Source organism: Eimeria necatrix, genomic scaffold, assembly GCF_000499385.1.
Source record: "Eimeria necatrix Houghton genomic scaffold, Enh_scaff10, whole genome shotgun sequence".
NCBI classification, from domain to species: Eukaryota; Apicomplexa; class Conoidasida; order Eucoccidiorida; family Eimeriidae; genus Eimeria; species Eimeria necatrix.
In genome coordinates this window covers 62,015-199,124 of record NW_013651812.1, presented here as the reverse complement: position 1 = coordinate 199,124, position 137,110 = coordinate 62,015, and the positions used below count along the sequence as shown (strand labels likewise).

The window sequence follows — 137,110 nt, the reverse complement described above, 5'->3', positions numbered from 1 at the left end:
CATCGGGGCAAAGCTTCACTTCGACCTTGAGAGGAAGAGCCACGCACTTGCGGGTGCTCTGCTTAGTTTCAGCTGTACACTCGGTCCAGGCAGTCCAGGAATCGCAGTGGACCTGGCCAGGGAGCACCACTTTCTCCGTACACTCGTGCCCATCGCCTTCGAAGCCAGTCTTGCACTCGCAAGTGAACGAGCCAGGGACGTTAGTGCAAACAGCGTTGATGTCACAGCCCGCATGGTTGCCCGCGCACTCGTCCACATCCTCGCAAAGGGTACCCAAACCAGTGTAGCCGGAACCGCACGTGCACGTGAAGGATCCATCGGTGTTGCTGCAGTCAGCATGCGGGTCGCAGTTGTGCGTGCCTGCCTGGCACTCATCAATGTCGACGCAGGCCCCGTCCTTCATCTCGTAGCCAGCATTGCAAGTGCAGTTGTAGCTATCGGCAGTAGCTTCACACATGGCGTTGTTGCCGCATGGCGAGTTGTCGCAAGGGCCCACTGTCTTCTCGCACTTCTTCCCGTCTCCCTGGTATCCTTCATTGCAGGTACAGGTGTGGCTCCCCTCAGTGTTCGTGCACGTAGCGTGCTCGCTGCATGTGTGCACATCAGCCTCGCACTCGTCAACGTCCACGCAGTCCTCCCCAGACTGGCGGTAGCCGTTCTTGCACTCGCACTTGTATGACCCTTGTGTGTCCACGCAGAAGCTGCGGTCTCCGCAAGTGGCCGTGCCAGCAGTGCACTCATCGACATCTGAAAAGCGGACGGCAACACAAACATTTACGACCCCATTTCTGCCCACCCAAAGTACTACTGACCAAATTCAACTGCAGCAGAAACCGTGCCCAAGAAGATTAAAGAACGTCCTGCAACATGTCACTTACTGTCGCAAGTGAAGCCGTCCGCCGCGAGGCTGTATCCAGGCCTGCACCCGCAAGTGTAGGACCCAGTGCCGTTCTGGCAGAGCCCCTTGTGTGTGTCGCATTTGTTAAGGTTAGGGTCAGCGCATTCGTCGATGTCGGTGCATGTGTGGCCGTCTCCAGAGAATCCCTCCTTGCATCCGCATTCGAAGCTGCCGATAGTGTTGACACAGGTGGCGTTGGGATCGCACGTGTGCGCCGCCGTAGCACATTCGTCGATGTCCTCGCAAGTGTGGCCGTCACCCGTGAAGCCAGCAGCGCAAGAGCAGGTGAAGGAGCCGACGGTGTTCGTGCAGACACCCCCCACGGAGGCGCAAGTGTTCATCTTTCCGTCGAGGCACTCATCTATATCCTGGCAAGTAGATCGCCTCTTGATAAAACCGGCAGCGCAAGAGCAGCTGAAGGATCCCGGAGAATCGACGCAGATGCCGCCCTCGCCGAAGTCTTTGCATGGCTCTCCCATGGAGCACTCGTCAATGTTTTTGCAGCCTTCTTCTCCTTCGCCATTGCCCTCGTACCCGCTGTGGCAGGTGCAGATGGCTTCGGTGCCTGCGTCGTTCTCTTTGCAGCTGGCATTCGCATTGCATCCCTTCTCGCTGCAGAAATCAATCTTGGTGCAGCCATTCTCTGTATGGCGGTAGCCGGGCACGCATTCGAAGGTATAGCTGCCGTCAGTGTTCACGCAAGTGGCGTTCTCGGGTAACACTGCTGTGGAGGCTGCGCACTCATCAATATCAATGCAGCCGACGGCCCCATCTTGCTGAGTGTAGCCCGCTTCGCAGGTGCATTTGTACGAACCCGCAGTGTTTTCGCATGTCGCATGTTCCCCGCATACGCCTTGGGTGGCGCACTCATCAATATCTGCGCAGCTGTGGCCGTCGCCCTGGAACCCAGGCAAACACGAACACTCATAGCTGCCCGCGGTGTTCTTGCAAGAGCCTCCGTCGGCTGAAGTGGCGCAAGTGTTTTTCGAGGCGTCGTTACATTCATCGATGTCTACGCAGGTCAGTGAAGTTGCTCCCTTGAGCTTCGCTCCCACAGCCACGAACCCTTCCACACAAGCACACTCGAAGCTACCTGGTGTGTTGGTACACACTGTGTTCTCCCCACAGGCGCCATCTTGAACGCACTCATCAATGTCTTGGCAACCGTTCTCCCCGTGGCCATCCCCGCTGTACCCAATGCCGCAGGTGCACTTGAAGGTGGTGTTGTCGTCGCTTTCCGAGCACTCTGCATGCACGTTGCAGTCGTGCAGCCCCTGGCCACAGAAGTCCACGTCCTCGCACTTGTGGCCGTCACCGTCAAAGCCTGGGTTGCACTCACATGTGAACGACCCTGCAGTGTTGGTGCATGTCGCGTGGGCGGAGCAAGTGTGGGTCCCGCTTGCACATTCGTCGATGTCTTTGCAGGTCTTCTCGTCCGCGGCCTCGAAGCCAGCCATGCATGTGCACTCGAAGCTGCCAACTGTGTTGTTGCACAGTGTGTTCTCCCCGCAATCGTCAGCGTCAGTCGAGCACTCGTCGATGTCGTTGCATTCAACCCCGTTGCCGCTGAAGCCTGCGTTGCAGGCGCACTCGAAGGAGCCTTGCGTGTTCGTGCATGTCGCGGAGGCATGGCAGTTGTGAGTGCCGTTGGCGCACTCGTCAATGTCAGTGCATGAGTTGCCGTCTTGCTGGTACCCAGCTGCGCATTTGCAGGTGTAAGAGCCGACAGTGTTCTCGCAAATTCCTCCTTGATCGGTAGGGGCGCAGTCATTCTCCGCCAAGCACTCATCGATGTCATCGCAATGGCCCTGAGCTGTGCCGTCACCTGAATAGCCATCCATGCAAGTGCAGATCGCGGCGGTGCCCTCGGGATTCTCCTTGCAGTGCGCCAGCGAGTTGCATGCACCACGGGCGCAGAAGTCGATCTTGACGCACTTGCCGTCCACGAGCTCATACCCGGGCTTGGCCTCAAGGGAGAAGCTCCCCTCGGTGTTGACGCAGTTGCAGTTCTCTGGGATCTCCGTAGAAGCCTCTGAGCACTCGTCGATGTCGCTGCACGCGTTGCCCTCCATGTGGCCATACCCGTCCTTGCACTCGCACTCGTAGCTGCCGATGGTGTTCAGGCAATGCGTGTTTGCGCCACAGGGCGAGGCCTCAGCCGCACACTCGTCAACGTCACTGCACACCTTTCCGTCGCCAATGAAGCCTTCCAAGCAGTGGCATTCGTAGCTGCCTTCCGAGTTCACACACTGTGCGGAGACGTGGCATTCCGCCGTACCCGCTGTGCACTCGTCAACGTCCTTGCATGCGTGTCCGTCGCTTGAGGCTGGTTCATAGCCAGGGTTGCAAGTGCAAACGTAGGAACCCTCGGTGTTGGCACAAGAGGCGTGGGCGTCGCAGGGCGAATTCGCGCACTCATCGACATCTGCACACCCTGCAGCTCCGAAACCCTCGCCAGAGAAGCCTTCCTTGCATGTGCAGGTGTAAGATCCCTCAGTATTTGTGCAAACAGCGTTCCGGTTGCAGTCGTTGGATGGTTTCTCTTTGGAGCACTCGTCGATATCCACACAAGGGCTCTCGTGCGTTCCCGCGCCGTCATAACCGGCGTCGCAAACGCACTTGAACGTCGTTAGTGTGTTCACGCAAGTCGAGTGGGCCCCGCAGGTGTTCAGTGTGGGGTCAGCGCAGTAATCTATTTTCGAGCAAGGAGAGTCGTGTGACCCCGCACCGCTGTATCCCTCAGGGCAGCTGCAAGTGAAAGAGCCATCGGTGTCTGTGCAGATTGCGTTGGCTGAGCAGGCATCCGGGTCTTGGCACTCGTCTATATTCGAGCACGGGCTCTCAGAGGTAGCACTGCCACTGAAACCAGCGTCGCACTTGCACTCGAAGCTGCCTTCTGTGTTCACACAAGTCGAGTGTGCGGGGCAACCATGTTCCCCAGCGCACTCGTCTATGTCCTGGCACTTCCCATCCTGATCCTTTTGGTAACCCGGCAAGCAGTTGCATTCATAGGAGCCCTCAGTGTTAACGCAAGTTGAGTGTTGCGGGCATTCGTGCGTGTTGGCGGCGCATTCGTCCTCCTCCACGCATGCATGACCGCTGGCACCTGCCTTGCTGTCCCCGTTCCAGCCCTTGTTGCAGTGGCATTTGGCGTCATTTCCATCAGGCGTGCAAGTCGCGTTCGCATCACACGGAGCCGTCTCCCCTTCGCAAGGGTTGAATGCCTCGCACTGAGTCCCATCGCCCCGGAAACCCGGCTTGCACTGGCAAGTGGCTCCGAGGGGGTCACAGGTAGCGTTGGCTGAGCACTGGCTGCAATCGAAGGCGCCGCAAACCCGCACCTCCTTGTGGTTTGGGCAATTTGCCCTCTGGCGTGTGTGAGTAGTGCCAGGGACGCAGTCACCAGCGAGAGGGGGGCTCCAGTCGCCGAATTCACCGCCTGTGAAAACAAAAAGACCCATCGACTTACTCATGTATCACACATACGAAAGAATGAATGGCACCTATACGGCAACGGCACAACTTTCCAAATTTGCAAAATACCCAAACTCACACTTCTTGACTTCTTCCTCCGACATTTGGCATTCGCGCACTTCAACAGGCCCGCAGGCAGAGTTGTACCGCTCTTGCAAGTTGTTGGTGTCGCAGACTGTCCACGGGGTCCATAGTTTGTTACACTCTTTTGACTCGTGCTTACAGGACCTAATTTCCATCACCTCCGGACAGTTTTCCCGAGATCGACTCTGGAACTGACCGGGGACGCAAGCAACGTCGCTGGGAGACCACGCCGAAAAAGCACCACCTGGACAGATAAAAAACGAACACAGTATAATACGTCCCGCACACAATCTAGCCTGCACATACTCGAGACCCACAACAACAGAAGCCAGCTGCAGAAACGACTTCAGGGTTAAGGGTCGGTTTAGAACGCAAAACACGTACATCCTGAGAGCTTCTGGCATTCTTTCACTTCCACCCACGTCTCGCACTGCGAGTTATGTCTTTCTTGCATGCCTGTACTCGGGTTGCAAGTTGTCCACGGAGTCCAAGCTGACTCACATTGGCTGACATCCTGAGATTCAGCACCTGATGCGCCTGCACAGCAACAAAACCAAAACCAACACGCAGTGGTTTGCGCAAAGCAGCAGCAAAACAGCAGCAAACATACTCAGCACGCCTATGACTACACATGCATTGTGGCAACTCAGCTCGAGAAACACGCCATAAGCACTAGGAGAAGCACGAATAGATGAGGCGTGGCAACTGCATCAGTTCTTCACAATAAAACGGCATGCCAGGTGAGCCCCTAGCCATATGAGCATCTGCCGCTGCGCAGCATTAATTCGGAGACGACAGTGCCCCTCCAAGTGTGAAATGCACTAGAATGAGACTGGAATGCGCTAATATTGACTGTAAACGGGGATGGAGCCTGATATGTATGTGCTTTCGCTTACTCTGGATGCGCGTGCCGCTGTAGAGTGCGGCAAGGGTCGCGCAAAGCGCCCACCGCGGGTTGCGTTGCAGCATTGTTGCCGCAGGAACGGCCAAACTGTGCTTAGATACTAGCTACACAGAAGCAGAAATTGTCATCAACAAAAGGAAGAAACATAACCCTTTGGCTCATGAGCCAGCATGTGGAACGACACTGTGAAGGGCGGTTAGCTGGTGGCGCCCGATTCTGGAAAGCGACACGACAGGTGAGCACAAGAAGCCCAAATAAGAAAAAGGAAGTGGCGATTGATGAGGAAAAATTGAGGAATAAGTCCCAAATAGGGATCAGGAAAATTAATGAATGCAGTTAAAACCAGACGAGATCGGCCAGAGCTAGCTACGCCATGCCTCCTGTGTGCGGCCAGCTGCGGGCGGACCAGCGTCCATGGCTGCTGTTTCCCACGCTGTTGTTGTCTCTCTGAAGCCCATATTAAATTGTAAACTAATTGAAACTTATTTCTCAAGTTTGGCTAGCGCAAAGCAGGGAGAATTAGCACGCTCTCCTCACGTGGGAGCGAGCACTGCCCGTCCATGTTGCCAATCGACCATCAGATCGCTGGAGCTCTCAAATGCAGATGCAGATGCTTCTTTTCTTAATTTGTTTCTAGCGGTGAAATTAAAAAGGAAATAATTTTCTTGCAATACTAATTCCAATAGAAGATAAAGAAGCCGAATTTTCTCGAACGCTCGCCAGTTCCTCCTGCTACTCGCCAGTTCACTGTGCCTGTACACCGAGCGCAGAGTTGCCGTGTTAATCTGCATGCAGTTTTGAGGCTCATTGAACATTCTTTCCGTGCTTTTTGTGTTTATTGCATGGAAGCGTGATCTGGTTGACAGCCGCGACGCCACAATGTAACAGCTCTGTGCACTGCTTTCCTTTAGGATCGCCTTTCGATTTCCCTAATTGGATAGTTGAATGCGCAATTTAGAAACAAAAAATATGTCCACGATATATAAGGGTATGCATTTAACCAACAACTGCAGCTGCGAACCCTTAAACCCGAAACGTATGCCCTTGACTCTCACGAGCACAAGCGCTGCGCTTGCTTTGCGTGTTTTCTACGTTTCACTGCTTCGTTTCATTGTTATTTCTCAACATTTCAGTTTCGTGAGAATTGTTTTCATTTGCCTTAGCTGAACAGCAGTGCTCGTGCTCGTTGCTGCTCAGCAGCTGCTGCTTTTGCTACTTCGCATTGCAGCAAACGGAAGCGACTGCTTTCACAATAGCTACTATGCTGCTACACTTTTTAGGAAAGCTGCATTCAGTCTGGAAGAGCTTTGCCTGGAAGGCGCGAACAAAGAGAGCACTAGTCACATGATAACCTCGCTAATGGCGTCTTAGTGTTTCATCCCCGGGAGTTAGTGTTTCGTCCACTGCTGTAGGCATATTTCCATTAACTTACTTCAAAGCATGAGCACCACGTGCGCCCCAACATGGCACCTGAAACGGCCATGATTCGCCTTTCGCGCCTCCTCAGCCCGAGAGTGATATCCGAAATCGGCACGATTGGCCTACTGCATACAAGCGAGTTTCAGAAAAGAGCAAAATTCTAGTTGGCGAGGTATTCAGTGCAGAAAGTTTAATCCCTACAGCCACCGCAGCACATACAACGAAATGCAGCATCAGTACGAAGCAACAACAGAAAGGAAATCACCAGCTACAGCTCCTCCACGAAAAGAGTTAAGTCAAGCAGTGGATAGGTAGCCAGCTCAGTGGATGGGTGTCCTGCTTGGTGAGGCCTCATTCTGCGCAAGATGTCTGCGCAAGATGTCTGCAGAGCTCTTCACTATTTGGTCTGCTGCACACTCAGAGCTTTGCTATCATATATCTACTGTTCAGATAACATACAAACGAATACGCAGCTATGTATTCGCTTGTGTAATCTGTGAGCGCACTTAGGTGTGCTGCTATGTTGAAACTTCTCAACTTTGCTGTGGTCGTGCAGTGTACGGTCCCAAAAAGCAACTATTGTTCCTGCAACGGGAGCAGATGCTTCTGCCTCCGCTGCTGCTGCTGCTGCTGATATTTCGTTGCTAACGCAGCTGCCATTAAGTGCCGCTTCCGCTACATCTCTGGTTGTTTGTTTTGCTACGGAGCCAGATGGCGCTGTTGCTGGTGTTGTTGCTGCTGCTGTCATAGCTGTCATGCAGCGTTTCTGCAGGCGTCTCCATGCGTATAAAAACCTTTGTAGCTATGACCCTCCTCTGAGCTCCATCCCAAATCATAGAATGCTCTTGTTGTGTACTTAGCGTTTGTATGTGCTTACGCATGCCACTCTAGGTCTGGATTAGTGAGAGAAGGCCACCGTGGTGCATAGGTGTCTCCCGCTGTGGAGGCACACGTTGATACCTATCAATGTTCACAAAAGGCATCATTCGAACAATAAAAAGGCCTAAACATCACCATTGTACATCCGATTTCCAAGGCATATATCTGGCTCCGAGCTGTTCCTTCCTCTCTGCGTATTGCCCAGTACATCTTCAGCGCCGTTGTGAACCGCGACACTTGGGCTCAACAGCAGAGCACACTAGTCCTCAACTCCAGACTACTATTTCCTTTTCCTTGTTAGCTGCCTCTAGTTGCTCATTTACCTTATATGTTCTAAATTATATTCCCCTGAAGGCCACTTCTGGTCCTTATGTTCCAGTTCTGCATAGTACACCTTGTACTGCAAGAACGTAGCGGTACGTCCTCTAAGATTCTAAATGCACAGATATTTCATATAGCGTCAAATTAAGTATGAGCCTCTTCTATGTATTAAAAGCACTGGTCTTCATTTCCCCACAGCACTGAATAGTAGTTGCGCTGCTAGCAGCCAGCAAGCAACTAGCGGTGAGCCAACAGTGCGATTAGCATTGTTTGAGCCTACCAATTTCTTACCTACTTAGGTTTTTGTATATTATAATATATATTCATGTATTTCAGTTCAGTGACGCTGTTTCTTGTGTTATAGGTGCCATTCGCGGGAAGCCTAAGTCCCATGCTGCTCTGGCCAGTCCCAAAGTGATCCTGCATTGGCGGGTCTTGTGCACCAACTGCCATCTCATTTGCGCTGTGTCATACTTTTTGAGTTTTTTCCTAATGGTAATGCTCATCACTACGACTGTGACGTCATAATCATTATCGCGAGCGGCATGAGCAACAGTTGCTGCACCAGCAGATACGTGAGAACATGATTGGCAAGCAGTGACAGAATGCGTTTGACAGTTTGTTTGATGCGGAAGACCGCTGTAAGAGTCTGCTGGAAGAGCACACAGAACGAGGCAGATACTCTAGGCACCTGATGCCCACTTCCCCCTCACATTTCTGATGTGAAGCAACGGCAACTGCAGCAGAGCCACCACCAGCACTAGCAAACCTAAGCCGAGGAGAAGCAGAAGACTACACAGCTCTACTGTAGTGTCTTTTCCATTAGACGCTAGTCGAATGAACAGAAACCTGGTCCTATGACCCGCGCTGCCTCGGTTTTCCAGCTGCCAGGTACCGAACTGGTTGCCTGTGATCCGCGGGCTTCCGCGGTGGCAAACCAAACGCTCCTCCGCCATTTTTGTTCTACGCTTGCGGTACCAAACTTATGTATAGCTCAGAAATGCGGTTAGTCGAGGCGCGTCTTCTCCTGGATCCTGCAGTTTCAACTGGAAGGGGTTCAGGAAACACTGAACCGTGCATATGACGCACAACCAGATTGTTTAACGTGTCCGAAGACGCTTCTAGCCCTTCGAACACTCGAAAGGCTGCGCAGTCCCTTGGGAACTGCGTAGCTGAACTGCCAACGGCGTCACTAGATCACTGGGCCGTCCATGGCCGTCGAACGCCGGTTGCTACTCCACTTGGCGCTTTTGCTTATGTCCGTTTTAGACTGCAATACAATGTTTAACCAATGTGTTATATGCTTGAAAGCTCTCGCAAAATCAGGAGGTACAGGCAGTGAGCTGCGGTCTCGAGGCTCACAGGGTAAACGGCACTTAAAAGGGCTAAACGGTGGGCCCTTTGTTCGATGCTCCACCACTGACCTATTTCATCCTGCTCCTCGTGCTCCAATCACTATTCAGTTTATTCCCGAACTCCTCCTCTGGTTCGCGAAGCTCTCCTAAATTCTATTTCTCCGCCTCATTTGATGGGTTTGGGAAACAGTCGACAGCATGTTCACTTAGCGAAAGCAGATATCACCAAGAACATCCCAAGTTCGTTGGGTGTTAATTTGGCTGTGACAAATCTGGCAGCTTGATACGAGGCTTTAAGAAAACCTTGAATGCTTTCCTTCGTAGTTTGCTCTGCTACGTTGTTCTGCAGAACTACTATACCACTGCGTCAAATCCTCAGATGAAGACGTTTATTTTAGTGTGGTGGGAGCGTGCTTGCCTTATCTGATGTGGCGAGCAGCATCCGAGTGCTTGCTGGGAGGGTTAAACCATCAAAGCAGGTTTTTCGCCCGGGCTGAAAGTTGATAGTGGTCAATGTGCGCTGCATGCGCTTGGGTTGATCCCTCATGAAGTGGAAGAAAAAAGGCCGCTTTCCTGAATAGAAATTAGAAGACTATTCCTGACCAGTCCCTGGGAGTAGAGCCTTAGTTTACCGAACTGGCCAATATCAGCTTTCATGCCACTTGAAAATCGTGCTTTGATATGAAAGTGTCAGTTTGGGCCCGCCCAGCGTGCACTTGAATCCAGTGCTCAGCAGCATGACGGTCAAACTGCTGGCATGTTTCTAGGTGTATGCGACTGTACACATGGGCGAGATAGTCGCCTTCTGTTTCGCATTCTAGGAGCACGTCGCTCACTTGGTAACGCTAACCATGCGCTACGCACACGCAGCCGTTTAATTATGCCTTGTGCTCGAAGGAAACCAACTATTTTAGATCCGTACTATGGGTGGAAGGAATCTGCCCTTACGCAGCAAGGGCTGCCCTCTTGTCTTTTTCCCGTGTAAAGCACAGCAGGGGTGTCCGATGCTTTCTTTCGGGTAATTGACATCAACTACTGCATTTTATCCGCAATTTGCTGAACTAGCGGGGCTGCTGCAACAATAAATGCGGGAAGCCGCCACTTTTGCGTGGCCTTTCGAGGCCACAGAAAGCGCTTTTGCGCGCTGTATGGCTCATTTGACTGCCTTTCGTAGTCGGATCCAGCAGAGTTATCCACGGGCATGAAATATCATAGGACATGGCGCTTTCCTGCAACAACGTGGGTCCCGTACGAAAAGCGCCTACAAGCTTTGCTGGTCGTGTGCACTGTACGAAACACCGCAGGTGATGTGCCGCTGAGCGTAGAGTCTTGCTGTTGTGAGGGCGTTTAAAATTTTCCGTGTTTATATCCACGGCTCGTTTACGTTGGTGTGTAGGGGCCGCTACCGTGCCTATAAACTAATGCCAATAAACCCACATAGATAGGTCAAGGGAAACTGCGTCTGGACGAACTTTGAGGCTTGGCTTGCAAAATTGTGCCGCGAGATGCACTGCTCTTGCCGATGCCCTTTTCCGCCAATCTGTTAAGGAGCTAGCTCTTGCCTATCCGCCGCGTGGTGCGATCTCACGCGAGATTCTGTTCTGAAGAAATGAGGAATATGACGCTCCTTCTTCGAAGCCTCTTAGTGCTAGTCTGCATGCAACGCAAAATCAATTGAGATAAACGGAAAAGTGATCAACGAGGCTGCAAAGTATTCATACTGAAAAAGACAGGTGCTGATATGCCTAAAATCGTGGCTGCAATAGTGGTTTGGCAACGATGTGGGATAACAGAATGAAGCGCTGCGCCTGGCCAGGGTTGACCAATCCGAGGCCAGCAATGAAGTAGGTGTTGATCTTCCAATTCGCTTGCCTGTTTGTTGAACTTAAAGCATGTATATTGGGAGGGACTCACGCGACGCTAGTCGCCAAGATACAGAGGCTCTGCCCGAAATATACATTTTCTGAGTTCTGTCCTTGAGACGCAGCAAGCGAGTCGAAGCCATGCGTACAGTGCTGGTAGTAACCAGAAGAGTCATCAAGGCCGCTTGACAAAACACGAACGGAGGTTGCACTGGCGTACTTGTTTGCACTGGCAGGTTTTCTGTGTGCTTTAAAACGCAGGGTCTCATGACCTGCCTGTGCGTGTACATATTAAATAGGTACCTGGACACGAAACGCTCCTGTACAGGTTCTACCGGCCATTCGGCCATAGTGACTGAATGCAGGGTTGAAGAATTTATGCAAAAACGAAAATTCCATGGGTTACCCCAGCACTCGCAAAGAAGTTAGCTGCCATAGCCTTACATGGGTTCTCTGGAAAGCGGGCTGTTCGACTTTGCTTGAGTATACAGTGGGACTGCCGCGTACTCTCCCCACTAAAGTGTCAGCAACCATCTTTCCTTTGAATGTGCCTACGGACTTTTCGCCATGATAGAGCAGCATTATTTGGAGGAGCTTTGGCTTGACATAACTACTAGGCAGAGGTTGTTCCTGCTGTGCGCATCAAGAACGCTAGTGCATTCAAACCAAGTGCTTTTGTTCGTTAGCACAGCGAAAGGTAAACGAGCTTTAGACAATCGTGAGGCCTGTAGGCACGTTAGTTCTTGTGAGGGCAATGCAGTTGGACACGGCCGGGTGTCTTAGGAATCATTTTTACAAGCATGGTATCTTCGGTAGTATAAAATCCATGAATTAAATTGCATAGCGTGTTTTGGACTTACCTAACGCGGGATACGGCACTCAAGGCCAGCCACAAAAGACTGACTTACCCCGCACTTTGCCCGCGTGGAAAGTAAAAGTACGCTGATCCGGTACCACAGGCATAAGATAGGAAAAAGAAAATGCTTCCAGTGCCCCTTGAACAATCATTAGCAACCAGCATTTCTTGGGTGCGCGATTTCTCTCCAGAAACTCATAGTGTCATACATCTACAAGACGTTATGTGATTGTTCTCGTCTTGTGAATTCTGCTTTGAACTGATCATCCAGTGAAGGCAGTTTGGGGGCAATGCTGTCAGCACCGTGAGTTTCTGCGTCCCAGTTAGCGCCTTGTCCTCTTTTGCTGGCTCTCCCTTAAAGAATAGCTCATGAGTTCCCATGTTTTTCTCCACTCGTGGGTCACAATTTAGTTTCATTAGCAAACATATGACATATATAAGCACGGTAGCCGATCGCGAGGCTGGTTGCTAACGCTGATATTCAGTCTACAAGGACGAACAACTGGGACTGAGAGTAGCAAAGCGTAACGAAGCTGCACAATTGTTTCTTTTGGAATGTTCGGCGCATCAACAGGCATTTATTGCTGGAGGCTGAAAGCATTTCCCCCCATAAATGCTATCGTGCAAGCAGTTGCGACCCATGGGTATCCCTCTGAGCACGAACAATACGGAAACACTTTGCACGAACAGTACCTGATGGCACTTCGTAATGATTGTCGCTAAGATGGCTGCTCAAGGGAGCAGCGGGCTCCCTACGTATTCCATTTCCTCTGTCTCGTCCGGCCAGCGTGCACTTCTATAGTGGTACACCTATGACACTAACATCTGATCTGCTCTGCCTGTCACCATTTCTGCCAAAACATGTTTTCGCGAGTCACACCTGCTCAGCCCCACGTTTTCCAAGCTTCGGCGCATTAGGCCGTTGTCTCTACTGACTATGCTACTTTTTCCTAGGGCCAATCTGTTCAAACATGGCCTGATTACGCGCTACTGATTTTAAAAGTATGCTTAGGAGAGTTTACTGGTACAGAAGTCGCACTGCAGAGATGGATTCACGGCAGTTTGAACGCGGAACAGGCTTCCACTCAGGTTAAGGATTGCCAGAAGTTCGCCTTTATGCGTACCCTAACTACCATCACATCGATATCACCAGGTATGTGCTCTAGTGCTCGCGTATGATATGTCAGTGGTGAAAAGAGCCGCTGCCACTGCAACAGTCGAAGGAAGCGCACAGGGCATGCATGGGTAGCAACCGATATAGACTGCCGAGCTGCACTGTTTCTACAGAAGCTTACACGGCAACTGCGCAGTCATAGCTACACTGCTGTTGTTGCTAAAGCCTCGGCTGCCGGCAACTCTACGCGAAACTGCTAGGCACGAGACGCTGCTTCAGAAACAAAGGAAACGCTCCTGGCATATAGTACATTTCTCAAAAAGTATGTTTAGTGTTCGTGGGTTTGCGTTGTCGGCTGTGCGTTGGGTGGCCGCAGCAGCTGACTTGAAGGGTGTGTGCGTGCCGCCAAGTTATGCTACACATAGAAGGCAATGTAAGAATACATTAACACGAATTCACGGAGCAAGACAAATGCCATCTATCCTTCGTTGAAGTCTGGTGCAGGACTGTGTGGAACCCAGCGCCGTGAACTTCTCCGCAGCCGCCTCAGCCTGGCGATGGTATGGTGCACGCACACGTGAACGGCAGCACACCCTAGAAGTGGCTGCGTTCAGCTGGTTCTGGTGGCGACTTAGCGCCATACAAGTTCTCACGGGTTTCTTCTATATTTCTTTACTTCATTGCGCTATAAGGCCCTTCCTCGGCCGTTGCTAAGCTGGGTCAGTGTGTCGTTGCTTCCTCGCCTGGAGGAGGGAGCCGTTCGGCTGCGAAGGTCTCGTTCCACTTACTTCCTCGCCTTCTTTCTTCTCTTCTCGTATTTGCGCTTCCTAACCTACTTTGTGAAAATGGCGACCGGAGTTGAGGATGTGTTTACCAGGGACACCAACCAGCACTGGGAAATGAAGCGCAAGGCTTCCTTTTCTAAACTAACTGGTGCCGTGCCCAGGACGATACCAGGAATGTACAACGTCGTAGAAGACCCGCATGCGGACGATAAAAAGGAGAAACTGTGGAAGCTGATGGAAACCTATCTTCCTTCTGATGTACATTCCATCCAGAGAAGCATAGTCAACCACGTGGTAGGTCGCGTCGCTTTCTAATTCAGTCCAGGTGTGCATGGGACTCCTCTCTTTGCAGCGAATTTTATCATACTGCACACAGCAAATGATGCAGTTTTGGCTGAGCAAGACCGCTTGTGCAGCAATTTTGCTATATTTCCGTAGGAGTACACCCTAGCTAAGACCCGCTTCAACCTCGACCCGGAGTCGTGTTACCGAGCAGCTGCTTTCTCTGTTCGCGACCGTTTGATTGAGACCCTCAATGACACCAATGCCTTCTTCCATGAGAAGGACGTAAAGCGGGCCTACTACCTTTCCCTTGAGTTCCTCCTAGGTCGCGGTGAGGCCTGACACATTCCGAATTTACCGCTGACTCTCCCGTTCAGGTTCAGGCTACCCAGTTGTCTGCACGAGATACCCAACACCGTTGTGCGACGAGGATCCGAATCTCTGTCTGGAATGGCCGGGCTGCATGCTCACATGCAGTGTTTGTCTGCGGCCTCTGCTCACATGTGGTCCCTAGTGGGCACGGTGGTCTTCTTTTTCTATCCGCTCTGTTCCGTACGGCTTTTCGAAATGCGCTGGCCAGTAGTGGGACAGGCAGTCTTCTTTATCTGCTCTGTTCTGTACAGCTTTCCAAAATGCGTTGGTTAATTTGGACATTGAGAAAAACTACCGCACGGCCCTTGCAGATTTGGGTTTCAGTTTGGAGCAGCTCTACGAGTTCGAACACGACCCGGCTCTAGGCAATGGCGGTCTCGGTGCGTATGCTTCAACGCTGCCTCTATTTAGGGTGTACCTGGAGTTGAGAACACATTCCTGTATTTAGGGTGTACCTGGAGCTGAGAACGCATTCTTTTAGTGGTCTTTGGTGGCCTTAGGCCACCTGCTCACTCACCGTTTGTTTGTTTCTTTTGTCCGTCTGCAGGTCGTTTGGCTGCTTGTTTCCTAGACTCGATGGCTACTCTGAACTTGCCTTGCTGGGGTTACGGCATTCGTTACACGTACGGCATATTTGAGCAGAAGATAGTGAATGGACGACAGGTGGAGTACCCTGATTACTGGTTGACTCTGTCGAACCCATGGGAGATCGAGCGGCCAGATTGCACGTACGCCGTCCGCATTTACGGCAGCGTTAAGGAGTATAGGGACCCTCAGAGCGGACGCATGCGCAGCAAATGGGTTGGGGGCGAGATAGTGCAGGCTATGGCCTACGATACGCCTATTCCGGGATTCGACACGTACAATACGATCAACCTACGGCTGTGGAAGGCCTGCCCGTCTAAGGAGTTCGACTTCCACTTGTTTGACGTCGGGCGTTACCTGGAATCTGTGCGAGAACGGCAGAATGCGGAGTCGATTTCGGCGGTGCTGTACCCGAACGACAACACCATGGAAGGAAAGGAGCTACGGCTGAAGCAGCAGTACTTCTTCTGCTGCGCCACAATCCAAGATGTGCTTCGTCGCTTCAAGAAAGTGCCTGGTCGCGACTGGAAGGAACTGCCGGACAAGATTCAGTGCCAGCTGAACGACACACACCCAACCATAGCCATCCCGGAGTTGATGCGGATCCTGTTGGACGTAGAGGGCCTGGACTGGGACACCGCCTGGGACTTGACAAGGCGCTGTTTCAACTATACGAACCACACTGTGTTGCCTGAAGCTCTTGAGAAGTGGTCTGCGGATCTCATTTCAAGACTCTTGCCCAGGTAAACCTTGATTTTCTTTCCTCAGCTCCGTTCTGTCTAGTATTCGCGTTCAGCTGGCTTTACGTGGCCGGGCTTTGGAAGGAGATGAGGAAAGGGAGCAGTAGAGTGCTTGGCGGGCGTTAGTGCGACTACATTTCTGTATGGAACGTATAGAGCTCTATGTTTCTGCATGTGCAGAAATGCTTGCGTGCATCGCATGTATTAATGCCTGTATGCAAATTGATGCGCATGCGCGTGCGTGTGTGTGGGCGCTTGCACATGGAATGGCCACCTATATGTGTGCCATGTATCCTCTCAAAAGCACAACCTAGCGGAGCCACAGCAGCAGCAGCAGCCCGCATCAGCAACAGTTTGGCTGCGTGAGGTCTGCACGCTTTTACGTGCTCGTGCGTGGGTGCTTGTTCCAGGCACTTGTTGATTATAAACGAGATAAACTTCCGTTTCTTGAACGAGGCACGGTCCATCTTTGGAGACGACTGGAACAAGATTGGCCGCATGTCGATTTACGAAGAAGGCAACGAGAAGCGTATAAGGATGGCGAACTTGGCAGTGATAGGTGGCCGACACGTAAATGGTGTAGCAGCAATCCACAGCGAGCTTGTGAAAAAGAACTTGTTCCCAGAATTCGTCGAGTTCTACTCTCGCCAAGGAGTTAATGATAAGTTCCTGAACGTGACCAATGGTGTCACCCCGCGCCGCTGGATCTATTGCTCGAACAGGGGCTTGGCGGATCTTTTCAGCAACTGGCTGGGATCGGACTCTTGGCTGAAGGAGCTGGACATGATTGCAGGTCTGATGAACCACATAGATAACCCCTCGTTCAGGGCAGAGTGGGCAGCGGTGAAGAAGGAGAACAAGAAGAGGCTTGCGCTGTGGGTCGAGCAGCGCTGCAACGTGAAGCTTGATGTGGACACCATGTTGTTCGACATACAAGTCAAGAGAATCCACGAGTACAAACGCCAGCTGCTCAACATCATCTACATTATCCACAGATATCTCACCCTGAAACGTATGCAACCAGCGGACAGGAGCAACATGCTCCCTAGAGCGTGCCTCATTGGGGGCAAAGCGGCGCCGGGTTACTACACTGCAAAGACCATCATCAAAATGGCAAACAGCGTCGCGCAGATTGTCAACAACGACCCAGATGTCGACAAGTACCTCAAGGTAAGCAGGCTACTCAAGTCATCCAAGGCATTGTCGGCCTCTTCAGAGGCGGTGTTGCTGCTCTGGAGGTGAAGGCACATTGGGTACTTCTCTGTGTACTCGTTTCTTTGACCTTGAATTTTATTCGCGCTCTTTCTCCATATCAGCTGGTCGGGCGCCTCTCATAGCGGACTGGTGGATGGGTGCTGAAAGGCATTGGCGGCTAGGCGGAATTTTACAAGCTTGTCTGTTCGTTCAGTGGCCGTCTTTTATGCCGTTGCTTTCATTTGTGTGAAGTATCCAATTTACCGTGTAGAGGCGTGCGAGGTACTTGTGAGCTGGTACAAATGTGTCTGCGTATGAAATTACTGTTCCATACACATTAGTTTGGTGAGCCATATTTTGCGCACATCAGCAAAGAGGCACACTAAGTGTTGGACGGAAGCTTGGTTTGGTGTACAGGTTGTGTTCCTGCCCAACTACAACGTCTCGAACGCGCAAGTTATAATTCCGGCTAGCGATATATCGCAGCACATATCCACAGCAGGCACCGAAGCCTCAGGCACTTCAAACATAAAATTCGTGATGAACGGAGGCCTAATTATCGGCACGCTAGACGGAGCCAATATCGAGATCAGAGAAGAGGGCGGCGATGAAACCATGTTCATATTCGGGGCCAAAGAACATGAAGTTGACCATATCAGGGAGCGGGTGAGACTATTCACGCGGCGCACACTAGCGTAGCGTTTCCATAGTTGGAGATGAGTGGGAAGTTATGGGAATGGAGGTTCCCTAAACATTCTAGTTGTAGTGCTGTGCTGTTCCTCTGGAAAAGTGAAATGAGCGAAGTAGAGGGGTGAAGCGAGCACTAAAAGTAGATGAGAAGCCAGGTAAACCGTAGTTAAAGTGGGCAGTAAATAGTGGGCGGTAAATCATTCATGCCAGCAGTCACAGCATCGCGTGCATACATGCGTGAAACGGGGCTGAGAGTGTCGCCTGGTCAAGCGAATTTAGCTGGTCACTTCAGTTTATAGAGAAACTCAGATGTTGGCACAAGGCAAACACTTCCACTTTTTGGCTTCACTCAGGCACGCAACGGCTCCTATCCCATGGATCACCGCATGCGCGAGGTGTTTGACTGGATTCGTTCTGGGGCTCTGGCTTGCGGCGACGACAAGTCTCATGGAGATTTCTGTGCGATTTTGGACACGATTTGCAACAACGGAAATGGAAACAACGGGGATTATTACCTTCTTATACATGACTTCCCAGATTACTGCAGAGCTCAAGACGAGGTCGATAGGACGTACAGGAACCCAGACAAATGGTGGCGCCTATCTATTAAGGTGCGAGCTGCTGCTTTTGCTGCCGTTGCTGCTTCGGATTCTTCCGAGCAGCATGCGATGCCACGCAGTCTACACTAATTCGAGGAATGCGTTGGGACGGGCTGATGGGACGCAAACTCGAAACCCGAAGACGTGACGGCAGGCAGAGAAAGCAGTGGATGTGGAGGCACACTGGCAGCCTTGGAAAGGCGGTCCGCCCTCGATTGCTATTTGAATGGTTTGTTTTATTCGCTTTGTGATTTTCAGGCGGCGGCATCCATGGGCAAGTTCAGCACTGACAGATGCATGCGCGAATACGCGGAGAAGATTTGGGGCATTAGCCGTTGCGAGCGGCCTCCTCCGGACGAAGTCCTACGGGCACGTTCATTTGCGAACGATAAGAAAAGTAATGCTGGCCCTAGCCACGGCTTGAACCGAAGCAACAACAACATTAACACCACGAGCACTAACACAAACAGTAATGAAAGCAGCGGCACTGACAACCTTAGGGCGCCCGGGGAAAGTGAAAGTCAAAAGAGGGGGAAACACAAAAAGGAAAATAAACAGGACAAGAGGGAGGTTGTTGTTGACTCGTGAATATGACAAATAAACGATATACAGGCACACGAGTAAACTGTATAAAATAGTTGAATTGCAACAGATGCAGAGTGGATTGTTGGTACTTGCATTGGTGGTGGAAGTCTTGGAAAACACAGTGAATGGACAAGTGACGAATCAGAAATGGAGGTGGACGAATCAAAGGATTATTGCGAAGCCGTAATAATAAGTAAATACACGTTTTGTTTCTCCTGCGTCTTAGGCACACTGAATAGTAAATATTGATCTTTCAGTTTTTTTCATGAAATCGCAGTGATGTTTTGCCCCACAGCTCAATACGCGGGACAATTTACGTAAATGGAAGCAGTGCTATTATGTATGCGTGCCAAGCCCCTCCAAGAGGACTGGATCCACACACAACACAAAATCAAGCATCTTGTTTGTTTCTGTATAGGTTACACCGTAAGTTTGTTTGCAAGATGCCTAGCCATTTAGGAGTTACGTCAAGTTACTTCGTTCCAGTTGTATGGGAGATAAACAATCCATAGTTTAGTGCGTCTTCTGCGGAATGAGTTCGAGTTTGACATTTAAATTTGATATATTGAGGCTGAGGTAACACATCGCACAGACTGCGGTCTAGAGTTGCAGACCTAGATGCTTTGGTAATGCTGCTTTCTCTTGACTGGTTACGCGCTACGTGTGGAAGTAAGTTAGCACGTGATAAGTAAGGAGGTAACTACCGGCTGGTCGAGCGAGCTACGGGGTGAATCGGAGAGCGCGCAGCGGCAAACGGGCGAAACAGGCAGAGGCGGGAGCAAAAAAAAGGCGATTAGAAACAAAGTGCTCTGAACACAAACGAAGAGCGAAATACGACAGCCTAGTGAAATGAACAGATGAAGTTCCCAGCGGCACAGGCAGCGGAGGCCGGTGGATGCAACGGAAGCAGCACCAGTGTCTATCCAGAGTACTAAGAAATGAGCAATGAGTATAGAAGCGGAGGACGGTGGATTCATCGGAAGCAGCAGCAGTGTCTATACAGAGTGCTAGGAGCAATGAATATAGACAGATTGCAGTGCAGCAACTCACTGAGGAACAGAATTTTTGGAGTGCATGAAAAGGGTTACAGATGTACAGCGACTTAGCTCTTGTTGGTCTTTTGTGCCGAAGAATGTTGCAGCTACAGACCCTATGTCTAGTAATAGGCACACAGTAAACATCTAACGGGTCAACGGAAGGAACTCGTACTACGAAAACCCTCATCCATGGGGCATTCATAAAGTTTTGAAGCTGGAACGGGTGTAGGCAGATGCACGCAGGAATCATTTTCTTCATTTACATGTTTTCCGTTTCGCAGTTACAAGCCGAATAGCTAATTCAAGTATCCAACTCATTGTTTTATTCAATGGAATATGTGCTGCAGCAGCGGCACCAACCGCAGCAGCGGCACCAGCAGCAGCGGCGCCTACAGCAGTAACATCACCACAAGCACCCACAGCGGCAACAGCACCAACAGCAGCAGCAACACCAGGCACAGAGTCCCGAGGACGGCGTATTTTACACATGTTAAATCCCAAGAATGCCCACCACTGAGTATATGTGTGAGTAACGGTAAAAACAAAAATGCTCATAATGACGTACGTAACAGTAATATTGCTAGTGCATATAAGAATAGTGATGATATGAGAGAATAATAGTAACAGAAATGCAATGCTTGTTGCTAAACTACCAACAATAACTCCGGTAGTAAATTGTTCTAAATAAAGGTATTGCAATTCTGACGACGTGAATAGCGGTGGTAGCTTGGCTGTGAAAAGAGCAGCATACATAACGTGAGCTAACATCTACTTACATGTTTACTCATGATTTAATATGTGAATACGATGGCGTGGACCCACCGGTAAAATAATTAGGAAGTATGTCCTACAAGCACTATGTGTATACGCCTACGTAGTGTTTCTTATGTTGCCGAACCTGTAGTGCACACTAAATGTTGTAGACAACTATGGAAGTACTAATGATAAGCAAATGTAAGTAGAATAACTGCACCAAAGCGAAAATAGTACTAGTCATGGTGACAAAGCCGTGAATCTCGTTTGTCCATCATAAGTGTCTGTTTGTGCAGTCGTCCAGTGCGTCCTTCAGTTACTTGACGTTTCGCATTTTCTTCATTAATTCCTTTTTCTTGCATTTTTGGCCATGTCTCTGGCTCAGGTTGGCGGTCTTACGGACAGGAAAGCAAATGCATAGGAACGCACTAATGAGTAGTACAACCGAATAAAAACGGTGTACTTTATCTACTTCATATAATGAACACAAGAATTGCCAAATGGATTGCCACAAGTATCAATTACAAAACGCTGGAGCTCTCGAGTGAAAAGTAAATGCGTAACTGAATGTATCAGCTGAAGGAAGGAAAGCCATGCACCTAGAGGTAAGTTGGAAAATCAGCAAATAAAAAAAGACGGAAGCTAACTTTACAGCCGAAGCTACCCAATTATACTTGTTGCTAAGCAGGCTCTCGGTCTCCATCATCCCATGATACACACACACACAGCCACTGCCGACCTTCACAAACAAAAGCCTCCCGTATACTAATCAACGTATACCTGTTTGCTCGCTTACTTGAGATGTAGTGACAGGTGCAGCTGCTGGGCACTGCAAATCAAAGACCAACTCTCTAAGTCCAACTCTTTGTGGGTTGATAGCATTCAAAGCTTTGTAAACGTCCCTCTGGGTGGCTACATATTTATCTGAATTTTGTTCATATTTAAATTGCTAGTACTGTCCAGTATGGTCGGAACGAGCACTCTATAATGAAGTAGGGCGAGAGTGCTAGCTACGTAGCGCAACGTGATTCAATGTCTTGCCAGAGGCACGCACCCTAAAAAAGTGAATACTTGAATTCAAATTAAAAAAATACGCCATAATTTAACAGAAGAATCTCCACCAGTTCCTTTGGTGTTCAATTCGTTTGCTTTGCCACTAATTTATACCTTAAGTATGTTTGGAGACACTAGTTTTCCTCTTTACTTAGTGTGGCCGTCGTGGTCGTCCTGCACAGACGCACGTACACTCGAGCAAACAAACAAATGAAGCAACTGAATCATTTTGAAAGGAAAGCAATCAAACAAAACAGAATGCTTAATTTAAACCAAACAGAGCGCGGATTTTCACAACACTAGCCACAATCGTGAGGCAGGAGAAACGCAATGCATGGCCACAATTCACTGGAAGAGCTTGTTGAGAAACACTAATTTGCTTGTTTATTCATTAATTCCAACGAAGGCATTTGCCTTCAAAAACAGCAAAGTGGGAGGCACAAAATACGTTCTAATTAATTTATCCTAGTTGCAAACAGGTGAGAGAACTGACAAAACAATTTTCATTGTTTAGTTAGCAGTACGGCATACTCCTGAACTTACAACCTCTGAGTTGTGCTCAGAAGGCGCATAGTGATCCCAGTTCGGATTGCTGAGCTTGTGCTTGTTGTTGCTGTGGCGTACGGGCAGCTGGTGTGTAATTAAGTTCATTTTGAGCGTATCCGCAATTGCGTCGATGAAGTCCTCAGTTATCAAGTAGTCGCTCGGCTGCAACAAACAAGCATTTAATTGTTCAGCAAATTCACTGATCAGTCAACTTGCTCTTCATTTCACTTCTGCTATTCGTTAACTCGGTTTAAGGCCAGACGATCTCCAGGCGAACACCATAAAAGCAAATTAAGTACCTAAAATGCACATTAGGATGTTACACGAACGCTGACGAACTAATAAGTCAAGAGCTGCTTGTCAATTCGAGTTCGCTTAGTTGATGCTCGCCTTTTGCGGAGCAGCTGTCCTTATTGGCGGGGGGAACTGCTTTCCAGTTTCCGCGTTCCAATGTTAATTATTTAGTACATGCCAGACAATTTAAAACAGTACTTCACCGATTATTGACTGCTCAGTTGACCAACAGTACAAAATCACCTTCACGCCCACTGCACCCTTCACACCAGTGCCTAGCACGCGATTGGTAAATGGAGGGGAGCTTTGACTGGCCGACTAGCTAAATAAGCGACAGATCACCACTGAAACGGCGAATTCGCTCTCCTTTCTTCGAACCAATATAACATATTTACCTTCACATTTTCAGCTCCCTTGACGCAAATAGCCAAATCCTTCGGCATGAGCCCCGCCTCGACGGTCTGTACGCATGCGCGTTCGAGGGCGAGACAAAACTGCTGCAGGCGCGAGTTCTTGTCTAGTTTGGCCCTGAGCGAATGGCAGAAATGTATGAAAACGTTGAGCTCTGACTGCCTGCCAGCTGAGCAACGACATACGTTTATCTTCACTGGTAACAAGGCAAGCACAGGGCCTCCGCAGAGCCACCGCTCCGCCGCCTTTTCGAAATGAAATACAGCAAGAGAGCTAGGCTGCACAGTGGCGCCGCGCTTCAGCAGCCGCGAATAGCTCCGACCCCTGGGGACCCAGCAAGCTCTGACCTGTGCGTGAGGCCTCGGCTCCACGCGAAAATGGAAGCTATGGGGTTTGTAGACGTCTTCTGTCCCTGCTGGTGCTGCCTGTAGTGCCGTGTGACGGTCCCGTGGGCCGCCTCGCTCACTTCTGTCTTGCCGTCGGGGCAAACCAGGACAGAGGTCATCAAGCCCAATGATCCATAGCCCTGAGGCAAAATAACTGTTTTCCCATTCACTAGCTCGACGACAACTTAAGCGTAGGCCACTGTCTGGGCGAGTAGTACACCATGCACACAGAGCCCCACTGCGTATACTCACGAAGTACTACCTTTCCAAAGCTCCCTATTTCGCGAAACTGCTAGCTCCAGTGCATGACGAACTGGCGAGCCGACTGGCAGTCGCGAGCGATGAATGGGGAGCTATGAATGGGTTTACTTATGTGCCGACAATCTGTGAAATCAATCAACTGGCAAAACCCGCTGTTCATGTTCACTTGAGCCCCAACTGGCTAAACATCAACACCGACAGCCGATAAGAAAGCGGCAATTTGCCTTCCAAATAGTCACGGCAAGATGACTCTTTGACTAGCTAGACTACACGTCAATACAGAGCTAATTTGAACGCCCACTTGAGCCACAATGTCTGATTGAACGTCCCCGTCATAGTTCTTGCACGCCCAGACGAAGCCTCCCTCGGACTTCAGGGCCTGGGCGACCATGTCGTCAATAAGGCGATGCTCATAGAAAATGTTGTTTTGTTCAAACTTGGATTTAAACTGAGTCAAGTAGATCTCCTCAAAGATATCCTTGAACACCCCGTCGTACTCCTTCAGGATAGTGTTCTTCGTGCTTAAGTAGAGCGGCATTTTCTGCACAGCCGAACAAATCAAAATAAAATGAAACGCACCAAATTGCACTTGGAAAACAGCTCACACAAGCACACGCACAGCCTGCCAATCTATTGCGTATTTGTCTGTCCGTTCATTTATTGACGCTTATTTATGTACTAAATTAGTACTTTCGTCAAAACATTCACCAACCAGTCCACTCGTTTTCAGGTTCGGCGCGGTAGCACATCACAAGTATACTGCTACAAAATGGCATATGAGAATGGAGGAGGATGTGAAGTCAGTGAAGAAGGGTTTAAATTTCATAAACGCGGACATAAGTTTTGTGGAGAAGGGCTTAACGCGCATGTACAAGAGCGTTGGGCCAGCAAAGAATAGCGGGCGTTAAGAGGTTGGGCTTTTTTATCTGCACGTCTCGTTTGAAATCCCATGTTGCGTGTTGGGATACGGCTCCAGGTCTCATAGTTTAAGACTTAGCCATAAGGGCTCCTGGACTTGCCTGGGACAGAGCGAAGTTGAAGGAGCTGAGAGCGAAGCCCCTTATGCTTTGGACAGTGTTGTACATGGAGAGCATGAGGCCTGGCCCTTCGAACTTGAAGACGGTTTCTCTTTGGGGCGGCTTGCTGCTGTCGGCAGGCGTGAAGACCATCTCGAACAGCCCCGGGCCGTCGCACAGCAACGCCTTGCTCTTGTACTGGTCGCCATACGCGTGGCGCCCAATAACAATTGGCTTTCGCCAGCCGGGCACGAGCCTGGGCACGTTGCTGATCAGAATGGGCGCGCGGAAAACTGTGCCGTCCAGTATGTTCCTGCGGAGACAGACGCAGCCCGCATTGACTTGCCCCTCAGCTGCTGCTATTTGCTTGCTTTGATTTTGAACTCTTCTGCTTCCTGAAAGCCCCCACCTGCCCGGCTGTGGCGCTAGGCAGGAGCCACCCAGTTCGGCTTAGCGATGAGCTCGCCAGCGAGAGGGAAATACTACTATGTGCACAACTCGCGACACAATTATCATTTTGGCCCAACCCAATTTTCTTTCACTTCCTACAATGCAGTGTAGCTCCGCTTGGATAGTGAGGGCGCCAACTGATGACGAGAAACCCTAGTCAATTAAGTTTGCTTCGAGCTAATTAGATTTGGCAATAAAGGTGACCTGACAAAGGCCTTGGGTGAAGCTAAATGTAATTGATAAACTGAAACACACCCAACTCGGTTCACATGTGAATTAGGCAATGCGCACCTGATGGTCCCGTTAGGGCTCTTCCACATTTGTTTTAGTCCGAATTCCTTAACCCTAGCAGCATCGGGTGTAATTGTTGCGCATTTGATCCCTACATTATACTTCTTAATTGCTTCTGCAGCGTCAAGTGTGATCTGGTCATCGGTGGCGTCGCGGTTGGGCAACGATAGGTCAAAGTATTTCAAATTAACGTCCAGGTAAGGCAAGATTAGCTTCTCTTTGATCCAGGCCCACAGAATGCGGGTCATTTCATCCCCGTCTAGCTCAACAACGGGGTTTTCAACTTTAATTTTCCCCTCAATATCAAAGGCAGGAACCGAGCGTGCGCCTTCTGTTTGTTTCTCCGCAGACGAAAAGTGCCGCCACTGCTGCCGCTGGTGCAGTGTATGCTGGACTCCGGCGGTGGAAAGTACACCTTCTACGCTGCACCCTCCATTCATTTTTACTAGATTGTAATTAGAAGGGCGCGAGCAGGCAACACCCGTGCACAAAGAGCGCCGGCCAATGGCGGCGGCGTTTCGGAGCAGAGAATTCATCGGCACCTGAAAGTAATCGAAGGGGATATTGGTGTGAAAGAAGGAACATTCAGATTTCTATTGATAATCACCTTAACTTTTCCATTTTTTTTCATTTCGTGGGTCCCGTTAAGCCCCACTCCCGCCTTCTAGTGATTACTTTCAACACAGCAGCCCCGTGCAGGTTTGAGTGATGCAAATGTCTCTCGCTGATGCAAGCAAGATGATGCCAAGCGACTTGAGATCTTTCGGTTTGTTTTAAGTCTGTCGAGAGATAATAAGTTTAGTGTAGGATCCCAAATTGACAGCTGTTTGTGCATCCGAGCACGATCCTGCATGCGCATGCTTGTCGTCACTCCGTTGCGATGCATCTCACGGGGTGGTCGATAAATTTAGTATTTTTAACTCTTGCGAACAGTTTAATTGTTTTTGTTGGATTTATCGCAGCAGACAGAGCCCCGGACAACGCATCGCAAGCTCAGGTGCTCGCCAGCGGCCAAGCTGGGGGCCCTCCATACACCACGGCAGCAGGCAAATGCCCAAGTGCTCGTAGACTGGAAACGCTGAAGAATGCGTCGCCTGTGTGCCCCAGGGAGATAGCTCGGGAGAGCTCAGCCGAGGCGCATGTACAGCGCAAGGAGGGGGCAAGCGTCACGAACAGTGGCAGCAAAAATGGCACCCCCCAGGGGACAAACAGCGGCGAGGATCGAACAGCCGGTAATAAAAGCGGCAGCATTAACGAAAGTACTAGCGCTAAGACCAGCGGAGGAAGCAGCAACAGCAGTGCCGGCGGCGACGGCAGCGGCCGCAAGAGCAGCAAGAGCAGCAGCAGCAAGAGCAGCAGCAGCAAAAGCAGCAGCGTGAACCCCAGCAGCCACAGCCAGGATGCCCAACTGCGCCTTAGCCTGTGGGACAGCATAGTGCTGATTTTACTGGGTGCCTTAGCCTTGGCGAGCTCGGCTGCGCTGATTGACGCCAGCTTTATAGGGGACCTCTGGAGGCGTTTTTGCTACAGCTGGGCCCCTCTCCGTCGCCTTCTTCGCAAAAGGAACAAGGCTAAAATTAAACTTCAAGTCTTAGCAGCAGAATACGAACGAGTGGTGCAAGCAAGGTCAAGAATTGCCGTACGTTGCTGCTGCCTAGAAAGTCTACGGACTTCGTTGAATAAGTAGTTATCCGTTTGGGTAGCTCAAAATTGCTTCTCTTCTTTATCTCTTCTTGGGGTTATTTGGTATGCCTTGTGTTTCTTCAGCCTCTTTGGTTCGTTGCAAGACAAACAGGGGACAAAAACGAGATGGTAAGTGAATGCAGTATAGTTATTTGTTTAAGTATTTTGCTCTGCTCCAGTCGATTGGGGGTTGGGCCCGTTGTATTTGCCTCTTTTTGGCCTTCCCTTTTTGTTTTCTTGTTGACCACTACTTTTCGTTATTTGTTTCGTTTTCTTTCCTTGTAGGCCTCCTTAAAGCGCCAAGTGAGGAAAGCTGATAACAAACTCGCCACCATTCGTGTTCGCTACGCGAAGGAACTCGCGAAGTGTACGTACACGCGATTAGTGCACACCATAGACTCGGTTCAATGAAAAGCGAAAGGCTAGCACAGACAGTTGCCACTAACATTCGTTGTCATCGGCAGACTCTTGTCCTTTTTTTCTATTGCTGCCCCTGTGTGTTCTGTTGTCTTCTGTTTTTTTATCCAGCGGGTTTCCTGCGGCTGCTGCTGCGTTTCGTGAAAAGCTGCAAATGGGCTCCCAGCTGTCTTCGGTCTTCGGATTTGTCGAGCTTGTCAGACACCTCAGCTCGGAGTGTATCGACGGTTGAGTCTCTTGTGCACAGAAGGATAGAAGCTGAGAACACCAACAAGAAGAGAGGACACGGAACGAGTAGCCGCAGCCATGGCAGCAGCAGCAGCAGTAGCAGCAGCAGCAACCGTAGCCGCAGCAGCAGCCGCAGCAGCTCCAGCAGCCGCAGCAGCAGCTGCAGCAGCAGCTGCAGAAGCAGCCGCAGCCGCAGCAGCAGCAATGACGCGGCGTTGAACGAGGCCTGCAGCTCTGAGAAAGCAGGAGCGGCATTTGAAAAGAAAACACAGGAAGGCAAACAGAAAGCCAGAGACAGCTCCAGCGGGTCAGACAGCGAGGCGCGGCTCCTTTCCCGCTGCATGCAGGGCCCCAAAGATCACGTGCTTTTGTCGCACAAGCTGGATCAGCTAGCAAAGAGGAAGCAGCAGTCGATGCGGAGAGTTATTCGGCTCGGTGAGGCGGGGCCTAGCTGTACAGACAGCCCTGACTCCCGAGAGCAGGCAGAAGAACAATGAAGTAAAAACACTTCTTTTTTAAAATCGGTTTTATTTGTCGAGCGATGAAGATCGAACAACGCACGAATGCTAAACTCGTGAGGTGCGCAGGAACGCCCCAAAGTAAAGTGCGGGAGGAGCGGTCTCACAAGGCTGCATTCCGTGGTTTGCCTGCAGCCAGCTAAATTTGTGAACTATTAAGGTCACAAGCCGAAAACATAAAATGTATTCCATAGATATGTGCGTATTTGTCATGGGGTGTTCATAACGTACAGAACATACACATCGCCCGAATGCTCTCAACCCTGTAGGTACAGTGGATTTACACCTGCAAACATCGCGTGTGCGTGATTGTGAATTCGCATTTGTCTGCAAATATGGAGTGTTGCTGTTCATATCAGTTCAGCTCTTGCCTCGTTCGCTTGTTTGAATCGTATGCTTGTCCCTTGTTTCTTGCGATATGTAATTGTCTGCTTCACTTTAATTCACTGTTTGCTATCTTCTGTTTATTTTGGTTTGGAGTTTGCTTGCTTCATTTATGTTTCGTTTGTGTCTCTTGTTTTGTTTTGTGTCTGTTTCTCTCCTTTTCATCCACTTGTCTCCTTGTTCTCTTGCCTTCACTTCTCGCTATCCTTTCCATGTCCATTAGCGCCGCTCCTAGGCGCCGCCCCGCATTTGACGCGCATGTATAGGGCATAGTGGCATATGTTTACACAGAGATAAACATATGCATATGTAATAATATATATATGTGGTTCTCTTAGGGCGTCGCTTTGAGGTGTCTGTGCACCTGAGGTGGCTTCTGTTGTTTAATGTGTTTCCATTCGGAGGTGCACGTACACCGCCGCAGTCTGCCTGTGCGTTGTCTGGTGCACTTTAGTAATAAGTGGACGAATTTTATTGTTTTCGTCCCAACAAACAAACAGAGAAGACAGCCTCCGCTGCGCCGCTCGGTCGCAGACCCAATCAGTTACTGACTAATTCGAAATTTAAGAGGAAAATCAATAGAAGTTGGTGCACTTGTATATACTTACATAGCTGCGCGAAGCAGAACCCTAAACTAATCACCCGGTAAATCACAGCTTGAACCTGCATCTCAGCCAAACACTACTGCGGCTGATGCTAGTGAGCAGCTCGCTTACTTGTTAACTTAGGACTGAAGGGTAGCTGTTTGTGACGGCGCGGGGCGTCTACGGCAGGAGGGGCTAAAAAGGGCAAGGAGGCAAACAGAAACAAATGAAGGCGCTCGGGGCAAAGCCGCGGAGCTAGCTTTCATAAGGGGGCGGCCTTCTACTACTCCTCGCCTTAAGAGCCAGCATAGTACAGCTCGTTGGCGTTGTTGCGTCTACTATTCCAAGTATTGCGCTCTCACTCATTCCAACAAACAGTCGCCTTGCATTCCAGTTCAATACGGGCTGCCTGTTTCCAAAGAAACAACTGTAGCCCAAAGAGCGTCCTCGCGTAGGGTCCTCGAGCCAACGCGGCTGTAGAGCTGGACACGAACATTATGAAAAGCTCCGATCTGGGGCCATTCGGAAGGCGCTTTGTTGCGAATCCTATGAACTGAAACGACTCGTGAGTGAATGAAAATAAGCCCAAGAAACAGCGGTATGCTGCGAGTTTTCAGTGGATGGCCTCCATGTGCACGCCTGTGCATATCTATTGAGAACAAATTCTTATTGTCAAACGAGTTGACCTTTCATTTGAGTACTTAAACAGAAGTACAAGCCAATGAAACGTGGCTTTTTCCATTACTTTGAGCGACGCGAGAAAGAGGGGCCCCCGTGTCAACATTGCATGCAGTAGGACTAGAACAGCCCTTGCTGGCAGATCACCATCGTTTTATTCTAGGCACATATGCAGGTTTACTCTTTGCAGAGAGCAAAACTAATTATTCAGTAATAAACGAGGCAATTTTGTCTATTTCACCCGTATTGTCCCCCACTAGCGGGAGTGGCTTGCTTGGAGAGCAAGACACCGACTAACTACTATGGCGTGACAGGAAAAGGAGGAAGCAAACAAATAAACAGACATGTCCACGAGCAGTTTGATATACTAAAGCCATATTGTTTCAAGGTACAATGGAAAAAATAAGCGGTCAACCGCAATCCCCACCCCCGGATTTCGGCTAGGGTGACTCTGTGTAAGAGAACATTTGTTGAATATCCTCAAACAATTCACGTCTTCTCCCCTCTCGCAACCGCCATGCCGTTTTGTGTATTGATTTTTTCTTTCCTTCTGACTTACACTTTTCTGATTCCGCTTCCTGTTTCTCCCACTTCCGTCGATCAGCTGCGCCATTCCGGTATCGGCTCCCGACCCGCTGCATTCCACGCTGCGTGTACACTAGAGAACAACCAGCCCAAGGGGCCCACCCTTATTCAAAACGCGAAAGTCCATCAGGTGTTTTCGTTTCTAACTCTTCACAAAGGGTCAGCAGCCCTCCAGTGTCGAAAGATCGGTGGGCGCACACCCGGGGCATCTACCCAACGATGCACTGACGAGATCACCTCTTCGCGGTTCATTACTTCCCATGAGACGCCTCAGCGTGACGCAGTTGCAAGAGCAGCAGCAGCAGCAGCGGCGGCAGCAGCAGCGGCAGCAGCAGCTGCTGCTGCTGGACCGCCCCAGCCAAATGTTGCAGAAGCAGCAGCAACGGAAGCACAAGCAGCAGCGGGAACAGTGCCATTCACTGCGGGTCTGCCGGATATTGTGTTGCCCCCAACAAGCTCTGTTGCGCCCTTGATTGACCTCGAGCTCTGCTCCGACAGTTTCTTGTCATTGCTAGGCCCCAACGTCCAACAGCAGCAGCAGCAGCAGCACTGGCAGCAGCAGCAGCAGCAGGGTTTGTCTCGAGCAGCTCCTCCTGGAGGCGCGATAAGCTTCTTCGATGACCGGGAACAGATGCACCCCGCCCTGTCTGGCGCTTCTGATGATGCCTACTTCATTGCCCTTCACGGGCCCTTGCTGCTCTCCCACACTGAGGCCGCAGCCACAGCGCTGAGCGCAGCCAAGAGGTTCCTCGAGTGCAGGCGCGTGCGAAAGAGGCGCATGCAGCAGCAGCAGCAGCAGGAACATCAGAAACAGCAGCAGCAGGATGCGACGGAGTATCTACATGAGCTGCTGCAGCAGGAGAGGTTTGAGCAGGCCCCCTACTGGTTTCGGGAGCGGGTTGGCTACATGCTGAAGTTTTGTAACCCTCCGTCTTACGGCTGGTTGGTGGCCCAAGCTCTGCAGTGTCTGTACACTGTATCTGCAGCGGAGCAGCAGCTGGGGTGTACAGTGGACCAGTACGCGGCGACGCGTGAGGCCTTGTACATCCGCAAAGCCGCAGCGATGGACCCTGCGCAGCGTGCGCTGCAGCTGACCAGTGGTCAGCCGCGATCCCTCAAAGACAGCCTCAAGTTCAAAAGAGGCTTTCCTGTTTTTCCATGGGCTGTCTGGACCGACAGAAGCGAAACTAGGAGGTTCATTGAAGATACACTAAAAACGACAGAGGAACAGCTGACACAGGTGGAAAATCTAGTGCTGGGATGCTGCTGCTGGCTGTGCTCTCACTGCCTTTGTTGGTATTGCTACTGTTATGGCTGCTGCTTTCATTTTGCTGTTGAGTTTGTTGTCTGTGTACTATCCCTGTTGCTACTTTGCATCAGCGCTGTTGTAAGTGAAGCAGACGAAAATGCTGGTGCTACTATTTTGTATTTGAAATGCTGTTCTGTTTGGCGCGGTTGCTGTTGTCGCTGTTGTCACTGAGTCTTGAATTGGAATTCGAATATTTCAAACTTTAGTCGAATGTGGCTTTAATGAATAGGAAGAGAAAGTCGCAAGCATTTCTATTTCTCATATGTGCGGGGGTCCAGGAAGCAAAGCGTATTTTAATTTTTATGGCTCTCATCGATTATTTTTTGCCTGAGGCCTTCATGAGTTGCTTGTGCTCGTATTTTCTTATGTTAATTTGTTCTGCTGCTCGTGTGCAGCCGCACTTGAGGTGTACGTATTCAGCGTTTCCTCCTGTAAAGGCCAGTGCCTCAGCCATCCAACTCTAGTCAACATTAATCCCTTTCCTTTTAAGCTAATTTTTGCGCATTTTATCTCCAATGTCATTTCTTGTTTCTGTCTCAGCACTTCTTTGCTGCTCGGAGATCATCTCAAGGTTCTTGGCTAACGTCTGCCCGCTTCCGCTTGCCTTTGGATGAAATATATGCAATAGACAACGCACAGCAGCAGCGGGGCCAGGATCAAAAGGAAGGATACACCGCAGATCTAAATGAACGGAAAGCCGAAGACGAAGAGCAAATGGAAGAGGCTGACAGGCTGCTGCTGTTTGAGGGCATCAATTCAGCCGCTCTCAAAAGCATAGACGCAATAAGCGGGGTGGGTGTCTGCATGTGTGTATTGGGCCGCTTCGTTTTCTTTTCAAATTTTTGTTTATGATGCGTCTACACCAGTAGTTGACGCTCAGCCTAGCTTCATTACCCTTTGCTACTCCACTCATTCCCTGTTTTTGTCTGGTTGTTCTTGTTTGCCTCCCTCGTCCGTTTTTATCGTTGTATTTCTTTGTCATGCAATCAGAGAAGTAGGCTTCTCAGCTATCTATTTGTTTTCCGTTTCAGAGTTGGCAGCGGCCAGTGTACATTCTCTCTCCACTTGAGCGGGCACGCTACGTTCGCGATCTATTATTTTCTTTTGGCGTGTCTGCTGAGGCTTTAAGACGCATCCATATACTTGGAGCCGATGGATTCCTTATGGGCTTCGAGGACGACATCAGGGAGGGGCCGCCTGATGTACATACAGCTCAGATTGAGCCAGCAGAGACAGAATCACGCACAGAAACAACAGGTGCTGCTGCTGCAATAGACGAAAGCGGGAATCTGATGCGCATGGTTAGGGGGGCGGTCCAACTATTTGAATATCATAAATCCTTGGGACTTAATGGGGTCCCTCACTTTATTGACGGGAATATCCGCACGCTAGAGCATGCTGTGAACTGCCCCAGGTAAGCTTCGCTCTTGCTGCTGCTACCGCAACTGAAGTTGCTGTTTCTTGCTTGCGCTTGGCTGTTGCTGTCTTGTGCTGCTGTAACTCCTGCGGGCGTAATCGCTTCTGCTTCTGCTGCTATATGGGTTGCTGCTGCGGTTGTAGTTGCTGCTGCCGCTGCTAAATTGTTGCTGCTGCTGTTGTGATGGGTGTCGCTGCGTGTTCCTGTTCAGCATGCACCAGTGGCGTCTATACTTCTGCGATTGGGGCTTTTCAACTTTTGAAGATAAATTAAAAGCGATGATTTACGACAGGTAAATGCTAATAAGTACTGCCTTTCCCCCCATGAGTTCAAATAGGGCAGCACCCCAAGCAGCCTCACTGTGTTGAATGAGCAGAACAAGTATAACCTGGACGAAAACTAGTGGATAGAAAGCAAGGAGAGCCAGAAGCAAAAATAAACACGAAATAACTCTTAAGAGATGCGCCGTCCAGGTACTTCAGCGAGTGGCGGGCGCGCCAATTAACAACCTTATTTATTATTTGCCATGCCTTGTCGTTACTGATTCAGGGTAAAGTTCCTGCCGCTGATGTCGTCTCTGACTCGTTTACTAATTACTCCTTCTTTCCTCACGTGTCGCTTTTGGGCGCTGGGCTCCACCACAGCACCAGCAGAAAAGCTTGAAGAGGGCAGAATGGCTAGGTGGCTCAGGCATACGGGGGCCCTTAAGACAGACCCTGTGCCTCCCGAATCCTCATAAGGGTTTAGGGTTTACAAGGTGCGGTTTGAAGCTAGGGTGGAGGCTTTTGGATCAAGGATCTAACAGGCAGTTGCGGCTCCTTGTTACCCCCTTACTTTGAAACAATGAAGTCATTTGGAACACAACGGCATACTCTAAATCCGCAACGATCTGCCTTTTCTTAGTTAAGCTAGTGTGGATTTGATATAATGGGCACCCTGGCGAAAATGCTACAATACGTAAATAATTATTGCGCGCTTCAAAATGTTGCACCTGCGAACTCTTGCGCTCACTTCTATAAATGTGAATTCATGTGCACTCATGTGTATTTGTAAATACAAATTTGCATGTACACAAATGATTATAGAGAGAAGTGCAAGTCAATGTGCACAAACACGTGATGTGCACTATGCGTAAAGTGTATGTGTAAATCATTATATTTGCGTTCCTATGTGTGTGCTCTACTGAATATGTGGTGAATGTATAGCTCTTGACAAAAAATACACGCATTCATGTTCCTATAAGTGGCTGTGAACTACGTGTAAATATATGCGTGCGTAGATACGTTTCTGCTTGACGCACTGCACATTAGCGGTGCTGAAGGAAAGTAAATGAAGTGACTGCGGAAATGAAGTCAAAGGCGAAAAAAAGGGAAGAATGGAGCAATTGAAAAATAAACGAAAAAGGCAAACGGGGCTTCTGCCCAGTCCGCGACCCACGAAAGCATGAACGGCGCAACATTCGCTCTTCTTTGTTTGTTTTACGATCTGTAGGATCCTACTATAATAAGTGCAGTACTTTTCGCTCTTCGTCCCTGTTTGTTCCGTTTGGCTAGAATTATCGACGCTTCCCCTCAGGCTTTCGCCTGCTCGTGCGCAAATGATGCCGCGGGCGTGTATGAAATCGGCCTAATGCCGTACCTGGCTGCCCACTCCTCTCGCTGCCTCTCTACTTCTTCTTCAGAGATAAATCCCATATTAATGGCGTCCCCCAAGAGCCCTTCGGGAATGAAGCGGATATAGGGCCCGCTGGGTGTATTAACAATCATCTTGATCTGTGGTGGCGGCAAAGGTGAAGCAGCTTCTGTCTCGCTTTCTGAGTTGTCGCCCAGAATGCAGGGCATAGCCTTCTCGCTGAGCTCAGTGATATCATTTAAAACGTTGCACACGCACTGTTCGGAAGCAGGGGGCTCAGACCCATACAGATCTCCGCCTCTTGACTCAGTTGCTGCCGTGCGGTTGCCTCCCACGTTAATTGAACTGAGGCTCTGGTAGCCGCGGCTGATGCTCCTCTTTACAGAAGCAAACGTCTCTTGCACTTTGGAAGTAAACGTGCGGGGAGAGGGAGGAGCTGACGGCTCGTCCGCAGACTCTGCTGCAGCAGAAGCGGAGGCCCCGTCTTGCTGCTGCTCTTCTCGCTGCTGCTGTTCCACCTTCTGCTGCTCGGTTGACGATGCAGCAGCTGCGTCATCAAGCTGCTTGTCCCTGGTCTCACGTTTGTCCTGCACATCTTCGCGCTGCTCTGATTGCTGCTGTTGCTGTTCATCTTGCTGCTCTTGTGGCTGCTCCTGTTCTTGCTTCTGCTGCTGTTCCTCCAACTGCTGGTGCTGTTGCTGCAGCGTAACGCGTCTGCTGAGGGCCTCCGCATCTGTCATTCCTGCACAGGAGGTGGCAGTGGAGTCGTGTCTTGTCGGTGGTGCATTTCCGTGGATCAGAACGACACCAACAATATCCGGAGTTTGTTTTGTCTCGATTGCTGAGTCTTCATTTGATTCTGCAGCTGCGGCTTCTTCTATTGCTGCCACTGCAGCTGTCACTGCTGCTGCGGGTGTTTCGGGAAGTGCTGGCTCTGCCTCTTGAGTATTTCTCTCGTTTAGGCTGCCGGAGGAGACTCTGGCCTCCTCTATTTCTGCTGCTGCCGCTTCCGTCTCCGCTGCTTCCTTCACGGGTTCCACTGGGGATGCCGCCGTGGGCTCGATATCCACCGCCTTATTGCGGCGGGCTGGGGTGCGGCCTTTGTTTTTGCTGCACAGCCCCATGGTGCATGCAATGAAGAGGAGTGACGAGCTCCGGGGCACAAAAGAAGCGGAGTGAGCGACCAGCAGCAGCTGCTGGGCGAACCAACTACCGCGGAAACGAGGACGGGTGGTGGAAAACTGGGGAAAAAGGAAAAAAGAGCATACCAGCCTTGGCTCCAGACTGAATTGCACTTTAGTGAAGTAAACCGGTGGAACAAATGTGGAAAACCAGCAAGGGAAACAAACCCCAACACGCACTCGCGATGGTGATCCGGTGGCTACGGCTGGCGGCGGCTGCCAAAGGACTCGCCAGACGGTCGAATTCGCCTCGAATGCCTGGAAAGGGCTTCAAATTTAAAAATTCCACTCATACAGAAGGAAATAATGAGTTAGTTGCATCAGTTTACACCTGATACGCTCAAAAGAAGGAACTCTTTCCGCTGCACACACTCAATTCATGCTGCCGCCTCGAGTCGTAAACGTTTGCGGCAAGTGGAGGGAAACGGTCTTGCTGACCACAAAGTGCCGCTGGTCATCAAAATATATGTTTTGATCGCATTTAACGATCACCTTGATATACAAAAACCTGAAAAGTAGGTCTGCGGACCCGAATATTAGCCTTAATTTCACCAGCCTTTGAAGAGCCGATTTGTTAGGGGTGGCCTGTGGACTGGCGGACGACTGTCACGCTGGACTCACGTGCAAACCGCAACGTTTTTATTTGCTTCACCGCACTTGAATCAATGTTTTTCACTCAAACTGATTTATTTTAATGAATTGGTTATAAATAATTGCTTCCTAAAGGCTTTGGGCTGCTGAACATCTAGAGCTTCCCGTTGTCTGTTCCACCTGGGTTTGCATCATTTTTTGCGTGTAGTTGCCATGGTCACTATCACGCTCTCCTCTAGAGCCTCATACAGACCCGAGAGCTTGGACTTTATAGCATCAGCGCTCAATTCTAAGGCCTGAATTCGTAAACTGGAAGCAGCAAACCCTCAAAGTTACAGCCCCTGAGCCCCCAGCCTGCACGCGTATTGCCACTAGCGAACTCCAGGATTTGGAATGAGTGTTTATGGTTTCGACTGAAGTAACAGGCTATGTTCAAGGGAGTTTAAAGTTAAGCGTGCCTCAAAACTATCGGCAGCTTTGTTTCCTAGTGTGTGGAGGATGGACGAAAGCATGCTTCATGAAATCCACAGCTGTGTGAACGCCCTAGGGCTCAGTGCAAAGGATTTATGATTTGGAAATTACGGTTTGGGGATCAGAACTTGCTGCTGTAGGCTCTGAGGAGAGTCACTGGAGCCGTTCAAAGAGAGCGTGCTGCCATCTGACCGAATGGCACTCATCTCATTTGAATCTGAGACACAAATGGATGTGTTTATGCATACTGATAAAACAACATGCATGCGTGCTATACGATTCTGTGGCAAAGATGCGCATAAAACATCAATCAAGCCTCAAAGAAACGTTACACGAGGGTCCAGCTCCTACGGAAGTGGGTGGACGGGGAACTTACTTGAAGCTTCATGTCTCTCCACCTGTGCCTTCAGGTGGCTACATGCCTGCGGCTCAGTATGAACGTGGAGTAAGACCAATTCGATGGCTCCAGGAAGCGAATATACGCTGGGTATATTACGTAATCAAACACAATATTTACGCTATGTATGAAATTTTATGTGGATACCTTACGTTTCTGTATGCGTTACAGATAAGACACACAAGTTTCAGGCCTATACCTGTTTGTATGAAGGCTCATGTGCGTGCGTAGGCATAAGCATTTTAATGTCTCTTTCTTTATATAATTCAGGCGAAAGTGCAACGAGTGTTCCCTACTTACACCCTACTTACAACATGAAACATAACAGGATCATACGAAAAGACGATTCAGCAGAGAATATCTAGCTATCTTCCCATTTAATTCAATGTAGCTATTGACAATAAACTCAACCCAAGAAACAAGTAGTAATTATTGTTTTGCATCAGTTGAACTGCCGTTAATTTAAGTGGCTCGGCAAGTTTTTGACCGTTTCTGCGTTGTTCTTCGGCGTTGCTTCGATTATAGGTGTGTTTTAGCAGCTACAGTTACACCGACTATTATACATATACCTGCGCTGCTCGCTTAATCGTTTGTATGCGCCTCATGCAGGATTTGTCTACCCAGCAGGACCAGCCCGGACACTGCGTCGGTCAGCATTTCGTCCTGGTCGAAATCCCCCAATAAATAATTATGCTTAGCTCAAAACAAATTTTTTTTTAAGATTTAAGGCCATCGGAGAAGATGAAACCACTTCAGATTGAATGAAATAGATCAAGCAGGGAAGCGCATATATGAGGCTGCACACCGGTGGAAGGAAAGGTAACGCACTGAAACATTCCCCAATTCCTCTGAGGACCAGTTTTTAAAAACTTTATAATTTTGCATTTTGTAATGTATTCTTTTCAACGTTGATCGATCTCTTTCTCCGCTAGTCTCACTCGGTGACCGTGGATTTGCGCTGCACGGCTGGCTGTCGCGCTGCAGCCAATTTTGGTATATGTTTTTCGCATAATAAGCTGAAATACAAAAATTTTTAATTTAGATTAATCATTATAAATTTGAAAATATATAATCACGTTGATTCATGTATCCCATCAGACCTCATATGTGTGTGCATACACCTCATCCCGAACGGTCACTTCTAGGGAGCGGCTTCATTGAATGGATTATTAATTTCACTTTCTTCAAACTTTCTTTATTTTTGTCCTTACTCTTTTTATATTATTTAGTATTTTAGAAGGAGAGAGTAAGAGTTGACTTTGTTCTGACCTGGTAGATGCGCTGCTACTCATGCCATTCACAAAAGCGCAAAACAAGAACCGCCAATTTGACGATTAAATAAAAATATTGAGTACATGCCGTAAGGGAGCAAAACACGGACAAAGGAAGTAACTAAGGCAGAGAGCAACGAACAAGGAATCCAAATCCCAGATACACGCCCAGCAAAATACGGCAGGAAACAACTACATAAAAATAAAATTGAGACGAGGATACGCGCTGTAAAAAGAGGCAGAAAGGAACAGAAATATACTGCCATAAAAAAAGCGGGATCAAAGGAGAACAAATACCAGTAATAGTTTGCTCATTTGTCAGCTGCATAGCAGATGAATGCAGACAGAGCTGTCTCTGTCTGCTTCCAGACGAGGTTGAAGGCATGTAAAATAAAGAAAAAAGACAGTTACTAAAGGACAAGAGTTGAAGTTAGCCAAAAACAGTCCAATATCACACAATGGAACAAGCAGCAGGAGATGGCCTCATACTCTTGCGAACAGAAAATGAGCGAGCAGCTGCAGCAGCAGAAACAGCAGCAACAGGAACTCTGGCAACAGCAACAGAAGTTGGTGAAACAATAGGAGTTGCTGCAATAGCGCCTATGTCAGCCTCTGGAATAGCAGCGCAAGCAGCAACACCTGCAGCGGTACCATGCACAGCAGCACCACCCGCAGCGTGCCTAACGGCGCCAGCAGCAGTACGCGCAGCAGCACCACCGACAGCATCAGCAGCAGCAGCAGCAACAACGGAGCTATCTAGAGCAGCGCTTGATTGGTTTAGGGCCTGCGTAGGCAAGGGAGAGTTACCACAAGGGCAGGAAAGGAATACTAGCTGCGTCTCTTTTGCTGTGCCTCACACAATTCCTTCCACGCCCTCTAGCCTATACCTACCTTCTGCTGCTGCTGCTTTTGCTCCTACTACTGCTGTTGTTGCTCCTGCTGCTGCTGCCGAGGAGGGAGCTTTGTCTCAAGTATTTGTTGAGGACCGAAACTGTCTAGACGCAGCAGCAGCAGCACCAAGTATGACAATACCAACAGCAGTAGCAGCACCGCCGCCCCCGCCAGTAGCAACAGCAGCACCTGCAGCCGCTTCAGCAGCAACTGACGCGGCCTTGAACTTCAACGAATTAACATTTTACTTGAAATTTCTACCAGCCAAAAACAAAGAGAAAGCGAAGGCCCTTCTCTCCGGAGAGATACACGCTTATCCCCCGTGTCCGTAACAGGTTGATCAATTGAATAGCTAGTTGAATTTTAACCAACTAATCACTGGACAAATTACTAAATTTGTTCCGCATCTGGCTTGCCTCCAAACCATCTTATCTAACTCAGGGAACGGTAAAAGTTTCTAGTTTCGCCACTCATCAAGCCTTGCTGAACGGGCAATCGATAAAAAGACTAATTATTTGTTTAACGAATCGGGAAAAAGCAAGCTAAATGCCTCGGGGTGTTTCTTCTGCCATGTAATTTCCCTCGCGCAGAACGATAAACGGCCAGGCAAATAGACAAGCGGACTCCCCATCGAGCAGGCCATCTATTTATCTACTTTTTCCTTTCGTTCATTTGCTTTGTGTCTCAGTTGGTCCCCTGATAACATCAGTGTGGCGAGTGCAGCTGGGGGAGAGCGGCCGCGGGGATTTAAAGAAAGAGATAAGCGAGCAATTGAATATGAACCCGAAGTTAAAAAACAAGACAAATAGCATTTCGAAGCTGAAAACAGCAACGGTGGAGCAGCTAGTTGTCATTTCGGAGATTGTGGGGGTGCTTAAGAAGGCAAGCGTTGTGCTCCTGCTCTTATTTTGTTCGTTTTGCCTCTTGAATTCTCCCTTTTCGTTTTTCTGGTTTTCCGTTCAGTTGACGTTCAGTTACTTGCTGGGCTTGCTTTATTGTTTATTTCACTTCTGTGCGTTTCTTGGTAGCTTTTCCTCTCCTGTTTGGCTGCCTTTTTTTTTCACGAGTGTGCCTTTTCGCTTTGGGTTTCGTTGCTCTGTGTGGTTCCCGTGGCAAGCTTTGCTGATTCGTTTGCTGATTTGCTTTTAACGTATTTTTTGTTTTGCTCATTTGTCTTCATTATTGTTTTTCGTTGGCTGGGATATTAACTTGGTTGGCTTTGCCGTTCTTCACCGTGTGGCGTTTCTGCCTGCCAGATTATTCGTTAGTTTTCCCTGAACATTTAAAATTTAACTATGTTAATTTTCCTATATTAATTTTCCTAATAAAATGACGCATATATTGATGTCTAATTCGCTCGTTTGCCGTTTTAGTGCTTCGGTTTTCTAGGGTGTGGTGAATACTCATTCGGACTGGGTCACGGCCTGCCTCTTCAGTTGTCCTTTGGCCACTCCATTTGCATTCCCCGTTTGCTTTTGTTGGGCTTGTCTTTTTTTGTTGCCCATATCTTTTTTCTCCCGATCAGTCAAACAGACAGATACAGGAGCAGAAACGATTACACATAAATAGGCTTGCAGCTAGTAAATAATTGAAAGTAAACAGATGCATTCCTGCTAGTTCTAACACTCATTCGACAGTGCGCAGCATGACGAGCAAACCAGACAACTGCTGAACAGATTAATAGGCAGATAAATCAAGAACAAACTGTTCGTTTTTGCTCTTATGCAGACACTGCAAATCGCCTACCAGTATGAGGTCGAGCGCAGCTGTGTCCCCCGTTTCGTTTGTCAGAAAAAAATGAATAAATACAGAGCAGCTTCCGTGAGTCGTTTTGCTTCTGTATCATCACTGGACCAACAAAACGAAGAGAGTAAACCAAAGGAGCAAGTTGCAAAAATAGGGCCGAGTACAATTACTGAAACGCAAACAACTACGCAAAGCATCAGCTGCCACAAGCCCGTCGGAACCCCCACGCCTTTCTCGCCCAGCAGACAACGCGTAGCCAAGAGGAGAAACACAGCAGCAGTAGCAGCAGCAGCAGCAGCAGCAACTGCAGGGACAGCAGACATAGCAGCCGCAAGTGCAGCGGCCGAAGTCATCTTCCCAGGAGAGGCCACAAACGAACGCCTGATAAGCGCAACAGACGTACCACATAATCTACACAGCAGCTTGTATTTCGCACCAACAGTAACAACACAAGCATCAGAAACAGGTGGAGCTGCTACTTCTGTTGCAGCAACAATGACACCAACACCGGGAGTGGTAGCAGCAGCTGCTGCACCATCACCAATAGCGCCAGCGGCATCAGACGTAGCAGTGACAACAGCAGCAGCAGCACCTATGTCAACTGCTGCTGTCGCTGACAGCGGTGATCTGTGCTGGATGATATCTGATTTGACTTCTTCCTGGACCCGCCCGGACTGCTTTACCTCGTGCGATAGCATTTTCGGGAGGGAAGGCGAAGGCCACATAGGAACCAGTACTAAAAGCGATTATGACTGCCTAGAGTCAAACGGAGTGGCTGGAAGCCTCCATACAGGCGTGATGTACACCTCAAGAAGTGACGACAGTGGCAACTCCGGCTTTTCTGATGATTTTTACAATTTTGGCTCCTCTTCGTTTGGTTCTAGATTAATACAGGGAGTTGGAGGGGAACATACGCCTAAGGACGAGCTGAGCAGTAGCGTTTGGTCTTCCTTCGAAGTGGCAAACGAAGAAAACAGAGAAGAATACAAATGCACGCAGCAAGTTCTAAATAGTACACGCGACAGAAGCCAATCCATCCTCTGTTGCGGGCTGCCGACAGGACCAACAACCGGAAAACGCAAGATATGCAATGGTACAGTAAACTCAATTTAAAAATTAGGACGATCAACTACACAGTCATTAAAACTATGGAGCGAAATAGCAGCAAATGGAAAAAGTGAATGATAGACTGTCGAGAACATCAATGCAAAATACCCAATAAAGCAAGCTTAGCACAAAAGTTAGTAGTCTATGACATTTAAACAGCTTGCGCCCGTAAGCACTGAAGTAGGACGACAATGAATCCATCAACTGATAAAGATAGGGAACAGTGAGGTACCAAACAAGTCTTGCTAAAAAACGAGCAAATGAAAAACAGCATGTAAGCTTCGCTCAATTGACAATATCCTGCTTTTCGCAGAAACGTCCAGTGCACATTCTTCGTCGAGGTTCGGTGAGAAGTAAGTTCCCTCGTTGCCACACCTGGTGTGCACACAGCTCAATGCATGCACGCAGCTACTGCCTAGCACCAGTAGTGCGCAGAAAGAGTAGCAATAGTGGAGGAAACAGCAACAACAGCAGCAATAACATCAACTGGACCACCGCCACCAGCAGCACAGCAGAAGTCGCCGTCGCTCTAAACAACTGCCACAGCAGCAGTAGCAGCAAGACTACCAGTTATCGTGCAGTCACCACCACCATAAGCATCACAGGCAGCGGCAGCAGCGCGTGTACATCTGATATGTATATTTGTGTTAATGCTACTAGAGCACCTCAGGGAAAAGCAGACGAGTTAAGCTCATGTCTCATCGAAATTATGCAACAAAATAAAAGGCTGAGGACGGAAATCAAGCAGTGTCAGCAGAGAGCCCACGCGTTCGCCACTGGGCTTTTGGCACAGTTCAAAAAGGTGAAGTTCACTTGATTCACCAGCAGCGATACCTCGAACTGAGGATCCTAGGCTCTAATGCGGCAGCGGACAGGCTTTGCAAGCAGACCTAAAAAGTGCAAGTGGGCGTTATGCGTTCGTCTGAAGTGTCTGTTTGCTTTTATGGTGGAATCTGCAGCTGTTGCAAAAGCGCGGCGACGCGCATGAAAGATACGTATACGCTATGCCAACAAACACTGCCAATATGAAATTTTAGTATTTGTTTTATTTCAGGTCATGGTTGAGTTGGCTGCAGTGCTCAAAGCCAGCGTGGAGGTGAATCAAATGAACACCTCCAAGTGCGAACACACCCTCTACAACCAACTATAAAACCTGAACACTATGTCAAGTCTGAGATCCTAAAATATGTACTTCATTTCTTCTCTTTGCGCCTCAGATGAACAGCAGCATCCTTTCGAAGTGAGGAGAGTGCAACGACCAAGTGCAGCAAGGGCATACACTAGAACAAAAATGTTAATGAAATTAAAAAGAAACAAGATAAGCATCGACTATAGTACTGTCGTCGCAGCAGACTGCTGCGGTGTCTGAACACCACAAGCTCCAATTGCAGGCACAATCCTAAGACTATACTCTCTTTACTCTACTTGAATTTACTGAAATCGCACGTGAGGATGATCCCACAACTGTTGAGGCTATGTGAGTACAGACGATATGTAGAGGCACTCCATTTCCCAGGAAAAGAAGAAGCCGCAGACCAGAATGCAATATGGTTGCTCTTATCATAATGTATAAACGCTAGTACTTTACGAGCAGCAACAGCTGCAGCAGCTGCAGCATACCACTTGGTTTATTACCAATTGGCTTTGCTACCGTTTAAATTACCAGTCTAAAGTTTATGGAGACAGCACGCAATCCTGCAATGAGTATGCACGCAGTAGGATGCGTACAGATATGTATACATAAATGTTCTTGTTTATACACATACATACACATATATTAAATACATCTACATGCATTCCTATCAGTATCAATACAGGCAAGTCCATTTATACACATACGCTACAATGCCAATGTCTACAAAAAATCTAAATAATATTTATACATAATATATCTATATATATATAGATATTTTAAATCTATCTTTATGCATATATACAGATGCTTCTACGTGCAATCAGGTAAGTGTGCGGTTGCAGTGTCGCCCGACACTTTCGCCAAGCCTTCCTCAAATTCTCTTCCTTGCAGCTTTAGGAAGCTGCCAGTTCTGCCGTTGCGCTTTTAGTAAGAGAGAAGAGCTTAGCATGCGGCGACAGGGGATGCTGAGTCAGCACAACCAAAACACAGGCTTAAGGGAGACGCGTTTTATAAGCAGGAACTTGCAAGCTTGCTGCTTTTGAATGAAGGTATTCAGGTTGAGTTTTGTTCATCTACGGTGCGCTTTTCCTAAATCGCGTCCATCGAAACAAGTCTCAAACAGAGACGCAACATAGATGGTGATCAAGGGTTATAAAAAAAGAAAAACATACTTATAGCATATGCACATGCATGAAAACGAGAGTTTGTGAACACAGAAACGCAGAAGCGCACGTGCAAGTTGATTCGCATACGGACAGGCACACATTACTCTATTTTTGGTTTCTGTTAGAGCTAGAGAGGCAGTGCGAAGCGTGAGGAATTTATCTCACAACTTTGCCCCCGAGCGTCTTGACCATCCAAGTGGTGACGAGGTCTATAAGTCTGTCTGCGCCTGACTGTTTGGGAATGTAGTGGCTCCAGCCGCACAGGTACAGCAGGTCGAGTTTGACCGGGCTTTCGTACAGTTTAAGGGGCGCGTGGAAGTCGACAGTCTGGTCGTGGGTGCCCTGAAGACACAGCAGTTTTAGCTGTGGTGGAAAGCCACGCAAAATGCGGGGCAGCTTCCGAGACGCATCGAACAGAGCCGCTACCATCCGTGACTTTGTCCGGCCTGTGAATTAGGAGAGCAGCAAGGTCGATACTAATGACGTAAAATCATTCATAAGAAGTCGTGACAAACAACCTTATTTTCATGCCTTTACGTGGGGGGTTGTGAGTACTACTTCCTCGGGCCTCTGCTTCACTTCCTGCTGCAGGCGCTGCGCAATGTGCGCGCACACCACAGCTGCAGCGTTGGAATTTTCCAACCTCACCTGAGTACGTGAATGGATCCTTGTCATACCACCAGCCCAGAAATGGGCAGTCTCCGCTGTTTTCTGCCCTTGAGAATCTCAAATTTGGGAGCCAGCAAGAGATAAGAGATCGATTGATCATGAGCATCAGCTTAGTTTTCCAGTCGAGCTTGATCTTGATGAGCGGGGCCAAAAGTACAGCTTGAGTGACTCTACTCTTTATGGCCAGCAGTTTTTCGCAGGTGTATATGCGCCCCAAGCACTGAATTACAACATTGCCTCCCATAGAGTAACCCACCAAAACAATGGGCACATCTTCGGGCAGCTGGGGATCCCCGCAAACCGTCTCCGACAGAAACTGGATTCCGTCGTCTACCAAATAATCGAACTTTGAAACGTTGCACCTCCATTGCCGCCAGCCCTCAGAGCGGCCGTGGGACTGGTGGTCCATTGCATAAACATTCATCCCCAGCTGGTAGAAGGCCTCTATCCAGCTGCCTGCAGGCGAGCACGTAAGCACACAATAATGAAACAATGCACTTAACAGTAAGCCGACATATTTTTAGTAAAGCAGATGGATGTGTACGCGATGGGAAAGATGAGGCAAAGACTATACGACCAATGAGAGCGCTCGTGCGCCGCGTACATCTTGCCGGCTCACTGAAGGTTTTGAGCCTTACCATGAAATTTGGGCACCCAATTCTCTTCTTCTTGTTTAGCGTCCTCTAACTTGTCTCCCTCTGGCGGCTGGTGCCTTAGGAAATCAAACAGTGCATAAGACGTGTAAGAGTGAAACAGCACCACAGCTGCTTTGGGGGCCTTCCTAGTCTGCCGCCAAGCGTATGTAGCAAGCCTCAGGCCCTGGCCGTTGCAGAAGCTGTCCGCAGCAAATCCAGGGCCTAAGTCTGAAAGTGTCATGTGTGGGAAAGCCTGCAGCCAGCCCGCCATGTCCACGTGACACTGGTAGCTTGAAGTCCTATTCAACTTCCGACTGCGTGGCCGTTCGTAGGGTATGCGCACATCAACACTGCTGCGTTTAGCTGCTGCTTCATCTGCTGCTGCATCTGCTGCTGCTGCTGCGGCTGCTGCTGCTAACGGCGCGCCCGCGGTAGCGCCTTCCATTGCGCCCTCAACAGCGCCTCTTGCTGCTCCAGCAGCGGCGTTTTCCGCTGCTATTTCGGCGGCAGCCTCTGCTGCTGCTGCGGCGGCATCTGCTCTCACCTCCTCTGATGCATCTGTGGTTGTTCCTGCTGGCCCGCTTGCTGCTACGTCGGCCGCTGCAGCAGCAGCAGCAGCTGCTCCTTGTGCTGCTCCTGTTGCTGCTGCATCTGCCGCTGCTGCAGCTGCTCCCTCTGCCGCTCCAGAAGCAGCTCCTTCTGCTGCTTTATCTGCTGCTGCAGCTGCTGCTGCTGCTCCCGTGGCTGCAGCTGCTGAGGAGCCGCTCGCCAGCTGGCGGACTTCCGCCGGCTCACCGCTCTTTGTCAGGGTTTGCTGCACTGGAGAATTTACGCCACCAACGGAGAAATTTTCAGTGTTTTTTTCCTGCTTTTCTTGGGCAGAGTATGCGGCGTTTGCCCCAGGTGTGTTCGCTACCTGTGCCATTTTCGGAAACAGTGCGGGCTCTGTTCATCCGGTGGACTACTCATAATTATCTTCTAACGCATTTCTCCTCCACATTTGCATGAATAGTTGAAATTTATTTCAATTCGTGAATGGGCATCTTCACTCGAGGCAAGCAAGCTGAGACGGTGCTGCGCTGGCGACGGTGAAGAGCGCAATCGAAGTTGGAGAGAAGACCCATTGCGGCCACGTTGGGTACTAGATGCTACTAGTTTAACTGTTTGATAAGTTACGCCAATTACCTTTTGTCGTCTTGCATTTACTTCAAAGTTGGCTACGGCTGGTAATTTAGCGCAGCGTTTTCCGTGTTCGTCCTTGCAGTGTCGTCAGTTGAGCAGTGCAGTACAACCTTCTGTCACTAGTGCTATTACTGCTCGAGAAGTACTTTTCTCTTTATCCCCTGAACTCTTCTGTATAGGAGAAATATCCAACTTTTTGAGTTGCTTAACATTCAAAATTTTCCAACAAAACGACAAGTGGCTGAGAATGAACGAAAAACTGCTGAGGCGGCAGAAGCGGAGTGGACCACATAAATCGACCAGTTTTCTGGACCCTTGTTGCTCCTTTGCTATTTAAATAGAAGTACCAACCTGCAAGCGACATTACGGACCTGCATAATGTACGGGGGAACGAAAAGAGAAACGAAGATTAGTTTTTCGAGACAACATACTACCAAGGCATAATTCGTGGCAAGCCACGAACCTTACTACTATGGGATTTAGCAGACGTAAGCATTTTGAGCCACTGGATGTGCACCAGAGTCTTTCGTTTCCTTTTGTGGTTTCTTGAGAGCTTATGGTAAAGAGTTGAGGCCTTCGTCTTCAAGGTTCCACACCGTCCTTGTAGTGGCTGAACGCTACTAAAGAGTGGCTCAGGCGCACAGAACTGCAGGGCAGAGTGAACCTTTTAGCTCTTGAGTTTTACAATTCACGTCTCATCTTTTAGATGACTCCCAACCGTGTTTGCAACGCCCGAATGCTGCGAAGGAGTGGCTCAGGCACACCGCAGTTGCCGCTTCCTGCTGCCGTGGAGGTGCGTTGCACTACTTGAGAAAGAACGACTAAACAGAAAAAAAAGTGTATTCAGATTAAATTGAAGAAAGTGCATTTTCGAGTTCTTGAGCGAATGGATTAATGCGTAGGGCCACGGCTGTTGCCGGCTATCCAAATTACTGCAGTGCCGCTGTAGGGGCATACATTTTTCTTTTCTAGTACATACGCGCATAGTACCAAATTTATATGTACTATATGCCTTCACGAAGCATATACATATTAGATATAGGTAGCATGCATGTTAACTAATCGACACGTTTTATACATGTATGAATTCGCACGCACTATGGCTGAAGCAGGCCAGCGAAGCTGACCATGAAACCTGAGAAATTGCATCAAATGACTTTCCACACGCAGTGGCATCTGAGGTGAGTGGATAGTGCAGTCTACATCTACTATCTTTCTGAGACCTTTTGGCCGAAACCTGAACTGCAGTGCTAATCTGGAAAAGAAGCGCATGATCAGTAGCTTTAGCAACGTTGTCATAGAGCTAGCAGCTCTAAACAAGTGGCAGTCGTCTCACTAAAGAGCTGTTTATTTGTTTTAATGTATGTTTGTCCGTAGCAACTAGTTAATACCTAATGCATGGTTTCGTATTATATTAAACATTTGATGTGCGTTACGGTGCAAAACAATGAATCTGCGCCTCCTCAGCGTGTACGTGTGAAACTGTACACAGTATGAATAGATATACAAGGTTTAGCTGTATTACTAACATACTCGAACACACATTTTATCACATATGTGCTACTACACGATTAAGCGATTTCCCAGGTTAATTACTTTCGCTGTTCACTGTTGTTGTGCTTCTCTGCCTCCGTCTGCTGTGCTTTGCAAAGTTTGTGGTTCCTTTGTGTTCTAGTCACTAGAGATATGAGCACAAGTTTTCAACACAAAGGCTTGGAGCACGCAACTATATGCAAGTTTCAGAAGGGGGAATGACTCAAAAACCACCAGAAATTAAGCCCAAATAATTGCATAAAACGTGTTAGATGTCTTTTTAAGCGCGACAGTAGGGAGACTCCAGAGAAGAAACGCTTAATGTCTCTGCCGCTGTTTCTTGCTTGCGTTTTCACGCACTGCCACCTGGGGTGTCTGTAGCCCTCTATACCTCAGCAAACTGCATGTAACTTTCAAAGCCTCTATTCTAGCTCTGCTTTTATACTAGCGCTACATTGTTGGAAAAGAAGAAGCAAGATGCAACTCTTTTTGAACGCACCCCTATTGGAAGCAGGCTTCGTCTGAAGGGTAATAGCCTTTGCTGACCCTGCATATTTATTTTGCCTGCCAGTTAGTTGAGTTGTTTGTTCTACCTTCTTACGCTGCCTATGGCAGTTCGCAGCGGGCAACAATGAGGCCACTCAGCAACAGCAGCAGTCAATGTGGCTAAATGGTACAGCTAAGGAACTATAATTGAGACAAATTAAATTCAATACAGCGATTTGTTTTATTTCATGCAAATGTATAAAGATGCTGCTTCGTCACTTCAAGTCTCTCTCCCTCTCCGCTACTGTCAAGTCTGTTCAGCAGACCACGAAGGGACCCGCCGCTCAAGCACAGCCAGTAGTGCGTCTCTTTGCACTATTTCTTTCCGTAATATGTTTAGCTAAATCTTTTCCCGGGTACCCTGACTCGGAAAATTTGGTTTCTCTCTCGTGGCGGCCGTTGTGACGGCGCTATTGTCTGAAGCCCCTAGTCGGCTGCACAGCTTGGATGCGCAGGAAGTCCATGGGCCAGATATCGCAGCATATCAAAAGAGCAGCGCTTCGCGATTCGATTTCAAAAACAACGGGAGCGGCAGAACGAACACCGGCAGCAGTAGCCGCGCCTCCGGCTACTGCTACAATACTGGAAGCATCAACTGCAGCTGCAGCAGCTTAAGCCTCCGCTACACCGAAAACCGGAGCACCGACAGTAGCCACACTGGCAGCTGCAGAATCAGCAGGAGGAGGAGGATCAGTAAAGGCAAGAGCAGCTGCAGCATGATCCTGTTCTGGTTAGTTGTCAGTCAAAACGGAACACAGAAGCTATGTCGTTGGTACGCCCCGTTCACAGAGGAGGAGCAGACGTGGGTGCTTCTACAGGTGAAGCAGCAGCTGCTGCTTCCCCGCCCAGAAGCAGCAGACAGCAGCAACGGTGCTGCTCGGGAGAGTTCGAGGGAGAATGAAACATCACGCGTTTTAATGTTCCCTCCTCTCCACAGCAGCAGGGAAAGCGACAGCAGCAGCAGCCGGGCAGTGTTCAGACAGCATGGCCCTTTGTATTGCGCTGCCGGCATAAACGCTGAAGAGACGCCACTTGTCATTGGGGAACTGATAGACTTGTGGGTGGGAGTGCTTCAGCAGTTGCTGGGGGTCCCTGCTGCTGCGGGGAGTGCCGTGCTCGAGACGCAGCTGTCGCTGCACATAGAGCCTGCGCTGTTGCTGCTAGACACCATGCTGCAGCAGGGGTATCTCGTGTGTACTGACACCGAAACGCTGCTAGCTAGGGTGCGGGAGCTGATGAAGCAGGACTGACCTTTGCTGTCCTCTTGGTTTATTTGCGCCCATATCTCGAACGCGCAGCAGTGCACTAGCTCTTCTGCAGCGTCTTCTGTATGCAACGATGATGTGCGTAACAGGTTTACAGACACTGGGGGGTGCAAACCCAAGCGCCCGAGAGAGCGCACCAAGGATAGGACAGCTAAATTTCGGACCTACCACAGATACGGTTGATTGAAATAAGCATTTGAATAAAAGCTACATCTCTGTGGACTGGATATACGCTGCTTGGCAGGTAGACCGAAAAGTGCAAAGCTGTCACAGGGGAAACGACTACACACTACATCCACGAGAAGCAAACTCCCCCAACAAAGATCACTGAATGCACATCCATATGAGCCAATTCAGCATGAGTTAAAAAGGAAATTAACGAGCTGTGAGTAGACGGCTCAAGTTCTGCTGCGCCGGTGGCAGCAGCGGCGGCAACACCAAAGTGGCTGCGCTCCATCTGAACGCAGCTGCAGCAGGCCACTACTGCCGCCACTGTGGCCTTGTGCAAAAGGCAGCAGCAGCCTGGAACGAGTGTGCACTTCAGTCTGGGGGTGTTCCGGAGCTGCTGCTCCTCGGAATATAGTAATACGGGGACCGCGCTGGAACGGCACCTGCTCGTGTAACTGCCCCTACATCTCACCTGCTTAAACGTGCGGTATAAGCAGCACGTCCATCTCCAAAATAAGAACAACGATGAAATGCACTCTGCACTGGATGGTGCTCCCGCTGCCACTTCAGGTGCTGTCTCTGGGAGTACGTTATACACTGCTGCGGCCGATACTCCTGCTGTAGGCACCGCTTCTGCACCTGCAGCTACATTTACTGCAACAGCTGAAGTAGTATTCGTTTGGCGCTGTGTGGCACACGCAGCGACCACTGCTATGCTGATTTTCCTGAGCCTCGTGCTGCAGCAACTGATTGCGCTTGCAGTCACATTTGCTGCGACTAAGTATGAAAGCCTTTGCAGCTTCTGCCATCGTCAGCTTTTGCACACGAAGCTGTTGCTGCTGCCGTTGCTGCTGCTGACCTCTACGGAGGGGCCCGCAAGTCCTCTTTCTTTCGCCGTCAGCACCCGCAGTCGGCTCACTAGCCGCCTGGGTAAAGCATAAGTAGAGCAGCAGACGCAGCCCTTGTTCAAGCCAGCCCTTTCTGTTGCCTTTGCACACCCAACAACTAACACCAGCTGCCACTGAACTGAGCTTACCTGTATACGCTGAAATGTATGTAAAGCTCTGCAGCAACAACAATGAGAGCCATCAGCGCCGAAAGATCGCGCAGTGTGGAAATCCAGCTGCCTCGCTTCTTGCCGCTCGCTTTTGCACCAAGCAACCCCCCGATACTGCTGCTGCCATTGCTGGTTGGAAGCATGAGCCTAGGGTCGCCGCTTGCCTCTTGCCAGGCCTTGTGCATGCGATTGAGCGTTTGACGTTTGGAGGCCCCGAATGTTCGGGTGTACATCCATCTACACATTTGCAAAATTAGCGCGGCGGGAACCACTGATTGAGCCACATGGCTCAATTCACCACCCCACTGCAGCAGCTGCGATCCCAGCAACCGCACCCCTTCCAGCACAGCCACTGCTTCTCCCAGCAACCGCACCGAGTCCCTCACACATGTCTGCACACTCGGCTCACTCTGGGGATCATGCGCCGTCTGCGGGGTCGTGCTGTTGAAGCCGTGGGGTTGCATGTAGGCCAAAGACGGCGGCGGGTAATATCCGCCATGGCTGCCGCAGCCGCTAGGCTGCATCGAATCGATTGCTGGAAAGGTCTCCAAGTCCAAGTTCTCTCTCCTGGGGGCTCGGCGGGAAGGAATTTGCAGATAGCAGCAGTAGCTGCAGCGCGCTCTCCGGATCAGACAGAATACGGCAAAAAACTGCTCTTCAACGATAGTGATGCGCTGCGGGCTCGTTTAATAGAATATTGAAATAGGGTTTGGCCGCTGTTGCTGGATGGGGAAGCGACGGCGCACCGCCACAACTGAAGAAGGCAAGGGCACCACTTCAAGCGTATTCTGCCCGAGGAACCTTTTCGTTTATCTCCAATTTGCAAAAATAATTCAAAAGCGGGCCATTTGAGGCCCACTGCCATCCCTTGCACGTCAGCTCCTTGTGTCTTGCAAGGCACTACACGGTGGCTGAGATTCATGCAAAGAAGGTAGAATACGCACTAGAAGTAGGGAATGGCGTCTTTTACATTCAAATCGTTGTTTTGAACTTGGATTCGCCGTTGCTTAGCAGTAACCAGTGGGGTGAGTGTTCAAATTCTTATATTCTGCAACAGGCATTCTCCTGAGGTGGCAGTTCGTGCAGATGAGCTTCAATGCTTTTACGTGAAAGGCTGTGCACGTCTGTATAGCATGAGTCAGTTGTTTAACGGTTCCAGCCGAATTTGTGCTCAACAGTTCGCATTCAACTCTAGTGGATTAACGGGCTATTGGTAAAGCTGTGGCACGCAAAGGCGAAATGTGCTATGCAGTGTATTACAAAGTAAAAGTAAAGGCATAGTTTTTGCATTAATTAAAGTTGTTTTAGGGTGTGTTTCAAAAGGGATGATTTCCGCGACTAGACGAAGCCGAAGACATCTACCGTGTTGCACACAATCGTAGCAAGTTATGCTCGTGCTGCCCTCTTCACCCCAGACAGGAAAACGCATAGAGACGGAAGTATTTCTGACTATCTAATAAAAGTTTGCTATCTTATGAATAGACATATCGTCAGTAGGACCTAATTAAGTGCTATACGGAGTCTTTGATACCAAGCTATGTGCATCACATAAGCAACTTGAGAAATGCTGGGAGTCGTTTCCTAGGGTGGAGTTACCTACCAGCTACAACCGGGAAGAGGAGTACCCGGCCGAGAGGGTGAAGAGTGTAAGCCACAACGAATTACTGCCAAAACGCAACTTAAGGGTTCTAGTGGATCGCAGACTATCAGTATTTGTCTCGCACGCTCGATGAGCGAAAGCAAGCACTATGGGCAACTTGAGTGAAGCTACTGCACACTGGTTTTCCTCAAACCGTGCGACCGCAAGGCTACAATGAGATGCTACACAAAGCTCCAGATACTACGATACTCAGTTTAGGAAAAAATTGGAAGAATCAGAGAACAGCTCACGCACGGGCCGCTACGTAATAAAGCACTGGTGTCCCCAACACCAAGAAACAGAGGTACAGGTCACACCAGCAGCGATATAGTGGAATGCAGGGGACTCCGTGGCTCTTCCGCTGCACTATACAACAGTTCTACTTTCAAAAAAGGCAGAGTGGTACGCAGGTGGATCACAACTGCTTGCGAACCGTGGGTCTCAGAAACGCCTGCACCCACGCTGTTCGCGATCCATGGGCACCGCGAACGCCTTCGCCTATCATAACCTGGTACTTTCTTCGGCGCACGGCTTGGTGAAGCTCACTAGAACCATGGCTAATCAAGCAGCCCATCAGAACGAATAGCCTTTCAGCTGTGCGCAGCAACAAACGTAAGTCGTAAGCGTAAACTGTACGAATAGACTTAGTGCAATCACTGATGATCAATTGTAACTTCAGCAATATTTTCTACACAAAATTCAGGTCCCAGAAAGCCAGAGGGCTCATGCAGAGAGCTGCGAGTGCGGCTATTAGGCTGCGCTATCTGCCACGATATTAGTAAATTCCACTATGAATGCCATACAGAGGATGCCTTCGAGATACTATGGCAAGGGATAAAACGGTATCTGCGGAACGCTGGAGACGTTCACCGCAGACGGATGTCGTGACTGCGGCTACTATCACGCCGCACATAACTTGGAGCTCGATCCACCGTAAACTCGTGCACAGACAGTTTGCGTCAAGCGTTAAAGGGTGTTTGCTGTCTGCTGGCCCTGTAGGCCGGCTCCATATGCTGCAACTGTGCTGTGCCTACTGGCACCCAGAACTCCGTGCAGGCTAACCGCGTACAGGCTTTTATTAGCTGCGTGCACCACACCACTAGCCTTTATCTTAAAGCAGTGGTGCCTCCCACATTGAAATACTAAGGCACTCAATGAGCGTTCCCCTATGAGCCTTTGCTTTCCAAAAAAAATGCACCCCTCCTTGTCGCCGAATTAGTAAGCAAAAGGAAAATCTTGGGTGAATTTTTCAATAGCATGGCAGGGACCGGCGAAGGCGCTGAACTCTGAGCTTCCTACCTTTAACCAGATCTCTCGTTGCAACTAGCAGGCTCACAGTTTAGCGCCTCCTTGAACCGGTATATCGTGCCTTGTACATGATGGCGCAAGCAGCTTCACAGGAACGAAAAATCGGAGAGGCCATAACCTAATGAAGAGTAAGTTGATGCCACCCAAGAAACTACTTAAAATGACTCCTTTTGTATCCGTACGTGAACACGCTGCGCTGCAGTTGTAGTGGAGGGCCCTGCGACATTAAAGCTCTAGAGCGCTAATAACTCATGATTACAGTAACATAAGCCAAATACACAAATTGTATGTTATAAATTTGTAAAGCATTGTAAAAGCAGCAGCCCTCGCTGTAGAGAACCAGTGTCTGGTCTGGCCTCGATCATCGAAGCACAGAAGCTGATCCACCACTCGAACTGGATGATCGCTGCTCGTTTCAGTTATTTCGGAGGGCGAAACGTGCTTTAGCTCTTCTATTCATATCTTCTGATCTTTTTGGTATTATTTTTCAACATTAAGTCTTTATTAATCCAGTGTTACAATGCGATCCTCGCAGCGTCCGCGCCTCGCGCCTCTAGGCGCGATAATGGTCGCACTTTTTGAACTTGCTGTTGCAGATGTTGGCGTTTACTCTCCTGAAGGAAGTATGGTGAGAGTATTAAACACTTTAGGCAGCAACATGTGGTACATGAGTGCGGAGGGCTGCCGTGTGGGCCTGCCAGGTAACCTGGTAGTGACACCGAGAGCGGGGTCGAATGCAGAGGGGGGTGAGCTTCTGGACCCAATGTTTACTGGTCCACACCTTTGCTCTTGGTTGTCAATGATGGAACAAGCTCATCACAGTATGAAGAAAACATGGGAAAAAGAGCATGAGCGGCAGCGGTCGAAGGTGCCGCGCTGGAACCTTCTTCGGCGCTATTCTATGTGGAAGCGGGCATTTCCGGAACTGGTTTTTGACGTCGAGATCCGCTACATCGATTTATGGAATAAGGATAGATTTGGCCTCCCTTTGCCATGGGCCACGGCACTCTTCAGGTACCAGTGCCCTGACTCAAAAACAAGCTACGGGCTGTTTGACCATCTTTGCGGCGCTGTTTTCACGCAAAGTCCGGACAGCAGAGTTCCCTCCGAAGTCTATCTTCTCATTCAACCGCGTCAGGGCTTTAACCGGCCCCTGCAGGTCAGCGCCAGCAACTGGCAGTTCGTTTCAGGTGCACTTGCGGGCCTAGGGAACTTACGAAAAAACCGTTCGAACGAGAAAGAGGAAGGAGTCGTCGGTCTTTTGGACACACTAAAGGCTCTTTATTCTAGGCATGAGGCGATCATGACTATACCGGGAAAAATTAACGACTACTGGATGTATGCGGGACGCTGCTACTTCAAGTGGTGAGCTGCCCTTTCCGTTATTGTTGAACAATAAAAACAGCCACGCAGATATACCTATTTGTAGCCAAGGGAGCCACCATTACATATCAAGGTGAACAAGGTAAGAAGAAAGGTAGCGCGAACTAAGCGAACGAAACAAATAAAACGGCAGAAGCTGTCTGCATGCTCCTCCACAGGTTGTTGCGGCTTGAATGGGGGTTCTTCAACGAGACATTCTGTGAGCGACTCCACCAACAAGCCAGTTCTGGAGTCTTAGACGCTGTGAAGGCTGCGTCTGTGGACAGTGTTCAGCTGCATGTCGTGTTGGTGAGCTTATTCCGGCACGAGACGCCGTTGATGTATGGCGTGGTAGACGAGGGAGTTTTGGGTTTGAACGAAGTTTCCGATCATCTCACAATAGAAATAGACACAAGTCCACAAAACGTCCCTGACTTTGAGCGTTCAAAGAGCACAGCCAACAACATAAGAACCGCGAACATGATCTTCAATGGGATCTCAGCGTTCTTGGCAAAGAAGCCCGCATCGAAGGGAAATTCGGTTTCGAGGGACAGTTAACTTCCCATTGTTACAATTCTCGCGAAATGTAGCTGGATGGATTCCTTTTTTGTGAGGGCTGGGAGATGAAGCCGAACAAAACAGAACAGTTCTGTTCTGGTGAGGCTGATGCAATCAGATAGCGTGTGCGGGCTCGCCGCATCGGCATTTTCTGCACATTTGGATAAGCATGCTTTCATGGGAATGCTCTTATGTTAGCAGTTAAGAGACTCTCCTAAGCACGGAGAGCGCCAATGAGGCAGTTGCAATAGTATAGGAGCGACGAAAGCGTGTGCGAAGAAAACTTGGAAGTCGCCGAGGCGCTTCTAGTGCTTTTGCCTATTGCTCAGGGCGGCTGTTTGATTCTGTGGTATACTTAAATTTTTTTCAATTTTTAAGTAGGGAGAAGTTTTGTCTAGATTTGCGAGACCTTTTGCACAAACCGTGTCAATGCGAAGTAGGCCTTTACTGCAGGTGAACGAGCAGTGCCCGTGGGTAATGGAACCGATCACAGCAGCACCTTTTTTCCAGTATCACTGCTAGACTGGTGTCTGGATGAAGCACTGCGTGAGATTTAAACTATGCATTTTGCCGCCTTTTCAGCAGGCGTCATTCGGCATATTAGGTGTTTAGAGTCTCTTTCGCGCAATCCAAGCAGTGAATGGAGAGATGCTTTTCAGTTGTGTCAGACTACTTTGTGCAACTAAGTAGAAGTTTTTATAGATTCGTTTGCTCCGGACTCGCATGCGGTGGCAAGACGCTTTGCGGTGGACATACTGCGTGCCTTCCGACCTACATACGATGTGACAGTCAATGATTACCGAAGGGTACGGTGAATAGCCAACTAATCACATATGATATTTGCAAAGAAAACTTCCTGATGGCCGGTAAAAGAGCACGCAAGACGCTTTAGGCTGCAGGAGGCATTTCATATGCACATTAAGCCAGCTTCGCCAGGAGCGTTTCGGTATCTCGTGTAGGGTCAGAAGCTGCGAATAACCCGAACTGGCTCGTACACTCAAAGGCAGCAGTGTTGTTTTTGTCCTGTGCGGAGTTTAAATGCTTCAATGGTTGCTGCCTTCAAGGCCTACACAAACATACACTAAGGCAGTCTACGTTTGAAGGCAAGCAAAAGGAACTCGAGAGACTCATTTAACCAGCATACAGCTTCGAACCAATGAGTCACACCTGAAAGCTACTCGAGTCATCGGAAGGCAGCAAAACAAACTACGCTAGTGGCGATCTTTGATGGCATTTAACCGCAGCTAGCGCTACTAAGAGTCCCTGCAACAGCGGGCAGGAGCTCCTCAGTGTCTTGAGGCAACCAGCACAAAAGCGCAGATGTTTCCTGAGAGCATTAGTTATGCTATTTGAATGGCTGGGGTATTTGCTATGCCTCTAGATACGCCTCTGACTCAGAAAGACTGCCACAGCATCCATCCCGGATCGAGTAAATCCCACATTGCCTGGGAAACTTAAAAGCAGTTTGGAAGAGTAGTGATAGGCCTATCATTTTTGCAAACAAGTATAAATGCTTGCATGCTCTCAACACTTCTTGTGAAAACAAAGAGGATGCATATGGCTGCCATTGCAGATAATGTAGTTCTGCTGGGGCCTCACGACTGAGGGCCCTCCAACTGCATGCAACACTTGTCATAGTACTTCTGTTGTTAAGCAAGCGTCATTCTACAAAAGTGTAGTGAAATGAGATGCATACCACGTACAAACTGGAGCAGAAGGGGTTTCTTGCTGGTACACTTCCGGAGGTATGAGTGCCCAGGTACTGCTTCCCTCTGAACTGCGAGAAGTAGTGTGGAAGTCGGTGATGACGAACAAAATTTGGATTTTGAGAACTAGGATGAGTTTTTGACTTCTCTGTCGTTCCTCATTATTGTCACCTCAGCCATGCGCCGCTGCAATGCAGCTTGGAAGAAGCAGCAGCCGCCTCCCAAAGACTGCCAAGTTGACGAGCAGCCTTGCACTTGAAAACACATGGCATAAGATCTGCTGAGTAGTCTGATTATTGATGCAGAAGCTCCTTCGTTTGCCCAACAACTTCTCTCTTCACGGCATTTCAATGCGCTATCGTGCTTCCCTCATTTTTGGTGTCTTCTTCAGACATAGCGGGCGCGACAAGGAGCGACTACAGCGCATTCCTTCCTGGAGAGCCTCTGCAGAGGCCCTGGGTAAACGCGCAGGTCTAACAGCTGCAGACTTGGAACTCTCCCCCTAGGTCCAATGCCCAAGGCGGAGTTTGGGACGCCAAAATGGATGAGCAACAAGATCAAGGCCTCCGGCCTCCAAAAGCTGCGCTGGTACTGCCAAATGTGCCAGAAGCAGTGCCGAGATGAGAATGGTTTCAAAGTAAGGCCATAGCAGCGCTCTTTACTGGCGCGATAGCAGCAAGGTCAATCGCCAGCGGGAGTAACACCCAGCCGCAACAGCGACACTGCATCCGGCACGAAGGCACTCAGGCTGAGATGCTGGCATTCTGCGGATTGTGCTACGGCGTGAGTACTTTTGTAACATCTGAGTCCCCTGTTATGAAGTCTTTTGCAAATATGAGTTCGTCGCAGTGTCACAGGATGTCAGAAGGCCACCAACGGGCAATGCAGCTATTCATTCAGCGCCCTGGGCACTTCATGGACGAATTTTCTCGGGAATTCGAGGAGGAATTTATGAAACTTATGAAAACGAGGTGCATATCGGGTGCACCCCGTTTGTTTGGTGTACTAGTTAGCACATGCGACCACTCTCCAAGAGCGTCGTAATGTTTAATTGACGCTCTTCAGAAACCATTTAAAAAACTGCGCGTCTACGATGTCCGGGGGACTAGGAATGAAGTGAGACATCTTGGCCTCTTTCACTTTTGTAGGTACTGCCGCACCCGGGTGTTGGCGAATTCCGTCTACAACAACGTCGTCTGTGATCGGCACCACATCCACATGAATTCCACTATATGGGTGACTCTATCGGAATTTGTGCAGGTAACAGCTCGGCATTTTTTATTCTTGCTTCAGAGGCCATCGTAGCGGTCTATCCTCAAGCAATTCGCTTGGACAACTTATAGTCAAATCCGTTCATGACTGGCCGGTTCGCTTCACCTTTTGTGGAGCGGCGTAGTATTCGTGTTTCAGAGTTACGGGTTGGGTTATACTGTGATTACAGTACTTGGGAGCAACGGAAAAGTGTAAAATTGAGTATACTCCCAAGGGTTGGTATGTGGAGTACATTGACCATGAAGAGTTGGCAAGGAAGGTGAGCAGCATGTGTAGACTCCGATGATAGCACAAGCCGCCCACGGGAGCCATGCGTGGACAAAGAAAGCAGCAGTAACTGTGCACGCAGAGGGTTATCAAGGGAGGAACCTCACTGACCTGCTGCTGCGCATTACAACTATGCATGCGATGCAGAAGGAGTTGGAGAGAAAAAGGAAAATAGAGAAGTCGCAGGAAGATGCTCGCATGGAGCAAATTCAGGCTCTTGTTGAAGAGGCCAGACAACGCGGAGGATTTCAGAAGCCAGTGGGCCCCACAACCTAAAGTGCTTGCGGTGCACGAGAGACCGACAGGTTAAGAAGCACTGCGCAGAATAAGGCGCTGCAGTTGCCTTGGCTTTCGTGAAGCTGCTGCTATTCCTTTTGCTTGTGCTTCTTTTGCTGTGCCCTCAGGAATATACGCCTTTACAGCGAGAAGATGGGCAAACCGTCACACTCAGCATCAGCAAGCCGCGTGAGTCCGCAGACAAAAAGGCGAATGCGCTGCAACTACTGCACGAAAAGCTGAAGCAGGAACGTCAAAGTAAAAGCAGAGGACTGCCAGAGAAACGCAAGGTAAAATCAGTGCGATTGCGTGGCCTTTGTGCGTGCCTCACCATGAGGGCGTGCACGCCGCGCAGTGCGTGCGTATGCTTAGATTTCTTTGTCACTAGATGAACATGCCATTTCTAGGACCTCCATGCGTCTCAGCTGCCCATGGATTACTGTGCTACAGCTTTCGGAAATGGAGGCTCTGGTGGCCGAGGCTGAATGCCAGAAGAAAAAAATGGCAGTATTTGAAGGGAGCCCGTCCTTGAAAGAACGGTCTTCTTCAGCAACAGCTCATAATGACAGCAAAGAGCAAAGAAACAATGATGCCCATGCCAGCTCCGGGCTTCGCCCACCAGCACACAAGCACGCAAGTGCTGACTGGTGAGGCTGCTGAAATCAAAATAACCTGCACAGCGACAGTGTTCGGTGGGCGTTCATATCTTTCGTCATTTGTTATTGCTCTTATGTAGGTGGATACGGCCCAGCTTGATCGTCAAGGTGGTGCACAAGACTTTGGGTGACGGAAAGTACTACAAGAAAAAAGGAGTAGTGAAAACCGTGGATGGCAGGTGAGAATGCGAATGCTAAATTCCTCAGGCAGTAAACCCTGTGTCAAGAACAACAAACCGACCGGTTGTTGTACCAAGACAGTTCAGGCGGGTACTTTTCCCGTGCAGTCAGCAACACCCTGGCTGTCAAATTCCAACGTGCACTTCTTAGGTATTCTGCTGTTTTGGAGATGCTAGAAGGTGGTGCGATCTTGAAGCTCGATCAGGAGTATCTGGAGACAGTAATACCTGTGAGCTAGCTGCGCACTTGACACATGAAAAAAAAACCGAAATTCAGTCCGCTCTGCCACGTGGAACTGACTGCGGAGTTTTATAAGGAGGCTTCCAGATACGGTGTTAACACTTCAGGTTTGCAGAATGCTTTCACTTACATTCTGTTCCTTTTTTATAGGCCATTGGCGGCCGGATCGCTGTGGTCCTTGGCGAATGGCGTGGTCACGAAGGAAGGCTAGAGGCGCTGAACATTGACTCGTACTCGGTGCGAGTGACCTTGGACACAGGACCCCTCTTCAAGCTAGATAAGTACCGGGGCAATTCAGGTGGGTGTAAGCTGATCTAGAAAGCCGAACTACGCACTTTTGATTCGAATGTCACATCCCTTTAAACATTAAAGGCTCTTTCGGTGTGGACATATTTGATGCAGAGCTTGGGCTGTGTTCGCTTCTTTGCCTTGTACAGGAGTTACCGTTGAGGGCTTGCCTTATGAGCACGTTTGCAAGTTGGACGTGCGAAAGTAATTTGAGCTAGCCAGTGGCGTTAACGAAGTACTTGCTCCTGCGTAGCAATATTCGTCTATTGGAAAAACAGCGCCCACTTCAAGTTTAGAGCAAGCAAGCGCCATACGGAATCACTAGAAAGTAATGGGACATATCCGCGCTTGAATGCTTTGTCCACGAGGAAATACAGCACATGCTTTCGCTTTGCTGCCCAGGCCACCTCTGGCGGGAGATTTTTGGCGCAAACCCGCAAACTAGCAGATAGTGCAAGCACTCATTCGCATCGCAAGATTTTGTTTTCTTTCCGCTGCTTTCTGTGGGCTGAGTGGCCTCTTAAGGGAATTGCAGGCGAGCAGAACAGTTTAGCTGTTCCGCTCGCCTGTGATGCTAGGTGTGGGAATGACGCTGCTGTCCCGGTAGGGATGGCGTTTTTTTTTTTTACGACGTGCAACCGCATACTCCTGTAAGCTACTTGCATGCAAGGTGGTCTCTCGGACTTCACGATTACAGGAAATTTCGAAATGCGTAGAACTGAACTTTTGTCTGGAATTTTCCTGGATTTGTGGTCATCGGCATGTGCCCCTCTATATGTATGCATGTGTCCCTCTACATGGATATTTGAGAGCTTGTATGACATTTCTTGACGCTATTATTATGTTTTCTAATTTGCCAAAGCGTTTAGCATGCATATAGGGATTCGTTGCTTTCAACTATGCCACCTCAGACAAGCAGAGGTTTGTAGTGGAGGCGCTGCCAGGCACAGCGGCACGTGCTTTCCGTGCGTACGCCATTTGCTGCCTATTTGGGAGGCTTCCTGCTACGTAAAGGACTTCCGTACTCGTGGTAAGCCTTTTACTGTCAATCGTTGGGGTGGGGTGCTTCTGGCAGCACAGAGCCGAATAATGCAGACATGGCAAAGCGTGAAGTGGAGTGGAACCAGAGCTTTCAAATTCCCAATTAAGCACCGCAACTCGTTCATCTGAAGCGCCGCAAGTGATTCAGCGGCAACTTCAAATTTTCACAAGCATATCTTGGACGCTTCTAGAAAGCCGTGTTTGATCGTCTCGAGGCTGGGAACTCAGTTTATAGTTCTTACATACCCTGAGCGGAATACTCCTGCAAGTGAAGGCTGCGCTAGAGTCGCCCATCCGCCATCGGAACTATACGCTGTGCTGCATATTCTAGCATCTGAGTTACCAATGTAGGCGACAAGAATCAGCAGTAGTGAATATTTACCCTACACCTGGAGTTTGGCGACAGCCGTTGAACTCATTTTGTCCCAACGTTTTCTTCCATGCTTAGTGCATCATCTGCAAGGAGGAAGTCCTTGACTCTTCTCCCTTGTAGCATATGAAGGAGAGGCCGTGCATCAAGATACGCTTCGACTTTAAGAGCTCCTTTTTCAGCAGCCAGAGTCCAATTGCTTTTTGCTATGGGACCGAAGAATAAGAGATGTTCTGCCGCTGATTTCTTCTGGATATTGCTCATGCTCACACTCCTCGTGCTGCTCATTATGCTGGATCGGCTTGAATCGACGTCAAACGATGCTGACGGTGAAAAAATCGCCTAGACACATGAGCGCGACAAAGCACATTAATGTATATCTCGTAGGGAGCTAAATGTATATGCATTATATTTTGTTCACTCGGTCGTTTACTTACGAGATCTGGACTTGATGCTCCGTACCCAAAGGCATCAACTCCAGAGGAAAAGCTATTTTCAAGTACACTGCACATAAGCAACAGGAAACACAAACGCACGTAACTGGGTGGAAAGAAAATAATTTTAATACCAAAGTCGATAGAAAGGAGATAACTTGCAGACGGCTACGCGGAGCAGCCAACAACTGCACTGGCTCGCTTTAAACCCAATCATGGTGAACTGTTCATCATGTGGAGTTCCTTTGTACTCTTTGGTTTGCAGAAGACTTTCCATCATGACCGTTGTGGCATCGAAAATGCCAGCAGCAGCCAGCAGGGTGTCCGTTCCATCCGCTTGCTTGCTCAACCTCTCGCCTAGCCACAGAACGTGGGTTGGTCCTCCAAACGAGCCTACAGCAGCCTCAACTGCCTCTACTGTTAAACTTGCGTACGTCGCGCAGGCCCTGATATTCTCCTGTGACTCTTGCGAGCGCCGTCTCGCTGTTGCTGAATTCCTGCTCCCATCCTCAGAAGGGGTGCATGCGTTGCTTCCTTCAGCGAAGATCACGTCCCACAAGAGTTCAGCCGGAGGCAAATGACACACTAAAAGCGTGGAAACTTCTTTGTCATCTTCAGCTGCCTTGACTCCCATCGCTTCACCTGCTGCAGTGTCCTCAAAGTGACTTTCAGAGAAGTCGCTTTTGGGATTGCCCCTTCTATTTTTAGTGCTATTCCGTTGATTTCCCCCTCCAGCATCGCTGGTTTTCCGCACACGCGCTGGTGTCTCTACTGGAGCGCAAGCTACTGCTTGGGGAGGACCACCAGGCTGCGGATCCACCCGGAAAAGCACCTCAGTAGGCAGTTGTATGATGACGTCCCTCTCATGTGCTGCAGTGGAGAAGCAACGCATGATCTATAAAACATGCATACAGCTTCGGTTTTATCATTGCAGCCATACTGCATTGTACCCACCTATTTCCAAGATGATCTTCAGCTGCTGGTGCACAAATTTGCGCAGTTGTTGTAGCCCGTGAATTCGTGGCTGGATGCTGAAACCGCCATTAGCTATGCTGCTGTTCCTACCACTACCTGCTGTCACTGATTTACAGAGCCGCAGCCAACCCCTTGCCAGCCTGCCTTGCTCAGCAGGATCAGCAGCAGCAGCAGCAGCTGCTGCTGCTGCAGCGCCTGCTGCAGCCTTGTCTGCTTTATAATATGGTTCCACTGCGGAATCTTCTTGTTTTGGCGTTTCTTGCTGATTTGGCTGCATTGCCAGATCCCCGTTCAACGCCAAGCCGCAAACAAGGCTGACAAGGTCTCCTGCCAGGAGCACGTTTGATACGATCGTTCCAGAGACTAGCGTTCTCAGCTTCTGTAACTGCAAAGAGGCCCACTTAAAGAGCAACTCCTGAGAAGCTGCATTTTCAGCTGCAGTCATGGCCGGCCCCATGGGAACCACGCTGTCCCAGTAGGAGCACAAGATTGCGGTGACTCTGTGCTTGATTTGCTGGTCTAGCACAACTAAAGGTTCGTTCACTGCTGTTCCTTCTTGTGGATGTGGACTCGGGTTCAAATTGGCGCCACTGCTTTGCGTCGAAACATGTGGAATGATGCAACAGCAGCTCCTTCTGTCCGTACACAGAGTTTCGAAGCTGCGTTGAGCTTTTCGCATTGCTAAGGCAGCGGCTGCATCTAAGGATTGCCTTCCATGTCTCTCTTCTCTCCAGTCTGCTACACATTCTGATGCGCGCTGCTGCAATGCAGATGAATCAATTCCTAAGAGCACGCAAGCAGCTTTCAAATACGCTATTGCATGGGGACCCAGTGCGCGGGTTGTTGGATTTTCTAGCAGCCAGGGGCTGCTGGCTCTTGCTGTGGCTACGACCCGAGCCAGCGTTTGTGGGGTTTTCTGCACGATTTTCTCTTCCGTCGCAAGTGGCTCGTCTTCCGCTTGGTAGATAGAAGAAGGAGTGTCAAGGACGACAAAATCAATATGAAGCAGCTCCGAAAGTGCAGCGAGCTGCCTTTTCGCGGTTAGGTAATTATATTCATCTGTTTCTGCAACAGTTGCGGCACCATCGTCGTCTCCGTCTTGTGCTGCGTCTGATATCTTTTGATAATTTGCCACAGTCACCTGTTTCTGCAGGGATTTTAGCTTAGTGGTCGCTGCAACGAAGAATTGCTGCCACGAGGGAACAACAAGGAGACAGGGAAGGCCCTCTGCGTCTTCGTATTCTCCGTCTTCAGTTGACGCGTGTCTTTGAGGTAGTGCATGATGGCTTGGTGCAGCCACTTGACTAGAATAAGCGTCATCTACTACAGCTGCGAAGTCTTCTGGGGTCTCAAGATAAACAATAGGTGGCTGAATTTGCTGTGGTTCATCCCCGAATAAGGCTGGCAGTAAGTAACCTTCGACTAGTTCTTGCACCAGTTGCTGCAGAAGCGTTGGGTGCTGGAACTGTAGCTGCTGCTGACGCGTAGAAGATATTTCCAGGCACAACAACAGGCCGTCTCTTGACTCTGGCAAGAGGTCAGCTAGGTAACCTAAACGCTGCTGCAGTAGTTGTTGCATCCAGATCTGCTTTTCAGCCGAGGGTTGCTGCTGCAAGAAAGACAGCAGCTCAGTTGTAGTACTCCCATCAAAAAGTACGACACCTCGTGTACCTGCAGAATAGACATCAGCATGAGTGCATGCAGTTGTAGTCGCGTCTATCTAGCTAGGTTTTGATCTTAGCGTTTCTTTCCCGATAATGCGTAGCTACTTCAGGAAACGAGATAATAAGTTAACGGGTAAGAATGCCGCACAGCCTTTAACAGTGTGCGCTTGTTTCTTAGAAAGGTATTCAGCCATGAGGTGCACACGATGATCTAGAAAGGACGGCAATGGCGTTCGTTGCAACTGTTGCTCAAGGGCTTCATAGGGCAGCCGATGCTGGCATCTGTGCCGCGCAGCTTCAGCAAGGACACCACCCCAAGCTACTGCATTCTGCGCTGCCTCCAACATCATCTGTGGTTCTGCAGCAGCTATAGCTTCATTTAAAAGCCACTGCAGCAGCTGCTCTGCTACATGTTGCCGTGTCTGGGGGCCATCATCCTCTGGTTCGCTGTTGCTTGCAGCTATGGCGGCTGCCGCAGCAGCGACTGCTGCTGCTGTTGCTGTCGCTGAGGTTCTACTGGAATCTTCGGAGGCCTTGCTGTCACGCCTGCCCCGGTTCGCTTGCCGTTTGAAATTCTTTCCTGCTTGTCGTCCTTTTTCATCTGCAGACGCATTAACAGCTGTCACAGGGTTACGAAGAGAGTGCGAAGCCACTCAAACGAGAAGAACCAGAAGAGTCGCTAGATACCAGGCACTTTTCTTTAGCTGAATGGGGGGCCGTCAAGTGCCAACCTGGCCTAACGGCGCCGCCAGAAATGAATAACTCAGCACAGGAAAAAGAATACGCGCACCTTCTATGCAGGCTACTCCTGCCATCTCGAGGGCCTCAGTCAGTGCTGTAGAAAATGTCTCTATCGCATTACTCAACGCCGTGTAGAGTGCTGCTTCAGCTGCCGATATCTTCTCCATCTCTCGCTGCAGCAGCAGTGCTGGGTGCAAGTCCCTCTCTTTTTCTGGGTCTTGCAGCACAAGTTGGGAGTCATCACAGTCACTGAGAAGCTTCCTAAGGCTCCAAGAGAGCTGCTGTTGCTGTGTACGCTCCTCCGCAGGAAGCTGACAGATCTGCTTTTGGAGTGCTCGCATGCTGAACATTGTGATGTCAGCCTTTCCCGCAGCAATCGCATCTGAGAGGGACGGAGCATAGGCTTTTGGTGTTTCCGCCGTCTCCAGTAGAATTGGTGCTTCGGTGACCCTCTCCCCAGACTGTAGCGATTGCACTTCACTCAAGATTTTATAAGAGGGTGAGGTAAAACGAGTGTGCAACAGCTCAAGCTGCTGTCCTTGGGAGCACTGCAAAGACTTCGCTTGATGTTGCAGTAGCAAGAGCGAGTCCACTACTGTTGGTGGGGCAGTGATGCCCATTGATGCATTTACGACCTTAAATACGGCTGTTCTTGCCAGTGGATCGTCCATGCCTGCAACGCGTGGAGGGATAACGGCGGTTGTATCTCAACTACGGAACCGCTGCGCAAGTGCTGTTACTCTACAATGACGGGCGAAACACAAGCACCGGAGGATGCATTGCTACATGTAGTAAAAGCGTTTTTATGGACAAAATAGTGACGCATTTGCGCAGCCCTTGAAGAAGAACCTGCTTTGTCATCTACAACCGGGACTGTCTATGTGTAGTACGCTATTCACTTGTCAGAGCTTCTTCCCGCCTTGCTGCGCAGCAAACTGTTTCCTGTATTAGCACCCGCAAAATATCCTCCGCCGCATCGACAGCCTGTAATCTACAAGTTTCTTTGTCTTGCTGCCAAAGCCCCTCTAGAGGCAGCGTCGGAGCAGAAACAACGGCGACCGTATAAATTGTGCTCCCTGAAGCCGTTCCTGGCGTGCTTGTCGACGACGATACAGTGCAAACACAAGCATTACTAGTTGGGCACACGCGCAGCTCCCAGCGGCAGTACTGAAGACCGCTTCGTCTACTAGAACAGTAGCCAAAGTGCAGAGTCTGTGTATCACCGGGCAAAACGACTCCTTGTAGAGGCCACGCGCAGAAGCCTGCATTCAAAAATGTGTCTCCGCAATCTTCTATCTACATCGAGCTGAATGTAAAGGAAACTATCTCCAGTGACGACAACAGGACCACTTACTCTGAGTACCCTAAGCTTATCGCTGTTAAGTAAGTTGACTGAAGTTGCAGCCTTGCCTGTGTTGTTCCATCGCGAATTGATTGTCCTGCCCAAGCCATGAGTGGATTCAGGATCTTGTCCTTCATGGGACAGCCTCAATGAAAAGAACAAAGCGGTGCTTTCTTCGTTTTTCAAGCTTGTTTCTCCCCAGGCTGTCCCGCCGCGTGGTACTTCCATGACGACCTCTCTCGCGGACAAAGAAAAACTATTCTCTGAGACAGAAGGTGGAGCAGCAGTGAAACGAATCAAAGATACTTCGTTTGATTAAGGAAGTGGATAAACTTTCTTAACGAGTAGGTATGAAGCTTTACCTGCTGACGTGCTTGCCTGGCTAGTTGTGAGTGAGTCCCTGCTAATGTTGCAATTGACAGTATCATCGGTTTTGTTTGAAATCTCCAGTTCCTGAGCGCGAGTCTTCGACCTGTGTGAAAAGCACTTATTTTGTTCCCAAGAGCTCCACCTGCTTGGAATGTACAACTCTTTTTCATCCTTGAATATCCGTTTCGGGGCTTCTTCCTTTCAAGGCAGCGAAGCTCACAAAAATCTAGGCTGGAACATGCAATTCTAGGCATTTGTGGTGCTCATCACCTAATGTGAAAGTGATGAACCAATTTGTGTCAAAACGCGTCTTACGGTTTCGCTTTGGCTGGTGGCGGAAGCAGTAACATTGGACAATCGAGTTTCACCATGTGCAGCAGCAACATGAATAGTAGACGAAAACCGAACGCCGAGCCTCTGGCTCTCTGTTATTTTGTTTTTGTCGTCGTTTTTGTCTAATGGGGGGTTGATGGCGCTGTTGTCATCTTGAGTAGTGGCAGTTCTGTCGGTGCGGTCGTAAACTGGACAGGCACTCGCGCCTCTACCCTCCAAATTCATGCCCGAAAGTCCACTTTCCTGGGGTTTTTGATTGGAAGTCTTATCAGAATGATCTTCTTGCGCCCCGCCGTGCGGCCGAAGCCACACACGATAACGCTTTGTCCTGCTCTCCATTTGCGTCCCAGGACGCCCTCAAAAGAACCCCGGAGACTTGTGAGTGAGATCTTTTCTGAGTATTTTGAGTTAGTAAATAATGTATATTTGCATGCTAAAATGCAGTGCTAGTGCGGGGAAAGCTTACTGTTCCATAGGAGCAACTTCGTCGATTGCGGCAGGCCGGAAACTGAGTAGCTTCAGCTGCGCCTACTCCTCTCAATTCTATCTTAAACATTTCCGATATTTCGAACTATAAGCTTCAAAATATTTGAGGAATCCATCAGAAAAGCCACTGCAAACAGCTACCCAATGCTTGTTTCACAATGCTAGGAGCCACAGTGAGTGACCTCCCTGGCTTGTTTGTTGGGGAGCTCTCGTCAAATTTCGTCGTGCCCCCTAGCTCTTAATATGCTGAAATGAGGGCAATTATATTTAAATCAAATGCTTGTTTACCGGGTTCATCGATATTAGTGGACAAAGCGCGTTGCTCAGTGCTGCTTTGCGTTCACGCGCCGAGCGTTTCAGACTCAACAAGCTGGGTTACGAGCCTGAACACTTGTCACAAAATTTTCTTGGAAGTTCACGGTTTTTTCCCAGCCCTTGATTGGCCCATTTCATCTCATCTTCTCAGAACTCACCTCTGCAGGCAGCCCTTTCCAAACATGTAACAATGAGCGCAACAATAAATTAACTGAAAATCAGAAGCTTCGGCACAATAGAGCAACGCCTACAACTCTGCATCTCTGCATCAGTGCCCGAATGGTGCAAACGCAAGTACGCAAAGACTGGCTGCACAGGACATGAATAAGGCAGCTTTGTAGGCTGTTGTGATAGCCTTCAAAGGCAGGAGCCTGCCGAGTTCAGCTCATTTGTTTTAATATGCAGTATAGTGGGCTAACTGTGTGCTCGCCCGCCCTATCGAACGAAGTTTTTTGTTAACGAGGAGGGATGCTCCTGAAGCTGGGTAACACTAAGTTAGCGAGTTGGCCCCCTGGAAATGTTTTCGTTTGGGCTTTAAATGGCAGGTTTGGCTTTTAATTGAGCCTCAAAGGAAACCAATTCTAAAGCTACGGGTGTGGGAGCGCATCATGGGGCGTCTAACCAGCTATAGTTTTCTCTAGAAGCGATGAAACGCATTACATGCCGGTTGCAATGATCCCATTGGCACGAGAAGGGCAATGTGCGAAAAATTTCTTCCAAAAAAAGCAGGCGAAATCGCACTGCAGGCATTTCAATGACAGGGAGTTCTGACCGTTACGATTTGGTGCAACACTTTGTCTCATTCCAAGAAAAGACTGGTACTGTTGCTGAAGTGGTCCTGGCTTACACCATTGTTATTTACCATGCAGGCTACATAACGAGTGCAGCACTATAGAGAAGGGGCACTATCAAAACATTGGATGCTAGGACCTTTCATGGCGTCTTTCGTTGTAGTTGGGCTAGACTGGACATCGGGAGTTCGGACATTTTTAGCGTGTATTTGCGCCAACTTTGCTGCCCGAGTGTTCAAGAAATTTGTCTCATCCAATTAAAATAGTTCTCGCCCATGAAAACTGCCAATACAGACTGAAGGGGACGACGGGCCATAGCCAGCCGGCTTGCTTAAAGATGTGGAGTGTTCTATAGGAAGGCATAAGACAACAACTGTGTGATCCGACGAGTTGATGTACTCTGAGCCCTTTTGCTCACTCTTGTGTTAATTTTCGAGCTATGCGTGGTGATTGTGCAGGGCCTCACTAACAACTGCAGCAACGATGTGAGCTTTTAAATCATCCAATTGTTTCTTCTATTCTTTTCTAGAAGTGACGCCCTACACGTAGGACTCACCACATTAGCTCCAGCATGCGTCGCTGTGTGATTTGGTGGTCGAGCGCTTCGCGATAGGCTCTCATGGCGTCTAACCGTGATACACGTCTGCAGGCATACAATTAACAGTGCCGTAAAATCCAGTGTCTGCTCCATGGAGCAGGTGCTCACGTTGCTCTTCTAAAGTGAGAAGCTGCGGGTCTTACTCCTGCTGAAGCAACGCACGATGCTGAGCAACTGCAGCTGTAACTCTCTCCCTTTCGAATGCCTTCTCGCTTTCCCTTGCTGCTCGGAGTGCTTCACGCTGCTTGACTTGCTCTGTAGCGGCGTAGAAGGGAAGCTTACATCGTTGATATATCAGGCAAACGCATGTAGTATTTGCTCTTAAAGGAGGGAGACAAAAGCAGGGAGTGTGAAACGGCACAGATATGCTCGTCTCTGCTCTAAAAAGAGAGAGTCAAAGCAGGGCGTATATACGAGTTGATAAACCATCCTTCAGCACAACAACTTCCATCCCCCCATCATTAGAAATGTTCAATGCACTGCTGCCTTTTCTCGACACTTGAATAATTAGTGCCTATCTGCACAAATGCTACAGTGATATGTCTAGCTGAACGCAGGGGCCATACCTCTGCACTCAGTAGCCACCGCGCGTTCTCTTTGGCGCCTTGCAGCGTCTGCCTCTGCACGCTGAAGACAACACAACAATCACTAAGTAACTCCACGGGAAGAACCGGTGCTGCAAGGCCAAGAAACGACAGTGGAGCATAAATAGCCGTGGCGGGCTACAACCGAGCAGCTAAGAACTTTTGTATCTTCGTTTCGGTAAGTTTTGGACTCGCTGTTGCTCATGAAAGAAAACTAATGGGTGCAAGACCTGAAGCTCTTCTCGACGTCCCGCAGCGAGCTGCTCCTCAATGCACAAGGCATCTAATTTCCGAAGTTCTAGGATCTGCCGCTGTTTTTCTTGTTGCATAAGCTGAACGCCCAACATCACATGACATGTTTTCGGGATTCATAGAGTCGCAGTCCACATATGCGTTGCCGTGCGCGCTCCGGGGTGCGGCTCCCAATTCCCCTAATACGCAGGCTACCTTTTAGATGGAGACACGGTAAGAAGATAGGAGCTTGAATTTTTATTGCTAATCGGCTAGCGGCCAAGTGAATTAATGCCTACAATTCGAACATTCTCCGAGTTCTCGATTTCTATTTCCCTGATTAGTTTTGCACGCTCTTCTGCCTGATACCCAATTTTGGCTTGTGTAGCTAGCTGCTGCCTGGAATCAACAGAACTGCTTTCGTCCACAGCCTTGAATGTAGAGGGCATGATAGAAAACAGGATATTGCAGGCAAGCAGTCAGAACAGAATGACGGTTGGCTTACCTTTCAAGCTCGGCTTCTTCCAATTCTCTTCTGTGGCGCTCTTCCAGCTGTTCAGCAAGCACAGCATCCATTTCTCTCCTTCTCTCTAACCTGTCTTTCCTTTGCTGTAGGCGTTGCTCGGCAGCAGCCTCACTTTCTGCTTGCAGGCGACGAGCTATCGCTTCGTTTTCGGCCTTGAGCCTCTCCATCTCTTTTTTTCGCTCTTCCTCTCTCTCGCTAATCTAACATGGTGAGAAGTTAAAAGGACAAAATGCGGCACTCATATCGCGAGTGTTTGTGAAGCATAAGCACATATGTAGCAACGTTTCTGTGTCTACTGTTATCACTTGCCTGATCGAGCAAGGCAGCTTTCATTTGTTGGGCTTTCTTCATATTAGCAAGAATCGCCTTCTTTTCACGCAGCCGTTTTTCGTTCAGATTTTCCGTCCATAGCGCCTGGAGCACTTCTTCTTCTGCATACTGCTCCTGCTTCTGCTGCTTTTTAATAGCTATCTGCATGGCGTTTGCTGCCAGCATCTGTGCAACAAGCACGCTAGTTTCGCGTAGCAGAAGGTGTAATATTGCCCAAGACAACTTCCCCTTGCAAGCGAAAAGTTTAATGAGTGTTTCTACCTTCTAGCGAGTTTGGTGGGGAACCGCTCTGCAAGTTGGCAATATTGCTTGAAAGGCTATGAAGAGGAATTAGCACATGCTTGTGCAGTTACCCCTCTCATTTCTCATATGAAACGCAGGGTGGAAGAAATGGAAGGATAAGATACCTCCTTAACGAGTTTCCGGTGTTCCTGCAAGCGCAGATCATCCTGCCCTTGCCTGTGTCGAAGATTGTCGAGGCGCTTGTCCTCTTCATTCCGTTCCTGGTCACGCTTTCGTCTAAGCGCTTCAGCACGCTGCATCATAGCGTGTTCCCTAGTTGCTGCACTCTGCTGCAACTGCCGTATCATAGCTTTTGCTTCGTTTTGCTCTCCTTCAAGCAGTGCTTTCAATTTGCATCTTCTCTCCTCCAGCCCAGATGATAGTTGACTTCTCACCTCACACACTCTTCTGCGCAGGGTAGCCGCTGCGGCTGCAGCTTCACGCCTTCTGAACACCTCTGCAATGTGTTGTATTTCTTTCTGGTGATTAACTACGTCCAGTGCAGCTGCTAGAAATTCTTCCCTGCGTCGCATTAGCTTTTGCTCGCGAAGAGCTCCCGATACAATGGCCTGGCGAGACAATCCCATTGTTATACAGTAGTAAAAATTTCTTCAGAAAAGCACTGATTGGTATGCAGCTTCTGGCTGCTGCTCTGATCCCTGTTTCGGGGGTTCAGGTTTGGCTGTTCCCTATGGGTTTTTGCGGATACAACATGATGCGGGCGAACAGACAGTAAAGAGATAAATTGGAGCCTTTCTGTACCCTTCAACAGTGTTTCATTTGGGAACATCCACAGTAGAAAAAAGTTGCCGATTTTCAACTTGCCGGCAAGTTCTAGGACACCAAGAACAGGCTAGTAGACTCCACTGAATCGGCGCCGTAAGGTTTGAATTTAGTTGTGATCAGGATCTCCAGGCACAATGAGTCAAGAAAAAACTCCGGACACAACAGCCACATCAGTAAGAAACAGATGATGATAAGTTCGGGAACGTTTTTTCATCGCGAGCACGGGAAATGCATATTCCAGAGTTACGCGGGACGCCTCTCTGCCTGAGGCCTAAGGTTCTGTACTCCTAAGCCTCGCTGCCTGCCATCTTTTTTGAGGCTCCTAGATAATCTATGTCAAATACACTTCGGTAGGAAAAGTCAAAAAGGCACAGCTGTAGGCACTGCTTTACTCGCACTTTGATCAATACTGTCGGGGCCACGGGTGGCTTTTTTACGGTGCAGGGTCACCTGAATGAAATACTGTCCCAGATGATGGAATGCAGTTCCACACAAACAGTATTTTGGCTTTAAAAAGAATCCTCCGATTCTTGACTAGGTGCCTTCTCTCCTGAAAGACGGCAGCGGACGCCACAAAGAACACAGTGACGAGCGAGCCTTCATCGTATCGATGTGTGACACCTACCCGCCGAACTAGGAATGGAGCACGGAATATCCGATAATGCATCACAGCGAAAAATCCAAAGAGATCCCATATTTTCTTCTGGGGATGAAGGTTCCGTGCCACTGAATTGGGAGTGTACAATAGGACTCCACCTGCCGCGTCACACGGCAAGGAGATTGGGAAACAGACTCCCAAGCATACTGTAGACAACCCTGGGCACCACCACCACGTTTGAGTTTTCCAACTGCCCCGATGAGCGCGCCCTTCATGCCTGGATGAAGAGAAAGGCGTAGGCGCAACAAAAATAACAGCCGTTCACAGCGCTACATTTTAACGGGCCTGGCTCCCACTGCACATGTGATATACCTTCAAAATGCACTGCAAGAGGAAGAGCCTCCCTGTTGTCCGTCTGTTATCCCCCACTAAGCGCGATAGCGCAAGTTCCCAATGCAAGGAGAATGTGAATCTAAGTCTCACAGGTGACGGCCTCAGCAATGGAGAGACGATTAGCACTAGGGAGCTACCTGACACTGATTTGAGACCCCCTAGCTGCCGACAAATGCTGGGGAACCATTATCAACAGAAGCCCGCCCATAGTTTCCTTTCCGTGGCCACTCTGCGCCACAGCGTTCCGCAGGCTAAAATGCCAAAACTGTCGGGTTGCTCAGATTACTTGGGGCTACGCGCCGCCAAAACTGTAAAGTCCACTTCTTTTTTCCTGGAACCTGCTCTAAGACCTAGCCTCCGTTCTGCGGAGGCCAGACCTAATGTGTCACGTGGAGGGCCTCTGAAGCCACACTGCAATGTTATGGTAGAAGAACAGGGGAGGCGACAGTCTGTGAGAAACAATGAACAATTCACAGTGGCAACGAATACTGGCTATTTTTTGTTGCCGCCCTGGGCAGCTGTTCATGTTGGCTCGCACGATTTAACGGAGTGCCCCACACAAGCCACTAGAGTTAGCAGCGCTGCAGGACCCGCGTTCGTGTCAGTTCTTAATAAGCCGCGACGCTCAGATCAGCGCGCCTCACTCGTGGCTTCCAGGTACTTGATTGCTCCTCGCAAGCGCACACTCACCACCTTCCGCGAATGGCTAGCCGAAGACCACCGTCATTCCCGCAAAGCTTGGGGTCCTAGCGGGCAGTTCCCTGCACGCCGTGGTCTAAGCCACAGCGCCACCACAGAACGGTCGCGTTGTATTCTCACTGCAGCAGCTACGCAGAGAAGTGCAGTGGAAACAAGAGCGCGTCACGCTGTGGAGGCTGAAGTAAGGGAACTAAGCACGAATAAAACTCCACAGCAACAGCAGGAAGCATACGTGAGCGCCCAAAAGGAGGCCTTAGCAGCGCAGCAACAAGATCAGCAAATTGTTGATGAGGCTGAAGCCAGGGAGGAGGCACGCGCTGCGGCAGCGGCGGCAGCGGCAGCTGCTGCCTCTGCCGCAATTGCACAAGCACAATGGCCATCGCGTCATAAAGCGCGGCAGCAGGAGCTTGAGCAGATGCATCGCCAAGAAGCAAAAGAAAAGCACCGTTCTGCTGTAAGGTCTGCTTGTGACCGACGGCCACCTTCTATAGCGAACCGCCCGTCTTCTAGGCCAAAAAGCATTGTTCCAAGTGCGAAGGGGGAAGCAAACCAAAAATCGAGTAGGGCGGCTCAAAGGCACCTCGGAGCATCTGCAGCTAGTACATTGGAACCAGCGCCGTCAGCACCAGCGGGCAAAGCTAAGCATTCTGTTTCTTCACCGCCGGCACCGTCCATCACGAAATTTCATCGGTCAGGAAAGCACCAATCCAGTGTACTTCCTTCTAGAGTAAACCTAAAGCAGCAATCTGCTCAAAGACGACAAAGGGATCCCACATCTCGATTTGAAGAACAAAGCGCCCATTTAGATTCTAGCGAAAAAAGTTCACAAGGCTCTGCGGACGAAGAGGATTCGCATCCATTCAACCCGCTTGAAGAGGTGATGGTGCTGCTGAGAAAGCTAAAAACTACAGAAAACTATTCGCTCGATATCGGTCGGAAGAAGCGTGGTGTGGGAAAGGCGAGAAAGGGCCCCAACAATGGCCCACAAATGGGCCAGTCCTTCCCAGCAACGCTAGAGACGGTCTCAACTACTGTCCAGGCCATTGAAGTTAGCAACAAGCTTATTGTTGGTCTGGCGACCACTGAACGTGAAGGCAGGCCTGAGCATGAACGTTACAACCACGAAAGCGGCAAGTCACACCATGCGCTATCGGACCTTAAAAACCTTCCGTTGGAAGCCTTTGACATTCCTGAAGACTACGGCGAGGCATCCCCCCAAGCACTGCTAGAGCGCTGCCGCTCTGAATGCCAGCTACGTCGGCTTGAAATGAGACACCAAAAAAGTGAGCTGCCTAAAAACAAATCTAGCGGACGCTCTGCTTCCTATACCGTCGCCACCCATGTCTCTGCAAACAACCCCTACCCTCCGCCAAAGCTTGAGGACGACCCGATTTGCAATAATGACGAAGCGGCAGTCGGTTTGGAGGTACAACTGAAGGAAAAACAGTTAATGGCTGATGCCTCGCAGGGGGAGGCAACAAGCACAGGCAAGCCAGCTGAAAGCGAAGCTGATCAAGCTTCCCCACCATCCCAGCTGCCGGAAATGCTCCCAGAAATAGCACCTTCTTTGGGGGAGCTAACGGCATCTGCCGCAAAGAGTAGCGAAGGAGAGGCAGAGGCGGAAGTTTTGCACTTTGTTGGCAACAGCTGGACCCATATTCCATGCATTGTACTAGGTTATGATAGCGGGCAACGAAGGTTTGAAGTAAAGCTTCGTGATGGAACAATTAAGACCGTCAGGCGCCTTGCCCTTCGTTTTTGCTTCGAGCCGCCGCAACTTCAGCAGCAGCGATTAGAAGCTTGCACAAACAGGCGGCGGCAAGCGGTCCTTCGCCAGCAGCTGCTTAACTCTGTCAATAGTTTGCCATCCTCGGCGTTTGCTCCTCTTCCACAGAATTTTCTCGCCTCTATAGTCAAAGCGGCCACAGCGGTGGGCCGGCTCCGGAGTATGTCCTCGCACATGGACACCCTCCGTCCAGCCATACAGTACCTCAAAGACCGTTTTCTTGAAGGCTCAAAGCTAAGTGCAGTCCTTTATTGCGCGGAACGTCTTCGCGCATCAGGCAAGCTCGAATCAATTTCAGCCAAACAGCAACAGGGCCTGCAGAATCAAGACTTGCGTCAAGAGGAAGCGTTGCAGGGGCCGCCATTGCTGTTGCAAGTTCTGCAACCGATGTTTTCGCCCGCGCCGCCAGCGTTTGGCAGGCTTAATGTCGGTGCTAGTGCAGCCTTCGAAGGGGCAATGCTTGCCCTCCGCAAAAAGCCCCTATTCGCGAATGAAAAAACTTTCAAAGTAGGTAATGAAGCAATGTGTAGCTCGTGACAATGAAACAAGGCTTGACGACTGGCTGAAGGGTTCTACTTTTGAGCGTGTAAAGGCGGTGAATTCTGTGCTGAATGCGGATTCACAAGAGCCGTTGCACGTTGCTTGCAGCTAAGCTTGCTGTTGGAGGGAACGTTTTGCGACTTGAGAGGGTTGTGCTTTTTTGACCTGCCAAGCCGAAAGCCTCAGCGCGTCAGCTTCGCAAGAATCTTCAAAAAATCCTCTGCCCTGAAGCTCCCTGAATGGACTGTAAGCCAGCTACTAGAATTCAGCTCTTGCCGTTCAAAGCATGCATCCAGCTGTTATTCTATTGAGCTCACCAGAGGTACTGCAACTGACCGGCTACGGAGCATTCGGCTGCACATAAATTAGTACCGTTTGGCACTTTTTTATGCAGCTGCATGACGCACCAGCTAGTCTAAAGTGTTGGGGCTGGCACTCGTTGGCTTATCTGTAGCACTAGCCTACACTGGGGTTGCACTGGCCTTACCTGCAGGTTCCAGATCCCGAACAATACCTTGTATATCAGCAAGCGCTAGCATTGGATGTTGCTGATGCCCTAAGAGAGCTTGGTAGAGATTCTCTTTGCCATGCGCTCATTACTCTTCATGCAACAGGAGGGGGTGCAACGGGAATAGCCGTAGGGGCATCCGCTTCATCTTCCGCTACACTAAATACAGTGGCAACAGGACTACCTGAAACATTCTTGCGCCGGCAACTTATTAGATTTAATGTAATGTTGCGGAGCAACCTTTTGTCATTTGTGACGGACTCCGCAAACGAGTGGAAGTCCTACATGCTGCAAGCAGCAGTAGACGAGCATCTTGATCCACGCTCACACCAAAGTGCTGATGCAACTTTGGCCGCGGGATTTCAGTTTGAAGGGAATGCTTCTTGCCTCCTGCAGTTGAGCATTCTCATCGCCGACGACTCTGCCGTCTTCTATCCGTCCCCAGACAAGCAAGCCAAAGCAGCACACTTTCCTACAAGCAAGCCAAAGCAACACATTCTCCGTGCTTTTGTCCCACCTATTACATCGCGCTAACAGCAAGTTACGACTTGACGCTCAGCTGCGGTTTTTCATGTTCCTTCAGCATAGAGGCACTTCTCCGGCAAGCCTTCTTGACCATGGTGGAAGCTGTTTCAACAATCAACAAACTGGGTCAGCTGCTTACGGATCATATCCGTCCCTAGATACTGCACGTCATGAGTCTTGTCCTTATGTTACAGAGTCCTTCCTCCTTGCCGCACCATACCCCGGTAGCAGGTTGTCAATGAACTGGGAAAAGGCAGAACTTTCCGTACATGGCACGACGCAACTCCTCGCATATTTAATTAGCAGGAAATCCAACTCTGTCCAGAAAGTATGAAAACTTTTCTGGCCTTGAGCAATGGCATCTCAAGATTGTCAATGTTTACTGTATGTGCACTGTTGCGCACCACAGAGGGCGATTTAATGCCGTTCGCACCTTCAGCAGAGGAGCCATTGCTCCCACTATCTCTCGAAGAGCCATTTCTAGCTGCTGCCGAGAAAGCAATGGTGTCCGCAGTGCAGTCTTCTCTTAAGGAGGCAGAAACACTACGCCATCAGCTTGACGAGGTGGCCGCTACTCTACGCGCCGCTGCTGCACTGCCAATCGATGCAGAGGGAAAAGTGAACTTGGCCGAGCTGGGAGCAAAACTGGAAAGCTTTCAGCAAGCAGAAAATCGCCTTCGAACGCTAACGACGAGGGTTGTAGCAAAGATATTTCTTGTGGATGGAGAAAAAGCTAAGGGAATGCTGCGAACTAGAGTAAACAACCTTAAGGACGACTTGTGTAACCAGGCCTTAGCATGGGTGGAGAACGAAGTAAGCAGCCTCCATAAAGCTTGGGAAGTGGCCTTATCTAAGGCTTCAATGGTCCCAGCTAGCGAACAAGAACTAGTCGAATTGAAGAGGTACTTGGCTGTGGTCCACCAGGAGACAGCCCCTCTAATTGCGAGAGGCCAAACTCTCAGCAACCTCATGTCGCTTCTCGAACAACACTTCGTCTTCGCTGCATTGAGGGTCCAAAAGCAAGCTTTTGAACTAGATTGCTGTCCAATGAAACTTAAGATGGCTCTTTGCGAGACAAACGGCATTCTTGATTTAGCGAAAGAGAGGGTAGGCTTACTTTGTTTGGTCGGGCGAAAGTTAGGAAAGATGCCCAAGTTTGGCTTTTATGCTATAGAGTCAGAAAAGTGCAGGTGCATCGACAAGCACTGCTTCAGTTGCATTGTGGTGTATTAATTCACGTCATCCTACAAGCGCTACCAGCGGCACCTCGTTACCCATTTCGAGCTTCGCAATGCCCTGCCTGATATACGGTCGCCCTGGCATTATGTTGATGCAGCTAGAAGCGAGAAGGCAAATCAGCGCCCAGCACTTGCAAACAGAGTGTGAGGCGCTCCGTGCGGAGTTGGATGCTGCAACGACGACGTTTAAGCACGTAGAAGAGTGTGCTAGTTATAGGCAAACTCTGGAGAAGCTGAGTGAAAGGGTATACGCTGCGAGATCAGAGGTTGACAATTTGCGCAAAGCTGAAGCTCTCTTCGGCCTTGAAGCCTCAGAATTTGAGGAGCTTGAGGGCGTTTGTGTTGTTTTCGATCGCCTCAACGAAGTAAGCTGTATAGCTGATTGTTGCAATGTAGTTCTTCACCAACTTCTTCGACGCGTCATCACAATGTTGCTGACTGGCAGCTCAAGCAGGAGCGATCCTACCTCGATATCATACAGATTCTGCAGCACCTGCCGGTTGGATCCAGGGTGTCAAAACTGACTTGCGGCGTGACGCTGTGCTTGTAGCTTTGGACAGCAGCGTACGACTTTACAAAGAACCGCGAAGAATGGAAAGCCGCGCCATTAGCTCACCTTGACTGCGCTGATATGGAAGAAAAGTTGCAGCAGTGGCGGCAAGCGGTATCGTCTTTGAGGCGAGTGGCGGGTATCTTCCGTTCTGTCGAACCGCTTCAGGCGTGTGACGAACTGCTGCAGGCTATTGCGGCCTTCCAAAAGATGTTGCCCTTAATGAAAACGCTGACGCACCCATCATTCCAAGCAAAGCACTGGCAGGAACTTGCAACAAGGCTGGAGGTTGACGCTACGGAAGAGGGTGGTGTGTTCTTGTCACTCAACACACTAATTCAGAGAGGCTTGCCGGAAGCTACGCAAGCAATTGAGCTTATTGGCTCTGCCGCCTTCCGAGAGTTCCGCACCAAAGCGTGCTTCCAGAAGATGAGAGGGGCGTGGCGGGCTCTCCGAATGGATCTGGTAACCCTTGGAGATGCGTCCTTGGGCAGAAAAATGCTCAAAGGCTTTGACGCTGTACACTCTCTGATCGAGGAGCATCAAGCAAGTGTGCAAAGTTTGCAGGCTTCGCAGCTGGTGGGTGGAGTAGAGCTGCAGGCACGCGAATGGTTGCGAAAGCTAAGTGATCTTGATACTCTATGCAATCTTTTGGAGGCCTGCCAGGTCTCGTGGGTGTACTTGGTACCCATCTTCGATTACCCGGAAATGCAGCAGCAACTAGCAAAGGAAGCTGACCTACTTAGCTCTGTGGGCAAACTATGGAAGGATGAAGTCATCTCTCGACTAGACGAGAATTCGAGCTTGCTGGATCTGGTCGACCTCGAAGAGCTGCCTCAAAAACTGCGTTCTGCTTGCATCGAGATGCAATCAGTTGTGAAGGGCTTGAATGAATTTTTAGAAAGAAAACGGCTGGCCTTCCCTCGTTTTTTCTTTTTGTCAAACGAGGAGCTTGTACAGTTGCTGTCTGGTGCCAGTCACGCTGAAGCCCTTGGTCCTCATATTCAAAAGTGCTTCGAGGGTATTTCCTCAATGAAGTATGACCAGGACTCGAATGAGGCCAATATCATTCTATCCCACAGGCAGGAAGCCCTTCAACTTCTAACGCCAGTTCAACTGGCGCATGACGGAAAATCGATCAGTATCGAAGACGTTTTCTCCTCTGTAGGCCGCACACACCGAAGTCAAATAACACTCAGCTCGTTGATGCTGTCAATACCTTTTGCACGCTGGAACGTTATGCCTGCAACGAAACATATTACTGAAAAACACCGCAAATTTGCGTGGCTTTTTAGTCAAGTCGCAAAGTTACAGATGCATTAATGATGAACCAAGAGCTTGCAGCTTCCACTGTTTCTCATGTACTAGCAGTCATGATCAAAGGGAAAAGCCATTCCAGTGTGTGGTATTTCTACAGATCGAACGCGAAATGTGCGCGGCGCTTCAACACGCCATGCAGAGAGCCTGGGAAGAATTTCCTGCAGCTCCAACTCGGTTGCTGTGGGCTACAGAACGGTGTGCATGCGCCCAGGCTGCACTGGCCATAGCACATTGTTGCTGGACCGCGCAGGTGGAGGCAGCAATACTGCAGCACCAGTTGCCGCAACTTGTGAAGGACCTGCAACACCAGCTGCAACAGGTTTGCCTACTGTCCCTTCAAACCAGCTTTGCACGGGCTGCGTTGGTTCTTTCAAGTCCACATATAGATGTGCTTATCTGCATTTACCTGCGTGCTTCTTAGCTAGTTGAGGCGGTCAGAGGACCTCTAAGCCCTGACAGTCGTTCGGTGCTTGCAACTTTGTTGACACTGGACGTGCACTGCCGCGATGTAGCCGAGGAGCTGAGACAGAAGAAGACCAGTCATATGAATCAGTTTGAATGGATTTGCCACCTTCGAAGTTACTGGACCCCTGGTTCACACCATTTAGGCGGAGGAGCTGTGCCTGGTGGTTATTTTGTCGGCGGGAGACGGCTGAATAGAACTGGAGGCCGAGGGACCAGCGGCGGCCTACAGATTTGTATGTTAGAGAGCTCCCTGAACTATGGCTTCGAATTGCTGCGTAGTCCTGACCGTCTAGTAGTAACGCCGCTAACAGATCGGTGCTACCGCACTCTCATGACAGCCCTGCATTTCCAGTATGGTGGAGCTCCCGAAGGACCAGCAGGAACAGGAAAGACAGAGACAACTAAAGACCTCGCAAAGGCTGCAGGAAAGCCATGCCTTGTTTTTAATTGTAGCGAGGGCCTAGATGCTACGGCGATGGCTGCCTTGCTGAAGGGAATCGCAGCAAGCGGTGGCTGGTGTTGCTTTGACGAGTTCAACAGGCTGCAACTTGATGTCCTGTCCATCGTTGCACTGCAAATTTCCGCAATTCAACAAGCGATCAGAAGGAATGCCATAACGTTTGTCTTTGAAGATACAGATCTCCAACTTAACCCAACCTGCGCTATTAACATCACGATGAACCCTGGATATGCTGGACGCGCAACGTTGCCTGATACCCTAAAGGTTGGCTGTATTTTACACCCCAGAACAGTGCGATGCAGCACAGTGCTTAGATGGGATGATCTGCATTGCTTACCTCTGCAATAGATCAGTTCACGGCTGCTGATTTTGCCCTCATGCGAAAGTTCCCTTTCAATAAGTCAAAGTGTGTTGCCTTTGTTTTGGTGAATCTTCCCCTTGAACTAGCAAATCTTGTCATCCTGAAACAATTCAACATGGAGCTTGGCGTGTAAATACTTAAATACAGCTTTGTATCGTTTCATTTGCATTAGGCCCTGTTCCGACCCTGCGCTATGATGGTCCCTGATGCCGCCTTAATCGCTGAAGTCGTTCTTTACTGCAGCGGCTTTCAAGATGCCTGCAAGCTCTCAAAAAAGGTGAGCAAACGTCTTGATATAATCGTAAGTCAGGCAGCATATCCATACGTACCCACCTCGCTTCACAGGGGAACTCGCAAATATACCTGATTGGCCCTTGTTCAAACAACCAAGACACTGTAAAGTTCAAATCCACAGCGCTTCTTGTCGGTGCACACGCCTAATGCAGATGGTTACATGCCTCCAGCTTGCATCAGAGCAGCTTGCACGGCGAAGCCATTACGACTTCGGAATGCGAGCCGCTGTGGCTGTCCTTAACACTGCAAAGCATCTGTTTCGTCACCAGCCTGAGGCAACCGCAGCACGTGAAGCTTCCCTTGTCGATTGTCACTCTCAAAGCGAAGAAGAGGCAACGAGGCATGAGGCCGTGACGCTCTGCAAAGCGCTTCGCTTAACAAATTTGCCAAAGCTTCATCCTACGGACCAGTTGACCTTTGAGGAAATTTTAAGAGATGTGTTTGACGAAGGGGACTTGGGTGCGGCGGAAATGCAGCAGCATCTGAGGCCGTTTTTGGTTGAAGCAGCAACCCAGTTGCTTCTTGATCCTTCGGAGGAATTTCTCACGAAATCTTTGCAAGTGCGCTGGGGAGTTGAAGAGCACTGTAACAGCATCATGCGACTTCAGCTGCTCGCAACGATTTTCTTCTCTTCATGCTGTTCATACGCGATTCCCGCAATTATTCGTTTGTTGTTCACACACAATTGAATCAAACTAATGCTTCGCCCTCCAACATTCCTGAAAGGACTGGAAGCTTGTGAAGTTTTGGGTGCATCAGTAGTCGCGTGCGTTTCCATTTACCACTAGATAGTCACCACACCACGATAAACGCGCAGCACCTTATTATTCCTTTGAAATGCTGCCTTCTTTCTTTCTTGATCCGTCGCAGGTCCTTAATACGCTAGACCATCGCCATGGGCTGATGCTTGTTGGTTCTTCGGCAACAGGGAAGACTTCGGCAGTGAAATGCCTTGTGCTTGCTCTTGAACTACAGCAAGCAGCAGCTGCTGACACAGCAACGTCAGATGTATCTCTGAATACCGCACTGCATGAAACTAGCAACGAGGGCACCACGCGTGCTGATCAAATTCACGTCTCTACTGCTGATATGAACAACCGGGCAAACAGGGACGTCGGAAGAAATCTTAATGACAGCCATCCTGCAACCAGCACATGCATTACCCGCCGTATATTCCCTAAGGCTCTCCAGGTTGAGGAGTTATACGGCTCCCTTGATACAACAACGCGCGAGTGGAAAGGGGGCGCCCTTGAGCAAGCCGTTAGAGAAGCCTCACTGGAGCAAGATGGCAACATCCGCCGCTGGATTATTTTGGATGGTCCTGTGGACGTGGTAAGATTTTCACATTTCAGCAATAAACTTGGTGGCGCCTCACTGGCAAGGATCGAGACGCCGTAGTTTCTTGTCGATGGTCAAATCCCACGAGCAACGTAGGTCCGTGCAACATTCATTCTGCAGAGCCTGAAACCCACGTAAAAGGGAGTCCACAGTACGTAGAACTTCAGCGTACAAATTTTCCGGGTTGCATTGTCACACAGGGCTGGGTTGAGAACCTGAATACGGTTCTAGACGACAACAAGAAACTGTGTCTGAGCAGCGGAGAGGTTGTGCTCCTCTCACCCCAGACGGCCTTGCTGTTCGAGGTGACAGACTTGCGCTGCGCTTCCCCTGCAACGGTTTCTCGTTGTGGCATGGTATACATCCATCAGGATGTTCTCCGATGGGAAAGCCTTCTGCAGGCCTGGAGTCTGCACTCGCCTACTGCAAAACTCCTCGGTGACACTACTGCAAAAGATGTCAAAGACACTTTGTTTGAGTGCTGCGCCGTGTGCATCGCTTTTCTTTCCAAGTGCAGTGGAGGACCCCTCAGAGTTTCACCTAACTGGTAAGTTGCTAATGTCAAAGGTTTGTTTGGTGGAATCGTCCAGTTTGAAGCCTACGCTTACGTCGCATCCTAGTGGCGCCTGCACTGGTACATGCAATTTACGCAAGGAATGTCGTGTGCATTTATTTACAACTGTGCATATTTTGATTTACTTAGGATGGTTTTGAATGTTCTTCGCCTTCTTGACTCCCTTATTGCTCAAATCACCGAACCAGCACAGGTGATCCTTTTAAAGAGTTGCTACTGGAAAGCAACCGATTTCACACCACTGTTGCCTATTCAGGAAAAATTTACCCGTAGCATCCGACTTGATAGCAATTCTTGCCGCCCACGTGAATTCCAGCACTTCTACTTGGCAGCAGTGTGCAACGTTTCCGTTTCCTGGCCGCAAGGGTTACAAATAATGTGGTCTGTTGATGATGTGCCTAGCTCTAGACAAACGAGTAGCCTTGCTCGAAATTTATTTTCCGAACCACTATTTCTTGCATGCTACCATGCCTGTGAGTGGAGTCGTTGCAGCGAGGAGAAGGGAAGGTGGCTGATCTGCTTGAACAGTCTTTGGAGAGTGCACTTGTCTTTGCCTTGCTGTGGGGCACTGGTGCCACCTTGTCTGCCTCTGAACGCTCTGCATTTGACGTGGTCTTCCGCAACCTTCATAGCGGGCGCTTCGATAATTTAGAGCAAATGGGGCTGCTGGCTTCCAATCCGCCCTCAAGTCCGGAAACTTCCATCGAAATGGGCCAAGGAGAAACTCCAACAAAAAAGCGCGCACGACGCTTCAATCACCATCTTCCTCCAACGGGGAGTTGTTTCGACGTTTTCTGGGATGTGCAGCAGAAGAAATGGCACACATGGGCATCTCTGCCCATGCTCCCAGATGTTCGAAAGGGTGCAACCATAACGCCAGCCGCACTTCAGCATGCCTTTATAGAAACGCAGGAGACGTCTTTGCTCGAATTTTTCCTAAATCTTGTTGTGACTCATGGGAAGACGCCATTCCTTTTAGTTGGGGAGGCAGGTGGGGGTAAAAGCAAGTGCATGCTCCAAAAGCTGCAACTGATGGCCGCAGACAGCCAGCAGAAGTTTCTCCAACAATTACGTGGCCGGAGTATGCCCGCTGCACAACAGGGAAGAACCCTGTTGAGATCGGCTCCTGAAGGTCCATTGACTACTTCGAGCAACGCCGCAGATGCGTTTGCATTTCTTGCACTTACCCTCACTGGAGCAGCAACTCCGAACTCTGTGCAGCAGTGGCTAGAAGCAAGGATGGAGAGGTCACACGGCTCTTGCTTGCGTCCCGCTGGTTTCCCAAGTTGCCTTCTTCTGCTAGACGATATACACTTGCCTACAACAGAAGAGTCAGGAGCGCAGCCAGTAGGCGAGCTCGTACGGCAGCTGCTGGAATGTGGTGGATGGAGCAGAGGAAGCTCATGGCAGTTCTGTTCAGTCGAAGGCTTAACTCTTACGGCTGCTCGCCGCCCTGTGCAACAGCAGCAGCAGTATAATGAGAGGCTTGCTAGGCACTTTTTTCCTCTAATGGGCACACCATATTCTGCAGAGTCCTTGGAAGCCATTTTGCACCAAATTCTGTTGCTCCGCTTTGACAGCTGCGCAGACAGCGTGCTAGAGGGATTAAAAAAAGTTGCTGTGCTAACTGCTAAATTTTATAGATATATCCAGCAGCGGCTTCCCCTCCGGCCCTGTCGCTGGATGCAGCAGTGGACCCCAAGGGACTGTTGGAGGGTTGTACAGAGGCTTTCTTCTGTGAATCCTGCGGGACTCCAAACGCAAAACCAACTGCTAAGCTGCTGGGTTCACGAGGTGCGGAGAGTTTTCGAAGACAGAACAGCTAATGCTCCCGACATGGAAGTGCTCGCAGCTACCTTGGCTGATGTTCTAAAAGACACAACAGCTTTCAGCTTAGACGAACTGGATCCCCCAAAGCAAAGGCCTTTGCTCTTCGCATTTCGCGAACCGGTAGCCGGGTCCACGACGGGAGCAAAATATGGGGCTGCTGTTGCAGATGATAGCCTAATGGGGGCAAGAGTCTACGAGCGTGTCACGCCCGCAGAAGCACACCAGCTTTGCGCAGCTGCCCTTGAGCAGTACTCATTGCTACATCCCAACAAGCCACTGTCCCTGGTGCTCTTTCCTCAAGCCGTCGAGCACGCATTGAGATGTATGAACACCCTTCTGCAGCCACAGGGCCATACGCTACTCCTGGGTGTTGGCGGATCTGGTCGTCGGTCGTGCGCTCGCCTCGCTGCATTCTTAGCTGGGTTTGGTACAGTGGAGCCGCACGCATTGTTCCAGTCAGTTGCGATTGGTGAGTGGCAAGAGGAACTGAAGAACACTGTTTTGGCCACCGCGGTTCTGAAAAAGCCTCAACTGTTGCTAGTACCCGCTGAGCATCTCGCATACGATGAAATCGCTGCACATATTTGTACGCTCCTCCAGCTGAGAGAAATTCCGGACATTTTCAGTGCCGATGAGAAGGTAAGTGCGAGTTTTGCTTAGGCCGTCGTAACTTAGTTGAGTTGCTAAGAAAATGATGCTTATTCAATAAAACGCACGTCTAAGTCACTTTTTTCTCCTTGCTACACCGCATGTTTATTGAAGAAAACGCACGTCTAAGCCACTTTTTCATCCTGATAGACCGACACTTGGGGAACAATAGGATACGGATCACACGAGCAAATCGATGCAAGGGCCTCACAGAGATCCTGTAGGTTCACATTTTTCAGCGCTTTCCTTTACCTCTTTGGTTCACGTTCCAGGCAGAAGCTATTAATGCTTTGCGGCTAAAAGCTTCCAATGCAGCACCGTCGAGCGGCGGCAAAGAAAGCACCGAGTCGAGCGATGGAAGCAGCGGGTACTTTCCACTAAAAAACGCGGATCTTTTGGCAGCAGAGTGTCGTCAACGACTCCGGATATGCGTGTACTGCAGCCCCAGCAACCCCCAGACTCAGGTGCTCTTCAGACGATTTCCCATTCTCACGGGCTGCTGCACAATAAACTACTTTCGGAGCTGGTCATCTCAAGCTCTCTATTCCGTTGCTGAACAAAAGTTGATGCTGGTATCTGCTGCACTGCAACAGCATGATGGCGCTGTGCCAGCCATGCAAAATACTGTGGAGGACGGCGGCGAAATGGGGTTTTCCTCATATGTACACCCAAGTGAAAAAATGAGGCAGCTTTGTCAGGCATGCTCTGATATTTTCGAGTCAACGAAAAATATTGCAGATTCCTACCGAGAAGAGCAACGAAGATTCTTCTACGTCACTCCGGCCTCTTTTCTTCGCTTTTTAGACGGTTTCTGTTACGTTTTCATGACACGGGCGTCTCAACACCGTCTTCAGCAGCAGCAATACGAGCTTGGCCTGCAGAAGCTTCATGATGTTAGCCTGCAGGTTATGGAAATGCAGCAACAGCTAGAGAAACTTCAACCGGAGCTAGCGAAGGCATCAGCGGAGACGCAACAGCTTATGCAAGTTTTGAGCGCCAAGCAGGAGCACGCTTCGACTACAATGGTAAAGCCAAAGTTGTAAACAATACTGATTTTGCGAAGAGTGCCAAAATCTGTCATCTCCAACGAGTACGGCTTACCCGGGCATCTACATTTCATGTCTAGTGGTTCGTGGGCATAAGACACGTTGTCGGTTATCCTGTTAATACGGTGTCTTGCGCAACAGAGCCTTGTTGAAGCTGAAGAGAGAGACTGCAAGGTTCAAGCTGACGCAGCCGCTTCAGTTGAGCGCGAATGTCAAGACCAACTAGCTGAAGTCATGCCCGCGCTATTGGCAGCAGAAGAGGCCCTTAAGAAGCTAAGCAAAGCTGACATTACAGAACTCAAAAGCATGAAAGCTCCACCTTCAGGAGTAGTGAAGGTGATGGAAGCTCTCTGCAAGCTATTTAGAATACAGCCAATTCTTGTTCAAGTTGCCCCAGGGCAGCCTCGTCAGCCAGATTTTTGGCAGACAGCAAAGAAACACTTGCTAGGAAATAGTCGCTTTTTGCAGCGCCTGCTAAACTTTGACAGAGATGATATTCCGCCAACTGTTATGGCGGCCATTGCACCCTATGATGAAGATGCGGACTTCGATCCCGATATCGTCAAGAAGGCGTCTGTCGCAGCTACGAGTCTTTGCCTTTGGGTAAAGGCCTTAATTGCGTACGACAGAGCAAACAGTGCGGTAAAGCCTCGCCGCGAAGCTCTTCAGCACGCTCAATGCGAGTTGCGGACGGCCGAATCTTTGCTCCAAGACAAGAAGCAAGAGCTACTACAACTTGAAACACTAATCGAGCAGCTGTCTCAGCAGTATCAGCAGGCTCTTCAACGCTCCGAAGCACTTCAGCAAGAAGCCCAAACTTGTGAAAGACGCCTTTCAGTGGCTGAGAAGCTCATTGCCAGCCTTGGGGGTGAACGTAACCGCTGGAGTGAAAGCCACGAAGCTTTAAAAGTGACTCCTGCACTCGAATCGCCTTCGTCCCTTTGCACAGGCTCAGTGGCCTCAGAAAAACCTATGTAGCTCCACAGCCAAATTCTTGCCAGTGACACATGGCGACAGATAGACAAGATGTAGAGTAAACAGGTACTATATAAGGCTTTTGGCTAGACGAGTTGGCCGGAAGAGTGGCTGTCGTGAATATGAATTGCGCCCTTTTACTGTCGCAGAGTAAAGTGCCAAGAATCACAGGAGATGCTACTCTAAGTGCCGCATTTATTGAATTTGGCGGCATTTTTCGCCCTTCCTACAGACTACGCTGTCTCACGTCTTGGCAGCAAGCCTTAGAAAAGTTTGGCGTGCAGAGCACGCCTAATTACTCCATGCAGGAAGCGCTGACTAGCCCGCAGGAAGTGCAGCAATGGCTCATGCAAGGGCTGCCCGATGATGAGCTCTCTATAGAAAATGCCGCCATCACCCTCAACGCACAGTGTTGCCCTATGCTTATTGATCCTCATCAGCAGGCGGCGCCTTGGTTGGCTAGCACATTTCCTGATATGAAGGTAAGACGGAATGGATGCAGCCTCTGCAAAATTTCTAGTTTTGCTCTGTCTTTTGTATGAACAATATAACTGGCCCGCAGCCCTGTGTTTTTTAACCCAGGTGCTACGGGCTGAGGAGCCGAATTTGCTTAGATCATTGCAGCTCATGCTGCAGTGTGGGGCTGTAGTAATTCTGGAATGCTTTTTCGAGGGATTAGATCCTGCATTGAACAGTTTGCTGGAGTGGCGAAGACCGCGACAAGCCGCGTCGTCTTCCTTCACATTCCCGACCTCAGAAACTGACATTCCAACATTGGGAGAGAGCCGCTCCTCCGCCGTCGCTCTTGGTAGCGCACTTGTTGAAGTGCATCCGAGCTTCCGCTTGTTGTTAAAGACACCACTAAATGCTCCCCATTTCCCCCCAGAGGTTTGCTCGAGGCTTACTCTTATCGACTTCTCCGTGGGTTGCAAAGGTTTGGAACAGAGGCTACTGCGGCTTGCCCTCCAAGCTGCCGCCCCAGATATTCATGCAACTTGTTTACGCCTTGTGCATGAGGGGGCGGAAACGCGCGCGCAACTCGTAGCTGCGGAGCATCGGATGCTTGAAGCACTGAGCAACGCTAAAGTGGGGCTAGCCTTCTATGCGCATCCTGTACTTTGTAGTTCATGAGTTTGCAGAGTGTCGCGCGAAATGCCTTTTCAGCATGGAGCAATGGCATTTGCCGGCTCAAATGCACACCGTTGGAAATGCAGCTTTCAACAGTAGTGTAATGTGCTACATTGAGCCCGACAAGCACTTCCTCACCTCTACTGCCCACTACGGCTTGCTAGGTCGTTTGTTTGAGTGGGCATATGGCTACAGGAGAGCGTCTTGGATGACATGGAGTTACTTAGCACGCTGCGTCATGCGAAGGCTATCTCTGAAAGCTGCAGTGAAAGGCTTCAAGAACAGCAGAGAGCCCAGGCAGCTGCCGATGCAACTCTTTCGCTGTACTCCCCAGTTGCTAAGCGCGCGTCCAGTCTTTTTCAAGTACTGCAGCAGCTCGAAACTGCACACCCAATGTACCTCTTTAGCGTCCAGACCTTCCAACAATGTTTCGTCGATGCTGTATTGGTGCGGGACACACCATCATTGACACCCTTGACTAACAGACACTTCATTAATGAGCGTCGCTGCCAGCACCACTGTGCGAGTTCCGATATAGATTCATTTGCGAAAATCAGTTCACGGTTACTGGGTCCCTGCTTGGCTCTGGGTGATTCAGGAGGTCTTAGGAAAGCCCGATTCTACCAGCAGGCAACAAGATGCTGGCCAGTACACGGCTGATTTAGTTGGTGCAACGCTGAGACGAGTCTATCGCAGCATTCACCCTTGCCTTTTTGAGAGTCACAAGCCGCTACTTCCAGTTCTCTTTGCATTGCAATCCCTTCATCTGAGAGGAGCAGCTACACATGAGGAATTGCAGCAGTTACAAGCTCCAGTGGTGCTGCCATTGGTGGAGAACTGTGAGCCTGAAAGATCCCAAGACTCCCCTTCAGCTCCACTGGACGCTGCCGACAGCTCGTGGCTAACACCGAGTTGTCGTGAAAAGCTTCAGGGCCTTCGTCTCCTTGGAGAGCCATTCATATCTCTTGTCTCCTCTGTCCTTAGAGGAAGCAACGACTGGGAAGCTGCTTTATTCGACGAAAACCCTTTGGTCAGCGAATGGCCTGAACGCTGGAGCGATCGTTTGTCAATGCTGCAACAGACGCTATTGGTTCAGTGCATAAGGCCCGAATGTCTTAGAAGTTGCTTACAGCAGCTCGCAGACGCTGAAGTAGGCACAGTTCTGGGGGAAGTTGTCCCACTAGGGCTTGGAGAAGCGCTTGAAGCAGCTGGGCCAAAAGCTCCTCTACTTATTCTACTTTCTTCAGGAGCAGACCCACAAGCAGCGCTTCTTCAGCATGCGGAAGCGGCGCACATGCGTAACAAGTTTGTTTCAGTTGCGATGGGAAAGGGACAAGGACCAAAAGCATCATCCGGTCAGACGGAAACGCCAGAGAACGATGTAGCACATTTTAAAGGTCACCTGTTCACAACAACTACGCATTTCTAATGGCTGCACATGAGGAATAGCGTTTGCTCAGTAGACCTAAGGTGGTGTCTTTCAGCTTTCTTCTTTGCTGGCGTGAAAGCAGATGAGTTTACTGGGCCTGCCGCCTATGTGATGTGAACCATGGTTGCAGCCATTAGCAGCGGAGCAGAAAGTGGTCAATGGGTACTTCTGCAAAATTGCCATCTCGGACTAGGGTTCCTCAAGCAACTCAGCGTTATCGTCTCTGACTTGGCAATGCAAAGTCCTCACAAGGAATTCCGGCTGATCCTGACCACTGTCCCTTGCGATGATTTTCCCAGCGCCATCCTTCTTGTGCGCGCTCTCTCCGGCCTTTCCACGCACGCATGCTTGTGTGCGTGCATGCCTAAATACCCACTAACGTGCATGCAGCAATGCATAGCCAGAGTGTAGAGTCTGATGTTACCAGAAAGTACTTTTGCTGACACCACAATCACTGCGAATTGGGTGCGACACTGCGGTTGTTTGGTGCTTCTGCTCTTCTCCATTGTTCACAGAGAAGCCTAAAACTTGCATATGAGCCACCTCAAGGGCTGCGCCAGAACTTAATTCGAATTTACACCGAAGCTGCTCCCACTTGGCTTGTACGCCCATTACTTCACATGGAAAGGCTTGATCTCCGTAAAAGGATATACGTCGACCAGTAGCCTACTGAGCAGGTTGCAGTTTCAATGCAGATACATCTGTTGTTCTTAATACAAGTTCCTGATCGATCCATAGGTACTGTGCGCCGCTACTCGTTTCTGCAGGATACGCATCCAAGAGCAACAACGCTAAGGCCAGTTGTGTATAGGCTGTGTTTCCTACATGCGCTTCTCCTTGGCCGTCGTCGTTTTGGCTCGTTGGGTTGGGTTCGTCCCGTGGATTTCTCCTTCAGTGACTTAGCAATATCGCTTGAGCAGCTTCTGGCTTCCGTGCCACCAGACAGTTTGCAGCCATTACCGTGGAGCCTGTTGCAGCACCTTGTTTCCGAAGTCAACTACGGTGGCCGAGTTACAGACGAATGGGACCGGTACGTTGCAGTCTTTTTAAAATACGCCATCACACCCCTGTTTGCGTTTCTCAAACTTTTTGCTTATGGAAGAGGCTGATACGTTGCCTAAAAAAAAGCTTCCAGGAAAAATATTAATTCAAGTTGCCCAGGACAGATTTTGCCTCGCTGCTGTTTGTAATGGGTTTTCTACTGCCATCAGGAGACTCCTTTATCACATGTGTAGGGAATGGCTTGCAGAGGACAAAACGGAAACACATTCTCCACAGTCGCCGTTTGGGCCTTTCAACGCCCCTTCTCCCGGTTGTACGTGTGCTGAGACTCTTGCATACCTCAAATCATTACGCGCCGAGGAGGAGCCAGAGGTTAGGACCTCAGTTTGAATGTTTACAATGCCAACAGATTCTCGTTACCTTTCAACGAACTCATGCTGTTTCTCCTGGAGATGTCGAATATAACGTCATGCAAAATGTTATATCCAGCACCCAATCATAATGAGCCTCCGCTCAATAGTTTTCACTCGATCTTCGATTTGTGAACGCAATTGTTGCAGCTTTTTGGGCTGCAAGCAAACGCTTCAATCGCCGTGGCAGCTGCGGAATCTTCAGCAATGCAACAGCTGCTAATGCGCATACAGCAGCAGCAGGTCGTGACTCCGGAATCTGGGCCAAACAGCTCTTCAGCTGGAAGCAGCAATGATTTCACGGAGCGTGCACGTCTCCTGCTCACTCAGTTACCGCCACCTTTCAACATAAAAGCTGCTGCCGCGTCAAGACCGGAATCTTACGAGAATGCAATGGATGCCGTGTTGCTTCAAGAGCTATCGCGTTACAATACGCTCATTACTATCACGGAAAAACGCCTGCAGATCGTTCAGGTGTAGCCCATAGCACATAGTATAGCACTGTTGAGTGCTGTATTCCGTGGAACGTCCTGCAGCTTGACGTAAGAAACGGATATCTGGGAAAGCAATTTTAAGCTTTCTTGTTGTTGCTTCGTTCCACAGGACGCAGCTGAGGGAGCTGTAGAGTACACACCGGAAGTAGAGGAAATGCATCAGTGCCTAAGGCAAAACCGGGTGCCACAGGCAGTAGCAGCAGCCAGCTATCCCATGGGGTTTGGCCTCGCTGCCTGGATGGCAAATCTAAAGCGCCGCGTGGACTTCATGAAATTGTGGCTCCTGGGACAACCCCCCCAGCCTTTCTGGCTTCCTGGCTGTTTCAGCCCCCGGAGCGTATGCACAGCGATGCTACAACACTTTGCAAGGCGAAACAACCTAAAAATTGATGCCGTAGGTTTCAACTTCCATGTTATCGATGAGGGGGACGATACACTGAACGAAGATTCTTCAGCGCAGAAGCGTCGAGGTGAAGGGCTAAGCACAGGGTTTGCACATGACGTATCGGGGCTTTTTCTGCATGGAGCCAGTTGGTCACTGGAAGAAAAAGTGAGGATGTTGTGTGAAATTCAGACCGATAGTGCTTCAATCTGCACATCAGATTTTCACAGGGTTTGCTTTGCCAGCTTCAGTGCCTTGACCGCAAAAATCACCTTTGCGCCACATTCTGCCCGTCCCCTGAAAATCACTTGGGCCGCTTTTTCCATCAGCCCGGTAGACAGAACTGTAGCTCGCGTTGTTAAGCATCAGCAGAAGAAAGGACGGATAATTTTTCAGGAAGGATGTATTTGGCAACTTTGCTCACTATTTTTTGGCAAGGGCTCGATACCGCTGCTGCAGTTTTTGCCGAGCCATGCATTTTAGGCCCTTGTTGAACAAGACTACTGGGAGGTTTTCTCTCCATTGCCCCTCCTGCGGCTTGAACCAGTGCCTCTAGCTCTTGTCAAGCGCCCCGAACGAGCATATGATTGCCCCCTGTACTGCACATCAAGAAGGAGCGGGTCGTGTGGCGATTCTGGTAAGCAGTTTTTAAGTGATTGATCTGCAACTCGTGGAGATCACGGCTTTGTCGCAGACTGCTTTGAATTTGTTGTAAACCTGGTCCCCCTGGCTATTCTTTCTGCACCAGGTTCTTCAAACTTCATTGTTTCGGCCCCACTACCAATATTGGAGGAAGACTCAGAAGCAACATGGGCGAAGAGAGGAGCAGCACTTGTGGCTCAAGTTGACGAATAAATTTACCAGCACGATCCGTTTAAAATGCTATAGTACATTTTAAAATGTATTTCTCTTAGGTCCAGCCAAAATCAGCCAGATAATACTCCCTGCATTCTCACTGCTGAATATGACGTCAGTCTTGTGCAGCTTCGTTACGAAAATCGGCGATACCGTTGCTATATTTCCCTGCTGCCAGCAATAGACGTAGGCTATGTTCACAGGAGTAGTTCCCAGGGGTTGTGTGCCTCCAAATTTGTCGATATAGCACCTACGCACTCAAGGAGGCCGGCAGCGCGCTCACTGAATACGTCGAGTGCGCTGAAACGCCCCGAATCGAACATTTCGCAGTTTCGCAACCTACGACTTTTCTGCCTCTCCCAGTAATTTTGAATTGCAAGTGTTCCGGAGCTTCAGAGGAATGGCTGACGAAGTTAGCTAATATAAGAAGGAGGAACCATCAAATTCACGGTATTTTAATGGCGCAGGATCGCCTGGACGCTCTGGCCGAAACTGCTGTAGTTTGCGGCTGAGTGAAGAAGCTTCCGCCCATGTAACTGCGTTGAGCCTTACCAACCTTCGACTGCGCGGATAATGAGGGGCTTAGCGTTAATTGAAAAACGGCTGCATCGCTGACTCGTCATTGATCAACATCAGTGCGCGCTAGTAATCCTTCGTATCCAAGTAATCCATGGAAAATCCCGGCTACAAAAACATTATTCAGGGGCATTTTGCTTTATGTACGGGCCTTATTTGCTTCAAAATAAGCACAGTGCAGAGGTGAGGCAGATCGAGCTGCGACGGCGTAGTAAAGCGTAACTGTGGGGGTGGTGAACAGTAGTGAGTGGTGGTAGTGAACCGCAAACGTACGCTTTTGGCATCAGAGCCCACTAACGGTAGCATATACGAAATTGATATTTTCAAGCCTCCACGGATTATGGCGATCCCCATTTCGTCAATCATGTTACGGGCCGTACCAGGGAGTGCAGACCTTCCAGTATCGCTTGGCCGATTCGCGCAGCACTACTACGCACTGCATGCATGAATATAACATTAGATGCAACGCCACATACGGTAAATTTGTGCTAGTCGTAGTGCTTGTTTCATTAGGAGTCCCTCTGAGGACAGCTCGTCATTCACATGGCACACACGGAAGAACGCAACTGTGGCTAGCAACGAAAAAGCCTACGCAGCCACCCTGCACGGCATCGGAATCCTGCGTAGAGGCTTATTTCCTTATTTTTAACCTGAACAATGAGTAACCATCCAAACGGGGTACGAAACGCGTAGCTGCATTGGCTCGCGGTCCGATGGTTGTTGGCTCCAGGAAAACGGGGTCTGCTCGACACCGGCAATTACATGCTCTCATTGGGTCCTTTACCACTAGAAATTAACGTTATGTGAGTGAAGTGCATTAAACATGAGCTGGCTGTGCCTAACGAGCACGCTATGGACACCCTTGCGCATTAAGTGCTCTCACATGAAGCGTAGGCAGCAGGGCCAAGACAGCAAGAGACCTGGATGAAATGTCCCGCGAAGTGATCGCAATTTGCGCGCTATCGGAGTCCTGCGTAGACATATATCCCTATTCCCTACCTGAATCATTAGTGACCATCCAAAGCGGACAATAAACACTTGCACTGGCTCACCGGGCGATGGTTGTTGACTATACACAAACAGGATCTACTCGATACCGGCAAATACATGCTCTCATCGGGTTCTTTCCGTTTCTAGATTCAAGTTATATGGACCAGCCGCATCAAACATGGGCTGATTGTGCCTAGCAAGCACACTGTGGATACGCTGGTGCATTGAGTGCTTTCACATGAAGTGTCGGCAGCAGCGCCAAGACAGCAAGGGACCTGGATGAAATGCCCCGCGAAGTAATCGCACTTCAGGTTGGCCAATGCGGGAATCAGATAGGCAGTCGACTGTGGGAAATGCTTCTCGAGGAGCATGCTCACTCAGCGCCGAAAATCACGTCTACGTTACCTCCCGAGACACTTGCATTTGCTGGGAAGAATGCAAGCACTTTCGACGAGGGGATGTCATCGGTTTTTAGGCTTTGCAGAGACAGGTACTCTGCTGAGAATTTACTCCATACGGTACAAACAAACGAGTCTTCATTCACGCAACAGGTGGTTGTACGACTAACTCGGCGCCACACATACTGCACTATGTTGTGAAACCGGCTCAGGAAAGGTGACGTTTGGTCCAGGCGACTTAAGGCAAGAGTATGCAAATGCGCCAGTGGGGATTTCAATAACTGCAGTTTCTCCCCATATTGTGTACATTTGGTAGCAGCAATTTTTCTACTTCGTTTGCAAAGCTGCGGCGGCACTGCGCTGCAATTCGACAATATGTGTAGGCACTGTTATTGGACATGGAAGAAGGTGTCGTACAACGGCTTCTGCGTGGCCCTTTGAGCACCCTCTTCGATGATACACTCCTCATCACTGATGTTTCTGGCGCTGGAAACAACTGGTGACCTGAAACATAATAAATCTTTGCCCCCTGGAGAGTCTGGTTAAGCCGAAATATTACAATATTGCTAATAAGCTTTTAGGGAACGATGCGAATTGTCAGTAGCTTACCTCATGGACAGACACTCCAACTGGTGCTGCTCCGTAGGGCACATGGTTATGAAGTATATGGGCAACTACATGGCTCATCAATTGCTGATAAAGTTTCTCGGGCTCTGGAAGACTGTGATTCGCCGCAGGTAAGATTTGTAGGTGTTGGAGGCGAGAAAACTGCGAAAACGAGCAATGTGCTGGTTTAGAAGCAGTTGGGGAGTTTGAAGATAGTACAGAACAAGCCAGCGCTGCCTGTTTTCAATTCCTATGGAGTCCTAAAGATAATACGGCGGGGCTACGAATGTCTTATCTGCTGTGCAACACCAGAGTGTCTTTAACTGCTGCGAATGCACCTCCACAGGCATTTTTATTCGTTCACTCTCTTGGTGGGGGGACTGGTTCTGGACTCGGGACTAAATGTCTCGAGAGTAAGCGGGTTCCCGCCTGGCTTTGCTGTTGCCTGCTTTTCCAAATGATTACAGGCTTCTATGACGATGAAGGATTCCAGAGATTTGTCACTAAGCGGAGTGTTTTCTGTGCAGTGATGGCCGATCTCCATCCACAGCTCGGACGCTTCGCTTGCGTTGTCAGCCCTGGGGATACAGATGATGTAATAACGTCACCGTACAACGCCGCTCTGGCTCTTGAGAAGCTTCATCAGTATGCAACGTGCGTGCTGCCTCTCTGCAACGACTCTCTCACGCAAGTAAGTAAGCTACGCAGCCGGTGGAAGCCCGTTAAGTTGCTCTGTATATAGTCAGCAGACTATGGCTGTACAGTGCAATGCATACCTGCACTGTACAGTCAGTGAATTGGTTGATAAGGCTTTGACAATCTGGGGTCGACTGTGCGAATTGCGCTTAGAAGATCCCACAATTACGGCCTTTCGACGAAGCACAGCCATTTGCACACGCTAACGCGATGGCTTCTCAAATGCTTGCGCACTTGACAAGGTTCGTTATTACCGTCTAGCTTATCCTTCAGCGTAGACAGACTAACTGCCAGCCGCAGTAGCCTCATGCAAAACTCACGGAGTTTATCCCCAGCAGAAGTGGTGAAATGGACACATTCAAAAAGAGTCTGTGCCACCGTTCTTGTGGGTATTTCCTTAGTTCAGTAAGATTCAGTGGCCCGCTGGACGTGGATCTATTGGATCTTAGTAGCAATCTCGTCCCGTACAGGGGACTACACTTTCTGGTCAGTGCCTTGGCGCCGTTAGAGCCGCAGCCACGCCAACAATATCTGCATGGCAGCCTCTCTCAGGCTGCAAACAGAGGCAGTCTACCAACAGGGCCTACAAGAAACCAAATAGCTCCGCGTTGCGTAGACATGCTGCTAGACATTCTATCGCCGAGTCACCAGCTGTTGGACATTCGTCCAAAAGCAAGCACGTGAGGCAACCTCTAGAAATGCAGTTTGCTCGTGCATTCTTTTAGCTGAAGAATATTTAGAAGCTCAGTTTCTGATCCCCTTATTGCTTCTTTGGAGTCGAGTGTTGCTCTCAGGTGCCTAGCCTGGGCAGCTCTGTTCAGGGGCAGTTGCTTGGTTGGTGATATTGTTCAGTATGTTGACAGGTATGCTGTTCTCCAATGCCGCCACAAACAGAAACCATGGTGTGTCGCTGTTCGTCGAACATATTCAGAATGCGTATGCAGTTACGTTGCTTTCAGGATGAAAAGGTACCTTCGGTTCCCCTCGTTCTGTAGAGGCTCTATCAGGCTGGGCATATGTGCAACTCCACCACCTGGTTATGTAAGCCTTTACAGTTTGGTCATCTATCTTACAACGACCGCAGATGTTCCGATAGCGAGACGCCCGGGTTGTAATGGCGCCGCCAATGCAGATTGTCACAGGTTCTGGGATCCTTTCATGTATTGGTGCCAAGCAGAATTTTCTTGCTCCATCTTTCACCTAATTTATCCGCAGCAATCGTCCCTCCTAAGCTTATTAAATACATGTGAAATTCGACACCACTTTGAGCGCGTCTTGAGCCGCTTTTTGAAGCTATATTCCAGAAAGGTAATTCTGAAGTATGAGTTCGTGCGAGGTACTCATTTCACCGGATACTGTAGATGGGTAAGCAGTGGCTTCCGCTTTTAAAGCATCCTGCTAGCCAGCCAAACTTTGTGCAGGCACACGTGCATCACTACACGCAATTTGTCGAAGAGGAAGTATTTGGCAGCGCAGCTGAGTCGCTTAAGTGTCTTATTGAGGACTACTCATATATAAACTCGCACCTTCTACCGCCACCCGCATTTACGTTGTCAAACAAAGACCCTAGACTCATGAGAAATTCAGGAGGCTGCTCTCATCGCAATGCCTGGCCTCCGGTTGCAGCTTCACAGCCGCTTCCGCACTGATGAATGCTACAAAAACTGCCGCAAAACACCCTCATTTTCCACTCCTGATTGCCGAGATGGGCTCAGCCACGGTATGCCGTGGCAACCAGTACAACTTTGAGGTGTCATTAACTTTTGACTTAAACGTCTGGGATATTCAAAACTATGTCAGAGAGCTAGAGCGCCAAGTGCATCAACTACGTGCAATATGCGCCCGGCGCAGCTACATCTGTAGATCCAACCACAACATCCAGGATTTTTATTGGTCTCCATAGTTATCACGATCACAATGAAGAGGCAAGCCACGCCAACTTCCTCGTCCATACTGCTAGATTTGAAACATGTGCCTTGCGCAGTTAGCAACGTGCTGTTTCTCATTGGCACCACAATTCCGTTTGCTCTTTAAAACTATACAGCACAGCTAAGTTGCAGCTCTGTCTATCTTCATAGCAGTTGCCGCTGTTCCTAAAGTGGGCTTCGTACTGCAAACTGATATGAGAGTCGCTTGCCATAGTAGAGAACCCCGAAAACAACTCACACGCATTCAGTCATCAAAGCAACATACATTTACAGGCGTAGTCAACTCATACCGAGAACGGCGGCTTCTCTGTTCCGTTCTTTTCCATTTCAATGGACTGAAGTTGAATAGGTGTGTACACCACTGGTTTGGACGAACCGAGCGAAGTACCTAAGTATGCAAGATACGCAAAACACGTATTGTGCCATTTCTTTGCTTGGAATACCTTTTCAAGCTAAAATTTCGGAGAGAAGGCCAGCAGCGTCTCCACCACAAAGCGGTTGGTACAGATGTCTCTTTGGTCGCTATTTCCAGTGACTTCACTTTCTGGGTCATCACGCAGGTCAGCAGCTCCTGCAAATGCCTTCATCATGATTTTCATCTTTGTTTATGCTCCAGTGTGTGCCTCGCAATAACTAAACTAGCCGCATACCTTACTTGCTCCAGGGACCGCAAAAACACAGGCTTGCAGGCAGCGGGCAACTTTTCAGCCGGAGAGAGAAATAGCTTTTGCAATTGAGACAACAAGCATTAAAACCTTGTTTTTGGTTTTGTGGAGCCAGCTCGTCAATCACGAAAGCTTCTGTGGCACTAGTGTTAGCGCTTCCACACACGCCCTCCTCCAGTACGGTTGCGGAGCAAACTTACTGGCACATCCCACAGCGAAGCGCGGAAATGCCGTTCCGTTACTAACATTTATACAGGTTTCCATACTGGTCCTCGTAGTAAACTCTTTTAAAAGGCTGTATTCAGGCGAGGGCAGCCACTGGCATGCACAAGCTGCTGGCTTGGAACCTGCTCAGCTGCCTCACTACGGAGCTGCGGCTCGAGCAAATTGCCCTAATTTGTTGGGTTTTACACGTACCACCTCATGTACCAGATACATATATCGGAAAAAGCAAAAGGGAGGGGGTAGTCTCTCGTTATGGCAGAAGGAGCTTGCATGCAACAGCCAGCTCCTGCCTCAAATATGGCCTTTCAGATGAATCTGTTAGTGAGAGCACTCTAAAATTCAGTCTGAATACGTTTTGCAGTGTGTAAGTTCTGCCTGAACGATGTTTTGCTGCTACAACCCTGGCAGTGCCAGTGAACTCGCTGCGAAGGGAGCATAGTTTGACCTGCTATACCAGAATCTCTCACGCTCTGCTTCCATTAAGCGCACCAGACGTTAGTGTTCGCAATTAAGGACGTTAATCGTTTTCTTTGGGTGCCACGCATGCAGTCTGCTGATTCGACTGTATCACCGCTCCCACCTCTCGTCTTTATGATTGTCATGAGCATTACGGGCCGCAACATGCTCGCCCACGTGGCGAATCTGCATGCAATGAAGCAGCATTACTTTTGTCTTCAGGTTTGTATGATGCAAAAAGCTCAGAGCAGATGCCAGTTGGCAAGGCAAAAAGAGACTCTTGGTCGCTTTCGGGGGAGATAATGCTGCACCACGCATGCAGCAGCACTACTAACGCCGTAACCGGGCGTAACGATAAATAAGAGTTTTACCCGAAGCTTCTGGCAAATTTAGTTTCAATTTACTGTGCTGAGTTTCTGCACTGGGCCAAATGGTAATTGTTTGGTCCAATCAAATCTGCACCAAGATAGATGTGCTAAACTTTCTCTGCTGGAGCACGAAAAAGAAGTTGCATCATCAGTCAGAAAGCTGCAAGTGAACCAAAACAAGGCGTCTCCTGTAGACTCCAGCATATGTTCTGAGGACTCCAACGATGCAGAAGTACGAACTGGTTAAGAAAATAGGGGCCGGCTCTCAGGGAGACTGTCATCTCGCGCAGGACACCACAACCTGTAGGCTTCTAGGTCATTTCACACCTCAGCATTAATGCAGGTTTATGACATTCCAGGCCAGCTCTGGTTTGTGCGGCATCATCCAGTAGATGTGCTAATTTTACAGTTGACTCAATCCGCCCATGATATGCAGATCACAGCCCATGCAAAATGCAGTTTTAATAGCTTGAAAAACACAGTCACAACAGTGTCTCTTTCAAGGAACCAATTGTTCACGTGTTATTTTGCAATGCCAAGGCGCTTCTTTCTCTCCGCTCAGGCAAATTTTATGTTATCAAAGAGGTCAATCTTGGGCCTTTGACTTCTCAGGAAAGGCAAGATGCGTGGAATGAAACAAGCATTTTGCAAGACTTACAACCCCACCCTAACATTATACAGTTTGTCGAAGCTCATCTGGACCCAGAAGAGGAGAAGCTGTCAATCGTCATGGAGTACGCAGATTCAGGCGACCTTGCGTCCCAGGTTCTTCGCAGAAAGGAGTTGCTTGCTAAGCAGGAGGCGCGCATGCGGACTCCTCCTGCACTCCCTAAGGCGCAAGGCAAGAACTCCAACAGCCCATTCTTCCAAGAGCATGATATCATGCTCATATTTGTTCAGTGCGTGTTCGGGCTACACCATCTACACACAAGCCAGATAATGCATAGGGACATAAAAACTCACAACATACTGTTATTCAGTAACGGACTTGTGAAGCTGGGGGACTTCGGGGTAGCCAAAAGCTTTAGCCATACGAAAATCCGCAGCTCGTTTGTGGGGTCGCCCCTATACATGGCACCCGAATTGCATTCCTCCAACGGATACACATACAAGGCAGATATATGGTCCCTTGGATGTGTCTTGTACGAGCTCTGCTGCCTAAGGCATCCGTACAATGGTAAGGAATGTCTGCTGAGGCTGGGATAGCTTAGCTACTGGTACAGCTAAAATTTGAATATGCAAAGAGGACAATCTTGGCCACTACTGGACTAAAAAGCCACTTGAGCACTCCTGAAGAGGAACTACACATGACAATTTCCCTGGCGAATCACTCAAACCGGTGTTTGGCGGCTGTGCGTGCAACGTTCAGCGAATAATGTCATCGAGCTTGCCATAAAAGTGACAAATGCTCCCCCACCGACCCGCTTAGATGTTCCGCCGCAGGCGTACGCTGCGGAGATTTTGCACCTTATTAGTCGTATGCTTCAAAAAGACCCAGCTTTACGGCCCAGCACTGTCGAGATAATACGCATGCCCTTTTTCTACAAGTATACGGAGATACTTGCGAGCAGGTTAGATTCTCAATGTGGGAAAAAGGTACTCTCTACTCCTCAGTGGCAAGTAAACACTCCTCCTCCTAGCTTCAGACTCCTTTGAAGTACCATGCGTTCGCATGCCGTCTCTCGAGGTATGAAGTTCTGCACTACCTCAAGAATATCCAAGAACAATTCAAAGAGATCCTGCAAGACCTCCCAACTCCCTCTCTCAGCTTAGAAGTAGATAATCTGCGCGGCAAAGTGAGGCAGAGCCAATTCCCCAACGCGCCTTAGCACCACATTTTGATAAGGTGAAAAATTACGTTCAAACCGGTACCTTGAAAACGTATGCATGGTGCAGAGAGCCTTGGCGAAGGCGTTTTAGTTTAGTGCTGTTAGCATGACCAGTTTTGCTGTCGGTTTCCTCAAAGCTCTGAATATTTGGTAGATCACCGGGCTGCTTCATTTGTTACCAGCATATCCGCTCTGGCCAAAATTGCTACTGTGCAGAAAAGCGAAAACCTGTTTTTGGCTCATACACGCATGCTCGCAGTGCACGACGTTTAAGCTTGGTCTCGTCACAGAAGAGGAGTTGTTTGGCAGTACTGACGAAACTCCACAAGGCGCTTCACGCGGCAAGGCGCTGGGTGAGAGAGCTTATCAAACCTAGACAGAAGCGCTCGGCATATGCAACGGCTAGTAATATCCAAACGGCTCTTTTGCGTCCTGCAGATCTGGATGAACCCTTGTTGCGGAACTTTGGGCCTCGCCCAGTATTGCCATGGCAGAGAATAGTGGCAGCTGAAGCATCAAATGAGGAGCCGCAAAGCATTAAAAACAGTTTGACTTTAGAAGGCACACTCAATCAAACGGAGTCAAAACATAAACAGAATGCTCCCACTGACAATCAGGAACTAGATGTCCTGCTAGACGCTTTGCTGCCTCAAAGCAGCCTAGTTGGTGAAGAGCATACAAAAACACAAGAAGAAACGCTTATTGGCATCGGAATGCGCACCAGCAACAACGCGGGCCTCCTCAATGAGGATAACAATGGTGTTGGGTCAATGACAAATGCCACGTGTACAGCGAAGAGTCTTCCCCACGAGGCATTAAACGCCGCAAGGTGCCTTGCTCCTGGAGAAGATCAACAATCCCCTGTATCGGCCGAAGGGTGCTTCAGCAAAATTGCAGCGCCAACTGCTACAAGAGCTGTCCCATGCTGCTTGGCACCTAAAGGAACAGGCAGTCCCACGGCGCAGCGCCAACACGCAAAAGCTGCTGCTGGTCAGGTCCCCTCAGATAAAAAGTATGCCTTGTCAAAGCGACAAAGATTGATAAAACTTATTTGTTTAAGGGTAGCTCGGCATTCCAATAGTGAGGCGAACCGCAAGTATTGTTTGCCAACAGAGAACACGTCGGCTGTCGACCATCAACCCGGTGTGTACGTAGATGGAAACGAGCTCTCGTCAGAATCTCGTTCAAAACGTCAGAAATCCTTCACAGTGCGTTGTTGCTCGCGGTCTAGGGCATGATTTTCCCTAGCAGCGTTCTTCATCCTCAGCACAATTACTCTGCGCTGCGCTTCGTCTTAAACTACGTTTATTTTTCAAAGCCACATAACCATGTTGATTCCATTCGTATATCCGAGGGGATACCAGATGCCTCTTTAACAAGCCGTTCTACGTGGGGCTTAAAAGCACAGCTTAACTGGACTTCCCGTAAGAGCGTAGTTAGATTAGGAATTCGAAGTGGTTGGTTTTGTACGGATGGTTGATCATAACCTGAGTGGGTTGTCTGAACGGTGCATGCCCATCCGTGCACAGATACATTACCCAACCTGTGAATTGACTCCATGTGAAGGGTGAATTACTAGGAAACTGGCAACGGTACTGATCAAATTGCACGTTTCTTGTTCCTTGATGCCACGCCAAACTTTTGGTGCCTTTTTTCCAAAGGCACCCTGGAGCAAGCCGTGGCTGATTCTACTGAACATGTGGCATACGCTCAACGCACATTGGCCAACGCCTCAGAAGCGGTGACGTCGCTTCCGCACAGCTTATACCAAAGGCTGGGTGCTGGCCATGTCATGAAACAATAGAACTCATATTAGAGGCTCAGTAGCAAGTTCAGAAAATTGCACCAGTTGAAACCCTAGTTCAGGCAATTCGAAATACATGCAAAGGCGACAAGCAGTCGTCCTCTCGGAATCCGTAGACTTCTAGGAGAATCAATCCCTGATGGATGCCTCAGAATGATTTTGGTCCGTAGGCTGTAGCGGTAGGGTGCCAGAGCAGGACCTTGACCGGCCACGGGGTTCAGTTGGCCTTTTCTGCTCACTGGTGTGAGAGGCTGCATGCTCACGTGACTCAGAATGACGTTGGGCACGCGGCGATCCCGACCGTGAGCGCGAATTTGGACGCGTATGCGACTCATGAATGTCCCCCGAGTCAGCTGTGCCTCCTTTATCACTACGCACCGACAGACACTGTTCCGCGTCAGAGTGTGCATTCGACTGACACGCTGCTGGAGATCTGGAACGACTCCTTCGGCGTCTGGACGATGATTCATGCTCAGCATACGACGACACGTGTCTCGGGGACCGCGATCGATTTCTTCTCACAGAGTTGCTGCGGCTTCGCCTGAACATATTGGGCGCTCATAACACTTGAAAAGAAATACTAGAAACGAAGTGGTTTGCGTTGAACAAAAAGGTTCGAGCTATGCGCTCTGTAGGGGAAAAGCAGAGTAATGTAGTGACAGTCTGATATGTCGAATGCGTCTGATATTTGTCGAATGCAACTCTGCACGTGCTTACCGGCCACCACGCTCGTATCCATCTTCCCCAGATCCCTGGAAAGCACACAGTCATATCCTCTCCATACAAAATGGTTGCCATTGTTACGGAATGAGTATTTGCCACGGCTAAACCTCCCTAGCAAAGCAGTAGAATGCATCGTATTTGCCACGGCTAAACCTCCCTAGCAAAGCAGTAGAATGCATCGGTCAAAGTGCCAGCAGTATCTTACGTAATCACGCTCGACGCGGATTTGCGCACGGTGGAAAATGTTGCAAAATTCGCTTCTGTCCAAACGCTTTATAGCGTACTCCATTTCTTCTCGAGTAGGATACTCCACAATACCTACCTGGGCAGCGCATAGAACACTGGCATGTGAACAAGCATGTTGCCTCATGTAGTGTATAGCACATCCAAGCAACAGTTCCAACGCCCAAATTGCCACAACCCAACAGCCAATATGCGATGCATAGAGAGAAGACACAATGCCCCAGCGCTGCAAAAACCACTTGATAAAACGATCTTCGTTGCCGCGAAAACGCCAACACATTGTCAGCCCAAACCCTCCTGAAGAACGAAAATCCAGAGCGAAATCTAGGGTTGGAGCTCCAAGGGCCCGAGTCGAGAGCTCTTGGGTCAGCATACGGACCCTTGCAACTCAAATCCCCACAGCCATTTGCGCCAAGCTTCCCAACAGCACGGTCAGTCCAGAACAACTCCAAATAAGTTACCCTGAACCCTACACCCCCACATACTGGATGCGGCTTCTCCCTGTTGTACGGAGTCGCTACTGAAGCACCTGCCAACTTCCATACTCAGTCGCTTAATACCAAGTCCCCAAATCACCATAAGCAGCTCCAACGAAAGTTACCTTCGTACTCAGCACGGTAAAGCACGTCAGAGCTCCAGAGCTCTTACAGCACGGTGAAGCACATCAGAGCTTTAGAGCTCTTATGACACGTGCCAGGCAACGCAGCGCCTAATGAGATATACCGAGCGACCTTGCTTGCAATAAATGATTTTGGCGTGCACGGCAAGAAAATTACTCCAGTCTCACCCTGCTACGCACGGCAATGTAGTTACTCCAGCCTCACCCTATTTTCAACGCTTGCAAAACCAACATCTCCAGCCTTGCGCATATGGTCTTTGAGGTCCTGCCAGCTGGCGGTCGGCGGGAGGCCAAGTACACGAACACGGAATGCCGAACTGTAGAGCAAGAGCAACACGTCTAAAAGAATTCTGAAATTTCTCACTGCACGTTCTGTCTGTCACCACTTCCTTTAAAAATCACAGCACTACTCAGCTCTTCCAGCGAATGTTCACTGCAGGAATAATACTGAGCTCGTTGCATAAACAGTGTGGACGGGGTTTTATCATGCCTCGTCATCGTCAGCGGTCCCTGATGAGAAATTTGTTCTGCCCTAAAGAATGCACAGATAGCTTATGCTGCAATTTGTCTTCAAATCAAGATTCCAAAGCTTCGGAAACGACGTACCGCCTTGGAGGTCCATAAGACCCGCCATCGCCACCTCCACGGCCACCGCGGCGCTCCCCTCCGCGTTCAACGCGTAGGCACATATCGCCATAGCGCATGCCATCCCTCCTCTCTATCGCATCCTCCACAGAGCTGATCAACACAGAAAAGCACCTGCAGCTCCAGATTCTCAGCAATGCGACGGCACCAGGTTAGTTCGCAACCTACATAGCCGGCAAACCGTACAGGCATGCTATCTTCGAGGGTTGACGCTCACTATTTGTCATCAAAAACGACGAAAGCGAAAGACGTATCGTGCTTCCGGCTTCTTTTTACCTCGATTTCGCGAATTCGCCCAAACTGCGCAATGATTTCGCATGATGTATGACACAAGTGGGAAGAAGTCAGCACTCACTGCGGCAAAATCCAAGTCATTCGGCCTCTCCACTCTAGCCAGAAAAAAAAGATACAAGCAGCTCACCTTGTAGAATAGGTCGTCGACTTCGCGTTCGGTGACGTCATAGGGTAAATTGCCTACGTAGAGGCGTTCACCCGACCAGTGTTGTCTGCTCATTGTACGGCAAGTGGACCTTAAAGAGAACGAGAAGCACTCAATTAGACACCTGACATGAAGAATAGGCACGTCACAACTCCTCTCTACACTCCCCTACGGTCCCTTAAAAGGGAACGCGGCCAAGTAGACACCAGCCCTGTGTGCACGGAGAGTGCTGCAGTTTGCCAATCACGAAGATGCTCGGGTATCTGTGGCTGATTTATGGATAATAACTCCTAAAAACAGCATACAGAGGGACGAGCTGTGGCGCACCTAACTTTAATGCAAGCAGCCTACAGCTCGCGGCGTATTCCGGCGAGAAGTTGACATAGACAAGCGGGTGGGTGATGCTTGCAAACAACGCGCTAACCACAAACCACGAGATGTGGGGTGTGGGCTTCTAGACAAATCAGATTTTAAGGTAAGAGAAAGACTTGGAATGTCCACTGAGAAGCGTACAACTCTGAGCTTCCCGGGGCCACTGCAGCCCCGTAGAGGATGGGTGGGCCACAAACCACGAGTGGATGCCTTACAACGTTTTATTTGAAGCTCCGTCACACCAGCATAATTCCTTCCTCGGATTGTTTTTTTTCCGCCAAGTGGGAGCCTGTCAATGCAACTGCAGACACATTCCCTGGTGTGCGCATGCCAATGAAGGCGCCGCAATAGGGTCACCAAAATGGAACAGCTCAATCCCCTGCAAAACTGTTGTAGAGTGGTTTCACTATTCAAGCAAATGCTATGTATTGATAAGAATAATCGAAAGCTTGCATGGAAAATTTTTTACAATGATCCTCGGAGGTCAGGTTGGCCACAGAAACTGCGTGCTCCACTGTGAAGCCGCCCACCGCAAACTGGAAAACTCGCTATATTTAGCGTATCACTCCGGAATGTGTGACGAAGATAAGTATCTGAAGATTTTCTGTACCCGTTTGCTGAAATTATTGCGTGATTTGTCCCTGGCGGAGCCCCCCGTCATGCAGAACGATGCCGTAGCCATAGCTCGTTCAGTGGGCAGAGCTGGACGAGGCCTGCCATGTCATCGCAGTCAAATATCCTAGATATTCGCCTGAACAACAAAGGCATATCCAGGCGCCTAAGAGCATACTTGGGTTTCACACCTTGCATTGCGCTACCGGTACATTATCACATAGCGTCTGTCATACTGCTAAACAGGCCGGGAGGAGTCAGTGACTACCCGAACATGAAAGCAGCAACAAGATGGCAAAACTAGCTTTTACAAGAGGGACACGATGTTGTTCTTGCTGTGAGGAAAATGCTACTGGTGATTTGACGGACTGATATGGTAGCAAGCAGCGTCACAGCCGAAAGCACCAGAGCCTACATGCCTAACAGGAGAGTGGGCGTCAGCTAATAAGCAAATTGTTCTCAAGAGTGCACCACTGTGAAATAATGAGGCTTTTATAGACATATGCAAGCAATGACTGTTTCGCTCCGCAAAGTCATTGCTACACTTGGGAGCGTTGTTGTCAGCACAGCAGCTTGTTCCCCATGAGTGTTGCCGTAACTTCCAGTGACAAAAGAACACTGCCTCGCAACTCTGAGATCCAGCCCAAACATGTTACTAAAGCACACACGTCGTATCCTAGCTAGTATGCAGTGTTCTTACACCTACGAATGCCTCATCTCCTGCATCTCGGTGCCAACTACTGACAGAAACGTTTTCTCGCTATCTGAAGTCAGGTGCTCCCACTTCAAGACGTGCAAAATTCCCACAACAATTTTTTGGTCTCTACAAGCTGTAAACCTGAAATACATTGAGGAAACCTGCGCATTCCTCGGGATTTGAGAGGACTTCTACGATTCCCAGAGGGCTATAACACTTTGGTAGAGTTATGTACAACGAAAAATTTTGCTGCATGGCACTTTTCAGCATGTGGCAGTTGCAAGAAGTGGCTTTAGGGTCCACGCTGGAGAAAAACGAGATAATATCAGTTGCGGCGTGCTTTGTCGCCCCAATGTGGGCTTCTTTTTCGGTTTCACATGTGGCATGCGCTTCGGTACTCATTGTATCGCCCAGATTAGCTCGATAATTGGCACTTTTCACCCTTGCCAGCACGATTCCAGTGAAAGTACGGCTCAGAGTTGTCCGAAGAGCTGGGGCGATCCCAGATATTCGTACCCCAATACTTCAAGTTCTGCGGTTGCCGGGAGCGGAGAGCTGCGAATTACAGAAGCTGCCCTCACCTGTGTGTGAGTGAGCAGTGCGATCACAGTACAATAGTTTGTCATAGTTTGACTACACTGATACATATAAAACTCATTTTCGCCCTTGGCCAATGGGCGGCGAAACGTCTTACAGCTTCGCACACAAACTCTGATTCCACTAATGCGAAGAATTGCTTCTACGGACACTGATTGGACAATTTCCTTGCCTTTGTCCCAAACCCTAAGCGTCGCATCCCTCCAAAACAGTACACGTTAGACAATTAGGGTGGAAAGAAAGGAAGCACGAGTAACTGAAATTTGTTTTGCGGTTGTGCCTCGGGCGAGAGAGCTGAAACAACTCCAAGACTAAGTACCTTTAAAGTTCACAGTGCTGGTGGCCTAAGCGTCGAGTCCCTCAAAAACAGTACACGCTTGACAATTAGGGTGAAAAGAAAGAGAGCACCAGTAACTGAAGCTTGTTTTGCGTTTGTGGCGCACCACATTCGCTTAGTGATGGCATTTAGCTGAAGCCACTCGGCGAAAACAATATTTATTACACATGTATATGGGCCGGTAAATTTGAGCGGTTCTTCACCATTAGTAACGACCCACTGTGATGTCGAGCTTTTGCCGCTGCTTCTGATTGATAGCCAAGAAGCGCCATTCAGAATGTCCAAAAATTCGAACAGCTTGCTTTGAACTAGGTAAAAGGAGGTTCAGTTGAAAATTTGAGGTGGAGCACTCTCTGTTTCACTGCTTCAGAGCGAATACTTCCTCTTTTGCACTCTCCTCAGGTATGTCTAAAAACAGAGGACCTCGTGCAGCCTTCAGTGTCACGTCTAGAAAAGATATTCATGAGCATTCCAAATAGTATAAATCAGTCATTATATAACGGAGAACTTGTGTTTGAGAGCTACTGTACTTTGAATTTCCTGTGAGCCCCTACTGCCAAAGGTGACCTCACAACCCGCATTATTTGCGTCTGAAAAACCACAGGCCAAGCCCACGCATTATTAAATTACGTTTAAAAGCATTTTCTTTAAGCTGAATAAACGTATGCAGTACGCTGATGTCTAAGGAGTTTCGACTTTTCGTCAAGGAAACAGGCACCTTCAGTAGCAGCTGTAGGTCTCGTCACACAAGTACTGAAGAAGAGGCGCGCTAAAGAACTAGGAATCAGTTGCGAAAAAACGTAGTGTAAGACTACATTTACAGTGTTTCCATGACTCTTCAGGGGATCCGGACAGACGCGTTTTGTGTCTGTCTGTGGTCTTGCTGTGGAATGTAGCCCTGGTTTGGGCTGCCCCCCTGTGCCGTTCCCCACAGCAGTAATGGCTCCAGCTACTAGTAATGCAAACTATGCCAGTTTTTTAAGCGAGTTATTAGGTAGCTTGATTGATAGAACTAATAGAGGGGAGCAGAGTACTTGAAACCTGCAGAAAACACAAGCATTCAAAGTCCCAGGCAAAGATAGCCTTGAGAGCAGAGGAATAAGTTTCTGTTTCATGGCGGCTCAGGTCTTTCTGGATCTTACCCAAGTCACGTTTCACCTACGTTAGGTTGGTAGCGGCGGACTCTTAGCGAACCACTGTCAGAAGTGATAACAGGAACGAAGTCTGTGGATTATGGAGCATATGGCAAACGACGCCTACTCCTCTGACAACAGAGGGACACAAATAACTCCAAATGAACGACAGCTTGAAGGAGATGCTTCTGAGCCAGGCGCTATAGAAGAAAGCAACGCTCCTGACACTGATAATCATGAAAACGAGACTGATATGCTTGTGCGTCGAATTTCGAGTCTTCCGCCCATGCCACAGTCGCACAACTCAGCAGCAGCTCCGGCCTCTGCACATGGAGGCCACCAACAAATGCAGCGGCAACAAGAGGAAGACAACGACTCAGGAGATGTAGAGCAGAGGCGTGCATTGGAGTTGCTCCGGTCTGTCGATGAAGATGGCGACAACGGAGGGCAAGTCATTGTGTGCTCGGCCCCTGGTGAAACCAAAGACCTCACGCCCCTTGCTACTAGCTCAGCAAATGCTTCAGGGGGTGATGGTGCTCAACAGTACTTAACCTACGGGGGCCCTGGTTCCATAGAAGAAACTTCAACGCAACCAGCACAAAGGGGTGCAGGCTCCTCAACAGGGGCGGTTGCAGACACGGCGCCAGCTGATGCAGTAGCAAACCTTCCTGCAGACGATTCTTATATAGCTCAGCTAACCATGAGAGCACTTGAACACGAGCGCGAAGACGTGCTGAAGGTGAAGAACACCGGGAGGGACAACAACAATCGCAGCTTTAGCACTCAAGCATAAATCGTAGCGCCTCAGATCAGCAGCTCATCTGCCCTTTGCCTCCATTTTATTGAGTCATATCCATGATTCCGGGGCTAGCAGCTGTTTTCACATATTTACCACCCCAGAGGCTCTTCAGTTTGCTCTACAGGAGTTGGAGGCCTACCCAGAGTTAGAGTTTCTGCGACGCGAATATGAAAAGCTTCACCAGGCACTCAAAACTTCTCAAAAAAATGAGCTAGAGCTTAAGGCCAAGTACGCTGCGCAAAGCCTTTCTGGAAGATGTTGGCTGTGGTATCGGGCCCAATCTGCTAGTTACTGCAGCTTCCTTGTGAAGAGCGCTGCGCTTTTCGTTTGTCTGGGCTATACATCCTCAGGTGCATGGAGATGAGCAGCGCTCTGGCGGCAAATGCGGCACAAGTTCATGCAGCACTCAAGGAATCCAGTAGCGAAGAGGAGACCATCAAGCGATTAAAGCGGGTCAGTGCAGTTCCAGAGCTGCACTGTGAGCGCCAGCATCCGTTGCGAACCCAAATTCACAAGCAGCGAAACTTACCATATGGGGAAAAAACACGAATCGCATTTTGGCTGCATTGCGTGACTCTGTAGGACTTAAGCGCTTCTTTGATAGAGGTAGCCAATGGGAAGGCTCGAGAGGCAGCGGAGACCAAAGCAGCAAATCAGCTCCGAGCTCAAATTGAAGAATTGTACAAGTGAGCTTCAGTCCAGGGCATGGCAGCTACACTGTGATGCCCAAATACGTTTTGAGGTAATACTGGATGCGTGAGGGGTTCAGGAGGATTGACGAGGAAGAACGGCATTCTTTGCAACAAAATGCCCGCCTGAATGAATTACTACAAGAACGAGACAAATTGCAATCAAGTGCGGAAATGCTGTAAATATCAGTTTTTTTGCGGCATGGCAAGGAAGATGTCACCTGAGGTCCACAGTTTTCAGGTAGAATATGTAGAGCTTTTCGCTGATGAATACAGTCTAACACGTTGTTGAACCTTTCACTGGCGCTTCCGCATTTCTTCAGTGACTGACAGGCTCACGTCCACCAGCGAGTCTCTAACAAGAGACAACTTTGAAGCTATGAAGACTATTAAAGACCTAGAATCCAAGTTATCTAAAGGCAAGTCCTACAGTAACAGCAGATTAATGAGACTATGGCAACAAACGTTTCAGCAGCTATTAACATTTTATAACATATATACGCCCCTGCTGCGTGATTAAAAGCTGCCTTACGTGGGAGGGCCAATTGTGAGTTGGTGCTTCCACCGACAGCATAGAAAGACATCCGTTTTTTCCTTTTATTGCTGGTTCATGCAATGGGACATTCACCTATTTTTGTCAGAATATTTATTGTTCAGCGGTGGACAAATCACTATTCTTTTATAGTTGTTGCTAGACGTTCTGCTATGTCGGCGTGATAGTGCTGCTTTGGACTCCACAAAGCATTCTCGGTTGATAATGAATCTCCTCAGGTCTTCAAGACCTTTACACTACGCAGGAACAATTGCAGGACCGGCGTGCTGCAGCTGAAGAGGAGGCAAAAAAGCGAGAACGCCTAGAAAGGCAGCTCAAACAGAACAAGTCAAATTACACAAAAGTAGCGCGGAAACGAGAAGTAGCTGCAGCACATCATGCACGTGTCCACTCAAGTCTAAGAATCTAAAGTGGTCACAAGAGCGAGCCAGCGTGATTATGCTAACGCATGACTCGGCAAACAAACTCGTCCTACTCGCTTGTGGTCAGTCAATTGCAGAGCGCACTTTGAGCAACAACAGCAAGAAATTGCAAAGAAACAAGCAGAGCTGGCACAGTCAGAGGAGCAAGTAAGACCATTCTCAAAATCAAGAATGGCATTACCGCCGCACCACACACGAATTGATCAAGGAAAAACTATCACGAATGCGTTTGATGGCTTCTAAACTCCTCTTACATGCGAGGCTTTTGTTCATTTAGATCACTGCCCTGCAACAGCAGCTGTCCGTGACTCAGCAGCAAGTTCAGCAAGAGGTGCAAGAATCACAGGAAATTCAGAGGCGCATTGCCGTAAGTATATGTTGCCTGCGCATATCCTCCAGAAGCGTTTAAATATCCTTGCATTGACGCAATTTTGAAAATCATCACGTGCTTCCGTGGGTGTGCAGCAAACAGAGCTTCGTCTAAATGACCAGATCTACAAGAATAGCCGTCTCAAGGCAGCAAACGAGTGCGAATTATTCGGATGGCATTTGTATTCTGGTTTTCTCTCCTTGGAGCTCGCTTGTGTAACTCTGCAAGGGCAGCTGATAGTGTTAAGCATCATATTTGCCCTCCTGCGGAATTGCCCACAAGTATGATGTACTGCGTCACCTGAACTCTTGTTGCCTACCTGTTTGTGGGGCTTCAGGGAAAGAGAAGCGGAGCTGAGGGCAAAGCAGGAAGAGCTCGAGCGCATGAGATCTGAAAAGGCGAGCAGCAACTCAAAATCGACTCTGAACTGAAGTGTTGGACTCAGAAACTTCGGCTCATGGGGCTTTTGCACAGTTGAATCGCTGCTTTGCTTGCTTTTACATGCCGGCATTTTTATATCACACCATAAACACACGAAAATAGCTCCCTGCAATTTAGAAATTCCTGGATGCAGGATCGAGTGATCAAGCTTCACGAACTTCTGAAGAAGAAGATGCAGGTCCTTGAGGCGGACAAACGCACTTTAGATGAGCAAGCGACCGGTAACTCTTGTCGATCGGTCCCTCTCCTGTTTAGTTTTGCCACTTCCGCCCGCTACGTGCAACAAGCCGGCGCTTCGTGTCATAGATTCACCATAAAGACAATTAAACAGAGCAGCTTTTCCGTGGCAGTGTGTTGAAATTTCACAGCGCTGAGGCTAGAAACATCCGCTTCAGAAAAGGAAATGGACACACTAAAGCAGCAGGTACCATGAACAAAAGCTTCCTCTTGCGTAATGGTGGCATAGCAAAGCAAAGAATAGGCAGCATATGTGTCCATCTGCCACCATCTGCCCGGCTTGTCGTCACTCCACTTCTTATTCGCTAGAGTTAACTTGCTTCCTGATGTTTTGACCAAAATTCCCCTTTTTGTTGAATGGAACGCAGGCAGAGAATGACAAGCGCCAAATCGAATCCCTGTTGCGCGAGAGGTGACCTGCTGTCGAATTATAATTGTGCTATGCTGTAGCGATGCCGCTTGTGGATGAGAGCAATCCTTCACAACAACGCCAGGTCCGCCACTACGCGTTACCTGTTGTTGATAATTATGTCTTGCGCAAAGGGATTTGTTGTCTAAGAACCTTCTTAATGCGGACGCGACTGTGAAGAAGCATGCAGACCTGGCCAAGCAGCAACTGACTCACTGCGAGCACCTTGAGAAAGAAGTTGAGGGGTACGTTCACCTTTGTTAAAGATTGTTTCTTTTTGCAAATAACCGCCTTTCAGCGCAGGTGGTCACCGCTGAGTGGCCAGCATTCGTGAAGTTTACCCTGCAGATTGCCGTGTTCTAATATCATTAGAACATATTTCTTGTTCAATAGGTTTCGGCGGGAATGCCAGCAATTACAGCAAAAAGTAGAAACACTTGAAGCGGAAAGGGATCGCTACGGACACACTCTCAACAGGAGCAATCAAAAGTCGGGCCCCACCAGAATTTATGCCACAATTATCTGTTGCGGAGTTTGCGAGGAAGTGTTCGATAAGTGTTCGCCTTAAACCTTAATGGTGACAAATTTGAATTCGAAGTCCCCGATTGTACTTTTACTGGCGGAGGTGCTAAGCACACTACTGTGTTTTGGACCGACTCTGCTCACAGCACACCAAAGCTGTCCCAGACAAATTAACATATTTTTATCCCTCGAGGCTACCCTGCTGCTTGAATTCAGATACTTAGAAAGTCTAGAGCAGCTCAAAAACGAGGAACTGCGAGTGGCTGAGCTGCAGCGATCCATTGGAGAACAACATGCAAAACTTGCTGCGCAGAAGACATTGTATGAGGCTGTGCGTTCCGATAGAAACCTTTTCTCCAGAAATCTTATAGCCAGTCTCGACGAAATGACAGAGCTAAAACAGTAAGCGACGCATACCTAAGATGAATGTGCGTGTTTTGTTTTCTGTCCCATTCACGTCGGTGGAGGCAAACAATGCCTAATATAGGTTTCATGAGCACCTTGCCCGAGGGCACGCTTTTAGGGGTGTGCATTACAAGTGGTGTTAACCGACATGTATCTGGAACAATTATGCCCGTTTGGTCGTGTTTCTGATGCCTTGCTGCAGTAAGTTTAAGCTCATGTTTCAGCAAGTGGGCCAACTAAAGGAAGAAATAAAGGGAAAAGATGCAGGGTTGCTGAAGCAGCATTTCGAACATAGAAGAATAACATCAGAAAATGAAAAGCTGAAGGATGACCTGGGCAAGGCTGAGAAGAAACTTGGCTCTCTTGAGCAGATCATTGCGTCACAAAAGCAAGTTCAGTGAAAAATGAACCGCACAGCTGACCACTGGCGAGCCACTCATTATCGAACCTAGAGTATAAAAGCTAAAGTGCTTGTTTCGTTGTGTCTAAACTAGAATCGAATCACTAGCAGGGCACTGAGCACTGGTGTGTGCAGACGTGAAATTAAGAAGCTTGAAGAGACAATGCAAGAGGCCACGGCTGAGAAGGCCAACCAGGCAAAGGAGTTCTCAGCGGTATGGTAAATTATCCAGGGAAAGAAGAAGCTCTCTTGCGTGTTATTGCCTCCCCTCCACCAGCCGTTTTAGGCGGTTCTTCACTGTTCTACTGTGCAAGATGGCTTTCGCAGATATTGGCGGAAAGGGATATGCTGGGAAATCAACTGCTTAAGAGAAATCAAGAGTTGGCTCTTCTATACGAAAAGGTGAAAATCCAAGAATCCACGCTGGCAAAAGGTGAAGCTCAGTACAAGGTATGTTGTGCCGCTCACTAGTCTAAAAGGTGAGAAGGCTGGCTTCCACAACAAATGGCTGGACTTAGATGACGACATTTTTCCTTACTGTATTTTTTGCGAGGCTGCTCACTCTATTCTAATAAAAGTTCTATTCGCCAGATCTGGCATTCAGTTCCAGTACCCGAGATTTTGGTGTTTTCATTCAGGAGAGGCTCAAAGAGATAAAAGACTGGAGCCGACAGTGTTTGGCGTTCAGACGGGAACTTCGCAACCTTGAAGGAGGCGTAGCTGAAATGGAAGCACTCAAGCGAGAAATCTTACAGCTGCAGAAGGAATTACTGCAAGGCAAGTGCTGACCACCTGAAGGCGTGCACGTTCAGCTGTGCGTGTGTAAACATATCCTAGATGTCGCCATGCGCTTCGCTCTACTGCCGAATAAATTCGCCAAGCGCAATAAACCAAACTACACAGTAGAAACACACAGTGCAGCATCTTTCTTTGGCTTGTACTGAGACTGTTTTGCGCAGAGAGGACAAAGGTCAGAGCTTTAACTGAAGCACTGGCAACGCCCATGAATGTACACAGGTGGAGACGGCTTGAAGGGACTGACCCAGCCAAGATGGAACTGGTAAAGAAGATTCAGTCTTTGCAGAAACGACTGATCGCCAAGACTGAGGAGGTATGTGTACAGACAATTTCAAGCAAGGGCACAGAACTGTAGCTTGGTCTTGGCGTAGTTTGATATCCAGTGCTTTTAACGCAAAACTGTACGCGGGCTCAGGTTATTGAAAGAGATCTGCAGATACAAGAGAGGGAAAAGCTCTTCGTGCAACTCAAGGTATACTTAGAACTGCCAAACGACTGCACTACAGGACTAGAGCAAAAGCCATCAAGCGATTTCGTGTGGATCTCTTAGTTCAGGGGCCATGTGCTGTGCTGCTTTCTACTTTGAATCAGACGGCGCTCCACAAGCAACCTGGAGCTGAGGTTTTCGCTCAAATGCAAACTCTACAAGTGGTACGAATCTTCAAGTAGCTGCCTTTAGATATAGCAATTCATACTTTCATCGTCATTTGTCCGCGTTGCTGTGGCTGGCCCCCAGGATGTTCGCACCAAAACCAAACAGCTCCGCGCCGCCGTTTCAGAGTTGCAAGTTCTTCATAAGGAGGCAAGAAAATTACTTACTTTTCGACCAGGATGTCACAGACACCTCTTACATGTCTAAGGGACGAATTAGTCTCACAGCTGGGATAGCCATAGCCATACAAAATGCAAACGAACAACTAACTATCGACGCCTGCAAGAACACTTCAACGCGTGTGCATGCGAAAAACAACAGCCGGCTTGCACCCCCTGCCCTATTCGTTCTTGCTGCCATTTTAGGTCACAACCAAGAGAGACGAAATAGAAAGACTTCACAAGGAGCTGGAGGTTTGTCTTTACTATATCTACTCCCTGTGTAGCAATGAGCAGCAGTGACAAGAGTTATCAAACTCGGCAGAGGCTAGCATTTAAGTGAGTAACTTGTTCCTTGTTGGATTTTTAGGCAGTTAAAAGCCGCTATATTGATGGAAAACGGATTGAAGCAAGCGAACAGCAGAAGGGGCAGCAGCTTCAGGAACAACCGGTTAGCGCTATGCCAAAATTGATAGTCAAGCAATCAGAAGCCTCAGCTTTATCGATGCAATGAAGCAGCAGACTCTGTTCACGGCCAGCGTGGCCTGGTCGCAAACAGAGTCTGCGGACGAATAGACATTTATCCATGCAGATGCAAGACGTTGTCAGCACAGATCTAGATTTATGAGCCTCCGCTGGTACCAGATTGGCATCCCTCTCCGCTGTGTCAAATGCAGGCAGACGAAGCCTCTCGGACTGATACATTCTTTTCCTCCAGCACTTTTGAGTACCTCACAGGGGGCGCCTCTAGCATTCAGAGCTGAAGGGGATGCTAGGAAATCCGTACCCCTTTTAATCTAGGTGACGAAACGGCAGTCTTCTAGTGCAGCAATTTTTCCTCTTTGTCGGGACAAAATAGTGCAGACTTTTATGCGCATTTATAATCTGAATAAATCCAGCCTCCAGTGTGTGCCACGCGGCATGCACAGCATTTGTGGAAGCTCAGCCCGCTTCCCTGCATTGGACGCTACCTGCATTGGACGCAAAGCTCTCATCAATTCAGGGTCTCCACAGCGCACACCACTGGCAACTCGTGGCCAACAAGAATATCAGCGGAGTTTTTCCCAAGGCATGTAAAATGTAAAAATTTTGCAACGAGCTTGTGCTGCTGGTTCAGTTGTTTTCCTATGCACCTCCCAGGTACCGCAGAGGCAGTCATTCCTACAACCATAGTACCCGCCATGCCCATGAGTCTCTCATACCCCTTTCCACCAGACCGCATGAGCAAGTCCAGTGCCGCGAACAATAGTTATGGGATTTAAGGGGCGCATTATCTTTAGGAACAAGTTGTCATCGTGGTGTTGGGTTGCTGTGGGAAGATAGCCATTGGTGAGGCCCCAAAATAGGGCAACTTTGTTTAACATTATTCAGTATCCCGTGCCCTATACAGCAGCTCCGTTGATTCCGCTGTTTTCTAGTCTCTTCAAGCTATGAGCTTTGAGGATTCCTCCCAAACTGTACTCATGGGGTTGGTAGAGCCTTCTATGATTAAACAGATCACTTTTAGACCCCAGATATATGCAAAGGATTATACGTTCCTTAATTTCTATCAGCGTTTGTCATAACAACGGATAAGACTAGCTTGTGCAGCAGATAGGGTCTCAATGGCTGCGTTCATGACGTCGTTGTGTAACAGCGCTCTAGTCGCGCTCTGCAGTTTCACGGTGGATAAGAAATGAGTTTTCGAGCTAAAAAATAATCATATGTAGATAATCACGTGACTAAACCGAAGAATGCGCGGAGAAGGGGGCCACTATTCGTACGAGACTTAGGAACTGTTTTAGCAAGTAGTCAGAAACTCTCTCACTGACATGCATTTGCGTTGTTTCCACTGTTACCGTTGTTTCTAGTGGGGCTTGGAACTTCCCACAAGAGCACACGCAATTTGGTAGTGCTAGAACCCTCATGAAAACCAGGAATCTTGTTTCACCACCACTAAGTGGGACAAGCCCCTTCTACCTGAAGGCCACGCACTCGTTCGCTTGCAATTTCTAAAATCATAACAACTAAAATAATGCTAATTAACTGATTCCTGAACATGTTGCGAGTGAGATCACTGAGCAGATGACTACCGGAAGTCTGTGATTCGGGGTTTTCACCCTACACGTGCTCGAACCTTTGGCAGCGAAACACTACTGGCCCGATTAGGTTTGCGAAGACGGAAAGTTGAATCATTCTTCTGTCTGACTCCCCTGATGTTTCACTGTAAGAATGTTGGCTAATTATCACGTCACAGATGGCCTCGCGCTTCGGTCTTCGAACGTGAAGAGCATTGGGACGTCTGTCGATTAGGGCTAGATTCACATGTCGATGTACAAGGCATTTCTCACTTTTACATCAACTACCAAACGTCTCTCTGCAGAAAAATCATCTATCCGGGAAACTAACCGATATCTCAGTGTTCGAAAATAACTGAGCTAGCTTCCCTTTGCTCACGTCGTCAGTGGTCACCATGCGCGTAGCCGCTTTGGGTAGCCGGTGCAACTCAGTCAACGAAATTCCAAACAGCATACCAAATGACACTTTCTTCTAAAGCTAATTTGAGTTTTCATTTCAATACTTTAGCATTTCAAGCCAAAACTATGTCTCAGACACACAAAATGGCGTAAGTCAAAGCAATTTGTGCATCATCGTCGGCCTACCACCAGGTTGCACATTTTTTTAAGCTTGCTCACTGTTACTGCATATCAGGTCAAACAAACTGTGAGCATTACATGTTGGCAAATAAAGTTCCTAGAGTTAGTGAAGACACCAAGCAACCAGCATTTCTAAGGTTCTTTGCAAGCTCGGACTGAGCTTGCCATGTTAACTTTGAGAAAGGCCACAGCAGGCATCTACTCTATTCCCGCCCAGACACACACATTGCAGGCAGACATATTCAGGATACGGAATTTTGGGTAAGGCTTTGGCTCCACATGCATGCTCTTTCCCGTGTCCTCTTGCTCTGTGCAGTCGCCCTACAAACACGACGTCTGCTCATGCAAAGCGTGCCGTTCTGGCTTTCATCTTATTGGGACTATTCTCTTTTCCTCTCGGACAAGCGTATCCAAGACAAAATCCATACAATTTCAGAGCGAGTGTTCCCCAAAGTAGGGTGTACAGCACGGCGACGGCGATGCCTGCATGGAACGCTCGGCGGTGGAATTCCGTTCATGAGCTCTCACAGGCAATGAGAGCGCATGACAGTCCAAGGCATGTCACGGCTTACCCACAAAGCCAAAACGCACACCCTCAACAGACTATCTCGCAGACGGCAGCCACCACTAGACGCGCGCCTCACGAGACTATTTTGACGACGCATGAATCCAGCAGTATGACACCACGATACCCTGGAGTCAGCAGTGGAACGCAACCACAATACACCCAAGCCTCTTATGCTCAGGTCGTTCCAGAAGGCAGGGGAGTTGCATCTTCGTACGCTTCTGCAGTCGGAACACCGCAGCATTCGTCATCGGCCGCTAGCACAAATTACACGACTGCCGCCTCAACCCATGTTAAGCCTGCTGCCCGCCGTCCTAATAGTATGGGTTTCCGTCCACCCCCGCAGCTTTTTAGAGATCCTCGGGGAGCTACGTATACGCAAGCTGGAAGGACCACCAGCAGCTTCATGGGAATTGCTTCGACGGATTCCTATAGTCCGTATTCGTCAGCAAGGCCGTCCGGCGACACGTCACGAACTCCCGCAGGAAGCGATGGCGCAGGAACTGCAGAGACAACCTCTGCTGAGACCACTACTGCCGAAGAGGAGGAATCCGAGCCAACTGAGGAAGGTGAATCTACCGAAGTGCAAAGTTCGGGTAGAATGGGGGAAAGAAGGACCATGAACCCATATGACCTATCGCACATATTTCCGGATATTTACCAAGAAGAACAGCCGCCGTCGCATGAGAATATGGCACATCAAAGCCTTGAGCTGTTGGAAATGACAGCCTTGAACTCCTCGGATGAGGAGTAGACATCCCTTCAGGAATGCCGTAAAAGTATCCCGGTTGTCTGCTGAGAAGGGAAGAAAAGGCAGCGCCATGGCACAAGGCATCACACCGCTGCTAAGGCTAAATGGCTTTTGAATTTTTATCCCCGCAGGAAAAACGTGAAACCCACGAACATTCCCGGTACAAAATAATCGACTCAACACCCCTGTTCATACTTGCGGAGAATGATTCGCTGCACCATATTTACACATATATATATATATATACGCGTTCGAAGACCTCTGGAGAGGGCACAAACAAGCCTGTTTCGCTCTGTTGGCCACTGGCCATATTTTTTAAGCCTACGTTTCATTGCTCTATATGTTAAAATTACTCTACAGCCCTGACGGCTGCGCCCCGGAATCACCTCTAGCTAATTTCCACGAACTCGTTTCTCCATAATTCAACGGAGAACGTGGAGAAACTTCATACTCTACTATGCTCAGCTTCTTGAGCCGAACCTCATGAGAGTTCAGCCTCCGCGCAGCGCTGTTCGCTTTATTAGTGTTCCTACTGCCTACTAAACGCAGACCTTACTTGTTAACAGGAGCATACGCATTCGTGTATCGAATTTCAGATGGAATGCAGTTCAAACAAGCTTGAAGCGTCCAGATAAGCTGCTTGAAGCTCTCTTTGCCACGCAGCAGTAGCATTATAAAGCATTTTCGCTACTGCAGTTGTTGTCGCATCTTGCCTGCAAAGTACGCCTACTTACCCTATTCTTGCACGTTTGCAAGAACTGTACGAGATGGCCTACCGCATGATAGTAAGGAATGCGTCGCTGTTTTCTTCCTTTAACTTATTAACCCGAAAGACTGCTCTATGGGCAGCAGCGCTCACCTCGACTTGTAGTCCCGTGTACCGTCTTCAACACTTTATGTATTCAAAACACCTTGTGGACAGACGTGCAAGACAATCGTTCTACCTACCTGCCTACATTGTACGCATTAAGAGCCCACACGCGCCTGGCGTTGAGGCCCTCCAACTTCAAGCTTGCTCACAGTATACTTGTGGCCTGTCGCCCCTGAATCGATTATTCAGATTCCCAATTTCATGTTGCGCATAACTTCTGCGCAAGCGATTCGCTTAACTGTTGTCAGGGGCCGTCAAGTTGAAAATTTTAAAGAAGCTGTATGATGCCCCACCGCGTCCTTTCGTATCTGCTCAATTGTTACGAGCGCCACTATCTCTGGAGAAGAATGGTCATCTATAGTCATCCGTCAGCCGGAAAAAGTGCCAGCTAATCTACTGCATTGGAACTTCTGGGCACTCAAACAGCCACCGCATCCTTGTTTTGCTTGCCCGCAAATTTCAGGAGCTCTCGGCAAAAGTCTGCACTTCGCTTATTCGATATCATCAAGGTAGGGCACAAAGGCGTCAAGTTACAGCATATTCAGACAATTCCTTTTGAATTCTCCTGTGGCACCTTACACTACGTTCAAAATGCAGCGAAATCCCTCTTGAGCTTAGCTATCCCACAAGGAACACTCTGGGGTCACCGTGCGCTGTATATCACAGAAAACGCATCAAATTGTCCTCCAGCTCTGGGGCACTTCACCCTAAGCCGGAACATTCAGGAATTAAAAAATGAGATTTGGACATTGTCAAGCACGTGGATACTCAACAGAGCAGAGCTCAACTCCGCTAGTGTCTGGGTGGTTAGCTGCGGCCCACTGAAAATTGTCGGCATTCTCCAGAATAGCATAGCAGTCGGTTCAGCGCGCAGTGAGGAATCCCCATGCACTGCGAACCGCGCCCTGTGTGTGTGCCACCAGCAAGTCCAACAAAAACTTGAGATCACCCTATCAAAAGATTAAGAAAAACTTAAGCGCGCCAATGTGCAGCTCTTTCCCGCACGCTACAGCAGGCCTTCATCGAGAACGACGGGAAGAAGGCAGTTCCAAACTGTGCATCCGCTCAACCTAATCACCGCCAGTGGCCAAAATATCTTCGTCGATCGCCAAACTGAGTATGTCACCAACAATTCTCGGCAAAAGGAAGAATGAAGCGCCGCCCGATGAAGCAACTAAAGTTTGCACGAGAAAAGCATACCCGCATTCGCAGGACAAGAAGGCGAACACTCCCCAAAATGCGAGCGCGTAGCGTGTGCAGCTTCCACCCAAGGGCATCCCTACCTCCCCACAGAGACTTTCGAAAGACCGTCCTTACTTCGTGGACACGGACCGTGTTATGGCATCCCTTCGCAGTTTTTACTATACCAAGCACACGTGGATGTCTCAGTAGTGGAACCACTGTAACATTCCAGGTCGAAAGTTAAGCTAGGTACATTGCACCAAAAAAATCGGATCTGGTCCTACCTTGAGCCTGCCACAGCACCGAGGCACCAATGTAAATGCCCGATGGAAGTCATGAGTCTTCCTTACTCCTCGCACCGAAGAAACTTCTAACGCCCTTAAAAAGCATGGATGCCGCTCTAACATTTTGTGATGTGGATTTCGCACGTTCGAAGTTAGGGGGATTGAATGGGTTTGTATCCACTTCCAGCGTTACGAAGCCCGACCCAGCGTTAAGCTGCAATATTCCTTCATCTAAGACGCCATACAGGAGTGGGCTGGAGAAATTGAATAAATCCATCCCGGTGATGTTCACCTGAACACTTTGTAACGCTGCAGCCTTGAGTGCACCACCAAATCCTGCATTCGCATCCCGATGTAAGCGCTCACATACTGTTTCACTGAAGAGCCTCCACTCCACACGCAATAACCTGAGAAGGGGCACGCATACATCAATGCGAAACGTCATGAAAAGCTTGCAATAAAAACCCTTCGGACAGGGTCGGCTGCTGGAAACGTGTCACAACAAGAAATGAAAAAAGACGTACCATTTGAAATAGCATTCTCCACCGTTCATCCAGCAGTCATCAACTTTGCCTGATATCGTCATAATAGAGTTCAACCGACTATATGTAGATGATAACCACATCCATTTTTCATCCGCCTCCCTTTGAGATTCTGTCCTTGCACCTCTTAGGCCTGATAAGGCTCCCGATACGTACTGCCAGTTGCTTGCACGTACATCTAGTGGACGATTGTAGCCGGTGCGCGGCTGCAGAAGAAGATAGACTTCCGTTCCAACGCGAGGGTCCTTGCCTTGTGAAAAAACTGCACCACAAAGGTGATCCAGCAGCCCGTAGCTACGGTCGCTTTCTGGGCAAATATACCTAAATACCACACTGGCCCACGGCATCGGGTGCCCAAATCGGTCCTTGTTCCACAAAGATATGTAGCGAACCTCCACCTGAAACTCTAGCTCAGGGAAACTCCGAGTCCATAGTAGAAATCTTCTGAGTATGTTCCAGCGAGATACCTGAGACCTCTTACGATTGTGTCTCGACTCCCATGCAGATGACATTTCATAGTGGGCCTTCTCCATCATCGAAAGCCAGGCGCAAAGCTGTGGTCCTGTCCTTTGGGTGTCCAAAATTTCCCTGCCGTCAGCAGCAGAACCACCGAGAGGAGTAACAACTAAGTTCCCGGCCTTGCCAACGCGGCAGCCATCTGGACTCATCGTCCATGATTGGCGGTGCAAGGTGCTGGTCGTGCGAACGGAGTTTCCATCGGAAGAAAATATGCCAACGTCAGCTATAGCCTTCTCAATAAGCAGAGACGAGTGGACTAACCCTAAAAGGACGAAAAAATCAGTCAATCCCATTGTCGGCAACGGAAGGTCCCACACCACAACGGAAAACAGCAACACCCCCTGTAGCTGGCTTCAGGCACAATGCATTGAATGCATCAGCGGTGCTGTATCCAATATCTAGTTTCATAGATGTAAGAAGCCGTTTCCTCAAGGGGACTGCCTTCTAGCAGCAAGCTGAAATCAAAGAAGGGACAGCGCCATCACCATGAGTCACGGGGCTGGAGCGATAAATTTCACTATGTGAAAGCGGCAAGCAGTGTTACTTCCCATGTATCCCTGGATGAGAACTAGAAGAAGCATATTCTTATCATGTCATTTCCTGAATACCCTTTACTGTTGACAAAAGGGAGTGCGAGGCACGTCATGGCATATGATTGTGACCAAATACATGCCCCGATGGTTTCTAGTCTGAGCTGTGTGACCAGGCTTTGTTGGATGGCATGGTGCTACAAGTGCGAACAAATTTTAACGTTGAAGAAGGAGGACTCCTGTGAGGAAATAATGAATGGGTATTCCGCTACCAGAATCTAGGTTCCACGAGATGCTGGAAACTACCAGATAGATATCGACTGTGTTACGGGAGGAGGAAAGCTTGTTTGGGCCAGCTGTTTCTTTACCACCTAGTCTGAGAAAGCCTAGCCAGAAAACAACACAGGATTGGTAGGGCCACTACTTCAATAAGGGCAGTGCCACACGGGGACTCAGGGGATCATCGTACTGCACATCCCGATGGGTCTGACGGAAATGCTCTTAGCAAAGCTATAGATTGCGATGTCTGCGGCCAGGCTGAAACGACATTGATCAGTCTTTGCACACAAATGTCAGTTCCATTTTCAATGTTATCAGAGAGCTCCGGGGTTTCTTTTTCCTAGCTTCTAGCCTTATAGGCATTCGCACTCTCTCTACCAGCATGCGAGCCGGGCAGGGATTGGGGCGTTCCAGCAGCGCGCTCTGTGAAGCATACATTACTTCAAACATGTAGTTACGGGCTCGTACTTGTAGTATTCGGCTGACTCATACGGCCACATTACATATTTTTCAGCCTGCATCTATTGTGCTCACGAACAGATACACTCTAAAACCCGATTCGCTTTTCTAAATTCTCCCCAAAATAATTAGGAAATCCCAAACTATATTTATGAAAATTTGAGTAATAAAAAGGGGACATTTGGAATAGATCTGAATGCGTGATCCCTTCCAGTGGGTCAGCGCCCTTGTGACATCGTAGGCGCCCTGGCCAGCTCTGGACCTAGGGCCCGCAATAGAGCTACCAGGGCCCCCAAAGCCTCTATCTCCTCGTGAACTAGCGAATATTAACGAATCTCTTGACCTGTTTTATCACTGACCTCTGAAGGCTATGGGGAGGCCCCATTGTAGTGCCGTCCGCTACAGTACCTCTGCTTAAAAGACTCATGTGAGCCTTCGTCACAAAGCAGTCACGTGAGTGCCCGGAATGGCGTCATTAGAAGTGCTCATGCGACACGCCGATATCACCATGAAGAACAATAATTGAACAAGAATTGAAGGAGTTGCTTAGCCAACAAAGGCGGTATGGACGCAGAGCTGCAATTCTGGTTTCCAGGAAGTCTTTCTGTGAGCCAGAAGCATACCATTAACTTACTTAGGGCTACGGGGGAGATCCAAGCCACATTTTTAATCAGGTCTCCCCGGAGCGAGCACGTTTGATGTATCAACAAATTCTGAATGACAAGTACAGAAAATCCATGAGAAAACTGCTCGTCCTTGTGAACTTCTGCTTCGCCAACGCAGGAGTATGTCAGAAAGCAGGAGCTGAAAAGCTTAACCGTGCCTGGCAAACCCTTCTGTGCTACAAATGATGTATCTGAAGGCCATAACGGACATGAAGAGCTGGAGCTTCGTCAAGCACCGGTTGCACAGATCTTCCTATATCGCATACCAAGTAGAAGTGTTAGGTGAGCCAGCTACAGACTGCAGGGTAAAGGACAGTAAATAGAATTGTGTATTTGATGACAGTTGAGATGCAAAGCTTCCAGTGTGAAAATCTTCCTACTTTGCTCGGCCTCAGATTTAGAACGCCATAAGTGTGAGGTTAGCACCGGGTGAGGTAGCAGTAAAAGCATTGGCTCTTGCTCATGGGCAGCCGCTGACGAACGCAGATATTTTGAACTATGACTCACGACGAAGCAAGATAGCAGACACCGTGAGCGCAAAGCTATTATGACTAGGCATTAGCGTGTTACGAGTTTTCGGTGATGCCTCCTCAAGCGACAAGCTCCGAAGCGCGAAAGCGAAGAGCAAGACACCAAAAAATGTGTGCGAACAATTTAGTAAAAAGGGATATTATGGTAAGGATTCACTTGCGCCTGGAGGGCCTTCAGGATACTGTCAGTGTAACAAAAACCCTATAGCTTCTGCGCGCGGAAACTGCGCTAGAAGGCGCCTAAACGACAGAGCCAACTCGCTGCTGAAGATGAACACATGAGGTGTCAGGAACATGGTGTGGGACTGATGTGGATATGAGCGGAGGGTCACCAGGCCACTGATAGCGACGTGTAGCGGAAAGCATTGCTACACACCACATACGTAAGCGACTGGCAAAAGAGGCGGAGATGATTCATCAGCTTGTACAACACATGTGCAACAGGGCTCCAGAAAGGCGGCTAGGACTCCTGACATGCAGGCAGCGTCAGTGCCTGCTATCCTAAAGCCATCGTTGAGCCCATCCGAGAAATTAGGCTCTGCGTCACAATGCGGTCACGATGTTTAGTTTGTATAGCAAGCGGGTTGGCGCCACTGATACGTAGGCTGCATACAACGGCGATCAGCGTATTTGATGTTGTACGACACTATTGTGAGTACTGGAACGCGCAGCATTGGAGGCTTCCTCTCTTCAAGCTAACTAAGCACAGCTAAAGCTGCAGCGGCTTTTTCTACGTTGTACCTTTACCACGATTGAGTGGTTCGTTACTGAACTCCCTTAAGAGTACCGTGCCGTCGGATTGTTTCTTGTGATAAAGTGCCAGTATGAGCAATCACCTACGATACGGTTTCGCGATGCAGCTGGTACACACGGCAGGCCGTAGTCTTGGCTTGACAAATCAATACTCTTAAAGCCTTTCTGAGTGGGGGCTCGTGCCAATGACCCGAAGGGCACACCAGCGAAAAAGTGGAAAAGCTAGCAGGGTTAGTGTTGCCGAGGCAAAGCCACTTGTAAATCGCGCATTCTAGTGCCTGGCTGTACAGGTGCTATGCGTGACAGCTGACGAGGAAGCAGCACTTGCAGTATCCAAAAGCATGCTCGCTAGACACGTATGCATGAATTTGTTTGTCTTGGTAGCCCGTTGAAGAAAACTTTGTTTTATGCTTATTTGAACCTAAATGAACTGTGAGAACAGCTCTGGAATCTGTAGAAACCGTCACGTAGCCCTACTACACCCAATTTTCGGGAAATACAAAGAAATAAAAAGACTGTAGTGCCGTTTTGCTCAAACGCCGTCAAAACAAGGACGAGCGGGAGAGCCCCGACATGAAGATCGAACTTCATCCGAGAATTTCATGGCTTCACTGAATTGAACTGCGAGGCACCGCTACTGAGATGTGCGACATATACACTGAACGGCATTTTTACTTCCCCAGCGCCCTAGCCTTTAAACTGCCGTTCCCATGGAAATAATCGCCCTTGCCTGGTAACCTCCCAACAAAGCTTGCTGTCTGTAGTGTCGTGCTCATTCAGTGCGATGTGCACATGCACACATGGAGGTGATTGGTAGGATATTCGGATGAACGGTTGACTGGCAGTAGATACTGGATGGTGTGCTCCTTGAACACCATACGAGGAAGGTACAGCAGCACCCGTCTCAGCAAGAATTTTTCTTGTTGCAGAATAGCAATGTTGCACAAAGAATACTTACCGCTAGCATTCATATGTTCTCTATCTAAAAGGGCATGAATTGGTGGCGGAAGCTCTGCACTTTTCAACTATGGATGCTGAGATAGGCACCGCTCGCATGGTCAAAACGAACCAGTAGACGGCTGCCTTCTGCTCACTCATATGCTTTTATCGAGTGCAATCGGGGCGTAGTTAGGTCCCAAAGGCAATGCGTGCGCATAATGGTAACTAGCGCAAGCTTTGATTGCAGGACTAGCTATTAACCTCATAGCCATCGCGAAGCGCTGAGCCCATCAATTCTCTAGCAGAATTCGATGACCATAAAATCTGACAAGGTAGTTCACAGATATTCTCCCGCTGGATCCAGAACCTGGATCTAGCGGGGTAGCATGTAAGGAGGCCCACCATCCTGCAATCAGCGTAGTCAAACAGTTTTGCCTTAAAATCCGAAACCGGTTTTTCTGCGCCCAGTGCCAGAAAAACGCAAAGCCCTGCCCGTGGCTCGTGATACTTCGTAGCCCATGTGGGGCAAACTATGCTTCACCAGCAGTGAGAAATGGCGGGATGCTTCGCACTAGGCCTGATACTTGCGTGTACGTTACAACAGTAGAAGCGATTAAACATTGTCGTCACTTACCTTGAATTAGAGCCGCATTGTCTTGACCAGGGACCGCAAGACAGGAAATGTTATCTACGAGTTAGCGTCCCACTTGTGTGTCGTTATATTCGTGACCTTGAGCCTTCCACGTTTTTGAATGCGCTATATACATCTTCAAGGTGACTCATACAGGCCTCAAGAAAGCCGCTTGTGTCTCCTTGAGGAACCAAAAACACAGCATCATGAGGTCAGTGCCATGCTGGGACAGCGGGAAACTGGCGACAGTGTTTAGAACCTTCTACTGTTGTAATGGACACACGACTATCAGGCGTAGTGCAAACCATCCCGCCATTTCACAGGTTGCTTTTCATTATTGGGAGTGCAGGCTTACCAGTTATGGAGACGCTAACAGGCATTATGCACGTGTTCAGTGTAACTCTCCCCCACTCCCAACGAGCACGCTCCTGCTCCCCAACTCTATGGGACGCTAATAAGCCTCTATACTGCATTCGCATGGACTGTTGGCGTTTTTCTTCATCCTAGAAAGAGCCGACCCTACACATATCAGATTGCTGTCGCGTTCTGAGGACTTTTCATGCCACGCATATGAGGGGAACGAAAAATCCTCAGGAGGCGATGGCAATCTGGTTTGCTTATGAACAGCGCTGCTTGTGATGTCAAATTGCGTACACCTCCAGTGTGCAAGTTCACAAGCAGCAGCTGACATAACTTTGGCAGAGGAAAACATTAACTGCGTAATATGTCACTTCAGGGAATAAAAGCTGAAATGCGTCGCATGCACAGATGGATAACCAATGGATGGTGTTGATGCAGATCGCGCACGGCAGTAGCTCCTACGGACTGTTCTCAGTATAGTGGCTTATGACACTTTATTCTAGAGATGTAACTATAAAGATAAGGACGTGAAGGGAGTGGCCTAGGACACTGACGCCGGATGGCAATGACATATTAATGGGATTCGGGATTTTCGCTGAGCACTACAACGAACAGAAGAAACATGCACAGATGCACAGGGTAAAAGTGTCACACTATTTGTAGTTTGTCGCGGTGCTGCAGAAAGCAAAGGTTTCTGTTTTGGAGAGAAAGTTATGAAGCAATTAGGCAGTGTGGAAATTATCAGGGCTCAGCACCGTGGAAATTATCAGGGCTCAGGAGATGCAAATAAAACGCATCTCAATCCACCCATCCTTTTGGAAGTCCCGAGGATTCTGGGATTCCTATTTGAATGGCCGCTTTTCCCAACGGCTGATTACATATTTCGTAGTTCAGCGCACTACATTGTTTTTCATAGGAAACCACCGGGATTAGCTGAGCTACAGTCTCTTCTTCATGGAAGTAAGCCACAAAGCGAATTATTTACTTATTTTCCCCTGAAATCGTTCAATTGCCTATTACTGTCTTCCACTTCCTACTTGATGGCAGGGAGAAGCTTCCTTACAAACAAAATGCACCATTCATAGAATGATGAGACACAGGTACTTCGCTGCAGAGAACCTCAGTGGACAAGTAATCAGCAGCAATTAGCACATCGCGCTTGACGGGTGGTGGCAGCACGAAGGTGTATATTGTCGCAAGGAATGCAAAACGTTGTCCTCTTTGTGTCACATCTTAGAGTGTATCTGAACTTTCCTTCGAGTCCAGTTCAGTCACAAAGCGCTCCCACATAAGCATATCTTAACCATTTTGCTAAAAGCTTCAGGCTGAAGGGCTTGTCTCTGCACTCACACAAACTAACAACGACGACGCCTCCCTTGTTGCTTTGACTAAAGTCATTGCTGCTTCAGAGCGACACAGATGATCGTGTGTGCCTGCCCGCTCTTCTTCACGTGACCCTATAACGCAGCCGCCTGCTTGTCACTCCTTCACATCACAGTTCAGTGGCTGTGCTGCTCAAGTCCAAATGCGCTATGTTCAGGCAGCCGTTCATGGCTAGTGCGAGGTCACGTGGGTGCTCGTCACCACCCGATACTACTAGCTGCCCTTCGTAGCAACTCAGGAAAGCGGCCGCTTGCCCGAGTGTGGCGTTGAAATGTGTTTCGCCGTTGCGAAACCACCATGTTTCCCTGGCGATGCAAAATCATGGTGCCGCTTGCCTAGGTCTCTCGCGTCCCGCGTAGAGGTGAAGGCGAGATGAGCAGACGTTCCTAAATCTGATGGCATGTTCTCGTGCCAAGAGCGCTTTTGCTCTCAGTAGAGGCCTCTCCGCGGAAAAAGCAAAGTAAGTAGCTAGAAAGGACGACCATAGATTCGCTAAGCTTCTGGGGATAGCAGCTCCTGCAGAAGCACGTGGTTCAGCGATCCCACACAGCTTGCGATTCTTTTGGACGCCATACAAGAACAACAATGTGCCAGGAAACGCCGTGCTGCGAAGTGCGCGTCTGCATGAATGCCCAAAAGTGAGTTTACCGTAAGCTCTTCCAAACATCCTGTTCAATTCTAGCCACTTTGCCAACGCCGTGCGCGCCTGCAATGCACGTCTCTTCAAATGAGAACCAAGAGCATTCAACGCTAGGCAGCCAGTCATTCAAATGCCCATGCTCATCGCAGGAGGGCCCGCGCCGCTTCATGCTTGAGCATCCTTCCGTTGAACATTCATTCCAGTGCGTACAAGAAGTAACAGCGAATGCAGATAATCGCGGCAAGTCAGCGGCAGTGTGTATATTGCCGAAGCGGAGCCTAGACTAGCCGCGAGCTAATCAAGCGCTGCACCCGCTACCAACAAGGTACAACACCACCAATGCTGGAAAGGTTGCTCCTCTTCATAACAGAATCTTCGGAAAGTGTTGGCTATCCTGATCGCTCAAAGCTGCAGACGAGTGGCTACCGGCAATACACTTCTCCTCAGCAAAACACAGACATCCACTCGTTCATACACCGAGCACATGCAGGCAGTCAGCGTAAAAGAACATTACTTTCCAAGTGTCTGACAATGTTTTGCAGCCACTCCCGCGTAACGCATATTTCCATCATGAGGCTGTCACCTGCATGCACAGGCTTGCTGCAGACGTAACTAACATATAGTAAGAGGCAGACCAAAAACCCCAAACACACCATGAATCGCGAAAAAACGGACAAAACCACCAGCCTTCTGCGATGAATGCCAGCACCCACTTACACTGCTTATCAGGCACCATCGACGCTTATGCTCACCTCTGCAGTAGAAAGCAACCCGTCAAGGCACTCACAGAACAGCTTTTGGCAGTGCTTACCGCCCGAGAACTAACGCGCGCAAAGCCAACCGATGATTCTTGCCTTGTGTTGGACGCGGATGTGCAGATGACCGCGCCCTGACACGCCCCACATTGACTGCCATGGATACATTCGTCCGCAGTTCCATTTCTTTGAGCTCACCCAGCAGCAACAGCATCCTCTGCTGTACGTAGTGGTCCCGAGCATCCTGACGCAGCAACCAGGTTCAATTCATCCTTACGCAGCGCACCACTCCGAGGGAATGCCAGTGCAAAGCCTAGCCTTCCATCTCTGGCAAAGGGAGCGACTGGCAAAGACGCGGAGCTTGACGACAACGCGTGACGCTGATGCAGGAAGGCTCTCAAAAGCGGAAGGTAGCGCGTAAACTACTTACTGGCCTCCATCTAGAGTTATGAGAAACGTGCAGCTCTGGAGAAACGTCTTCACATTGCTGCTTCAATAGGCGAGGCAGAGTGTGCGTGACAGGCAACTAGAGCACATTCTCACAAAACTAAAGTTGTTCTCTATGGCGCTGTCTGCCATTTCCTGATCCGATGACAATGCTGTGCAGGCACCAGGAAACGTGGTGCATGTTGATTGGTGATGTTCTGTGTGTCAAGGACTTTTACTTTCTCTCCAAACCGAAGATCCCGCAACACTGCTTAGCAGCAAGTGTACTGCTCCGCTTGTAGAGGTTTGATAACGTTTTGAACGGAAGCACAAACGCATGGGCATTGCCACCAGTACAATGATAACTGTCGTTTCCCTACACGACAGGCTGGCGAACAAAGTACTGCTATGGGTCTTTCAACTTTGCTGTGTACTGGTGCTTGTAGTGTCTTATGTTTCGGGAAGCGCTTTAAACTACCATTAAACACCATCAAGCGCATTTGCTTGCTTGGCGGATGACTCTGCAAATCCTTCTGTCATCATGATATACAACTAAGTTGACCCAGCTAGCCAATATAAGCTTTCCGCGTCTTGTGTTCGTCATGAAATGCCAGTGGTGCAGCATAAGCAGTGAAAGATGCCTGTTGCTTCGGCACTTCCGGGATAATGGGAGGAGCAACTGTGTTGGGAATACTTTACTTTTCAAGCTTTCTTGACTAAGTACATTTGATACCCCCCAAGCAACGCGGCAGGCATCGAGCAGTTGCGTGGCTGAAGTCGAGGCAACACCACTCGCCAACAACGAACCTGGGGTATTAAAAGTAACGCTTTAGCGTTTAATAGCGGGGACACGATGAGGCAGGCAATGTTATAACAACAAGTAGGTGCTTGCTTAGGATTCCGACGATTCTGTGGCTGCTTTTACGTAATAAACGCAACTAAGGAGGCTCTGCGGGCAGCCTCACCACGGTATGCGCCTAAGACAAGCGACTCTACATGCAGGCAACGCGTACGGACATGGCACAACTTCGCCTAAACGGCGCACCTCGACTAGCAGCGGTTTTGTGTGCCAGGCACAGCTGCACAAAGTAGCTAACTACGTCGTTTGTATCCCAACTTACTGAGTACTTGCGAATCACACGTGCAATCATACCGCGCCATATCAGGCCACAAGTTTGCCTGCGCCCTCAATATACTCCCTGTGTGCCTCGGCAAAAGTTCACCAGCAACGTAACAACCTTGCTAGTTTTAACCCATGAAGTCAGGCTCGTAAGGCATTCTGTTACTTCCGTTGTCTGGAAAAAACCGCTTCGTGCCACGACCTAGGGGTGCGGCGTTGCTTGCACGCCACCCAACTTTCCGAAATAATTCCCCCGCGTAAAGCGGCACCGCGGCCATCTTTAGCACTGTGACGGAAATTACGCAGAGAATTTGCTATTTGTTGACGCATTGAGGAATGAGTTCATTTAGAGTATTATGTTGGCATCAGTCTGTGCTTGTAATCTGGTATGCGTAGTATTGCTCCTGCATGTCTACCAAGTTCTGAATAAATAATCGGCCACTCAGTGCTCAATGAAAAACACCTTTTAACAGTTTGAACGGTGCTAACGACATCTGGCTGAATTCCAATTCAAAGAGATACGCCTTTTGTTCCTGGACACGACCACAGCTGGCACATTCTGTAAAAGCTTGAAGGGTGCTAACAACTTCTTTCTGAATCCTAGGTTGGAGGAGACAGGCTTCTCATTCCTGAACGTTTGTGCCTTCATTCAACATGATAAGGCAAGGCGCAGCTTCAGTTTGTCTTGGCAGGACCAAGAAATGTCCTCGGCTCGCAAATTCAGTCCTTGTGTTCTC

At 49.2% G+C, this 137,110-nt stretch overlaps 30 protein-coding genes across 30 annotated transcripts in view; 18 read left to right on the top strand and 12 right to left on the bottom strand.

Moving 5' to 3' along the window:
* The window catches only part of ENH_00003610 (microneme protein, putative), a gene marked incomplete at both ends in the record, with an annotated part of 8,687 nt that extends 3,262 nt beyond the window's left edge, over nt 1-5,425 (bottom strand). Inside the window, 5 exons of the mRNA XM_013578068.1 lie at nt 1-747; nt 879-4,337; nt 4,452-4,700; nt 4,841-4,993; nt 5,353-5,425. The exon at nt 1-747 is cut by the window's left edge and continues 141 nt beyond it. Coding sequence (XP_013433522.1) covers nt 1-747; nt 879-4,337; nt 4,452-4,700; nt 4,841-4,993; nt 5,353-5,425 — 4,681 coding nt within the window. The remainder of the gene's footprint in view (nt 748-878; nt 4,338-4,451; nt 4,701-4,840; nt 4,994-5,352) is intronic.
* Nucleotides 5,426-14,011: 8,586 nt separating this feature from the next.
* On the top strand, nt 14,012-19,001 carry ENH_00003600 (glycogen phosphorylase family protein, putative; the record flags this gene model as incomplete). Its single annotated transcript, XM_013578067.1, has 8 exons — nt 14,012-14,245; nt 14,390-14,564; nt 14,857-14,985; nt 15,153-15,933; nt 16,341-17,100; nt 17,542-17,790; nt 18,168-18,425; nt 18,672-19,001. The coding sequence occupies 8 exons, from the start codon at nt 14,012-14,014 to the stop codon at nt 18,999-19,001; spliced, it is 2,916 nt and encodes a 971-aa protein (XP_013433521.1).
* A 2,987-nt stretch (nt 19,002-21,988) lies between these two features.
* Nucleotides 21,989-24,277, bottom strand: ENH_00003590 (isocitrate dehydrogenase, putative; the record flags this gene model as incomplete). Its single annotated transcript, XM_013578066.1, has 5 exons — nt 21,989-22,015; nt 22,385-22,549; nt 23,077-23,209; nt 23,440-23,618; nt 24,041-24,277. 5 exons carry the CDS (start codon nt 24,275-24,277, stop codon nt 21,989-21,991), a joined length of 741 nt encoding a protein of 246 aa, XP_013433520.1.
* A 448-nt stretch (nt 24,278-24,725) lies between these two features.
* Nucleotides 24,726-26,032, bottom strand: ENH_00003580 (Isocitrate dehydrogenase [NADP] , related; the record flags this gene model as incomplete). Its single annotated transcript, XM_013578065.1, has 2 exons — nt 24,726-25,068; nt 25,497-26,032. The coding sequence occupies 2 exons, from the start codon at nt 26,030-26,032 to the stop codon at nt 24,726-24,728; spliced, it is 879 nt and encodes a 292-aa protein (XP_013433519.1).
* Nucleotides 26,033-26,376: 344 nt separating this feature from the next.
* Nucleotides 26,377-28,321, top strand: ENH_00003570 (hypothetical protein, conserved; the record flags this gene model as incomplete). Its single annotated transcript, XM_013578064.1, has 4 exons — nt 26,377-27,135; nt 27,264-27,308; nt 27,465-27,546; nt 27,708-28,321. 4 exons carry the CDS (start codon nt 26,377-26,379, stop codon nt 28,319-28,321), a joined length of 1,500 nt encoding a protein of 499 aa, XP_013433518.1.
* Nucleotides 28,322-30,505: 2,184 nt separating this feature from the next.
* On the top strand, nt 30,506-34,038 carry ENH_00003560 (hypothetical protein, conserved; the record flags this gene model as incomplete). Its single annotated transcript, XM_013578063.1, has 5 exons — nt 30,506-31,813; nt 32,423-32,674; nt 32,914-33,296; nt 33,511-33,591; nt 33,849-34,038. 5 exons carry the CDS (start codon nt 30,506-30,508, stop codon nt 34,036-34,038), a joined length of 2,214 nt encoding a protein of 737 aa, XP_013433517.1.
* Nucleotides 34,039-34,870: 832 nt separating this feature from the next.
* ENH_00003550 (hypothetical protein, conserved) lies at nt 34,871-36,055 on the bottom strand (the record flags this gene model as incomplete). The annotated part of the gene is made up of 1 exon (XM_013578062.1): nt 34,871-36,055. The coding sequence occupies one exon, from the start codon at nt 36,053-36,055 to the stop codon at nt 34,871-34,873; it is 1,185 nt and encodes a 394-aa protein (XP_013433516.1).
* Nucleotides 36,056-39,300: 3,245 nt separating this feature from the next.
* ENH_00003540 (hypothetical protein) lies at nt 39,301-40,542 on the top strand (the record flags this gene model as incomplete). The annotated part of the gene is made up of 2 exons (XM_013578061.1): nt 39,301-40,061; nt 40,422-40,542. 2 exons carry the CDS (start codon nt 39,301-39,303, stop codon nt 40,540-40,542), a joined length of 882 nt encoding a protein of 293 aa, XP_013433515.1.
* Nucleotides 40,543-41,530: 988 nt separating this feature from the next.
* On the top strand, nt 41,531-42,592 carry ENH_00003530 (hypothetical protein; the record flags this gene model as incomplete). The annotated part of the gene is made up of 1 exon (XM_013578060.1): nt 41,531-42,592. One exon carries the CDS (start codon nt 41,531-41,533, stop codon nt 42,590-42,592), a length of 1,062 nt encoding a protein of 353 aa, XP_013433514.1.
* Nucleotides 42,593-44,614: 2,022 nt separating this feature from the next.
* On the bottom strand, nt 44,615-47,116 carry ENH_00003520 (acylglycerol lipase, putative; the record flags this gene model as incomplete). The annotated part of the gene is made up of 4 exons (XM_013578059.1): nt 44,615-44,686; nt 45,053-45,333; nt 45,536-46,012; nt 46,195-47,116. 4 exons carry the CDS (start codon nt 47,114-47,116, stop codon nt 44,615-44,617), a joined length of 1,752 nt encoding a protein of 583 aa, XP_013433513.1.
* Nucleotides 47,117-50,168: 3,052 nt separating this feature from the next.
* On the top strand, nt 50,169-50,702 carry ENH_00003510 (hypothetical protein, conserved; the record flags this gene model as incomplete). The annotated part of the gene is made up of 1 exon (XM_013578058.1): nt 50,169-50,702. One exon carries the CDS (start codon nt 50,169-50,171, stop codon nt 50,700-50,702), a length of 534 nt encoding a protein of 177 aa, XP_013433512.1.
* A 994-nt stretch (nt 50,703-51,696) lies between these two features.
* Nucleotides 51,697-52,466, bottom strand: ENH_00003500 (hypothetical protein, conserved; the record flags this gene model as incomplete). The annotated part of the gene is made up of 2 exons (XM_013578057.1): nt 51,697-51,811; nt 51,922-52,466. The coding sequence occupies 2 exons, from the start codon at nt 52,464-52,466 to the stop codon at nt 51,697-51,699; spliced, it is 660 nt and encodes a 219-aa protein (XP_013433511.1).
* Nucleotides 52,467-55,409: 2,943 nt separating this feature from the next.
* On the top strand, nt 55,410-56,809 carry ENH_00003490 (hypothetical protein, conserved; the record flags this gene model as incomplete). Its single annotated transcript, XM_013578056.1, has 2 exons — nt 55,410-56,254; nt 56,431-56,809. 2 exons carry the CDS (start codon nt 55,410-55,412, stop codon nt 56,807-56,809), a joined length of 1,224 nt encoding a protein of 407 aa, XP_013433510.1.
* A 2,217-nt stretch (nt 56,810-59,026) lies between these two features.
* ENH_00003480 (DNA/RNA-binding protein Kin17 containing protein, related) lies at nt 59,027-61,902 on the top strand (the record flags this gene model as incomplete). Its single annotated transcript, XM_013578055.1, has 11 exons — nt 59,027-59,152; nt 59,365-59,486; nt 59,664-59,775; nt 59,957-60,046; nt 60,202-60,312; nt 60,459-60,620; nt 60,781-60,977; nt 61,067-61,165; nt 61,317-61,395; nt 61,557-61,704; nt 61,844-61,902. 11 exons carry the CDS (start codon nt 59,027-59,029, stop codon nt 61,900-61,902), a joined length of 1,305 nt encoding a protein of 434 aa, XP_013433509.1.
* A 1,248-nt stretch (nt 61,903-63,150) lies between these two features.
* ENH_00003470 (hypothetical protein, conserved) lies at nt 63,151-63,393 on the bottom strand (the record flags this gene model as incomplete). Its single annotated transcript, XM_013578054.1, has 1 exon — nt 63,151-63,393. One exon carries the CDS (start codon nt 63,391-63,393, stop codon nt 63,151-63,153), a length of 243 nt encoding a protein of 80 aa, XP_013433508.1.
* ENH_00003460 (hypothetical protein, conserved) lies at nt 63,393-64,431 on the bottom strand (the record flags this gene model as incomplete). The annotated part of the gene is made up of 2 exons (XM_013578053.1): nt 63,393-63,609; nt 63,698-64,431. 2 exons carry the CDS (start codon nt 64,429-64,431, stop codon nt 63,393-63,395), a joined length of 951 nt encoding a protein of 316 aa, XP_013433507.1.
* A 33-nt stretch (nt 64,432-64,464) lies between these two features.
* On the bottom strand, nt 64,465-69,302 carry ENH_00003450 (hypothetical protein, conserved; the record flags this gene model as incomplete). Its single annotated transcript, XM_013578052.1, has 6 exons — nt 64,465-66,185; nt 66,327-66,779; nt 66,969-67,592; nt 67,819-68,181; nt 68,624-68,828; nt 68,946-69,302. 6 exons carry the CDS (start codon nt 69,300-69,302, stop codon nt 64,465-64,467), a joined length of 3,723 nt encoding a protein of 1,240 aa, XP_013433506.1.
* Nucleotides 69,303-71,292: 1,990 nt separating this feature from the next.
* ENH_00003440 (hypothetical protein, conserved) lies at nt 71,293-73,693 on the bottom strand (the record flags this gene model as incomplete). The annotated part of the gene is made up of 4 exons (XM_013578051.1): nt 71,293-71,430; nt 71,720-71,780; nt 72,474-72,694; nt 73,232-73,693. 4 exons carry the CDS (start codon nt 73,691-73,693, stop codon nt 71,293-71,295), a joined length of 882 nt encoding a protein of 293 aa, XP_013433505.1.
* A 1,176-nt stretch (nt 73,694-74,869) lies between these two features.
* ENH_00003430 (hypothetical protein) lies at nt 74,870-78,950 on the top strand (the record flags this gene model as incomplete). The annotated part of the gene is made up of 2 exons (XM_013578050.1): nt 74,870-77,875; nt 78,402-78,950. The coding sequence occupies 2 exons, from the start codon at nt 74,870-74,872 to the stop codon at nt 78,948-78,950; spliced, it is 3,555 nt and encodes a 1,184-aa protein (XP_013433504.1).
* A 411-nt stretch (nt 78,951-79,361) lies between these two features.
* Nucleotides 79,362-83,702, top strand: ENH_00003420 (hypothetical protein; the record flags this gene model as incomplete). Its single annotated transcript, XM_013578049.1, has 6 exons — nt 79,362-80,048; nt 80,278-80,544; nt 80,730-81,893; nt 82,147-82,368; nt 82,471-83,238; nt 83,508-83,702. 6 exons carry the CDS (start codon nt 79,362-79,364, stop codon nt 83,700-83,702), a joined length of 3,303 nt encoding a protein of 1,100 aa, XP_013433503.1.
* Nucleotides 83,703-83,781: 79 nt separating this feature from the next.
* On the top strand, nt 83,782-92,597 carry ENH_00003410 (hypothetical protein; the record flags this gene model as incomplete). Its single annotated transcript, XM_013578048.1, has 11 exons — nt 83,782-84,189; nt 84,500-84,961; nt 85,168-85,514; nt 85,671-85,734; nt 86,034-88,010; nt 88,292-89,044; nt 89,207-89,974; nt 90,190-90,522; nt 90,623-91,144; nt 91,364-91,615; nt 91,767-92,597. The coding sequence occupies 11 exons, from the start codon at nt 83,782-83,784 to the stop codon at nt 92,595-92,597; spliced, it is 6,717 nt and encodes a 2,238-aa protein (XP_013433502.1).
* A 1,619-nt stretch (nt 92,598-94,216) lies between these two features.
* Nucleotides 94,217-94,489, top strand: ENH_00003400 (hypothetical protein, conserved; the record flags this gene model as incomplete). Its single annotated transcript, XM_013578047.1, has 1 exon — nt 94,217-94,489. The coding sequence occupies one exon, from the start codon at nt 94,217-94,219 to the stop codon at nt 94,487-94,489; it is 273 nt and encodes a 90-aa protein (XP_013433501.1).
* Nucleotides 94,490-102,076: 7,587 nt separating this feature from the next.
* ENH_00003390 (NEK kinase, putative) lies at nt 102,077-104,477 on the top strand (the record flags this gene model as incomplete). Its single annotated transcript, XM_013578046.1, has 6 exons — nt 102,077-102,145; nt 102,374-102,502; nt 102,776-102,880; nt 103,261-103,825; nt 104,018-104,219; nt 104,417-104,477. 6 exons carry the CDS (start codon nt 102,077-102,079, stop codon nt 104,475-104,477), a joined length of 1,131 nt encoding a protein of 376 aa, XP_013433500.1.
* A 1,933-nt stretch (nt 104,478-106,410) lies between these two features.
* ENH_00003380 (splicing factor, putative) lies at nt 106,411-109,025 on the bottom strand (the record flags this gene model as incomplete). Its single annotated transcript, XM_013578045.1, has 7 exons — nt 106,411-106,822; nt 106,999-107,033; nt 107,210-107,326; nt 108,072-108,183; nt 108,473-108,604; nt 108,729-108,811; nt 108,933-109,025. 7 exons carry the CDS (start codon nt 109,023-109,025, stop codon nt 106,411-106,413), a joined length of 984 nt encoding a protein of 327 aa, XP_013433499.1.
* Nucleotides 109,026-112,798: 3,773 nt separating this feature from the next.
* Nucleotides 112,799-113,491, top strand: ENH_00003370 (hypothetical protein, conserved; the record flags this gene model as incomplete). The annotated part of the gene is made up of 1 exon (XM_013578044.1): nt 112,799-113,491. One exon carries the CDS (start codon nt 112,799-112,801, stop codon nt 113,489-113,491), a length of 693 nt encoding a protein of 230 aa, XP_013433498.1.
* A 366-nt stretch (nt 113,492-113,857) lies between these two features.
* Nucleotides 113,858-115,925, top strand: ENH_00003360 (hypothetical protein, conserved; the record flags this gene model as incomplete). Its single annotated transcript, XM_013578043.1, has 7 exons — nt 113,858-113,950; nt 114,080-114,183; nt 114,267-114,352; nt 114,958-115,066; nt 115,239-115,308; nt 115,439-115,528; nt 115,869-115,925. The coding sequence occupies 7 exons, from the start codon at nt 113,858-113,860 to the stop codon at nt 115,923-115,925; spliced, it is 609 nt and encodes a 202-aa protein (XP_013433497.1).
* Nucleotides 115,926-116,099: 174 nt separating this feature from the next.
* On the top strand, nt 116,100-117,546 carry ENH_00003350 (hypothetical protein; the record flags this gene model as incomplete). The annotated part of the gene is made up of 4 exons (XM_013578042.1): nt 116,100-116,210; nt 116,578-116,621; nt 116,753-116,863; nt 117,357-117,546. 4 exons carry the CDS (start codon nt 116,100-116,102, stop codon nt 117,544-117,546), a joined length of 456 nt encoding a protein of 151 aa, XP_013433496.1.
* A 214-nt stretch (nt 117,547-117,760) lies between these two features.
* Nucleotides 117,761-118,168, top strand: ENH_00003340 (hypothetical protein, conserved; the record flags this gene model as incomplete). The annotated part of the gene is made up of 2 exons (XM_013578041.1): nt 117,761-117,924; nt 118,081-118,168. 2 exons carry the CDS (start codon nt 117,761-117,763, stop codon nt 118,166-118,168), a joined length of 252 nt encoding a protein of 83 aa, XP_013433495.1.
* A 4,500-nt stretch (nt 118,169-122,668) lies between these two features.
* Nucleotides 122,669-123,508, top strand: ENH_00003330 (hypothetical protein; the record flags this gene model as incomplete). Its single annotated transcript, XM_013578040.1, has 1 exon — nt 122,669-123,508. The coding sequence occupies one exon, from the start codon at nt 122,669-122,671 to the stop codon at nt 123,506-123,508; it is 840 nt and encodes a 279-aa protein (XP_013433494.1).
* Nucleotides 123,509-125,891: 2,383 nt separating this feature from the next.
* On the bottom strand, nt 125,892-127,196 carry ENH_00003320 (hypothetical protein, conserved; the record flags this gene model as incomplete). The annotated part of the gene is made up of 2 exons (XM_013578039.1): nt 125,892-126,249; nt 126,367-127,196. 2 exons carry the CDS (start codon nt 127,194-127,196, stop codon nt 125,892-125,894), a joined length of 1,188 nt encoding a protein of 395 aa, XP_013433493.1.
* Between the last annotated feature and the right edge of the window lie 9,914 nt (nt 127,197-137,110).